This window comes from Mercurialis annua, linkage group LG1-X (genome assembly GCF_937616625.2).
Source record: "Mercurialis annua linkage group LG1-X, ddMerAnnu1.2, whole genome shotgun sequence".
Classification (NCBI taxonomy): domain Eukaryota; kingdom Viridiplantae; phylum Streptophyta; class Magnoliopsida; order Malpighiales; family Euphorbiaceae; genus Mercurialis; species Mercurialis annua.
In genome coordinates, this window is record NC_065570.1 from 49,527,536 (window position 1) to 49,671,714 (window position 144,179).

Sequence of the window (144,179 nt, forward strand, 5' to 3'; positions counted from 1 at the left end):
GGTAAGAGTTTTTAAATACGAAAGACCATCTTTATTTTAAACCAAAAGTAAACCTCCACGGAAATAATGAAAGATGGAGATCAACGGATAAAACCTTTATACTTATATATAATCATTATGAAATAAGTATTGAATCAATCCCAAAGTAGTTGAGACGAATCTCCACCGAATCCAAAGTAGGCCAAAGATAACTCTGCCGAATCCAAAGTAGGCTAGATAACAATCTGCCGATATCAAATATAAGCGGTGCATACAGTTTCGATGATGCCCATCGAGTAGCTCGTTCCAATTCAGATCCATAACGAATTTAAGATCATTTTGAAACTGCATATACAGTATATAGATACAAATATATATATACTTTACTTAATAAAAGCGGTAAACGATAATATAAACTCACTGCTTGCAAATCCCCGAGAAAGCCTGGCAAGCAAACTAAACCTGGTTTGACTCTGAGGTACGAGTAGTCGACGAGTCTAAACAAAACAAAATTATAATTAAAAATAACCCCTAACTCTAAAAAGTACTAGACATAAAATATGACTAGCACAATAGCAACCAAGCCAAAGCATAATAGAACATTGAGTTAAACACACATACTAAGTCCGTAGCCAAAGTCATACAACAATCAAGTTAAATTGAGTTTCCGCTTTGAAAACATAATCCAGAAATCCTTTTCAAATAACTTAGTTAAAATCATCAAACCAAGTTAAAAACAAAGTTGTGAGTTAGCCGAGTTATCACAACTGCTAAGCCTATACTTACAAATTGGGCAACCCAAATCTAACCCAAACCAAACATCAAACCAAAGTAAAACCGCAAATTTAAAGTCCGAAAACTATTTTATAAACCATATTATCAATTTAGAAAAAAAAAGAATCTCAAAATCAACTCAACAATCCAAGTCTAACAACATTGTCCATAAAGTGTTCGATAAAAGTCCACAATATAAAAACATGCTAGAACGGCTAACATAAGCCTCACAACATATTAGCATGCTAAATACCATTCTAACATAATCCAACAATGCTAAACAGCTCATATAGCATGCTTAAGTAATCAAGACATAATATGGCAACGAGTTCAATGCTTAGCCAAAATCGGCAAAATAAGCCAACATCAATAATAAATCCAATTCATATCATAATGCATAAACCACTTACATTTTCAGGTTCGAAACTACCAACCAAAAATCATACTTATCGATCAACATAAGATATGGCAATACAACACACCATTTAACATAACTCAAATCAACCCAACATATTCTTATAGTACCAATATCATAACACCAACCACATGATAAACCACTTATGAACAGCCCCTACACTTGAATAAATCTAAAACATTTTATACAATCACCAACATTATATAAACACCGCAACAACGCAACTGATTCAATATATGATTAAGAAATCAACCAAAACATGCTATATCATTCTTAAACATATAGATCTAACCAAAACATGTATGGGCAGCCAACAATCAACACCAAACAGTAGGTATACCCACACAACAATCAAACATCGCTTTGTATGAATATACGATCACAACATAACAAGAAATTGAAACAAAACGAGAATAGAGTGGATTGGATACCTTAACAATTCAAAGAACAAAGGGATATTAGAAATGAAATGGGTTCAACGCTACAAGAACAAATCTACAAAGAACATTTGAGCCATAAATCAACCAAAACTATTAATAAGGAGTAAGAGCGGAACATAATGATTAAACACTTACCAAGTGATCGAGGACACGAATGATTGAAGAACGATGAAGGAAAAATAGTGTTTAGTCGAATTTAGGGCTTAGAGGTCGAGTGGTGGCTGGAAAAATCGTATCTAGGGTTCTTATTTCGCATCAAAGGTCAAAAAAGTTTTTTTATATAAAAAAGACACAGTCAACGATCGTTGGGGACCTTCCACGATCGTTGAAAATGTTAACGATCGTTGGCTAGGTCGTCGGGCAGCTCGTGAAGTGCTCGGAAACTAAATTTAAAAGTCAACGATCGTTAAACCCTTTTCAAAAATCGTTGAAACCTCCGATTGACGATCTAACCGACCAGTTTTTAGCAAATTCTCTAAAGGAACAACAAATCTGAAGGGGCCCCCGATCCGACGGTGCAATTGGGAGATATGGACGTTTTACTAAAGCATGACAGATTTGGAAAACATATGAACACTGTATCGATGAATACCCGGAAATAAATCAAATCAACATCAAATACATAAAGGTTCAAGAGATACACATAAATCCCTCATCAAGACATAATCAAGATACTACATTTGCTAATCTCAACATTTGACATTCTGAAATCAAGTCAGAATCACAACGAGAACATGCTGAAATACAAAAGAACAGCGAATGCATGGCAACTTCCAATTTGCAACAAATAACAACAAACCTTTCACACAGAAATAACAAGATAAACTTATCAAAAAAGACAAATAATAAAATCATAAAAAAAACTTCTATAACCCATTTACAATTTCATTTTTGTTGTAAAATCTCCAATCTATCTTCAATTTTGATTCAAGTAAATTGAATTGGATTTGCGCTTTGTCGATAAACGTCAATCCACCAAGAAAAAAATGAAAAAGAATTGACTACTTACCATATTTTACAAAATTAAAATAAAATAAGAGAAGATGCTACCGTTAACGGTAAAACTAAACCATTGACGACAATTAAAAAAAAAGTAAACTAACTCATTCTCAAGTAACTTAGGAGTTTTTTTTGTATGATAGTCGAAATGCTCTCCAATTGTCTCACATCCATGTTTTTCACAAGCGCACCGTGTTATTCATATGTCTTCTTTCAATCAATACATTCTTCCAACACCAACTCAGGTGGACGTACGGTTTTGCATGATATATAGTGCAAAGTCACTCAACATGCATTTTATATGAGCTTGTGATTGTTATTTTCTCCACCACGTAAACATGAAATTGTTACTTGCGTAGTCGTGTAAATAATACCTTTCTAATTTCTTTTCATTTAATAAAATAGATCACAAATTTTCTATGATTAAAGGATAAATAAATCATTCTTATATGCACAATTTTATTTTATTTGAAATATTCAAATATAATTTGATATTGACTACACAAACATATTTTAAATACTTGTAAGTAAAAGATTAATTTTTTTCTTTAAAATGAGAATTAAAGAATTTCACATCTACTCCGTGATTATTTTAATCCACACTCTCGTTTTAGATGGAACACTCTTATCACTTAAGCTAATCATCTCGTTTAAAAAATAAAATAAAGCAATAACATCTTTCGGTTTGCTTTTATTTTTATTACTTAGAAGAAGGGAGATGTCAATCTAAGGACCCATTTAGCATTTATGAATATTTATATTAATTCATGATTTTTAAACAATGAATGTGGACATAAGATATAAAAATCGAACATTTTACCAATACAAATGTTTAATTTGCGCACTAGTTTTATTTTATTTATTCTTACATGTTTCAAACATTAATTTTCACTAAGACTTTCAGAATAATATTTTTGAACTTGGAGTAAAATATTTCAAATTATTCTTAAAAATAAATAATATGTAGTAAACTTGTTTAATAGACCAAATTTTCAGCATTTATATTATTGACTGATATTTTTTATTTCTCTTTTTCCATTTTATAAAGGCAATCCTACTTTACATATAATACAAAAAAAGTGATATTAATTTTTAATTTAGAATAAATTACTTTATCCTCATAATTTAGGTGATCCAAATTATTGTTTCCCCAATAATTATTAAAAAAATCATTATTTGCCAATTATAATTTATTTTCAGTTATATGAAACATTAAAATCAGGAGAGTAATAATAATGTTTTAAAGTTAAGGAAAAAGAAGTAGTTCAGATTTAAATTTATGGGAATAATAATACTCCCTCCGTCCCACAAACATAGGCCATCTTTTTATTTTAGGCGTCCCAAATTATAGGCTACTTTCTATTTTTGGTTAGTAATTTTAAAACTAAAGATTTTAGTTACCCCTAATAAATATACATTGTTATCTTCAATTTAATTAATATCTCCATGTTTCAATATGAAGTAAATGTCAATTTTTAATACCAATACAAAATAAACCAATACAAAAATTAGTCATCAATATATTACTTATTTATTTAAAAAAAATTATTAAAGGCTAAAAATAAAAAAGTATATAAATAAATTAATTTTAACTAATCTAACTATGTTTTTTCTTAATTGCCGTGTTTCTCCAAATTGTCTATCTTTGTGGGACGGAGGGAGTAATTGTTTTTATTGATGATCTTCCTGTATATTGTATTTAAAAGTAATTGTACGTGTTTTTTTTTTGGAAAAGATAATAAAATGAATAGTGTTTAATTAAATAATTAATAAACACAAAAATATATAAGTAATAGTAATTCTTTTTAGCATCAGTCAGACTCCATTACGCAATACTAAACAAAAGAAAATCCTTAAAGTGAGTGATTCAACAAAAAGAAAAAAAAAATAAAGTACAAGCCAATTATTTCTCTGAACACTAGATGGTTGATCTTTTTGAACCTTAGTTTATACTTTTCATAAATTAACTCATTAATATATAATTAATGTTGTACATATGTGGTTATATATGTAGTTGTTAATAATTAAACATTTTAAGTTAATGTTTGACAATATCCCACAACTGGTCCATGTTTATTTTAACATCTCAACCAATTTTAAAAACATTGATTACACAATTTCACCAACATATGGGTTGCTGAATTTGTTATTTTTAGCTGGCTGTTTTGATATTTTATGTAGGAAGAAAATCAAAGTTAACAAAGTAAGAAATTTTTGAGGTGAAGCTCATTTTTATTCTTAAACAATTAATTATTTAAAGGCAAAATATTCATATATATCCACAATTATGGCTATATCACAATTTTAAAATTATATAAGTTTGATTTATCATTTATTCAACATGTGTCAAATATATCCGCATTGTTTTTAAAATAGGCTTAAATGCACCAAAAATCACCAACTGTCGCGTGTTTTTGGTATTTGACATGAACTTTTAATTTTAGCATATAAACACACGAACTATCAATTTTTTGAATATATGACCAAGTTTTCATTTTAGGTAAAAAACGGTGCCGTTTTAGGTCAAAAAAAGTGTCGTTTTATGTCAAACACGGTGCCCATGTTACATATGCAAAAAATTGATAATTCGTGTATTTATATACTAAAATTAAAAATTCGTGTCAAATATCAAAAACACGCGAAAGTTGGTGACTTTTGGAGCAATTAAGCCTTTAGAATATGATTTAAATCTTCAAATAACAATATAAATCATCATAAAACGGTGATATTTTGATTTTCCAAAGGAATTGTGGGTATTTGACACATGTCGATTAAATGATGATGAATCAAATTGGCACGATTTTTAAATTACGATATATTTTGCAAACGAACCATAATTGTGGATCTAGAAGAACATTTTGCCTATTTATTTGCTATCTTTTGAACTATTAATTTAACTTTGAATTAATACGAAGTTAGGATTATAAATAAACTATAAGACTTAGGATTACACTCACAAAAGCTTAATTTGAACTCGTTCGAATGAATCAAATACCAGCTTGATTTTTTATTCATCTATCTATCTATAACTATCTTATATGTGGGAAGGGGGGGGACAGACAAAATTACAGTAATAGGCTTCATTAAGGATATAATTATCTAGAAAATAGTAATTAAGTATAAGTTTATTTCTAATAAAAATTAATTCCAATATCAAAATAAAAATTAACCGTACAAATAGAATTAGATTTGAGTTAGGATTGTTTTCTTTCCTATCTATACTATATATAAAAGCACGGATGGGGGGGGGGGGACAGGCAAATTTACTGAATAATCCTTTTAAGTTTATTACTAAATAAAGGTTTTATAGTCATTAACTAATTAGTTATTTAATTAATTTTTATTATAAAATTCTAATTAAAATAGATAGCTAAATTATCTCCAATTTAGTTTTTTGTATGGAAAAAGTAACTAAATTGTCTCCAAATTAGTAGGAATATCTAGCTAAATTATCTCCAATTTAGTTTTTTTTATGTAAAAAGTAACTAAATTGTCTCCAAATTAGTAGGAATATCTATCTTTTAGTTTGATTTAACTACAATATTATTATTTTTAAAGATATTATTAATGGTTATTATAAAACCAAAAGAAGAATAAATTCAGTATAGAAAAAAATATAATAACCGAATATATTATATTTACTTTTACAAAATTTTTTAACTAATTTAATATTAATTATAAATAAAAAATTAATATAATCTATACTATATATAAAAGCACGGATGGGGGGGGGGGGGACAGACAAATTTACCGAATAATCCTTTTCAGTTTAGTATTAAATAAAGGTTTTATAGGCATTACCTAATTAGTTATTTAATTAATCAATATTGTAATTAAAGTCCTAATTAGAATAGGTAGCTAACTTATCTCCAATTTAGTTTTAATATGTAAAAAATAACTAAATTGTCTCCAAATTAGTAGGAATACCTATCTTTTAGTTTGATTGAATTACAAAATTAAAATATTGTATTTGGTCAGTATATTATTATTTAAATTTCTATCTTATTATTATTTTTAAAGATATTATTAATAAAATTAAATTAATTATGGTTATTATGGTTATTATAAAACCAAAAGAAGAATAAATTCAGTATGGAACAAATTTGATAACCGAATATATTATATTTACTTTTACAAAAATTCTTAACTAATTTAATATTAATTATAAATAAAAAATTAATATAATTATAATAAATTTACTATTATGTTCATTGACGAGTTACGTTACGAGCCACGTGCATAGCACGTAATGCGAAACTAGTTTCCTATAAAAACATAGAACAAATAAAAATGTAAGAGTTTGATTTCATATAATTTGGTTAGGCGTGTATATCTTCAAAGTTGATTAAAATATATAATGCAATACAAGTTGTAATTAAGTCCATCTCTAATGATGTAGTCCGGCTCATTTTATTTGACATAGTTCAGATGTGTGCATAGCAATCTTATAAACATATTAGAGAGGGGCTTTAAAATTTAATATTTAATAAATATTTTCTGTACAAAAAGAATGTTTCTGTATTCTGTATTAGAGAGTCTATAATTAAAAATTTAAAAATTATATCTTTAAAAATAATAAAGTTATCTATAAAAAATTTAAGAATGTTATATATATATATATATATATATATATATATATATTGACGATAATTTATTGAAAACTAAATATTATATTTAATATATAACGGGTCATTTAAACATCATTCACATGCTATTAGTAAAAATTAAAAAATTATATTAATAATTAAAATTTAATATATATTTTATATTATATAAAATTTACCATCTTAATAATATTATATATATATATATATATATATATATATATATATATATATATATATTCACAATAAATTAAATACTAAATATTATACTTAACACATATAACGGGTCATATGAAATCACTCACATGCTACGGTCTTAATTAATTTAATAGATATTTAATAAATAATAACGGGTCATGTAAATATTGCTCACGTGCGTAGCACGTGGCTAAACGCAATAAGTGGGAAGAGGGGGCAGGCAAAATTATGATAGTAGGTTTCATTAACAGTATAATTGATACTAAAAATAAAAATAATAAAAATAAAATTTAAATAAAAATATAATGAATTAGATAAGAGTTCGACTCCAACTCATATTAAAAAATATCAAAATAATTTTGTGGATAGTTAAATTTCAATAAAATAATATAAAATTTTACAATTCCCGATCATTGTAGTTGGATTTGTTTATTAAATAATATTAATTATTCAATAGGAATTTAGGTGCTTTAAAAAGATTGGTGGAGGCAATAAAAACCGTATTTATCTATACGTCAAGAATATTGAAGGCTTGAACAAATTTGGTAATTATAATATTTTATATTTATTATTAAACAGAAACAACGTGGTCACAAACATAGATATACTGCTATCAAATTGAATGGCAAACAGCCCCTAATTTTAACAACCAAAAATCGATGTTGTTTAAGACTCTTTTATTAGTTTAAATTAGTAATTTATAAAAAATATATTATCATATTAATTAATTTATATACACATGTGGTTAACTTAGTATATATAAATTACGGGTCATATAAATATCACTTGCGTGTTACAATTTTAATTAAATATATATTTATTTTATTTATTATTAAATATTTAACGGGTCATATAAATGTCGCTCACGTGCGTAGCACGTGGTGAAACGCTAGTACTATATATAAAAGCACGGATGGGGGGGGGGGGCAGGCAAATTTACTGAATAATCCTTTTCAGTTTATTACTAAATAAAAGTTTTATAGTCATTAACTAATTAGTTATTTGATTAATCAATATTGTAATTAAAGTTCTAATTAAAACAAGTAGCTAAATTATCTCTAATTTAGTTTTTAGTATGTAAAAAATAACTAAATTGTCTCCAAATTAGTAGGAATACCTATCTTTTAGTTTGATTTAACTACAAAATTAAAATACTATATTTAGTCAATATATTATTATTTAAATTTCTATCTTACTTTTTTTAAAGATATTATTAATAAAATTAAATTAATTATTTAATTATGGTTATTATAAAACCAAAAGAAGAATAAATTCATTATGGAAAAAAATTTAATAACCGAATATATTATATTTATATTTACTTTTACAAAAATTCTTAACTAATTTAAAATTAATTATAAATAAAAAATTGATATAATTATAATAAATTTACTAATATGTACATTGACGAGTTACGTTACGAGCCACGTGCATAGCACGTAAAGCGAAACTAGTTTATTTAAATGAGACAAACTTAGGTTAAACGATGATCGTCTCCTTTAGATTTGTGAATATTCCAGTTACGAGCTCGCAAGCTGGCCTATACAAAATTAATATATCATAATCTAAAATAAAATAAAATATTACTACTAACCATTTTTATTTTTTTAGGGTTAATCTATACTATATATAAAAACACGGATTGTGGGGGGGGGGGGGGGGACAATCAAATTTATGTTAATATCCTTAATATTATTTAAATTATTAGTACTCAAATGGTAATTTTTTTATCTAAATATTAGCTAATTAAACTCCTTTTAATCTAATTAAAACAATCACCTATTTTGTAGAAATTTATACCATATCTACCACTACAAGTTATTGAATTTTAAAATTAACCTATTTTGTAGAAATTTATACCATATCTACCACTACAAGTTATTGAATTTTAAAATTTTCCTATTTTGATATTATTTTTTTCGCAACTTAAGAATTTGTAAAGTAAAAGAGATTGACATTGTATCAGATCTTCACTAATGTTGTCTCGTTAATTTAAAATATCTATCTATGTTTGAAATAATACAATGAAACAAATATTAAGAAGATTAATGTATGGAGAAGATCCATTAATGTAATACTATAGCCGTAAATTAAAAAGATGGTTGTTTTATTCAAGTTAAAGTCATTGATTCCTAATTCCAATCAAACTTCGATTGTATTAGTTTTAATAATTAAATAATATTTTATTTATAGTTATTTAGTTATTTATTTACACTATCTATCTATAATTATACTATAACTATGAAGAGGGGGATAGAGAAAATTATAACATTAGCCTTTAATAATTAAAATATTTATAAAATTAAGTACAAATATAAAAAAGGAGAGGTTAATTGTGAGTTTACTTCTTTCACTAATTAAAAAGTTTAATTTTACTAATCAGACTTTATGTCATAGTGAAACCCTTAATAATTGAAAGGTCATCCCGAGTAATAAATTTCATAATACAACAAAAGAGACTTAGATTAGCTATATGTTTGCTTTTGCATACAAAAAGAGTAATTAACTAAGAGTTAATATTCTATAAAGTAAGATGTAAAAATTTATTAATTAATAATGATCAAGCCATAATAGACTGTAAATCCATTAAAAAATAATGTAATTTGATAATATTAAATAATTATAGCATAATAAAATTGATAAACTATTCTAAATAGTAGTAGAGTTCATATAAAAATTTATTATCACATTCAAATCCATCTACTACTAATAGTTTTTTTATAAAATCGCCATAGCATCTCATTTAAGTTACTGACTTTTTTTGGTATTCTATTTTCTCAAAGAAACATATACTTTATTTTTTATGCTAATTTGTTTTGCTCAATTTGATTATATATCGTTTCCATGAAAAAGATATTTGAGCGAGAGTTGGTGACTACACCGTTGATCTTGCTCTAAATAAAGAAATTGTTGCCCTTACTATATAGAAAAAAGGTATGTATTTGTGTCTTTTTAATTTTTAAATTGAGATCAATCTATCAAATTGAAATTTAGAATTGGTGTTTTTATCATGTATCATACAAGATAGGAAGTTTTCCATTAACTTGGAACAAATTTATAAAAAAAAAAAAACAACCTGTAATTTTGAGATATTGAATACTAATTAAACTAATTTTTTAAAACCTTTATTTTATTATATGTTATTGTTTACTGCACAAATAATTAAAAACCAATTATTTGATTTGTAAAGAATTTATTTTTCTATATAAGTCGATTTTATGATTGTTAAGATATATTAAACAAATTATAGTAAAATATAAATAAATGTTATTAACATCGAATAATTTTAAAAAATAACGACTAAAATGTTAAATTGATTTGTAATAAAAATCCTGACTAATAATCATAAATAAAATATATTTATATGATTATGATAAATTTTATTATACATATATTAACGAGTCACATTACGAGCCACGTGCATAGCACGTAATGCGAAACTAGTTTCAATAAAATAGCAAATGTTTACGGATTTAGTCAGTTATACTCAAACCTTTTAAAATCAGCTAGTTTTGCCCATATTGAGATATTTGAAATCTTTTTTAACCATTCGTGAATCGAACCGAATAATTTAGTGTATTTTGGAATAAACTTCATCACGGAATTTTAGGTCTCATTCACTAATGGCTAGAAAAAAAATTCAAATATTTTAAAATAAGCTAAATTATCCGATTTTGAAAAATTTAGCTAACAGACAATACCCGTAAATGATTGGTATTTTATTGGAATTAACATTTTTTTATAGACTCAACTTGTTAAGTACTTAAATGAATATAATACAAATCAAGATAAATCTCGGTTTCTCGGTTTATTTGAACAAACAAACAAAGTATGATTCAAGTCTGAGCTCAATATGACTAGATTTTTGTAGAGCCGATCTTGAGCATTTTTAAATTCAGCTCGACTCACTCAATTATACTCATATTAGTAAGTTTCATATTTTCGTAACATAGCATCATATTGAATTTTAGAAAATTAATTGTCATAATATTTTTTAAAATTTTTGAGTCTTCAAAAATGATCTAGAAAAATATGAGAATTCAATAAATATTCATATGAACAATACTTTTTAAAAGATAAACAATTAATTCAACCAAATTCTAAAATGGATCCAAACAGCAAGTCCAAAAAAGAAATCGGTAATGTGTATAGATAGTTTCCACGACACAATTATTTTACGAAAATAGATAAAATAAAGTTATATATCTACAATTATAGTCGTTTATTATTAACTGGATTGCTATTCGCCGCCTTTTTTTACTTAACACCGCCCTACAAATTACCCTTTTACTCATTTTAATTTTTGAATAGAAAACCAAATCATAAAAAAAACCTAAATCCTCTCAACTCATTCAATCATATTCAATCCCATATTCAACAGCAATGTCAGATTCCGAACGAGATAAAGATCGACAACTCCCAGTAAGTTTTTTTTAAAAAAATTCGAAATAATTTTTTTTTTTCGGTTTTTGGGGGGGACGTTCCCATTTCACGTCCCCTTTTCCGGCTGCGACCGAAACGTCGCAGCCGGAAATTATTTTATTTTTTAAAAAAAAATTAAAAAATAAATATTTATTTTAAATCATTTAAGTGATTTTAGGAATTAATTAGATTTAATATATATTATATATTATTTCTGTAACTTATATTTAAATTTTTATAATCGCAGGGCGGAAAGCATAGAGGGAAGTCCTTTTTGGCTCCAGAATTAGGGGGTCGGGAGCCCGTCACGTTATTACGCGTAAAATTTCTGCCTCAGCTCGACGAAAGAACCAACCGACGCAACCGACACATACTTCTCCCGATAACAGACGCATGTCTGTTGATGATCTTATAACAGATGATATTAGAGATACTGATAATTTTGATAGCTCAGAGGATGAGTCATGTGAAAAAATTTATATTTCTCGACGGAAGAAGGGTCCAGGTGGTCGGTTCGTTGGCGACTCGTCATCAGGTAAATATAATTAAACGATTTTAATTAATTTAATAATATTGTTAAAAAATTCAAATATAAGTTAATTATATTTAATGTTACTTACAGGGTCAAACAGACGACCCGAAGAGGTTGACGTGTGAACCGTTACTGGTCCAGTACCTGGTGGACCCGAGGATGACACTGTTATTCCTAGTTTTCTCGGACATGTCGCTTCTCGGCTATGGGATGGGGCGGACAGAGGCGTGCTAAAGTGTCAGACTAGACATGGAGCTCTTCGGAAGCTGAGACAGTGGTATGAGACGGCCTCAAAGGAGGTCAAGGTGCTGATAGACGGGACTGAGTTATCACATCTCCCGTATATCATGTTTGATCATCTGGATATCCCGCTCCTTTCTGCATTTGTGGAGCGATGGCAGCCAGATACAAACTCTTTTCACATGCCATTCGGGGAGATGACCATCACATTACACGACGTGTGGCATATTCTTCACATTCCAATTGGTGGAGCTATGATTTCAGGTGCAGTATTTTGTTATATTTTTCATATTATAATTTTACGTTAAGATTAAATTTTATTATTAAAATATTTAATTTGAGATTTTTTATTTTATTAGGTTTAATAATTGTTTAATCAGGTCACATTATTATTTTAGGTAAATTTAATGTTATTTAGGATAATTTAATTGTTTTAGGTTATTTTGTTATTTAATAAAATATTTAGGCCAATTAGTTGTTTAATGTGGATTGTGTTTTGGTTTGTGAATTGTAACTTCCTCGCAGGATTTCCATGAAAAATGGGTGATGCTCATTTTTAAGGGAAGTGCTGCCCAATTTTTTTTAGAAATTTAATGTACCTATTGCGTGATATTAATTTAAATTGCAAAATTATGGTTTCAGGTCAGCCGAATAAGGCTCAGCTGCAAGCTTACTGCATACAGATTTTAGGTATTCTCCCAGAGGATCTGGTGAGTAAGACGACCAAGCATTTTTCCCAGGGAGGTGTGTTGATTGAGTCGATCATCGGCTTATGTATGCATGGCCGTACTGCAGAGGTGGAGGCGATAGCCTGGATCTGGTTGACGTTAGGTTGCACTTTATTCATTGACAAGAGTGGCCATCGGATTAGACCTGCAACCATATGGGAGGTGCGGGATGGAGTCACAGATGCGAGTACATTTTCCTGGGGCTCAGCTACACTTGCTTATCTATATCGGCAGCTTGGAATCTCATCGAGAGGAGATTTCTCGGGTTTGACTGGGTATCTGACACTGCAATAGACATGGATTTATGAGTACTGTCCATGTTTTCGACCTCAGCGAGAGCGGCTGCTGATCGAGTCTCATCAACCTCGAGCTTCCAGTTGGAGTGCTACTGCGTCAGAGTGTTCAGGCATCCGACTTCGGGCCTTGCGAGCTCGTTTGGACCAGCTGACTGCTGAGGAGGTACGTAAATTTGTTAATTTATTAGTTAAATTTGATTTTATTACGATCACTAGATTTTAATTTTGGTATTTTGATTTTTAACAGATCATGTGGCTCTCTTTTGGCGGCGAGCCTGTTGCCAGCGTTGAGCATACTGCATATTATGGCTGGATAGCGTACCGGGACATTGTCGAGCCATACATGCCTTCTAGGGTGCTGCGACAGCTGGGTTATGTGCAGACTGTACCTGTGCCAATTTTTCGGCCAATAGGGGTTGTTAGGTCCGGGAAGTCAATCAAATACTCTGTGGACATGAGTGTGACGATTGCGATTGACATGTGGACTGCTTTTCCGACCATGTACAAGTTGTCGTTCATGGGATTTGAGGAAGCCCATATTATTGCTGGAGGATGTCATCCAGCGTACTTGGACTGGTACGAGCGGCATTCGCATCCACGTGTCCTTCCTGGCGTAGATCTTCCACGATCACATCCTCCTCGCTCCAACAACGATTATGTAAGTTTTTATTTTCTAATTTAGTGAATATTATATATATTTAACATATTAAAATAACTTGTCTATTTATGGTATTACAGTGGATGATGTTGCTGACTACCGAGTTCGAGCATTTTATCGGAGCTGTCAGCTCGATTATCGCCCAGCATAGACAGCACTGCGACTTTGAGGGCATTCCAGAGTTGGAGCAGGAAATGGAGGAGGCTAGCACTACTTTGGAGAGAGTCATGGCCGCTTGACGTAGTGCTGATTGAGTACTGTTAGAATATGGTGTATGTTTATTTTATTAGTACTTTTTTTTCTAATTATGTACTTTTTATTTTATTAGATGTGAGTTTCTAGACATTTTATTAAATATTATGTACATTTTTGTTATTATGCAATTTTATGAACATTTTAATTTGTTACATATGTTGTGCGTTTCAAATATATTACACGTATAATAATAAAACACACATAATGAAATAAGGTTCCGAATCAAAATTTTACAATCAACTCAATCTGCCATACCTATCAATTTATCTCATTGATCTCTCCTACTACCATATAAAGTATGCCAAGACTCAACAGTACGGTCCCTGCGCTCGAACCACAAGCTGGGAATTGGTGGGACCGGAAAATTATCCTGTAAATTCAACCTAACAAAGTGAGAGCGTCGCCTAATATACAGTATCATTATCTCCTTCGATGGTTGTGACTGGACCTCAGAGGAATGCAAAGGCAGGATAGTACGGGAACCGAACCGCGTCTCTGGTAGTGTCCCGCCTTGTATGTAAATAACAACTGCATTGAAGATAGTGGCAATAGGGTACAAGTCATCCCATACCTGCATCCACTTAATAAGTCATAATTTGAATATCATTTTTTAGAAAAATTAAAACTTACTGATAAATTTATATAATTCAATTAAATACCTGCATCCAGTAGCGAGGGTCGCAGGCTCCCCCTTCCCAACTAATACGTGTAATTGCCGCTTGTAACCCATCAATGTAAATACCATCATACCTCAGTCTCTCCAGCACCTATCTGTAGTTCCCCTCAGTCTCATCCTTCATAATTGCATATGCAATTATGAAGTTCTTGTTGGAAGGAGTCATTCCAATAATCTCAAAAAAGGCATCTTGTACTTGTTCGTCTTGTACGTGGAGTCCATACCGATTATCCAGTAGTATGAACGTAATAGCCTCACTGAATCGGGATGAGCCATGAAAAGGTGAGTCAACACACCCGTATCCTCCTCAGCAAGAGTCCAGTGCACATAATCACTCTTCTGAGCCATGTGATAAAACTGACCCACCATATCTCTACCCTCAAAGCTAGACTTTCTCAAATTCTCTCTGTAGGTGTACACTTGCCTTATTGTAGGGTTGTTAGATGGTACTTTTTCTTTCAAAGAAGCCATTATAGAACACGGCTTCGCTTGTGCGCACTCATATCTCGCACAATCTCTTTTGCCTCTGCACTCAGCCCACTCATCTGACTGTATCCCTCAGTATACACAGATAAAGCATGGTTGTGTGTACTCGAAATATCAGGCTTAGTGAGTACAAACCATGCAGTCTTACCTAATTTGACAACTATTTTGAATTTGCACTGACACGCTTTTGTCTTCGTATTTTTTTCGTACAAATGAATCAAAATCTGTGAACGATCCTCTGTAACGCTCACCCCGAGCACATTTCAGAAGCTTTCGTTTCCCCTCGTTCTTATGAGGCGAAATTACTAACTCAAACCCAATCCCTATAGCAATACTTTCAGCCCATCTAATTGCTTTATCATCAGTATCAAACCCATGTCCTGGATTAAACCGATCGATGTAATCAATTCCGTCACCGCCAAAATCTTCTAAATTAACCTGCAAAACATAAATAATTACGTTTAACATATCCTAATAATATTCAATATATTTAAATCGAATAAATTAATTAAATTAATTAAATTATTAAAAATAGTATTATTTAAATTTTTTTTCTTAAAAATTAATTTCCGGCTACGACCATCTGTCGCAGCCGAAAACAGCCCTTAAAGGGGGACGTCCGGCGTCCCCCCTAAAAAACAGAAAAAAAAATTATAAATCGTTTATTTACCAGGAAAAAGCCGGAAAAACTTGTTTCCGAATGTCGATACTCGTTACCCGACGATTGTACTCGTTATCCGTCATTTTAATCGACTTTTTATGTATTTGTTCGAATGTGTTCGAATGAGTTGAGAATTTTTTTTTTTTCAGATTTTGCTAGAAGGGCGAAAATGTATTTTGCAGGGCGGTGTTAAGTAAAAAGGGGTGGCGAATAGTAAAACACTTTATTAAATATATCACGATTTTTAAATTTTTTAAATTTTATAATTATGAATCTTTTTAACCATTTTCACCTTCTTTTTCATTTATATATTTATAATTAAAAAAATTATAAATTAGAACCAATTAAAACTCAATTAAACCAATCGAAACCTAATTACACACTTTGAAACCCAATTAAATCAATTGAAACCTAACTAAATATTTCGAAACACAATTAAAAAAATAATAATTGAATTTCTATTAGCTTACTTGGATTTCGATGTGTTTAAAATAATTAAACACATCGAAACTCAATTAAACCACTCAAAATCTAATAAACACATCGAAACCTAATCAGATTTCAATTAATTATTTTTTAAATTTTTAAAAACCTCATTCGGAGGAGAAATCTCCGGTTGCCGGCCAAAAATCTCTGGTTCGTTCTTCAAAACAGATCTGCTGGATCTGTTCTCTGAGAATAGATCTGATGGTCTGTTCTTGAAGAAAATACCAACGTAGGTCCATGAACAGGCTAGATCTACTCTTGAAGAATAGACTTGCTAGTCTGTTCTTGAATTACAGACCTATTCGTACCTTTTTGGAGATGTCTCTGGCGGCCGACAGGGGAGCCGGTCACTGGAGAAGATGAATATGATGTGTTTAATTAGATTTCAGTTGATTTAATCGGGTTTCAAAATGTTTAATTAGGTTTTAATCGGTTTAATTAAGTTTCGATTTGTTTTGATAAATATTTTAATTTTAAATATTATTTAATTAAGCCTTAATCTATTCTAAGGTCCCTGTACTAATTTCATTTTTCTTTACTTTGTCCCTATAAAATTTTGGATCTTTACTTGGTCCATGTACTTTTAAAAACAGTTTTATGAAGTCCTTTTATTTCTTTATTTAATCCTTATACTGTCAAAAATAATTTTACTTGGCCCCTAGCATTTTTGCACTTTTGTTAACAGAAGAACCTCAAAAAAACTGTTTTTGGCAGTACAAAGATCAAGTAAAGAAAAAAATTCTTAGGGATGAAGTAAAGAAAAAGTGAAAAGTATAGAGACCTTAAGATAAATTTTGCTTTACTTATTGATATTTAAATAAAGAACATGGTGAAATGTGCTAAAAAAACCTTTAAGTATCAAACTGATAAGTTTTTTAAATATCAAGATTGTTTTTGAATTTTTTTTTATATGCCACATCACCAGCTAACGGAGATTTTGAGCGGAATGTTTTTTTTGTTCAAATAAATAAAATTAAAGGATCGATTTGTACCCAAAAAAAAGTTAAAGAGCTATCTTGTACTACGAGGATTTTTTTATATATTGGGTCTATTTTTTAATGCATTTAATAGTTAATGAGAATAAATAATAAAATATGATCGATAATTTGGAAATAAAATTAAGTAGATTAACACGTTATTCGTGGTCGGAATCAATCACATTATAATATAATATTAAAAATAAGAAATTTAATAATTAAGATTATATTACTACTGTTATTTTAATATTTTTTTGGATAAACAAATTAACAATGGAAAATGCAAAAATATTATTTTAATATTTTGTTACAGTGAGATTAGTTCTGTCCATATTTGACGCTGTTAACAAAGTCTGTCTAATTTTCCTTTGCGTTAATGTTAAAAAAAATCACGAACATTACACGTTTATTCATTTTAATCACACAGTTTAAATTTTCTCATTTTCATGCACGAACTACCACTTTTTCTCAAATTCATGCACGGTGCTGAGGTGACACTCATTTATTGGTGTAAAATGATCTCCACCTCAGCGAATTACACCAATGGGACCGTGACACCTCAGCACGATGTATGATTTGAAAAAAAGTGATAATTCATTCATGAAAATGAGAAAATTTAAACTTCGTAATTAAAATGAAAAAATATGTAAAATTGGTGAATTTTTATGACATTAACCCTTTTTTTTTTCATATATAATATGAAAACGAAAAACTTTCTATCAATTTAGCACCAATATAGTAATTAGCAAACAGAAAAAAAAATTCTGACCTCCTCTTCCTCTTTTCCGAAAGAAGAAAAAACAAACAGAAAAAAAGTTCATTCGTTACATACAGTCTAATAATATTGGATACAGTGTGAACCAATACAAAAATAAACTATTTTAAATTAGTTTATAGAAAATTAATTCAAATCAGTCATAATTAAGAGATTACACTGGAACTTCTAATTTATATATATATATATATATATATATATATATGATCAAGAGAGAAGGAATACACACTCCCCTAATTTCAGCTATTGAAGAAATGATACTGGAATTTCTCTCCTTGTTTGCTGCCTTTTTCTTTGTTATTTTCTTCATTAAAAAACAATGGCAGAATCTTCCTCCAAGTCCTATAGCCTTACCAATTATAGGTCATCTTCATCTTCTTGGACCTTTAATTCACCAATCTTTTCGCGACATTTCTCTCCGTTACGGCCCATTATTCCATCTCAAGCTCGGTTCAGTTTCGTGTATCGTAGCTTCAACTCCTGAATTAGCTCAAGAATTCTTAAAAACACATGAACTTACATTTTCTTCAAGAAAACATTCCATTGCCATTGCAAACCTTACCTATAACTCGTCGTTTGCGTTTTCGCCTTACGGTCCTTATTGGAGATTTATTAAGAAAATCAGTACTTTCGAGCTTTTAGGAAATCGAATGATGAATCAGTTTCTTCCTGTCAGAACTAAAGAATTGCATAATTTTCTTTACGGGTTCTACGAAAAATCAAAAGTTGGCGAAAATGTTAATGTAACCGAAGAGTTGATTAAATTTTCTAATAATGTAATATCTCAAATGATGCTTGGTGTGCGATCTTCTGATTCAGACAGTGAAGCTGAGACTGTAAGATTTGTGATCCGTGAAGTCACACAGATTTTTGGGGAGTTTAATGTTTCTGATTTTATTTGGTTGTTTAAGAATATAAATTTTCAGGGTTTTCGGAAGAGAGTTGATGATATTTTTATAAAATATGATGGGTTGCTTGAGAGGTTAATTACAGAACGTGAGAAACAAAGGAATAAAAATGAGATTAAGCATCAAAGTTTTGATTTTCTTGATGTAATGCTTGATTTTATGGAGGATGAAAATGCAGAAATCAAATTGACAAGGGACCATATCAAGGCCTTGTTTTTGGTAAGTAAACTAAAATTATATTACCATATTTCTCCTTATTTTATCTCTATTTACACTCTTTCATCCCCAAACCTTTTTTGTTCCAATCTGCTCCTATTGTTTTGCTTTTTAATATTTTTATCTCATTTTTATTGTTTGATTATACTCTATGAAATTTTGTTTTCCACTGATTAAAATTATTGCTTTCGTGGATTGATCTGATTGCTTTGATCTTTTTGAAAATCTATTAATTTGCCTGTGTTTAAGTTGATCTATATCTATTATTGCAAACACACATAAATTTTGCACATTATTACTTTTTTACAATTGATTACATAATCCTTTGTATTACATGTTTTTTTTTCTTTCTCTATTTCATTTTTTTTTCATCTTTTAACTAAAATCTCCAAATATATTTTCTCTCTATTCTCTTTTACATATAAGTGTATATTTTCTCTAAGAATTTCTCGTGGGTGAATTATTGTAATTCTATCTAAAAATAACAAGTTTAGTCTCCCTCATTTATTAAATATATCGTGATTTTAAAATTTTATCAATTAGTCTATTATTATTATCGCCAAATATATTCATGCTTAGTTTGTATATGTCAAATAGGATAAATTTTATACGCGTGGAAGTCTAATATTGCACCATGTAAGCTCTAAACGAGTTGTGATTATATTTGGCAAAAATCGTAAAAATTAGAATCAAATTCATATATTTTAAAAATCTACGGTATATTTAGCAACTAACATATAGTTGTGAATCCATTTTTAAATTAAAATTAAATATATAGTGTAGACGATTAAACTTTATTTATGTGAAATAATATTAAAAATATTGTTCGGTTTCAGGATTTTTTCACAGCAGCAACGGATACAACAGCAATAACACTGGAATGGGCATTAGCAGAACTGATAAAGAATCCACAAGTTCTTGAAAAAGCCAGAGACGAAATCAATAGAGTGGTCGGAAATAAAAGAATTGTTCAAGAATCAGACAACTCAAATCTGCACTACATTCAAGCAATTTTAAAAGAAACTTTCAGATTACACCCACCAATACCAATGTTAGCAAGAAAATCAATTCAAGATTGCCATATCAACGGCTACAAAATTCCTGCAAATTCTTTGCTATTCGTCAACATTTGGGCTATTGGTAGAGACTCAAAATACTGGAAAAACCCGTTGAGTTTTGAACCTGAAAGATTTTTGAATTCAAGAAAATTTGATCTGAGAGGTCAGAATTATGAGTTGCTGCCGTTTGGTAGTGGAAGAAGAAGTTGTCCTGGAATTGGATTAGCAATGGCCGAATTGCCGACTACACTTGCGGCTATGATTCAGTGCTTTGATTGGACGGTGCTTAATCCTCCTGATATGACTGAACGGCCAGGATTGACTGCTCCGAGAATGCATGATCTTGTATGTAATCCTGTGGCTCTCATTCCGTGTGTTCTTGATCCGTTGTTGTCTAGTGGTTGAATTTGAAGTGGGGTGGTGTTGTTTGGGTTTATTATATTTTTGCAAATATTGTTATTATGAACTTGTTAGTATTTGTTGTGCCTTGTGTGATGAATAAAGTGGTAAATAAAATTTAAAACATTTGTCCAAACAAATTATCTACTTTTATTATTTAGCTAAACGTATAATTATTTGTCCATTTGATTTTTTTTTTTAATAATCGGGGAAGACGAACACTTGTGGAAGGAAATGAATCCACGACCTTCACACTTTATGTCCAGCGCTTATACCATTCAAGTTACTGATAGTTGATTCCATTTGAATTTTAAAAATAATTCAAATTTATCTGTTTTTAGTAAATGATTCTACAATTTAATTTACAAAAGATTTATTAACTAATAGAACTACATTAGATATAATATTTATATTTATAATTTAAAATAAAAGAAAAATAATTTTTTAGTATGCATAATTTTAACTAAATTGACAAATAAAAAAACGTAAGAAACATGTTTTTTCTTTTAAGGTAATTACATGATAATTGATTCCGAAACTAATTAATCTATCGAGTTATTTTATTTTATTTATCAAACTTTTGATTTATTTTATTTTAGTAATTTATTTTATTTTTTATTTGAGAAAAGTACACCATTCATTTTCTTTTAAAATTTATTTACACAAATATTATAAAGTTCTTAACAGAAGAAACATGTTCTAAACTGACAAATAAAAAAAACAGAAGAAACATGTTTTTTTTAATGTTTTTTGATATAAAATTTAAAAAGTATATTGACAAAAAAATCCTATTGTTTCACGTTTTTAGCGATTTAAGGCTAACGTTTAAAAAGTTACCAAATAAATCCTAACATTTCTAATTTTTGCATTTTATAACCTCATCCCGAATTTCGGTAATTTTATCATATTTTTTAGAATACAAAGTATAAAAATACGAATAGTTGGAATTAATATGCTAATAATATGGCTGACACATATGTAAATTATGCCCCGAAAATGGTTTGGGCTATAAAATGCAAAAATTGAAGGGCTTTCTATTTGAAATATTGTTTTTTGTACAATATTTACTTATTTACTATCTCTTCTAAATTTTTATATTTCATACCAACTTTTTTTTTTCTATACTATTTTTTTAAAATTTAATTTTCTATACTAACTTTCATTTTTAATATTTTTTTCATTTTTTTAAAATTTTTTCATTATTCTTAATTGTTTTTTTCATCATTATGTTCCTGCACCTAATTAATATTTATCATATATTTAATATTTAATATTTTTTTATTATTATTATTTTATTGACTTTTTTGATTGTTGACGTTTTTTTTGTAAGTTTTAATATCAAAACAACATCAACAGCATTTAATAAAATAGGTAATATTAATTTTTATTTTTTATACTAATCTTTACTTTTTTTATATTTTATCTTTATTTTTTTCTCATATCAACATTTATTATTTACCATATATAATTAAATTTTAAGTTTTTTTTCATACATCAACTCAAAATCAACTCAAAATCAACCAAAAATTCACAACATGTAATAAAGTAACTAATTTAATTTTTTATTTCCTTTTTAACACTAATTTTTATTTTTCCAACATTATTTCAATTTAATTTTTATTTTTATTTCACGTACAATATCGTTTTTTTACTAAAGTTGAAATCACCAAAATGTCCATCAACATCAACACAAGACTAACACTGTAACATTACTGATGGAACTGGACGTTGAACGTGCGTCTCCGAATAATGTTGAGCAGACAACACAAAGAGCATGAGTTGTTGTTTTTAAAAAGAGAATGGTATGTTACGTATGTATTTAGTCAAGATTGTCGTACCTCTAGTCAAATGAGTTTGTGCCTTACTTATAGCTTTTTCAGTGCGTCTATCTTTTCCTGGGCGATGAGGGATTTCTCTTTGGCTAGGTATTTATGCTTAGATTTACTATCATCACTTCAGCATGTGCGGTTACTTATTTTGCTTTCGTGGATTTTTCGCTTTTGCCGCTTCTCTATTTCCTTGTCGTTTTAGCGCGGTTTTAATATTTTGTGTCTCGTGATCGCATGTTTCTCGAGCTTTTATTTGTTTTTTGTGGTTTGCTTCATTCATTTTTATGGCGTGTTTTGATTCTGCGTTTTTATGTAAATTGAACTAAAACCAGCCATAGAAATAATCGGAACGACCTTTCTTTCAATGTTATTCTTTGTTTTGGGGATACTTCCGTACATTTTGTAACTTGTTTTGATTTTGGGTTTAACCAAACCAAAACAAGCTACCAAATGATCGAAAGGAACACCTTTTGTTTTTACTTACTCTTCTGCTTCTCTGTGTGTTTTTTTTATTGTTTTCCTTTCCTTCATATTTATAACGTCTTGGGTGGTGCGTTACAAATGTCTTGTCTTCCTGAATGCTCCTCTTTTCCCGCGCCTCGTGGTCTTGTTATTTGGGTCTTCTCGTTTCTAGCGTTAGCAACTTACTTTATCTATAAGCTCCAAATCTTCATAGATCCCAATGAAGGCACCACTGGGTACAATAGATTGGTGAAGATCATCGGCGACAAGATCAACCTCAACTGTTGGATTCCCTCTACTGTCAATGATTTGTCTAACCTCAACCATTCAGAGCTGTCGCCACGATTTTTGGTAAAACAATTCATGCGGTCAATCGTAATGTACGTACCGCTATGCATAACATCTTTAAACAATCTGTAGCCGAATTTCATGAATATCGCAGCTGAGCCGGAGCAGAAGCCAAACGTTAGTTTGCATTTGGAGCGTAGATACTCTCTAAAGCTAGTCACCATCAAACTCACAGGCAACCAAGATCTCAATAGCCAAACAAGCCGAAGAAGCAGTGTCAATAGCTATACTCGATCCAAATTAAAGACGCGGTGCTCACATACTAAAAGCGTTAGCTCCTAATCTCCAAGGACATAAACCATCTTTGGAAAAGTTTATGTCGCCGACGATCTATCGATGAAGGCCTAGAGCTGTTTGTTGTTGGGTTAGATTGATTTATAAGAAAAAAAATACTAGAAAAGATGAAAAGATGCAGAGAAGGAAGAAGAAAATAGAAAACATCGTATAAATGTTAAGTTTTAATCACCGCGTCGTAACTTCTAAAATGCAAAACAAGTATGGTATTTTTGATAAAAGGTTGGAAAAGTTTGGTAGTTCTGTAAAAAGCTCAAAATTTAAATGGTTACGGTTAATTTAGTAACGTTTCAAACGTTAGGTTTAAATCGCAAAAAGTGAAATGTTAAAATTTGTTTTACCAATATCCCAATTTAAAAACATAATATTATTCCATATAAAAAAAACATAATATTATTCATTTTAAATTTTTTATTTTATCAATTTTCATAAACTTATAAAAAAATCTATAGTCTGTATATAGACAAATTATATTAATGCATCCCATTACCAAGCCTATGGGAAACACATAAAACAATATCAGTATAATAATAAAGTATAAATGATCAATCAGGCACCTTATTCAATACAATACCTACTAAAAATGGTAAAGAAAAACTCAAAAAAAAAAAAACATAGTAATTAATACACACAAATTGAAACACTTCAAAACGGATTGAAACGTGCAATTGGCACACACACAAGATGATTGGCCAAGGGAGCTGTGATTCCAGGCTTTTCAGTCATATCAACCACCTGATCACCGCCATCAACCGCCGCTGGCCGACTCGCAACCACCGTCCAATCAAAACATTGAATAAGGGTAGCCAATGTAATAGGCAAAATCTGCATGGCTAAAGACATACCAGAACAGTTCCTCCGACCCGAACCAAACGGTAACAATTGAAAATGTTGGCCTCTGAAATCAAAATCATTCTCATAAAACCTTTCAGGATTGAACTCCAATGGATTTTTCCAAATTTCAGAGTCTCTACCAATAGACCATAAATTCACCATTAGTAAAGTGTTATTAGGAATTGTGTAATTTTTCACTTTGCATTCTTGAATTGAACTTCTGAGGATTAATGGGATTGGTGGGTGGAGTCTAAATGTTTCTTTAATTATGGCTTGAATATATGTAAGATTTGGTACATCTGATTCTTCAACTAGCCTTTGTTTTCCAACTTTTGATTCAATTTCTTGCCTTGCTTTCTTGAGAATAGTTGGGTTATTTATGATTTCTGCCATTGCCCATTCAATTGCAACTGATGTTGAATCTGTACCTGCTGTCAGATAGTCCTACAAATACACAATTAAATCAAAAAAATTGCCAAAGAACCTTCGGTTTCGGTGATTTGCCAAATATAACGTGATCTCTAAATTTTATCAATTTGGTCCATCAAATATTCTTTGTCACACGATTCATTTAGAGCTGACGTGACGCAATGTTCTTTGTCAATTTGTAAAAATCTATCATATCTAACGTATACAACATCGCATCACGTCAGCTCCAAACGAGTATATTTGTTAAAAAGAAAAAAAAATGCCAAACTAATAAGATTTTAAAAAATATGACATATTAGGCAAATAAACTAAAGTTGTGCATTTTTGAAATTTTTGTGCCATTAGCCCCAATAAATTAAATTTTGTAAATGATATGAATAATTACATCATGTAGTATACTCACCATTACTAAACCCTTCATGTGAACTCTGCTCAATCGTATATCCGAGTTTTTATCTTCCACAACATCAAGCAAAAGATCAAGAAAATCCTTTACTCCATTATTATCATTATCTTCTAATCTTTTCTTTCTATCTTCTTCACGTTCTCTAATGATTTTCTCCAACAAAACATCGTACCTTGTCCGAATATCCTTAAGCCTCCTTCGAATTCCCTGCAAATCCCAATTCTTGAAAAACCATATAAAATCCGAAATATTAAATTCTCCGAAAATCGCAGTCACCTCACGAACAAGATCCACAACCTCATCATTATTCTCCGAACATCTCCTACTTACTATCATTCGAGAAATAATGTTATTCGTCAATCTCAACATTTCCTTCGAAAGATTAACGCTTTCGCCCGTTTCGGATTTAGCGACGAGCATTCGAAGAAAAGAATGCAATTCTTGAGTTCTTAACGGAAGAAACTTGTTTAGAGTATGGCTTCCTAATAACTCAGAAATGCTTAATTTCTTGACGAAAATCCATTCAGAACTATAAGGAGCAAGAGGAGTAGCAGCGTTATAAGTAAGATAATCAATGGCTTGATTGAAAATTCTGTAAGAAAATGTAAGATCGTGAGTTTTGAGAAATTCTTTTGCCATTTCGGGATTTGAGACCACGACGGATTGGATTGATCCGAGGCGGAGATAAATTAGAGGGCCATAAGTTGATGAGAGTTTGTGTAATGATTGGTGCATTAGGGGTCCGAGGAGATGAAGGTGGCCGATGATTGGTATGCGAAACGGAGTCGGAGGAAGATGGTGGCGATTGTGTTTATAATAATGGAAGATGGTTTTTAGAGAAAGGAGAGAGAAGATGAAGATTATGGCATATAGTAAGATTATCATTTTGTTTAGCTCAATTTTTTAGTGGATGAGGAAAATAAGCAAGGAAATGAGAAGTCTAGTTTAAAGAAAAGAAGTATGTAATTCGGCATGAATTTATTTGTGCACGAGATGTTCATAATATATGCAAATTTTAGGATAAATGACCATCTACCTAACTTAAATGAGAAGTCTAGTTTAGTTGGTAGCCTTATCGCATGCATAATTTATGTATGAAATTATTAATTACACTCCCTACATTTCACAACTTTTTAAGTTAAATATTTTAGATCTAAATGCAAAAAAAAAAAAAAATCTAAATATATGCGTGTGTTTACATTTTAAATTAAATGTTTATAATATTGTTTCGATTTTAGTATTTTACTTCAATTTTAGCTAATTTCTTTATAATCAATTTAATTGTCCCAATTTTCAGTTGAAACTATATACTAATTATGTAATCAGCAAAATTCATTTTTCAGAATTTTAAAATTTAAATTTTAATGAAAAAGAAATTAAAAAAAAAGTTAAAATCTAATTTTAAATTCTCTAACTTTCGGTGTTTGAAATTAAAAAAGAAGTAAATTTGGATAAAAATGATTAGAAAAGTCAAATAAATCAAATACATATTGTACTAAACGACTAGAATTGCAACAAATTAAATAATGAAATCGGAATATTTTTACAAAAATTAAAATTTTAGTTTAAATTACAACTACCTGTAAAGATTTGAATTTTTATAATTAGCCCAATATTTTATCCGCAATTTTTTAGTGCAAAAAGTGTGACGAATATTTTTCGTTTTAAGGAGCATTTTTCGATCTTTACAAAAATTGGTATTATGTGGTTTTAGAGTTTTAAGAGTGTGCAAGACATAATAGTTATACCTAACATTATTAAAATTCATATTTTTTAGAGGAAATTAGGCTCTCCACCACTAAACATTAAAATATTCTCAATAGTACTGTTCGGTTATTTCGCTTTCAAAATTACATTACATGTTAAATTGCTTTCTTTTTTACTTTGCAAAATTAAAAATATACGATTTTCTGTTTTCTTCTTTAAAATGATTCAATCTCACTTCCCCTTCAAATATTATATGGGGAGTCTCTTCAATTTTCTCTACCTCCGCCTCTTCCGTGCATGTCTGTGAATATTGCCGATGATAATTGCTTCTCCGACGATGAAGTGTGATAGAAAACCGCGACCTCCAGCAATTTCTTAAACATTATTTGTCAAATCGTTTTTTATTTTGCTATCGCACTAGTGCTGTTTCTGAGGAGATATTCTGAAAATGGAACTTCAAGGTTCAAGTTTGTAGGTCCTATTAATTTCCTTTTTTACTCTATTAATGTTGTTTGTATTTTCACAATTTGCATTAAAAGATGATGGCTTATATATCTGATTGTAGAAACTGTAGGGAAAAGTCATGGTTTTGTCCAATTTTTGTCTCAATGTTGAAACGGGTTACTAAATAAGGTACTCACACTTCTTTTTACCCTGCATGTTACCTGTTTGATGAAAATCCTCAATCAATTTTTTTAAAATCAAATTTATAAGTTTTTAAGCTGACAGATTCATTGTTTTAAAATTGTATTAAGGTAATACTATGTACATACATCAACTCCTTATTTAACTTGCTTTTCATATATAAATATACAATTATTTAGTAAAATTCAGTTATATTATTTTGTTTGATTCTCAAGAGAATGGATTGTTCTGTGCTGGTGAATGGTGATGGTTTGTGAAATTACTTTGGAGGGTATTAAGATCAAGATGAGTAAGAAAATAATTTAAGGCTTAAATGCATAAAAAATCACCAACTTTCGCGTGTTTTTGGTATTTAACACAAACTTTTAATTTTGGCATAAAAATACACGAACTATCTGATTTTTGCAATAATAACACGAACATCATTTTGGGCATAAAACGACACCGTTTTCCCCATAAAACGGCACCGTTTTTTCCTTAAAACGACATCGTTTTTTGAAAAAAATGCAAACTTGGTCTTATATGCAAAAATTTGATAGTTCATGTATTTTTACGCCAAAATTAAAAGTTCGTGTTAAATATCAAAAACACGCGAAAGTTGGTGATTTTTTGTGCATTTAAGCCATAATTTAATAGTAAACCGATAGCGGACTTTAAGTAGACAGTTAGTAGACTTAATAGTATCCATGGAAAACCATGACCATGGATAACACTGTTTACAATATAACAATTATTGAGAGTTTAGCATTTTTAAATTAATTTTGATTGGTAGTAGATTGTCTAGTGACTGTCTTTTTTGACACATCTGCTTTGAGTGTGTTCTTCCGATTCTTGCTATTGTTTTTGGTTTGGTAATAGTTTGAGCTTTTAACGTCACAAAATTATAGTGTATATTTTCAACAGTGGGAGACATATTTCGGTGATGTAGACCCATTTTTCTTCTAATTTGTTGCTCCTCATAGGTACTTTATCGTTTTTATAATACTGAAAATTTCTAACATTGGAAGTCCCATTTCTAGTCGACTGAATTTGATTTACATGCATATTCATGTTTTTTTTTGTTATCCTTTTGCATGCTCTTGGTTTCCACCAAGAATTTTTTTTCACTCACCACAATAGGATGATTAACATAATACTTGGAAATAAATAATAAATGGATTATTCATGATTTTTTTTGTATATTGATAGTAAATCGATAGTTGACTGTTAGTAAGCAATTATTGACAGGAATTGCTATAGTAATGGAAAAATATTGATGGTAAAGTGATAATTAACTTGTTCATTGTTATGGTTGTTTTGTGACTGTTAATTTGTTTAGACTGATAATAAATTAATAATAAATTGATAATAAACCATTAGTGAAGTGACTTATCTTTAAATAAATTGAAGCAAAACATTAGTAAATAATTAGCAAAGTAACTTATCTTTTAATAACCGAATAGTAAACCGTTACTGAACAGTTAGTAAAATAAAACATCTCTGGTCGAATAGAATAGAGTCATGGAAAAGAATCTCTTTATTTTAATTATATCTATTAGTTTTTACTAAATAGTTTCTAACAGTTCACTAAAGGGTTACTAATTTTATATATTTTTGCTGATCAACAGCGGGAGCATATTTCATTTCTTTTATATCAATACAGGAACATGAAGATGGCTGAAAATATTGAGAGTGACGAAGAGGTTGAAGTTAAGAAGACGAATGTGGAAGCGAGAAAGGGAAACAGAAAAAAAAAGATTTAATACTTGTGACTATCTAGTATATGGATTTTCAGTTTTAGTTGTTTGTTTGGATTATTTTGTTGTATATGATTGTTTTCTAAACCTATGAATATTGGTTGTTATTTTTGTTTAATTTTATAAATTCAGTATCTATTTGTTAGAATGTTAGTTCTAATAGTAAACTACTCCCTCCGTCCCGTAAAGATAGAAAAAGTACCCATTTTACAAGAATTAAGAAAATAGTTATTTATAGGTAATTTGTGATAGTTTGTCTAAATTACCCTTTGTACTTTATTAGTTATGTACATTTTCCAAAGCCACTCTACTAATTATAGCACTTACAACTCATTTGTTTATCTTTTCAAAATATGCATTTAATGTTTTATGATAAGCATGTAGGGGTATTTTGATAATTTTTAACTTAACTAACTCAACTTTTTCTATTTTTATGGGACAAAAAAAGGTGGTACTTTTTCTATCTTTATGGGACGGAGGGAGTATTTTTTAATATATGTTTTACTTTATTACAAATTATAGGTAAATATTTGGCAATTATCCGATATATAATTCGATAAATTTTCATATAGTATACCAATAATTATAATAATTGTCTAATGATTATTATTATTTTTGTGTCAGCTGTTGGTAACCATTTAGTAACTATTTAGTAAGCCTTTGGTTACAATTTAATACATTTCTTTATTTTATTTATATCTATTATATTTTATCAAATAGTTTCTAACAGTTCACTAAAGGGTTACTAATTTTATATATTTTTTATGATCAACAGCAGGAGCGTATTACATTTTTTTTGTATCAATATAGGAACATGAAGATGGCTGAAAATATTAAGAGTGACGAATGTGGAAGCGAGAAATGCAAAGATGAAGAAAACGATTTAATACTTATGATTGTCTAATATATGGATTTTCAGTTTTAGTTGTTTGTTTGGATTATTTTGTTGTATATGATTGTTTTCTAAACTTATGAATATTGGTTGTTATTTTTGTTTAGTTTTATAAATTCAGTATCTATTTATTAGAATGTTAGTTAACTAATAGTAAGCTATTTTTTAATATATATTTTACTTTATTACAAATTATAGGTAAATATTTGACAATCTAATAGTAAACTTCCGATATATAATTTGATAAATTTTCATATAGTATACCAGTAATTATAATAATTGTCTAATGATTATTATTATTTTTGTGTCAGTTGTTGGTAACCATTTAGTAACTATTTAGTAAGCCTTTGGTTACAATTTAATACATTTTTTTATTTTATTATATCTATTATTTTTTATCAAATAGTTTCTAACAGTTCATTAAAGGGTTACTAATTTTATATATTTTTGATGATCAGCGGGAGCGTATTGCATTTCTTTTGTATCAATATAGGAACATGAAGATGGCTGAAAATATTAAGAGTGACGAATGTGGAAGCGAGAAATGCAAAGATGAAGAGAAAGATTTAATACTTGTGATTGTCTAATATATGGATTTTCAGTTTTAGTTGTTTGTTTGGATTATTTTGTTGTATATGATTGTTTTTTAAACCTATGAATATTGGTTGTTATTTTTGTTTAGTTTCTATTTATCAGAATGTTAGTTAACTAATAATAAACTATTTTTTAATATATGTTTTACTTTATTACAAATTATAGGTAAATATTTGACAATCTAATAGTAAATTTTTGATATATAATTTGATAAATTTTCATATAGTATACCAGTAATTATAATAATTGTCTAATGATTATTATTATTTTTGTGTCAGCTGTTGGTAACCATTTAGTAAGCCTTTGGTTACAATTTAATACATTTCTTTATTTTAATTATATCTATTATTTTAATTATATCCATTTTCTTAATATTCACTGATAATAAAACAATTTAAATCGGAATAGATTGTTTTACGTTTGTTAATAGGTTAATAAAGGTTTACTAAATTGTTACCAAATACTTTTACTAATAAGTTACACTTTCAACTATTAATAACCCAAAGATAACCAATAAATATCCCTAAAGTTTTCTAATAAATTCTAAAAGTTAACCAATAAAATTTATTTTATATCCTTTTAACATTGTTATAGGTTTACTAATAGGTCACTCAAAGTGTCTTAATAGATTTCCAATTGTGAATTACAACTAGTAGACAATTATTACTGTTGTTAGTACATTATATAAAGATTTTTTGAAAATTTACTATTAGATTACCAAATATTTACCAATAATTTTTTATAAAAAAAATACATGTAGTTTAGTGCAAGTTCAGTAACAGTTTACTAAACAACTACTAAATTTATAAAAACTAAAATAGTAAATCAAATTGAAACTAACTTCATACATGTTTTAAAATATTGATAGTAAATTTATAGTAAACTATAATTTTTACAATTTTAAAAGAGAACTAACAATAAAAAAACTTTTAGTAAACTAATAGTAAAGATTCCAATATTAGCATAAGATTTCGGTGGTGCCTTCTCAACCTTCATCAAACACACCATAGGATCAACCTCAACTTGAAAAAGCCTAACAACAGAAAGGACCTGCACATGAAAGAGTACCATATTTCCATCAGCAAAAAACAAAATGACCATCATACAAACAGACACAAACATAGTAATAACAAGTTGATGGCTTTCTGAAAATAAAAGGGTATTGCATGCTATGTTGCACAATTTGTCGAATTCTGTTCCGGAGTTTCTCAGCTCAACATTTTCGTATCCATGCTATAGACTTCAAATGTAATACTTGCAATAATAAAAAAAACTCACCACATTATCTAGATGTATAAGAATATTATTTAGGTCGTAGCTAAGCATAACATGAATCGCATTCATTTTAGAATTAGTTTAAAGTTAAATATAACTTTAAAGCTCCTTCGATTTAAGCATGAGCAATTCTACAAAAGTTCAGAAATAGTTCCATTAAACTCTAATGAATGCTGCAAACCATAAATGTAAATTATTGCTTATTCTATTTTAAAAAACTGCTTCCAGGTATAATAATACTCAATTCATCTATATAGCTTATATTCATCCTAAATTGATATCATTCAAAGTATAAAACCCAATCTCAGTAATTAATCAGTATCAGTTTCAACAAGCTATGAAATAGAAAGCTACAAAGAGCATCTTAAAAAGAATTATAGTTGTTCAAAAATGAAGAAGAAGTACAATGTCAATTGACACGTTATATCCAATTAAACAAACAAACAATGATAAAAATTAGTGAAACCCTAATGTCAGAAAAATCAAATTAAACTCAATTTATACTGAAAACATAAATCAATAATATAGACAAGAGTTAGTTAAAACAACAATTTGATTTTAAAAAAAACGCAGATTAAATAGAAAACTACAAGTGAAAGGTAAAACAATGAAATCAGAGAAAAATCGGATTCCTTCTAATACTCACCAGATTTCGCCTTCCCGAAGAAATTCTCTGTTTGCCCGACTACAAAATCCAATTGTGCAGTTTTTTTCGGCAATGGCCCATCTGTTCCCCATGGCAGCAAAAATGCCGGTAGCCGCAGCAATGAAATCGGAATCACAATGAGAAGGCGATGTTTTTCTATGAAGAGAATCGGTGGATCTATGGATTGGTTTTGGTTCATGTTTTGTTTTCCTTCATCAACAAACCATCTTCCACCTGTAATTGTACAAAGTCGTAGTTTTCAACTCAGAAAATATATTTTTGCAATAAAATTTGGTCAAACCGTAAATTTCAACAAATTTTAGTCAATGAGTGTTCTTGAGAATATTTAGGTGTTTTATAGATATTTGTCTAAAAATCTCAATTTTTTATTGGGCTGAATAAACTATTTGCAGTGATTAAGTTTTGAACATGGCCAAATGATCAAAAAAGGCCAAATCTTTTATGAAAGTTTCACAAAAATCCAAACTTTTCAATTTTATCCAATTTGTCTTAAAATGCATGATTTTGTTTCAATTCTGTCCAACTACACAATTTTGCCTATGTGGCGATGATGTGTGGCATGCCATATCAGCGCCACATGAGCAAAATTACATAATTAGACAAAATTGAAACGAAATCATGTGTTTTCAGGACAAATTGGATAAAATTGAAAGGTTTAGACTTTTGTGAAACATTCATGAAAGGTTTGGCTTTTTTTGATTATTTGGCTTTTGAACATTGGAACGATCTCTAATCATTTTTTTATAATCTCTTGTTTTGATATTAGTGAACTACTTATTCCTTATTCTCCATATATACATAGACAATTTATGTGTGTCTTAGTTCATTTGATTGCTTTTCTACTTTACTGTTATATAAATATTTTTTATTGATTTATGTTTAATTCTGCTATGCATAATCTTACAACAAGTATAACATCGATCATAAAACTCGTTTGGTAAAACATCTTCTCTACGTATCAAATGGACGGAATTGAAATAAAATTTTACAAAATCATATAGTTTAATTTTGTAGATAAGGACCTAAAATTACATGGACAACTCTTCAAAAGTACTACTCAATTACAAATTTAGTTTTTCATAATCCAATTTTAAACTCAGTTTTGTATTGGGTTCAAAGTTTCTAACCTAACTTCAATCTCTTTTATATATCTAGTTTTGAAGCTAGCATAAATAAGGAATTTATTATAGGCGAAATTTTACTCTATAATTAGTGGCTAATGAATCTGATGTCAATATTAATGCCCATCTTGTTCACTTTGTACCACCACCAAATTTTGAAATTATAGACCACTTGTCTATAATCAATATCCTAGTAGACTTTTGAACCTAATTCATCAATTAAATTAATCAATTGGAAAGTTAGATCATAAAGGTAGATGTGCTTCTGAAGCTATTTATGTAATTAAGAAAAATTATTGCACGCAACCGTTGCATCATGTCATTCGTGCAACAAACCAATGGTGCGTTATTCATGTGGAAAAATTCATAATAAAAAAATTAAATAAAAAAAAAATTTCCTATCGCAAATCTCCATTGACTTATTGTAATTATGACATGGCACAATCAATTTATGGGATAAACACTCTGTAATTAATAGTAGTTTCCAACTTTTCTGTTCATACGTACTCTCGGATGTTATTTTTGAACCTTTTAATTAAAATTGACATATAATAAATGTTATGAAATAGAAGTTACGAAATTCAGTGAGTCATAGTAATCTCAAGTGTTACTCATAATCAAGATGAAGAGAAATAAACAATCTATAGGATGTTAGCAGCTATCTTGTTTTATAAATCATTACTTACTCACTTTTGAAGTTATAATGTGATATATATATATATATATATATATATATATATATATATATAATACAATGGAACCAATTGATTTGTATATCGAATTATAACTGAGAGAAATAGCGGCTATCATATAAAACCAACAAATAAAATTATTAACAACTTTGTTTGACAATATTTTATTTTTAATAGATTATGAGTAAGAAGTAAATAAAAGAAATGAAGAGTCTAATTAGCAAAAATAAAATACAATTCAATCTTAAATTATTTGTATGATAAACTAATCGATATTAAGAGAAGTTTTTTTATTAAAAAATTGTAAAAATAACACTATTCTAATAGCATACAAACTCAAAAAATTTAGATAAATAATGTTTTAAATTTTTTTTCTTCTTCTATTGACGAGATATCATAAAAATAAATAAAAACCCTAAAATATATTTTATTTTTATTATTTAGATCTTTGTAATCTCTTTATTTTATTTATTTGGGTTTAGATTTGTATAACAAAATCCCAATATTCTTTTTTTTCTTAGTTTGTTTCTTGCTTGGTGTTCTAGCTTATTTGGCTAAGCTCTTGAATGTGGATTTTTTTCCACGTATTATAACTTTTAATATAATTTTATTCATAAAAAAATTATATAATTTATAAAATAGTTGAATCAAACTGATACCAACCTAAGAATATCCGAACTCAAAGCACCGCCTAGGAAACGCTATACTCGCCCACTAAGTATCCGAAAGAACCATCGCCCAGATGTGATACAAATATCGCCCAAGTCGGCCTTAATCAGACTCCGCCCGATTTGGCTATCAAGCTTACCTCGCCCACTTCGTTCTCTTACCTCCACTACCCGGGATAATCGGAGAACGTGCCTTGACCATCATCAGAAGTCGTGGGACAAAACCACGATTTACCAGATGACAACTGCCATAAACTCACTATAAAAGGAAGCCGCAGAATGTTGAGAAAGGTACGCATAAAATAGACTTAAACACTTCAACACTCACTTACTCACAAAAAAAACCCTTATTGACTTAAGCATAGGAGCGGCTTCCAGGCTGAACCAGCCTGAGGTCCTTTGAGCTTACATCTGTTATTTGTGCAGGAAAACAGTACGGGCGACCCTCGTAGATCGACCTGTATCACAAACTGTTAATTTTTTTTCTAATTAAGATATTTTTGACAATCTACTATAATTTTGAATATATAAACTTGTTTCTCTTTTAATATACAACTTAAAATTAATATATAAAGTTAATATATTATAAATAAAAAGGCTTAATGGCAAAAAAAAACCTAACCTTTACAACTTGTTGCAATTATATCCAAACCTTTTAATTTTTGCAATAATATCCAAATTGCATTATTTTGTTGCAATAATATCCAAATTGCACTTTTTATGTGAATTTTTTTGAGTTTTTTGCCATTTTTGGAGACTTTTACTATATTATTATATATCAAAATATAATAATAGCCTAATATTTTAATTGAAAACAACAAGTTTAGCCATCAATTTGACTATTATTGCTACAAAAAAATGCAATTTGGATATTATTGCAACAAAAAAATGTAATTTGGATATTATTGCAAAAATTAAAAGGTTTGGATATAATTGTAACAAATTGAAAAGGTTTGGGTTTTTTTTACCATTTGGCCAAATAAAAATAATGACTAAACCAATCTTTTATTTATTGAAAAACAATTTTTTTTTAAAATTAGGGAGGAGGAAGCGAGACAATAACTCTTATCACGATGCTGGCGGCTATTACCACTGTACTATAAGAGCAATGGCTATCACTACTAGAAAACAGTCGATTAGCGACAGATATTGGCGAGGGACATCAAATCTGTCGCCAATCGACTACTTTTGCATGCGACGGAATTTGCGACGGATACATTATCTGTCGCAAATTACATATAGCGACGGACTATCCGTCGCTAGTCCGTCACAAACATGGCGGGAATATGGAGTGAAAGAATGGCGCCAGATTTTTGGTGAAAATTAGCGACGGATAGTGATATCCGTCGCCAAAGGTGCAACGCACCTTTTTAATCTGGGCTGATTATCGATAGAATTCTATATTCGTCGGTATTTTAGTGACGGATATAGAATTCTGTCGCTAAATTAATTAATTAATGAAACTCGTCGTTTCATTTATTGATTGGCGACGAAATTCATAATATTAGCGACGGATACATATCCATCGCTAATCTTTTAACCTTTTTATTCCAGCATTCTTTCTTCTTCCCCACTTTCTTTCTTCTCTGCCAAAAAAAAAAAGGAAAACCGCCGCAGACCCTATTTCCGCCGTTCCTCGTTTGTTTGTTCGCCATTCGCCATTTTTCGTCCGTCGGTCGTCCATTTAAGGTCCGTGCTTCAATTTTCGGCCTTTATTCATCCCTCCTTCCTTCCTCCGCGCCGCTCCTCACTGTGACTGCCGCTTCTTTTCTTCTTCCTTCGCCGGCTGTCATATATTTCTAGGTATTGTATTTGTTTTTTTTTTTTTGTAATTTCCAGTTTATTTGTTAAAATATATTAACAGGTTGTGCTTTTTAGACCCGCTGCCATCGTTGCGTTCCGCTTCACCTGCTGCCACCGTCGCTTTCCGCTGTCACTTGTTGCCAACGTCTCCATCTCGCTGTTATTGTAAGTTTTTAATTTTCATTAATTATTATAATTAGTTAATTATAAATAGTTTAGTTAAAAACACTTTAGTTTAGATAATTTAGTTTGTTTTAATAATATATAATTTAATTAGCTTGTAATTAGGGTATATATTTTAATTAGATTAATAAATTTAGGTCATTAATTCTATTATTTAATTATGTTTATTTATTTATAATTTAGGGTGTTTAAGGTAATGTACATACTTTATTTATAATTTAGGTTGTTTAATTGCAATTAGGTTAGTTAGGTTTATAAATTTATAATTTTGGTTTTTAAGGTAATTTAGATAATTTAATTATAATTTAGGTTGTTTAATTATAAAAAATGATTAACCAATGGATCTTATATGTAATTAACAAAAATCCTAAATATAGGCTTAACCCCTGAAAAACCCCCAACTTTCAACCCCCCACCTTTCAACCCCCCTTCGTTTGCATCCTCACCTTTCAAAATCTTCAATTTTACCCAAATTATCACCTTTCATTTTCAATTGCACCCTATAAGCATTAAATTGGGCTTTTGTCTCTAAAGAAAAGTTGAAATCGATACTTTATATTTTAATTCATGTTCTAAATAGTCCTTAATGTTTAAATTTCAACAAAAAAACCATATTTAATGATATTTTTAATTGATTTATATTTTATATAAAAAAATTTAACTTTTAAAAATTTTAGAAATATGGTTTTATTGTTGAAATTTAAATATTGAAAACTATTTAGAATATGAATTAAAATATAAATTATCGATTTGAACTTTTTTATAGTGAAAAATAGCTAATTTAATATTTTTAGGGTGCAACTGAAAATAAAAGATAGAAATTTGGATAAAATTGGAGATTTTAAAAGGTAAAGGTGCAAATGAAAGGGGGTTGAAAGATGGGGTTTTTTCAGGGGATTAGCCCTAAATATATGAAAGTTGAGCTAGATGGGCATGTGAGCTTATCTTGCATGATTTTGGATAAAGGGAATGAATAAAAATGAGATGCAGAGTTTATACTTTATGGTTTTAATGGAAAAAAAACTATATCAACAGCCATGGGGAAGCCACGTGGTATGGGAGCAGTCTGCAAACTAAAGTCTCACCGATAAGGCAAATGTGGGCTAAATCATACAATGCAAGAAGCCCCATTTTGGAAATGGATGGAATCCGACTCTTTTCTATACCCTAACTATCAGTTACCAAAAATAATATTTATAATATTGATAAAATAATAATGATACATACATATAAAATAAATATAAAAAAATTTTATCAAGATTAAAATTGATATAATTAACTTAGTGTACTTTACTCATTGTGACCATGTTAACGTTCTTTATTCAACGTTTTTAGTTTTTACTATATTTCTCTTTAAATTTATAATAAATATAATTATTTGACGAATCATATTACGTGTCACGTGTGAAACACATAAAGTGCGCTAATAAAAAAAAGGTGTATTTAACTCAATTTTAAAAAATACGCACACTTGCAAATTAAAAAGTTAAGAGAGTATATTTATAAATAATTTAAGGTGTAATATATTTTTCTTTTATCATTTAATTCTACAAATATACTTACTTCTTACGCTAATTGAGCTATAGCTGATTAAATTGTTTCACGCTTTTTCTCTGCGTATTGTAATTTCTAATTCAAGCAACATTTAATGAGTGGTTAACCTATTTCTATGTATCTCTACCTGAAAAAAGTATCTCTTTTTAAAATATTTGCTCTTCCTTCTCTTTAAAAAAAATTTCATTTGTTCATTTTTTTAAAGGTGGGAGAAGATGATTTTTCTGGTTATAGCCGGAAAATCATTTCTCTCCGCCTATAATATTATTTAATATAAATCTACTATGTTCTTTTTTTAGTTGAATAAAGTCTTTGGTTTATGAAGGTTTTTTTGGATTTTGATTTGTATTTTTCATATTTGAATAAGTTTGAAGATCTTTGGTGTTTGTAGGTGCTAGATATATCAAAATATTTAGTGGATTTTCGAATTTGGGATCTGATTTTGTAAAATCTAAAATATATGTAGGGTGTCTTTTAGATCTATACAAGTTCCTGAAAATTTTAAGTAAAAATTAGCCAGCATTTAGCTATAATGGACATTTTCAAACCTAAAAAAACAATTCAAATTCGTCAATTCATCAATCTAACGCATAATCAACACTATAAAACTCTGACTTCAACCAAACCCAGAAAACCCAACACAAATCATCAAAATTGTCCAAGAAGACAACGCAGACACATACCATTCGTTGTCAACGTAAAAGAAATAGAAGACCCAGATAAAGCATTGTCTCTCTTTGAGGAATATCATGAACAGGTTATAAGCATGACTACCCATCATACTCTGCTCTCATTTACAAGCTTGCTCGCTCCCGTAAATTGGAAGATGTTGATACTGTTCTTGGTTATTTATAGGACAATAACGTTCATTGCAAAGATACCCTTTCATTGCTTTGTTTCAGCACCATGGAAAATTGGTTTTGGTTGATAAAGTCGTTGGGCTTTTCAATTAAATGAAGGGTTTTAACTGTGTCAGTACACTTCAGTCCTTGGATGCTATATTGAGTGTTCTTGTTGATAATATTAGATTGTTTGATGCTAAAGGCTTATTTGATAGGTCCTTTAAAATGGGTTTTTGTTTGAATGCGGTTCTGTTTAATATATTGATCAAGGATGGCTTGAGAAGGGCGAGTGGGGTGAAGCTTATAAGGTGTTCGATAAAATGCTTGAGAGAAGAGTGGAACCGAGTGTCGTGAGTTATAATAGTCTTATCGAGAAACGGTAAGGTTGAGAAAGGTAAGGATTTGTTTAAGGATATAATTAAGAAAGGGAAACGAGCCAATGCGGTAACTCATGCGTTGTTAATGGAGGGCATTTGTTCGGTGGGTGAGTATAATGAGGCTAAGAAGATGTTGTTTGATATGGAATATAATGGATGTAAGTCAAAAAATTTGAATTTCGGCGTTTTGATAAATGATCTTGGAAAGAGAGGTAAGATTGAGGAGGCGAAATCTTTGCTTTTTGAAATGAACAAAAGGCGGTTTAAGCCTGATGTTGTAATTTATAATATATTGATAAATTATCTTTGCAAGGAAGGTAAGGTAGCAGAAGCTTATAAAGTTTTGTTTGAAATGCAAATTGGAGGTTCTGAAGTGAATGCGGTGACTTACAGAATGTTGGTTGATGGGTTTTGCCATATTGGGGACTTTGAGAGAGGTTTGAAGGTTTTGAATGCAATGTTGGTTAGTAGACATTTTTCCCTCGTTGAAACGTTTAACTGTTTTATAGTTGGTCTGTTGAGGTCCGGTAATATTGATGGTGTTTGCTTTGTGTTGGAAGAAATTGAGAAGAGACAGGTCGGATTGAATTATGATAGTTGGGAAGCCATTGTTAGGCATTACTGTAGTGGGCATGAAAGCGTAAGCAAACTTGTAATTGAAGTACTAATCTCAGTAAAGTGAGTATCATTGGTGGCTAGATTATGTGTAGTATAATTCTCACATTCTCTAACAGTATGGAAAGTTTGCACGGGATAGCATTTCATGTTTTACTACAAGTCATGAATTATGTAGCATGGATTTAAAACACTTAACTGCTAGAACAAGAAATAAAATGTAGAAACATAAGATTTGAGAAGTTCTCGTGCAACATAGGCTGTGATTGGTTTGCAATTAGAAGTTTCGTGATTTGAGAAAGCTTCGAATGATCTTTCCTTCAGTTGTAGAGTCCTTGATCGGGCGCAACTCAGTTGTGGTCTTATTCGAGAAAAGAAAGAGAGCTCGGTACCGCGGCCTTACTTTTGGGAGGAAATGGATAGAAAAGTTATGATAAGATGATCTAAAGACATGCAAGTACTTGATCTTCAATACCATTGTTCAGGACCAAGATTCCTCATTTACTCTCATTTGGCAGCAAAGATTTTGGTGATCGAGAAATTCATTTCTGAAGGTATGTGTCTGCGCATATCCATTTAACTCATGAATGTTGAGAATGAAACTACAATTGCATAAAATATTATATTATTTTGTGATTCACACTGCTAGTTAAAGAAGTTAGTTTTATTTGACTATACAATATTGGAAGTAATAAACATTCTTTCAATTCTTTTATGGCCTTGTCAAAATTAGCCATTTCTTCAATTATATCCAATTTACACATTTTGTAATATTAAAAAAAATTCCTACCGCTTTTAGGACTTATTAAGTGACATTCAATTGCAGCTTTAAAAAAAATGACATTCAATTGCCTTACCACTTGATATGAAAGCTCTGATCCGAGAGATTAACTCACATCTCATCCTTGAGAGACATTGTTATTCGAGTGTTATGTATCTCTTGATCACGAGAATTTGTTTAATTAGGATGTCTGCACCCTAACAAGGGTCTACTCATGGTAATTATATCCCATTGAGAAGGGGTAACCAAGTCGAAAGTCGAAAGTCGAGACGAATCATTATCAAGGACTAGCTTGGCTTAAGTCTAAAAAATGAAATTTGACTTGAATGCGGTTAAGTTTTAATTTAAAAACTCGAGTATGAGCCCGGTAGAATAATTGGGAATGGAGTTTGATTCGATTGAGTCAACTCTATTATTATTATAGTTATAATTATCGAGTCCCCCTAATATTAGGTCATTATCACTAGTTTCCCACAACTTTTAAAAAGTCAAATGTTTATTCCCTGATACCCTTGATTGAAGGATCTGTTTGTAAAAAATAAAGTTCTGTTTAACCCTTAAATTTATTTTTCTTTTAAATAAGTCCATAAATTACTTAAAAATTCAAAAATATATTAAATAATTTTAAATTATTTATCCAACCATAACATTTTAATTTATTAAAATATTATAAAATAAGATAAAATAATTTTTTATCAAACAAAATTAAAAACATCAAAAATTAATAAATATTAAATAAGTTAGTTCATTAAGAAGTTTAGAATTTCATATATTTTGTTTAGTTTAAAATTTAAATTTCATATGATTCAAAAATATCAAAAACATATTGTACTATGAAACTTGCTAATAGAACCGAACATAACACATTAGGTGCAATTTATTTTTAAAAAATAATTAACTTTAATCGTGATTTTTTATTAAATGTAATTATATAAATATTTTAGGGGTTATTTTTAAAACTACCCGAAAAAAATAATTGCAAACCCACTAGGAAGAAAAAAATTCTCAAAGTGCTAAAAAAAATTATTTACAAAAATACTGGATTAAAAATACAGGAAAAGAATCGAAAGAAATTAAGTCGGTTTATTTTTAGTTTACTTTTTGGTATTAGTTTGCCAAGAACCAATGAAAAATACACCGAAAAAAAAATAAAAACAAACAAAAAACACTTAAAAATACTCATACATCACAGTTAATAAAAATAAAAAATACATCGAAAACATTCAAAAAACATTTAAAATACACCTAAAAAAACACTCATACATACCAGTCAACAAAGTCAACAGTGAACATATCACATGTTGACTTCCGCCGATCGAAAAAAAATCAGCCCAATTTCGGTGATTGGTCACCGAACTCCGGTGGTATATTATTAATATTTTTCTAGTGTTTTATTTTGATGCAGTGTTTTTATAAATAAAAATTTAAAGAAAGTAAAAAAATGATTAAGTAGTTAATATGAAGTGTAATTTTTAAAGTTTAAAATATTTTTTAAATAAGTTTTAATAAAAGGTGATATGTGTACTTCCCTAAATATTTTATTGTTTATCAAATCATTTTAACAAAATTATATAAATCTATTTGGATATTTTAATGATTTTATAAGTTCATGAATTTTTTGAAAGAAAAATAAATTCATTGGCTAAACTAAATTTAACTTTTTACAAAAAAAAAAAAAACAAAACAAAACCCTTTTAACTAAAAAAAGAATATATTAGTGAATTTGGACCAAACATCGAGAGGAAAACAAATGACTTTTAAAAAATTATGAAAAAACTATTAAGCATAAAATAATATCAGGATGTAAATAGTACTCCCTCCGTCCTAAATTAATAGCACTATTTTCATTTTTTTTGTCCCAAATTATAGGCAGCAATTTATTACTTGAATGTTTAATTGTCATATATATCCTCATTAATTATAGTTGAATGCATTGAAAATAACACAAAAGATGCTAAAAGACAAAATTGCTACTATAATAAATGAGGGCAAGTGTGGTATTTGTTTATAAATTTACTCATTTTATCTTGATAAGTATAATTTCTTAAAACTTGTATTTGTCCTAAACTGCCTATCAATTTGGGACGGAAAGAGTATTATCCCTTATATAAAAAAAATTAAAATTAAATTTTAATATAAATTATTAGTATTATTATAAATATGTATAATTATATGTACATAAACAAATAGTTATAACTTGATTAGACTCATGAAAATATATTGATATTCGAACTTGAATTGGGAATTCACTCAATTCGATTGCATCCTTGCAATTACAACTTTTGTGTTTTACAAAGTTTTCATCTCATCCAATTAGCTTAATTCACTGGTGATAATTTGATAGTGTTTATCTCTTTTTTTTAACCAATGATAATATATGAAGATAAAAAATAGATTACAATTTAAATTGTCAAAGTACATCGTAGATCTAAATTATAAACAATAAAAAGTAAACCGAAATACTATAATCGATTTACGACAAAAAACGAAACAAAAATAGACTCTGAGAGACACAAAGTTTACAGGTGTGAAATATTCAGGAAAATTACAAATGTTGAGAATTCCCTGACATAAATTGTACCTTAAAATTTCTATTCTCTTATTCCACTGTTAATATATTTCAAACGATTGAAACAATTTGAATCATCAAAAACTTAAATATAAAATTGGAACAAACGCTATAAAATTTGAACGATCCAAGATTCTATAAAACACAATCTGTCAAACAAGATTCACGGAAAATCACATAAAACTTTAAAGAACGAAGTAATTTATTCAAAAAGGTAAGGAAAATCAATAAACGAGTTAAAAGACAATGATATCCGGCTAAAAGCCGAAGATCACCGTCTCATGTGCTCGAAATTAAAAAAAAATAGGCTTTCTCTTTCTAGATAATTGTTTCTCTCTCTAGATGCACCTCTTACATCTAGAGCTGGCCATTGGCCGGGTCAGCCCGTGAACCGGCCCGGGACCGGTCAAATCCGGAACCGGACTAAAACCGTCCCAGAACCGTACGAAAACCGGTTCCGGACCGGTTTTAATTTTTTTGAACTGTGAACCGGCGGTTAAAGAGTCTGAACCGTATATTTTAAAAAATATATAACTCAAATTATATATTATATATGATTTATATGATTAATTATAAAATTATCATACTATGTTTATTTATATTATATACAACTATAAATATATAAAATATTTTTTATTTATATTTACTATATTTTAATTTGTCATTCCTTTTAAATACTAGCCATCAATTTTATTTTATTTTTATAACAATATATGATTATATTATATATAAATAATTAAATATTAAAATTTACGGTAAAGTAAATTAAAATTTTAGATCTAAGTAAAATAAATTATTTATACTAAGTTTAATTTTGATTGTAGCTTAATTCAAAATATTTAGTTTAAATTTATGTAAAATGTTTTCTTTTTACTTTTCGCACCGGCCGGAATCTGAACCGGAACCGGCCGGTTCCGAACTGTCTCGGAACCGTTCAAAGGACAGTTCAGGGCCGGTTCTCTTTTATTTTGAACCGTGATCCGGCGCTTATGAATCGAAACCGTCGGGTTATGAACCGTGGCCATTTCTACTTACACCGCTATTATATAAGAGTGTTTATCAATAATACCAAAGCAAAACTCCAAATTTTCAATTACAGGCAACATATTAGGATTCATGTCTCAAAAAGGAGAGAAACAAAACAAAATCATTTTGGATAACACTCTGAACTTTGGACCCTTTCTATTTGGTCTATCTTTTTCAAGTTTCTTCAATGCAGAAACTAGCACTACACTACACTAAATTATATGCACATCAAAAATTTGCTTGCCACTTTCTTCAAATTTGTTTGGATTGAGGCGAGTTTGTGACTGTTTTAGTTTTGTTTCATTAAGTTTCTGATAGTTTCTATTTGTCTTTTACAATCAATTTCCCATTTGATAGCTTTACTTTAATTAGTTAAATTTAACTATTTTTATGGATTTAAATGGCAATATGCCCTCTCAATTTATAAAAAATGGATAATTAATATATAAATTAACTTTATAAATAAATCAGTACACGAATTCAGTTATTATAGACAATTTGTCCCATTTTGACAATTTGTCCCCCCTTTAGTGAAAAATCAACCAAACAAGGAGCAACCTATGGTAAGGCCTTTTAACTTTGTGTTTGTTTATTTGGTCTCTGAATTTTTATTTGATTTTATCTTATCTATTAATTTTATTGTTTTTATTTATCTAGTTCCTGAACTTCTATTCAGTTTTATATAAAAATTAAATTTAAATTTTTGATCATATATGATCCTTAAACTTTGAATTTTTCGATTCCTCAAGTCCTCAAAAAGATGCCCGTTTAAGGACTCGAGGAAGCGAAAAATCAAAGTTTAGGAAACAAATAAAACCAAATGAAAGTTCAGGGATCATATAAAAAAATATAAAATTAAAGGACTGGATAAAACCAACTGAAAGTTCAGGGATCGGATAAACAAAAAAACATAAAATCAAAAGGTCTTAAAATGGATTAACCCACCAAACAATGAATATAAAGGTCTACCCTTTAATTACATCACCTAATTTTGGTAAATTTTTTAATTGAAAAAGAATAGGTTTGGTCATAAATAAATAAAAAATTAAAAAGGCGCGTGTTTTTATTTTATAAATATATACAGCTGGTAGAATTGAAATATGTCTATTAAAATTATGCCGGAATTTTTTTTTGAAAAGTTGGATCATAAATAAAAAAAAGCACAACGGGTGGATTCTTTTCTCGACTAACTCGATGCGAAAATCCTTGTCTAACTAACTCTGAAATTCAAGAAAATAGTTTCAACCTAACAAGAAATAAACCGACGATGAACAATACAGTCATTGCATATCTAAGGTTATGTTTTATAATTTACCACAATAAAAATATAATGTAATGTGATACTAATAAAATCGCATAAGTGAATGCAATATATTCCATTACGATATATACGGTGAATTCGATTATACTAAAAAATTATATGATCTAAAAATGAACTTAAAAATAAGAATTCAATGGTAACTCATCTTAATTATATATCTTAATGATTAACCAATGTAGTTCTAATTATTTTCTTTTTGCGCAAATCATGCAAAGCTTTAGACTCCATAAAGGCATATAATTTACAAAAGATATATAGTGCGCCGATCAAAATCACCAAATTTGCATGAAGATATATATATAATTCTTCTTCATATCTATAAGTTGCAGCCGTCCAAAAGTTAGTCAAACGAACTAAAGTTCAAACCATTCGGCGAAAGGAAAAAGAGTGTAAATGAAAGGGAAATAATAGGACAATTAGATTTCAATATCATAGACTGTTTGGAATTTGCTTCCTTTCTTCACCTAATCATATATATATATATATATATATATATATATATATATATATATATATATATATATATATTATGCCCATTGCTTCTGACGTGGTAATCAGAGTGAAAATATTATTCATGTGTTTGTCCATTTAATTTGTCACTTCAAATTGGCAGATTTAAAAGAAGGGCCAAATTGGTATATAAGAAAAATTTGATACCAAAGAGATATATAAAGAAAAAAATTGGTACCATTAAGATTTTTGTGAATTAAACCTGGCAATTGAGTAGTCATGTATATGAAAAATATTCTCGCTTTGATTTCATGGCAGAAGCAATTAATGAATATTATAAAGGCCAAATCCATATAGAGGTCCCTGTACTTTACACTTTTTTTTCTGTAGGTCCTTATACTTCATTTTTGTATTATCTGGTCCTTCTACTTACCTATTTTTGATTTCCAGGTCCTTTGCGAATTTTTTCCAGTCCCTCTACTTACAATTTTTATTTCTTTCAGTCCCTCTACTTACAATTTTTGTTTCCTCCAGCCACACAAAAGGACCGGAAAAAATTCATAAAGGACCTGAAAATCAAAAATAGGTAAGTAAAGGGATCAAATAATACAAAAATGAAGTATAAGGACCTACAGAAAAAAATGTGTAAAGTACAGGGACCTCTATATGGGTTAAGCCTATTATAAAATATCATCGCCTAAAATAAAATTAAAACAAATGTTATCCAGAGTATAAATTAAAAATAAGGTATTTAAATTCACATAAAAAAGTATTTAGTACCATCGAGGTTTTTAGCCCCACATAATAAAGTTGAGAAAGGTTGCAAAAAGCAAAATCCAAACAATGGAAGAAATTGACATGAGGAGAAAAACAAACAATCCCACAACCCATACATAAAATAATTAAAAAGTGTCATCATTTGGTCTTTTTTGTGAGGATGGCACATTCTTCCAAAAAAGAAAGAAAAATGCTTTTTCTAGATAATTTTGCACTAATACGTATATAGGAAGTTGGCAAGAGAACCCTGTTTTACTTTTTTCAAATTTTAATTGACCAACTTGTAGAGAAAAAAAATCTACCTATCAACTGTAGCTTTAAATCAAAAACTTACTTTGGTGTAATGTAGAGGTGGCAAATGGGTGGGTTTGGGTGGGTATGGGTTGGGTTTAAATGGGTAGGGTTATAAATAGGTAATCTACCCATTTATGATCCATTTTAATTTATATGGGTGCCCATACCCTTATAATTCTATATGACCATAACCCACCCATTAACCCATTTATATGCATAATGTTAAAATTGATTTTTTAAAATATAAATTTTATTTCATTTTAATTGTACATCTTGTGAGAATTAATGAATTTTAGAGAGAAATTTTTAGAGAGAATATTTTCCGAAAAAAAAATATTATCTGGAAAAAATAATTATTTTCTGGAAAAAAAATATTTTATGGAAAAAAATATTTTCTGGAAAAAAAATATTTTCCGAAAAAAAATATTTATGGAAAAAAAAATTTTCCGAAAAAAAAAATTTCTGAAAAAAAATTATTTTTGAAAAAAAATATTTTGGTTCATTATGACTTTTGAATATTGATTTAGAAATTTAAAATTTATTTGATATTCTAAAAAAATTCAAATACTCTTAAATTTACACGTGTCATTCAACCAATTTTGATTATTGAATTATTATGGGTAAATCGTGGGTACCCATGTCAAACCCTTTTATAATCCTTATTTTAATGGGTTGAAAGATTTTTACCCATTTACTACCCATTTAACATATAACTACCCTTTTATAACCCATACCCTTTATACAATGAGTGGGTATGGGTGGGTAAATGGGTATGGGTGAAAATTGCCACCTCTAGTGTAATGTAACCGGTCTTCTTCGGTCTCCTCTCCGTGGTGAGACACGGCGTATAATAGTAACAGATGTTTAATCTGTGTTGAGATAGAAACCAAAGAAAGTTATGGGATTTTCAATTTGAACATCCAATAATATTTTTATTATTTTAAAAGTATGTCATGTATATTTTTTTGTGTCATTTCTGTATCCGTGCTATTTAGATTTTAGCATGATTTTTTATCATTATTTTGACGTGATTTGTAATCGCTGTTTTGGCGTGATTTTATATCACTATTTTGGAACTTTTCTATTTTTTGATACAAAGGAGAGCTGACCAAGGTGAACGACACATACGGGGCAGCAACACACCAATATCATCAATGAAAAACTTAAACATATCAGCAGACATGATATCATAGGTGTGTAATCCTAAAGGCAAAGAGAAGCCAAAACTCGTCATGCTATCCGCACGACGGTTTCCTTCTCTGTGAACATGCTGAATAAAGACTTGCCAGTCCCGTCTCAAAATGCTTTTGATAGCCATCAGCAAATTTGAATTGGCATTAATATGAGTGTCGTTCTGAATGATAGCATCAACCGCCGACTTGCTATCTAACTCAAGAATGATATTTTCTGAGCCCCTTGTTCTAAGCCAACTCTGAACCATCCAAAGTACTCCAAAGTTCAGCTTAGAGAACAGAACAACTGCCAATCAATCTACTGAAACCAAAAGCCCAATCCTCGTTGTTGTTCCTAGCAATGCCGCTGCTTGATGCAGCGTTGTTATCCGGGAGGCACACAGCTTCGTCCGTGTTAATCTTGATGAGGGCAGGAGGAGGAGACCAACCGATTCAGATCTCCTCCTTGCTATTCAGACCTGGATTCGAGAGCAAGTAGAAATGCTGGGCTTGAACGGTGTACTCAAACATCCTGTGAATCTCAAGGACGAGCGTGTTCGAGCTGCGATTAACATTATTGAAGACTAAATTGTTGTTATTAGCTTCATGTTCGAGCGTGTTCCAGCAAATGAGACCAAAGGTGATGGTCCAATTCTCAACTTCATGCCTGTTATTAAGACCCTGTAGATTACAAAAAAATCATTCATCTAAAGGCATGATAAAAAAAACATGATAAGAACTGTTGTTAGGAATTAAGACTTTCCTCCAAACTTCCCTATCAATAGGACAATTTTTGAGAACATGATCCGTGTCTTCGGTATGGTAGCCGCAAGCACAACAAGAAGTATCTTCGGTCATGTGCCGACGACCTCGTTCAAAGTTCGTCAGCAGATTCTTCCAAGCTGCCAACCAAAGCATTGTACGAACTTTCGACGCTCCCGGCCATTTCCAAATACACTTCCAATTTTTGTTACCATCATCCCAATGAGTTATATTCTACATGTTGTAAGTAGAATTAACACTAAATTTTCCGTTAGCAGTGAGATTCCAATAAAGGATTATCATTCCCATCTGTCATAGAAGGAGGACGAACAACAGCGAGGTTGATAAGGATGGAGTAGGGCATCAAACTTGAGATGTACTCCCAATTCAATTTTTGTCAATTTTTTTATTTAAATGATGAAATCATTCAATTAACTAAGATTAAATATAAAATTAAATTCATTTTTATTTAAAAGGGTTAATGTTATAAAAGTTCACCAACTTTACACATTTTCTCATTTTAATCACGCAGTTTAAATTTTCTCATTTTCATGCGCGAACTACCACTTTCTTTTTCTCAAATTCATGCACAGTGCTAAGGTGTCATGACCCCATTGGTGTAATTCGCTGAGGTGAAAGTCATTTTACACCAATGAATGAATGTCACCTCAACACCGTGCATGAATTTGAAAAAAGTGGTAGTTCGTGCATGAAAATGAGAAAATTTAAACTGCGTGATTAATATGGGGAAACGTGTAAAGTTCGTGATTTTTTTTTTACATTAATTAAAATAGTACAAATAAGTCCTTTATTTTTAAAAACTAATTAAAAACCATAATCAAATTAAAACTAGTTTTAATTCTTAATTAATTTTAACTAAATCTAAATAAAGTTTAAATACATACAATTAATATATTCTAGACATGGGGAACATTTTTGAATTTTTTCCAAAAAAAAAGACGTCAATTTAAAAAATGAATTTAATATACAATTGAAATAAACACAAAAATATGAAATAGGGTAAATTGACCAGTTTTTAACGTCAGAATAGGATTGAGAAGGGGGTAAAATGTTAGGGTGTTTGAAGGCATTAGGTCTATATTTTAAAATATATAATTGGTTTAATATGATAAGAGAAAATTTATAATCTTAGATAAAAAGTAATTCAATTATTTCTAATTTTTTATTGTAAAGAAGTTTAAACTCATTTTTTATTATTTTAAAATTTTATATGTGAAACAATATAAAAATATCTAAAAAGAAATAATTAATAGTAATGACGGTTGTTTTGATATTGTCTATCTTTTAATATAAATTTTTTTATTTTAATATGAAACAATTTTATAAAATATAACAAATGTTAAAAGATATAAAAAAATGTTTCTAGAATTTAAAACCAAAACCTAACACATATAATTTGAGAAATCCGATTATTTGTTAAAATGATCATGTCAACCACATCAGTTTAAATTTGTTTCGAAAAAATTAACCGGATATTTTTTTTTGTATTTTAGTTTGATAAATAGCATAATTGGTTATAGATTATAAGAAATCCAGCCACTATGATATATTTATATTAATTTTAAATTTTTAAAAATTAAATATTACTATTTAATATATTTTTAATTACGGCTGAGTTCTACGTCAAGTCTAATTTTTCTTATTCGGTAGGGGTGAGCATCGGTCGGTTCGGTTCGGTTGGAAATTTTTCGGTTTTTTAAGTTTTCGGTTTGAAAAATTCCCAAACCGAACTTTTAGTTTGGAGGTGAAAAAACCGAACCGAACCAGAAAATTTCGGTTCGGTACGGTTCGGTTCGATTAAAACCGAATTTCACCATTGTTTATTTTTTTAAAATTTTTTATATTAAAATTAATTGAAATATTAAATAATTAGAGTCTAATAAACTTCCATATATGTTTAAATAACAATTATTAACTCATATATCAATAATAATTAAGATATAAAGACAAAAAACATATAAATATAAGTATATATGTATATTATTTTTTAAAAATATATATTTTATATTAAAATTCTGTTAATTCGTTTTTTCGGTCGGTTCGGTTTTCAAAACATCCAAACCAAACCGAACACCGAACACCAAACTTCACCTAGAGTAGAAACCAAACCAAACCGTTTTCACCGAAAACCGAACCAAACAACAAAGTTTGGTTCGGTTTTCGGTTTGATTCGGTTCTTGCTCACCCCTATTATTCGGGTTTAAAATTTTATAGAAATTTGGATTGTATTTTTTTTTTATTGATGTATCTCCATTTTTGCCTCCTTCTTGAGTCGCAGCCTTTAGTGCGTCTTTTTCAAAGGTTATTTTTTGTGCCCAAGTTTAATTTTTGGAATTTTTTAACCACTTTTTGTTGCTCTTTAATACATATTATTATTCATCCAAAAAAAAAGTCTGTATCTGAACATTATTAAAAACTACCACAAAGCTTCTAACAAACTATTAAAGGCGTATAAGTATTAAGTTAACAATAAAAAAGAGAAAATTTATAATTAAAGTTTTGGTTGGATGTATAAATGTAAATACTGTCACTATACATATCGTTATATTTATATATATATATATATAAACCCATATATTATATATTAATCTCCGAGAACTATCTTTTTCTTCTCCTAATTTTTTTTTCATTTTTATTAAAATTATGACCCGGATCTAAGTAAGAGTTTTCCAAAAACCAATCCATAAGACATACTGGAAATAAAAGTGTGTAATGTTTGTGTCCCAAATAACAACCACCTTGTTGTCCATGATTGCGCACCATTGCCTTGTGCGTACATTCGCATGCCTTGTTGCACACTCTTATCATTGTTATGCTCTATACACTTTCTCTACTCTTTTCTCATTCTTAAAAATGCATAACAACTCATGTGCTCGTATCATCATTAAATGTAGACAAAGTGGGTGACCACCTTCTAACCGATGATTAAAAATTGGATCGGGTTATCCGGTTAAACCGATAACTGACCAAATATGTAGCCATCTAAAAATTAAATCAATTTAAATTGAACTGAATTGGATTGAACGTCCGATAATAGAACTGGTTGCAAACTATTTTAAGTAATCATATCATGAATTGTTTTTTTGAATTTTTTTATATATATTTCTACTTTAGTGCCATATAGGAAGGCATATTATTTGCACATACCGCTAATACTAAAACTGTAAATTTAAAAAAGTTCAAACACCATAATATTCTTTTATTAATATTCTAAATTAGGGTTTAGATTCATTTATATGATTCTGTTCATGACATAATAGGAGTAAAAATTTACATTTTTCTAACTAACAAAACTAGGGTTCTTGATAAATTAAACATCTAATTAAACAACTAAAATTCAAACACATAAAAATTATGAAAAATGGAAAACTATAACTATTTATCTTATTAATTATCGATAAGTGTTGATCAAGTGGACCATGGGAGAGAAGGGGATGGAGTTGATGATGTCGGAGATGGCCAGAGCAGTGCTTTCTTCACCTTTGACACGCTGGCAACGACACTCGATGGACTCACATTCCCGACCACCGTTACCTTCTTGGTCGCCATATCTATACTGAATGATGTCACTCCTGCCCAAATTTTCAATACAAGAAAAACAAGTACATTTCTTAATTATGATGTTCACTCGGTTTAAAATCCAATCCATCGCATCAAATTACTTTTATAGAAAGTTTTAAATTTTTAAATTGAATCAAATTAACCAGATCAATAAGTTTGTATCAAATTAATCTACACCGTTCATTTTACACCGTTCATTTTAAAATGAACGGTATAAATCGTGAATATGAGCCCCTCAAGTTCATTGAACTTGAGTGATTCTCAATTCTATATTGAAAATGCACAAAATTCTTTTACTCTCAGTATAAGTTAAATTAATTATTATTTTTAAAATCGAACAAACTAATTTTATAATTGTACATTTCAAATTAAATTGAACCGAATCGGCAAGGTAATCTATTTTTTAGTCAATTCATTTTCCTTATTCATAGTATAAAATCGAGTCAATTTTTTTATCATTTCAAATCGAACCTAGTTTGTCTGTTTAATTGGTTATTCGGCTTAATTTTTGCACAGCTGTAATCATAAACTTATAACTAGAATTATCAATATGATGTAATTCAATTGATATTAAAATCATTCAGACGCCGGAAAATCATTCCGATACTGGAATATTGGATTGAAACTAGAGATTTTACCAAAAATAAAAATTGAAAAATACTACAAATTAACTCACCTTCCATTTTGGATATATGCTTTCGAACTTTTCCTTCACACCCCTTGCAATGAATTGACACCCACAAAACCACAACTTGCTGCATAATTAATTAAACATATATAATTAACACCAAGATTAACTAATTAAAAACATAATAGTTTATGCTTTAATAATGTTCATTAAACTTAAATATCATCAAGAACCTGGTCATGTGAGCGAGTTGAGGAAGACGATTTCAAAGCAGGAGTAACATTTTCTGAAATGCTAGCACTTGATCTTCTTTCTTTAGCCTTGGAATATAAATTCTGATGAGGATCAAGAATCAGAGCATCCGACGGTGAAATCCAATCAATATAAGCCACGTTATCACTCAAAAGATACCTAGAAGACTCGGTTGCTTTAGTTTTCTCAAAATCTCTTACATCTGCCGAACTTTTTCTACGTAAATTGTTATTATTATTATCATCACTTCGCTTGTAATTAGCTGCGGAATACTTATAATCAGCCGAGCTTTTCGATCTCTGAAAATTGCTTCGTTTCGCAGGAGAATTAGGTTTTGGATTAATGGGTAACTGAGATAATGAAGAACAAGAAGAAAAATTAGGTTTTGAAGTATCGTAAAGATGATGATGAAGGTGATGGTGATCGATAGGTCGAGTTCCGTGGCGAACCATGGAACGATGATCTACGCTAGAACATATAGAAGTTGATGAAGGAGAAGAACAGAAAAAATCTAATTTCTTCATTGTTCTAGATTTTTTCTTGAATTTCAGTGAAATTATATTTTTATGAGACTATATATAACGAAAATAATGCACAAACTCCTTTTGAAGAATGAAAGGAAGAAGAAGAAAAACTGGACCCACATGGAAAGTAATTATAGTGTAGAATATGAGACTAGGGTGCACTATTCGGATATAATAAATTAATGGATTGAATCAAATCAAAATTTTAATTTGGTTCGATTTTCGGTTAATTTAGTTTTTTTATGGTTAACAATTTTAAAAAAATCGGTTAATACCGTTCATTTTTGTAACCTTTTTTTTAGAAATTTAAGATATTTTTATAATTTTACTGAATTTAGATGTCAATTTTCCAATAAATTTACATGTAACTAATTAACACTAAAATCAATTTTCTAAATAATTTATATTGATGAAATTGGGTTATTCGATTAGTCAAATTAACCTATTGAAGGAAATAATTATTTTAATTTGATTATAATTCAGTTATATATAAATCGGTTATAATTACAAGTATAAAAAATGGAAAGTTCCAGGTATAGTAATTCGATTTGGTTTAGTTTAATAACCAAACCGACTGATACACACACCCTATATGAGATTATAAGTTTAGTTTTGGACCCTTCAAAGTTGTGATTAACTTTTCATAAATAAGTAAAGTTTTAAATTAATTAATTAATTAAGATGGTGGGGTTATTAATACTTTGTATGATATGATTACTACCACTAGTTATAGCATGGGGGTTGTGTAGGCGAAGTCATAAATCTGTCCGCTCTTATTATTAACATATCATTGAGTTTTCTATATATGTGAGAGGACTACTTGGGTTTAATTATCAATTTAGGTTTGGCTAGCTATATGGGTTTATAGCTCAACCAACAAAATTAGCTATCATATATTAATTTCCACTCGCTTTAATTCCATTTCAAAATCACATGGGATTATTTTAAACAAATTTATGATATTAATAAATAATTTATTAATTTGATAAATTTGTTTAAAATAATCCCATGTGATTTTGAAATGGAATTAAAGCGAGTGGAAATTAATATATGATAGCTAATTTTGTTGGTTGAGCTATAAACCCATATAGCTAGCCAAACCTAAATTGATATTAAGAAAAAAATTGGGACTTTCCCTTTAGAATATTGTTAATTTTTTATAAATAATTTATATATTAAAGACCACAACAAATGTCATAAAATCTAAACTATTAATTTTTACATAAAAAGTTGCATATTTAAAGAGGCATACTAAAAACTACGATTTAAAGTTAAGGTAAAATCAAAAGTCTTGCAACAAAATCATAAAGAATTTCTAAAGTTATCTATAGTCGAATAAGCAAAATTCCTATCACATTTTTTATATAACCACACTGCCCTGAAAAAACAACCAAAAACCACAACATTTTTATCTAAAGCCTTCTACTGAATTGTAATTTTCCAAATCGCAAGCATCCAAATAACATGTCAAAGTTTCCAATATGGACCTCTTAGATTTATATTATGCCATTGCAACATAAAATCTGTAAAGATTGAGGGAAAATTCAAACCACATCGAGTTTCTGAAGAATGTCACACCAAATGTTTCTAGTAAAACTATAAGGTCTAATGTCTTAAAAAAAACCCGACCTTTTAGCCCCTTTTCAATCATACCCTGACGTTGAAAATTTGTCAATTTTACCCTATTTTGCATTTTTGTGTTTCAATTGTACCCTGAAAAATTAAATTAACGTCTTTTGCGTTTGGAAATTTGTTTAAAACATTCTCCATGTCTCGCATATATTGATTGTATATTTTTAAAATTTATTTAAATTTAATTAAATTAATTAAGAATTTAAATTAGTGTTAATTTGATTATGGTTTTTAGTTAGTTTTTAAAAATAAAGGACTTATTTGTACTTTTTTGAATAAAAAAGAATTTAATTTCATGTTTAGACTTAATTAATTGAATGATTTCATCATTTAAGTAAAAAAATTAACAAAAATTAAAATATTGGGGTACAATTGAAAACGGAAAATTCAAAAGTGGGTAAAATTGACAAATTTTCAACGTCGGGGTGGAATTGAAAAAAAATTTAAAGGTGAGGGGTTTTTGAGTGATTAGGCCGAACTATAATGAATAAAAATGTGCGTTTGTGTTTCCACTACATCACAAATAGAGCAAACAGAGTTCTCCAAAGAAACTATAGAACGAATGTCAAAAAATACAGTGAAGGAACTCTGTCATGAGTAGCAAGCCAACGAAAAAACTTAACTCGTGGAGACGCTATAGATTTCTAGACATGCTTGAACGGATTAAACAAGACAGACAAAATAGCCCCGCTATGTTCTTATTGAACATGAACTTGAAAATCATCATGAACGACATCAGCCATTCCCTCCATAAAACCCACATCGTACTGATTCACATAAGTTCTTGTCGGCGTTATTTGAACATCAGCAGCTCCCCTTCTCCGTGCTTCACTAACAGCTCTCTTAACAGTTCCTAGACGGTATGTATCAACAACTCATAAACGAGCAGAAGCAACAACCCTTAATTGAACTGTAACAGAAGCCTAAGACCAGACATTAACATAAATTGAAAATCGATCAGCAGTGCTCCCAAAAACGGATGACGAACAGCAGGTGCATCACTTCTATCTCCAACACTACCATGAAGTTTACAAAAAGAAGTTGAACTAAACACACCCGAAGTAGACTTCCATAAAACTTCGTCTTTACGATCCATAGTATAAATAATCGAACCAAAAATCACTTGCAAATCAACAAGTAGGAGGAGTTCGTTTCCCCTTAAAGGACGTCTCCATCACCAACTATCATATCAGACGTCGTTAATAGTTGTTTTTTTTTTGTTGGAAAGATTATAAAGCCGAGGAAAAAAGCAATGTTGCCAGACCATTACCCATCCAATTATCGTTCCAAAATGATGTATCATTCCCCTCACCCACAATATACTTCAAATTGTTGACAAAATTGTTCTTATTCACAGCATCATTGCAACACAAATTTCTAAACATTTCCATATAAAAGATAATTACTTTGCATCGCCATGCAAAAGAAAATTCCAATCCATAACTGAAGAAGAATTAGAGAAAACTTTGGACCAAGTAGACTGCTGTCCTTAATTTCCAAATCCATTTGAACAACAAACCCTTGTTTAAAATATGAAGGTTAACCATCCTCATGCCCTCTTTATTAAAATCTTGACAAATAACACTCCAAGAAACCTTACACAAAACTTGACAGTTCACATCATCCTTCCACAAAAATCTCATCATATATGATTCAAATTTATTATGCGTTAAGCCATGCATACTTAAAAGATATATAAAATAAACCAGAATGCTAACATAACCAATTTAATAAAAACTAACCTTCCTGCAGGAGAAAGTAGATTGTCTTTCCACTGTGCTAGATGCAACTTAAAGCGCTCCACAACAAAATTCCAAGTACCTAAAGACAACCTTCTATTGGATAATGGAAGACCCAAATATCTTATTGGAAAGGACTCCATCTTACACCCAACCAAATTAGTCGCTGACAATAAATAGTAATTCCCATAATGGAGCTTTTATGGAAATTAATAGTTAATCCAAAGATCAACTCAAAGCAGTGTAGAATACAGATCAAATTTCTAAGTTGCTCGATATCATAAGGGAGATATAAAATAGTATCATCTGCAAATTACAACAATGAGATAAGATCATGTCTAGGAGCAAAAAGAAACCCTTGGTAAAACCCGAAACATCTTATTTGTCTAAGATGCGCTTCAAACCCTCCACAGTAATAACAAATAAATAAGCTGAAATCGGATCCCCCTGTCGAACACCCCTCTTTAAAGAAATCGGGTCAATTGGGCTACCATTAATAAGAATTTTCGTAGTAGCCGATGAACGACAACACGAAATCCAATCAATCCATTTCTCAAGAAAATACATACAACGTATAACTGAGAACAAATACTCCCAATCAATACTGTCAAAAGTTTTATAAAAATCCAACTTCAGAACAAGCAACTTATTCTTTTTCCTTGTAGTAATATGAATAAGCTCATTACTATCATAGAACATTCCAGAATACTTCTTTATTAAGAAAGACATGTTGATATCTGAGATCACATCCAAAAGAATAGGTGCTAGCCTCTTGCTAAGAGTTTTAAAAAGCATCTTATAGAATCCATTAACCAGACTAATAGGATGATAATCTTGGATGTTGGAAGACCTCTCCATCTTAGGAACCAGAACCATAAAGGAAGAATTAATTCCTTTTGGTAGAGTACTAAATCCATGAAATTTCCAGAAAAAATCAATAATTATATCCTTCATCACCAACCAAGCTCTTTGGTAGAAGTAAAAGTTGAATCCATCTGGCCCTGGAGCCTTATTCACACTGCAAGAAGTAAGAGCTTTGAAGATCTCAGCCTCATCAAACAACTTAATCAAGGAAACAACCTCGGCATTCTGAGCAAAATAAAGACCCGTGATATCAAAACAAACTCCATTATTCCGACTATAGAGAGAGTTATAGAAATTCCTTATATGAAATCTGACATCTCTAGGTTCCGTATAAGTTACCCCATCCACCAGAATAGACGAAGTATGGTTATTCCTATAATACGAGGATGCCATACTATGGAAAAACTTTGTATATCTATCACCCTCAATGTTCCAATTTAACCCTAGATTTCTACACCCACAAGGAATCCACACATTTTTCAACTTTCCATAAATCACTACGAAGCCGATCATAAATAACCCTTTCCTCTTCTGTTTGGGTACCCAATTATGCAGCTAATCCATAGATAAGATTTGCTCATAATTATATCACTAATTTTTCTATTCAGACTACCAAAAACTTCCAAATTTCAGGCCTTAATTTTCTGCCTAAACTCCTTCAATCTCCGAATAAGATTAGGAGATATTAGCATAGATAGAACGCCAATTCTCCTCTAGAAAAATACCAAACTCTGCTTGATCCCACCAAGAATCTATAGAGCGTAAAGGCTTAGGACTCCAGTCGAAAACATTACCCGAACAGAAACAAATAAGAATGTGATCAGAATGGCCACCACACAAAGCCATTAAAATCATATTCGGCCAAATAGATCACGCAGAAGCTGAAATCAAACATCTGTCAATACGAGATTTTGAAACCAAATTTTGCCAAGTGAAAAGCCTGCCATGATTTTGGTTATTCTCCATTTTTTTTATCTCAAAAATACTATTTTGATTAACAAGCGGTATATTAACAGGTTACTAATGATACACTAAAAAATAATTTATGTTTTAAATGCAGTTTACTAAAAAATTATTAATGATAATACTAAAAATTAATAACTGTAAGTTTATCAACGATTTACTCACGGTTCACTAACGGTATTACAATTTTTTTTAAAGTACAGTTTGTTTAAAATATACAATTCAAGTTTGCCAATAGTTTACTAACGATTTATTAATGATAAATTTAAAATAAACCTTATTACAAGTTTACCAATAGTTAACCCAACGTTTACTAATAGTGTACTAAAAATAATAATTGGTGTACTATTAATAAACCTCTGATTAACCAACAAACCATTACAAATACACAAGTGAAAAAAAACTTAAATTAGAAAATCAAGAACATCATTGTAGGACAACTAACAATTTACCTAAGGTTAACCATTGGTTAACCAATACCCGAAACATTTATTTGATTTTACAGATGAAAACGATTTGACTGAATCGAACGACAACGGGCTTGTGGCGATGGTGTGCGATGCCAGCGGGCATACGACGACAGAAGCTTGCAAAAACGGCATCGACATCGTTATAATTATATATATTTCCATTAATACCCTCGTCATCTTCAACAATCCTACCCAACTCCTCCTTCCCAAAGCATACAGTCGATTTCCTCCCCAACAACAACCTCCCATAACAGCCCCGTCCCACCAACCTCCGACAACAACAATCGCCGATTTTGTGGAAAGGAGGAAAAGAGAAAGCCGACATCGGGACTGGTGCGTCAAACGGCTGCTGAGAACAACAAATCGCCGGTCATGAGGAAAGAAGGATAGAAAGAAGCCAGTGTCAGGACTGGAAACGTGAAAAAAGATTAAAATTGAATATGAATTTAAAATCTAGAGTTTGTTGATTTGTGAGTTAGGGAAATAAGCTTATATATGTTAGATTTGGTAAAATTGAAGGGAGGAGATGATTGTTTTGAAATGATTTTAGAAGAAAAGAAGACTAAATAAATGAGGCCACATTTTTATATAAAATGAAAAGTTTTTTTTTTTAAAAAAATACCTTGTATTTATGTAAAACGAAACGTACCTCCGTAATGTTGAGATTAAGTAAGCCATTTGTAGTATTTTGTGTAATTAAGTCATATAAGTCCAACTTTCAAGGGATGATGACAAAAATACCTAAAATTTTAATAATATTTATAAAAGTACCTGTAAACTTTTTTTATTTACAAAAATACGACTGATTTAAAATTAATTACAAAAGTACCAAAAAATAAAAATTAATTACAAAAGTACGATTTGTATAATTTCGGTATAATTTTGGAATATTAAAACTATAAATCAGATAATTTAAAAATAATTATTGGTATTATTTTAGTATATTTTTGGTATATCGATTATAAATTTTTATATATATATTTTCTAGTTGATAACATGTATATTTATTTTATATGTACTTTTCACTATAGTTGATAATGAACTAGAGAATTTGTATACTGTTGGCATAATTTTAGTATATTGTTAGGTTAATATTTAGTATGCGATGTGGTGTAATGTTGATGTAATAATAAAATTTCAGTATATTTTGATGTGTACACTTTTGGTATACTGTTTGTATAATTTTGATATATTATTAATTTAATTTTTAGTATACGATTTGATGTAATTTTGATAAATTTTTATTTAATATTAATAAAATTTCAGTATGTATAATGTCAGTATAATTTTGGTATAATGTTAGTTTATTAGTATACTAACATTATTCCCACAGTATACACCGTATGTTTGATATTATTTTTTACTTTTATAAATATTATTAAAATTTTTGTAAATGAAAAAAGTCAACATGTAGTTTTGTAATTTTTTTTATTTTTTTTAATAAATGGTGTAATTTCCTCAACTTTCAAAAGCCTCAACAATAAGAAGCCCAAAACAACAGAAAGCAATTAAAGCCCAAAGAACCGTCATCCTCGCACGTGTAAACTAAAATTAGGGTTTTGCAGAAAACGCAACATAAAACCTATCAAGAACACTTCTCTTCATCTCTCTGTTTTAGTCCCATCTTTCTCCAGAGCGCCAAAAAAAGAAGAAGAAGACACAGAGCCATGGGTAAGTTCTTAAATTATTCATTAACTTTTTTCTCTGCGTTGTCCATTTTAATTGGTTAATTGTAATCTCAGTACTAACTTTTTTTTTTATAAACTATGATTAAAAACAGCAAGAATCAAGGTTCATGAACTTAGAAACAAATCCAAGGCAGATCTATTAGGTCAGTTGAATGACCTAAAAGCTGAGCTGGCACTTCTCAGAGTTGCTAAAGTCACTGGTGGTGCACCCAACAAGCTTTCCAAGATGTAACTACCCATTTTTGGTTACATTTTTATGTGAAGTCGAATTAGAACAATTTATTAATGGTGTGTTTGTGTTTTTGATGGGTACAGTAAGGTGGTGAGGCTATCGATAGCGCAGGTTTTGACTGTGATTTCGCAGAAGCAGAAGGCGGCTTTGAGGGAAGTTTATAAGAATAAGAAGTTGTTGCCTCTTGATTTGCGTCCCAAGAAAACCCGAGCTATTCGTAGACGCCTCACTAAGCATCAGGTACTTTTTATGTTTTTTGTAAAACTATTCAATTTTATGGAGTTCTTTGATTATCTTGTCAGTTTTATTTGTTAGTTTGGGATTGGTATGGTTATTTCTTGTGTTTGTTGTGTGATGGATGCATTTTGTTTTGATGGGTCTTAATTTTATGTGAAAATTAGAAGTTATAAGATGAAGCAGCCAGTAGTTAGACTAGAAAATTAAGGGATGATATGTGAGTGAGGTGGAGACCAGTTGCCGAGTGAAGAAGTAGCGGGGTGAGGCGATTAATGAAAAAAAATGATTCCGTTAGGGGTGGGGGACAATCGAAGACAATTGATGGGAAGCCCCCTTAGATTCAACTTTTAGCTATGTACATAGTTATCTGCAAAGTTATTAAAGGCAAAAGGTGCCCCAAGGTCCCATGGTGTCCTAGTGCCCAAGACGCAAGGTGAGGCGCCCGCCTTTCGGATGTAAAATGCCTTAAAAATTAACACAATGAAATGTATAATAAGTACCCTGATCATAAAAAGACGTTATCTTGATCTTACGTTTTTGCTTACTGCTGATGTTTTTTTTTAACTATTGTTTCGTTATTTTGAATGATGGATTTGAAAATAGAGTTATTAGGGTGTGGGTTGCTATACCTTAAAAATTGAATAAGTGAAAAAATTAGGGTCTTAATTAAATTTTTGATAAGTTAAACAATAGTCATATTTTCTAACTTTTGCTTCGTTGTTTTGAACGTTAGGTTAAAAAATAGAGTTATTATGGTGTGGGTAAATATAACCACAAGAATTGAATAAATGTAAAATTAGGATTTTATCTTAGTTTTTAAAAAAGTAAAATATTTTCCTAAAGGTTCCCTTGGCCCATAAAATGAATACAGCAGACATAAGATGATGTGTAAGGACTTTTATTCTGAAATTGGTTAATGTCTCGGACTATCTTTATAAACCTAGAATTGCTTAGTCGAACAATGATAAGGACTCTTGATCATAAAAGAGATAATAATAAGAGCATTGTCAGGTCTTTCTAACTGTTGTGGCATTGATTATTGATAACTTGTTATTTTTTTCACCATATTGCTAATGGTTTTGTGCTAGAATTGCTAGGAAGTTAGCTATCTTTTGATTATTTGCTAGGGAAATTTTCAGTCATCTGACGATGATGGTGAAACTGTTTTGTGCTATAAGCTTTCAATATGACCTCAAGGGTAGGCGAAGTTATTTGCTGTTGGTTGCTGACTATCTGATTGATTGTTGTTGAGCATTTAGGTTATTGTCATATATCTATCTCACTTTATTGATTTTGGATGTGATCAATGATGTTATGGCAGTTACAAGTTTTTATGCTTATTTTGGGTTTTGTTTCATTTTCTTGTTTTCCCTTTTAATTACGGATGCACAAGAATTTAAACACCCCCCCCCCCCCCCAATATAAAGTTATTGTTCGCCCTTTATCATCTTGAATTCGTTAACCTCTGGTTTTTCAATCTTAAAGCTGTCTTTGCTAAGAACAAATACTAGAGTAGAACCATTGTTTCTATTTCAAGAATTTGGCAATTCAATTGATAGTTTGTTTAGGCTTATCTTATTTGATTTGTGTCTGATCTCATGTTTCATTTTTGCAATGGTTGGTTTGATTTTGGTGCTGTATAGGCATCTTTGAAGACCGAGCGTGAGAAGAAGAAAGAGATGTACTATCCATTGAGGAAGTATGCCATTAAGGTGTAAGGTCTTCATGATTTCGGAAGATGGGTTTTGTACTCCCTTCGTAAAATGCCATGGCGTCGATACTTTTTGTCACCATCAATTTTTTGTTTAGTATCTCAATTCACCAAGTTATCTTACAATGATTGTGAACTGAAGAATGAAGTTATTAGTGGCAACAGTTGCATATTACTGTTTCATTTTTGGTTGAGACAACTTTTAGTTTTAGTATCTTTTCAGTATCAGCAATTATGTATGTTAAAAGTTTATGAATTATAATATCGCAGACATGTTTGGTTCAGCTGTTGTTGTGAGATGTTTGAGCTGTTAAGATGACAATCTAACATTTCATAATAGCTCCATTTTGGAACTCTGTTTGATCAGCTTCCAACCAGTGTTTTAAAATTGAACCGGTGGCTGAGCTGCTGAGGCACTGACGGATGCCTGCCTGGCCCTACCTCACTTAAAAATGAAATTACCTAGATGCCTATATTCTTGGGTTACCTTAAAACTTTGCAACACATATAGCAATAATCTCATAAAGAAAATTTGGCGTGAAAAAACAAAGCCTAATTTACAGTTTGTGGTAGCCTAAATACAATTAAGATTAGGAGTGTGTAGCAAATTCTAATTATTATATAAATTAATTTAAAAAAATTCTTAGTTTTGCATAATTTCTATTTAAATAAAATTCCGACTCTAAAATTTCCAGCATTTTCCTATTTAATAAAATACTCTCAGTTCCCTAATACTTTAGAAAGGCGGTGAACTTAATTTCTATAAATACGCATGATGTGTATTCACAACTTAACAATTCGACTAATGCTCTCATTAATTATTTTTTTAAAATCCTATTCTGTTAGTCTGAAAAATTTAACGCCGCTCACCGGACTTTATTGCTCACCGAATTTTTATTTATAGATAAGCTTTTGAATTTTGATTTAGAATTAATTTAAGTTGATTTATTTAATGATTAAGTGTATGTAACAAACTATTATTAAAAAATCGGTCGATATTTTAAAAAGAAAATTAAACTTAATTTTAAAATAAACGAAAAGTTTAATATAGTCAATTAGTAAACTCAATTTTGTAATGCGTTTTTAACTTTTCTATTTTATTTTACATTAAAAAATTTAATAATTATACATTTAGATTAGATTTTTTATGGTATGATATTTTAATGTTTTACAAGTTGAATTTGTGCCTTCCCTCAATTTTGCGGCTGGCTTCGTCACCTGAGGCTAGGGCAGAGCATCGGTCGGTTCGGTTCGGTTCGGTTTTGAAAATGTAGAAACCGTCGGTTTCAAATTTATTAATATTGGGGACCGAACCGTGCTAATATTTATCAAAAACCGAAATTAATTTTCACCGAAAATTAATTTCGGTTCGGTTCGGTTTCGGTTTAATTAATCGGTTTGGGCTTGTACCGAAGCCCATTTGCAAAAGCCCAAATTTTAACAAAAGCCCAAATTTTAATAAAAGTCCAATTTCAAATCAACTTAACAAAAATTTTAACAAAAAATCAGTTTTAAAAGACATTTAAACTGATTAAATTACAAGACCTTACAATTTATATACAATTATACAAATACAAAAAAGATAATCTATTCTATTACAATTTACATATCAAATGATTGATAAACAAAATTAAAAGCCCTATTCTATTACAAATTGGCAAATTACACATACTAAATCACATACAATATATAAAATACTATATGGAATTATGGATACACTTTGTATCCTGAAATTGAACCCTGTTTTAATACAATTATACAAGCTAAACATTCAAACTTATATGCAAAAATAATAGGTCTAACTATTACAAAAGATTTGTGTCCTGAATTAATAAAAGTTAGAAGTTAACTTATATGCAAAAAAATGTAAACTGATATAAAAATCATCAGTTTCATACTTGTAAAATGTAGCATCCAAAAATTAGATTGATCAACTGAAGGCATCAGGAATAGGCAATCAGCAGCAGCAACTGAAATTTAAAAAAAATTGTTCTTTTCAAGTTTATTTAATTAACAAAATAACAGAAGTGTAATCAATGCAAAGAAACTAAAAATATTTAATAAAAAGGGGCTCAGAAATAAGATTTTCAAATCAAAATAAGGCGATCCAATATGCACGGTTGCAATTAGCCTCATCATGCAAATCAAAAGGCCTTATGTGATTGATTAGGTGGAAGCATCATCATTGCCCAAAAACAAGTTCAAACTAATGCAAATGTAAAAGTTCAAACAAGTTCATTAGTTCAAAGTTCAAACTAACAGAAGCAGTAGTTTCAAGTTCAAACATGTTCTAAATTCAAACAAAATCACAAGTTCAAACTCAAACAAAATCACAAGTTCAAACTCAAAACTAAAGCCAGTAGTTCAAACCTCAAACAAAATGACAAGTTCAAACTCAAAACTATATTTATTAGTTCAAACTTCAACAAAACAGATTCATAAGTTCAAATTTAAAGAGTTGAAGTTTTTAATGATTTATTAAAAACAGAAAGTATGAAAAAGTGTAGAAAGTGTAGAAAGCTTGAAAAGTGTAGAAAGCTTGAAAAGTGTAGAAGAAAGTGTAGAAAACAGTTAATAAACAAAGAAAAGTATAAGGCTTCCACCTTGTTCAGATTGCATTAAGTCCTCAGCCTCAGAATGGGATCAAGAATGTGCTTCAGAAGGGTCAGGGATCAAAAATGTACTTCAAAAGGGTCAGGGACCATAAATATACTTCAGAAGGGGCAAAAATTATTAACTCAGTGTAGCGACCAAAAATTCAGGCACAAATCAGAGCAACACTGCAACAGTTTGCTTCCACCAAAAAACCAAATTGAATAGGCACCTCATTTTGGCAAATCTGGATCAAAAAAACATTTGAAATTAGCAACCAAACTAAGTTAATAACAAAAAAATCAAAATAAATAGAAGAGTAAGAATTCATAACCTTGTTCAAAAGGCTCAAGCTCATCAAGACATTCTTCAATGACAAGAGGAATATTTTCAGCTCTGAGCCAGTCCTGAGTGCATACTAAGGCTTCCACAATTCTTGGAGTTAATGAACTCCTAAAACAGTCAAGCACTCTGCCAGAAGTGCTGAATGCAGATTCAGAGGCTACTGTAGAAATTGGGACAGCAAGGATATCTCGAGCCATCCTCGAAAGGATTGGAAATCTTCCAGCATTAAGCTTCCACTCACTCTCAACAGGGGCCTCATTCAAATAAGTTTCCAGCTCAGATTTCCTTGGCCCAGTTTCAGCATGCCCCTTATTATGCTCAGCAAATTTGGCTTTCATTAAAGAAGTATGCCTCTTAGCAGGTGGGGGCATAGTCAGAATTGGCATTTGATTGCAACAAGTCCCTCTATTGGCTGACTAGAACTAAATTGAAAGCCAGACCCACTAACACCAGACAAGTATGCATTTTGATACTCATCAAACAAGGCATTCAATTCAGATTTAACATTTTCAAATAGAACTTTACCATGATCTTGGCCAAACAAATTGCTAAGGGAAAACAGCAAATCATTGAACTTGGAAGTTGGGTCAAGTACATAAGAGAAGAAAATCAGTTTGTTTATCTTAAGGGGATCACCCCAATACTTATTGAACTTTTCTCTCATTTTTTTACCCATATGTTTTATCTCTACATCCTCACTAGCAATCATTTCATCCAACATAATTGACAAATCACATATCTCCAAAAAATGCATGTTTGAGGTCACATATAATGAGCCAGATATGCGAAGAGTGGTGATGTAAAAGTAAGACAAACAAGTAGCAAATTTTTTTGCAGTTTGCCAATCAAGAATATTAGGAATATTTTCAATCATGTCATTCCTAAAAGATTCATTCACCTCCTCATAAGAATCAAACACAGACTTAAACAAACAAGCAGTGTCTAGCATCAAATATGTGGAATTCCATCTAGTGGCAACATCAAGACATAGAGACTTTTTAGTACCAAGTTTAGCCTCATGGGCAAGATCATTGAATTGTTTAAGCCTAGAGGGACTGTTTCTAATATATCTAATGCAATCCCTAATCTTTTTAACAGATGCATTCATTTCTTTTAAGCCATCAGAAACCACCAGATTAATTACATGTGCAATACATCTCATATGCAAATACTGACATTTAGATACATCAGTGCCCCATGAAATCATTTTCTTCTTAAAAGCAGCAATTGCAGTATTATTATTTCCAGCATTATCCATTGTCACAGTGAAAATGTTTTTCAAACCCCAAGCAAGCAAACAATTTTCCAAAGTCTTACTAATATAATCACCTTTATGACCACAAACAGGGACAAGGGACAGAATTCTCTTATGCAGCTTCCACTCATTGTCAATCCAATGACATGTGACACACATGTAATTGACTCTTTGAATGCTAGTCCAAGTGTCAGTGGTTATAGAGACTCTTTGACTTTGGTTTTTTAAAATTGTTTTCAACTTCAACTTCTCATCTAAATACATTTGGTAACAATCTCTATTAACAGTCCATCTAGATGGGATGTTAAACCTAGGGCATGCAACATTCATCAATCTTTTAAACCCCATTCCCTCTACAAATCTAAAAGGGAGTTCATCAACTATTATCATGTAAGCAACAGCGTTTCTAACAGCTTCCTGTGAAAATTTCCAGGTTCCTAACTGCCCCTGACCCTCATTCCCCTCTTCACATTTCACAACAGGTTGCAAAGTAAGTAGGGCTTGTCTAGTGTCTTTACTGTGTGGGTTTTTTAAACATGCAATGTTATGTGCTCTAAGTGTTGAAGTTCCATTCAATTTAGTGTCAGAATGATAGACTCTAGCACAATACAAACACTTAGCCATAAGCAATTTCCCAAAATTTTCATCAACAATACGTTCAAAGTGATCCCAAACCTTAGATCTTACCACTATCTGCTTCCTCTTTTTATCCACTGGCTTATTGCCAGTGGCACTGGCAGTCTCAGTTGCATCCTTCTCCTGCTGCTGATTGGGATGAGGTGAAGTATTATCACCAGGACCAAGAGGTTGCTGCTCCTGCTCCTCTCTAATGAATGGCAATGGATCAAGCAGGCCATACAGGGGATCGTCAGAAGCAGTGGCAGCAACCCCAAGTTGCTCAGAATCAGCCATCTGCAAAAGAAGAAACAAAATTATTAATAACCCCAAAGAACAAACAAAATGTAAAAGAATAAACAAAATAAAAAAACAAAGATCAGAAGTGAGAATTTGATAACTTACCAAGGATTACAGATGCAACCACCAAGCTTCAAATTTGAAAGCAGATAGTGACTAAGGGACCCAGGTATAGTTTATGCTTCCACTGATCACAGACACAAACAGGGCAAAACAATCAGTGAAATCACACTCAAATGAAACAGACAGAAACACAAAGATTAACAAACAAATAATTATCAAAAAATTACCTTTAAATGAATCTATGAACGCAAAGATCAAGTTCAGGGCTTCCACCAAGCCTCCACATCCAAAATGAAACATGAAAACCAAAGGATAGACAGAAAACCATCAAACAGTGAAGCACAAATGTAAAAGAGACTATCAAGTCTCAAGAACTTGAAATAATACAGATCCAATAGAAAAGAGATTACCTTGTTTGAATCGATTAAGATCCAGATTAGGGCTTCCACCAGCAAGCCTCCATTTTTTCAAAATAAACATGAAAATCAGAAGAAAGAAACCATCAAATAAAGAAAATAACATAAGAAACAAATACAGATCTTTAAACCCAGAAACCATCAATTTCATACCTTTTCTTCACTCAGGCTTCCACCTTTTGCATCAAGCCTCAATTTTTTAAATACAGAAACAACATGCAAGAGAAGAATAAGAAACGATCATCATCAGAATCATTAATCAACTTCTAGTAACTCAGAAACGAAAGAGAAACACAGAGAACAATAAACCAAACTCACTATTATAGAAGCAGAGGATCGATTAAACATGAAAACGAAGGCTAGGTTGGATCTCAATCGAATCAAGAAGGCATAAACGAGTAAGGGAAATCATTAATGACTTTTGTATTGTTTAATCTAGAGAAAATCATAACGAAGGAGTAGAGAAATTTAGGGTTTCAATCTCTGGAAAAGGGTTGAATCTAGAGAGAAGGGAGAGAGTTAGGTTTTAGTGAGAGAGAGAGCATCAGATTAATGAGAGAACATTCGAGTGGCTGCTAGGGTTTGAGAGACTGAGGGTAAAATGTTAAGGAGGGTATATAAGGGATATGCGAAACGGTGTCATTTCAGAGGCTCCCTAGGGTTTGCTTCACACGTGTGACACGTGCCTTCAAAACGACGTCGTTTTGAAGGTTCGGTGTTATCGGTTTTTCGATCGGTTCGGTTTCTGAACCACCAAAACCAAATCATAAACCAAACTCCATACTTTTAATAATTTTAATCCAAATCAAACCAAACTAACCGAATAACCAAACACCAAACTGAATTATGGTGCGGTTCGGTTCGGTTTTTCGGTCTGGTTATGTTTTTGCTCAGCCCTACCCGAGGCCACTAGTTTTTGATTCAACTGCCGGTTGAATTAGTTGGGTAAATTTGGACCTAACTTGTATTCACAGCCCAATTGCTGGTGCAACTAACTGATAGGTTCAATAAGGTTCTGTTAGTCCGGTCCGGTTGGATTGAATTCTTGGTTCTTAGGGTCAGTTGGATCCAATAGCTAGCCAGTTCCTGATTCAATTGGCTGAACCAGTCAGTTCGGTCTTGTTTTTGAATACTGTTTCCCACATCCCTAACTTGTATGGTTTTGGTTCAGACTTGTGATGTTAGTAAGATTTAGTTAATGAGCAATTTATGTATTGTGATCCTTTGTCAAGCCTTCATTTAGGTAAATTTTCAGTCTGATTGCTGATGGTTCCATCCCGAGAAATTTTCACCTCCACTATGTATAAATCATTTCTCAGCAATATTTAATCAACCATCAAATGCCTGTAAACTTTTGAATGAATAAGGAGAAGCCATCAGAACTCTTTTTGGTACTGAATCAATCATGAACATCATAACCTATTGGCTTTCTTGGTAACAGAAAACCGAAGCTAAAATAAAAGAAAATTTTGGTAAGATTAGATTCATAATATAATATATAATATTGTGAACTGGATCAAATAACGTTTCTATATTTTAAATATGGCGAGTATTATCAAATAGTTTTTATCATATTCGATTCTAAATTTTGGTTTAATTCGGTTGAACATTTATAGCTGTAATCGGTTGAACATTTATAGCTGTGATTGAATTCTTGTAGATGGTGGATGGCTAGCATGCAATTGTAATTTTAAGAGGAAATTACACCATTTACCAAAAAAAATGAAAATAATTACAAAACTACATGTTGACTTTTTTCATTTACACAAATATTAATAATATTTACAAAAGTACAAAAAAATAAAAAATAATATCAAACATACGGTGTATACTGTGGGTATAATGTCAGTATACTAATAAACTAACATTATATCAACATTATAACAAAATTATACCGACATTATACATACTGAGATTTTATTAATATTAAATGGAAATTTACCAAAATTACATCAAATCGTATACTAAAAATTAAATTAATAATATACCAAAATTATACCAACAGTATACCAAAAGTGTACACATCAAAATATACTGAAATTTTATTATTACATCAACATTACACCACATCGCATACTAAATATTACCCTAACAGTATACTAAAATTATACCAACAATATACAAATTCTCTAGTTTATTACCAACTATAGTGAAAAGTACATATAAAAAAAAATATACATGTTAGCAACTAGAAAAAATATATAAAAATTTATAATCGATATACCAAAAATATACTGAAATTATACCAATAATAAACCAAACATTATTTTTAAATTATCTGATTTATAGTTTTAGTATTCCAAAATTATACCATAATTATACCGACATTATACAAATCGTACTTTTGTAATTAATTTTCATTTTTTGGTACTTTTGTAATTAATTTTAAATCAGTCGTATTTTTGTAAATAAAAAAAGTTTACTGGTACTTTTGTAAATATTTTTAAAATTTTAGGTACTTTTGTCATCGCCTCTAATTTTAATTGTTTTGAGCAGCATCTTTGCATATGTTTATGGCCCAAAAGGCCCAAACTACTAAGTAAATTAGCTTTTTGTTAAAAAAATAAAAAGAAAAAAAGGTATCGACCACAGTGGGAGTCGAACCCACGACCTTTTGATCCGAAGTCAAACGCGCTAATCCACTGCGCTATGCGGTCCTGTGATGTTCGTTTAAGGTTTATTAATATTTTTGAATAGAAACAATTTGAAATTTTATAATTTTGAATTAATTAACTAATAATTTGTCAATTTTGAATTACTTTATACCTTTGATCATTAAGAATTACCTGAGATAAGGATATCAGCTGATCCAAAATTAACAAACTATAATTCGTTTTTTCTAAAATTGTGAACTTTGTTTATTTTTTCGTTTTAAATTGGAAGAGCAAAATAAACCTTAATTAAAATGAAAAGTGACAGTTTAAGATTGACCGAAATCTAAACAAACTAGCAAGAAATTGCCCAACTTGATTTGGACAGTTAAAGCTACCTTCCTAGATGTTTACATACACAACTTTTTGCAGCATGACATTGTCTAAATAATAATGTCAAAATCATAGTACAAAATTAAGGAAACATAAAAGTAAAAATAAGTCATTTTCATCGTAGCATGGTATCCATTTGAGTCAACATAAGAGGCTATTATGCATGGTCGTATTAGCAATCATATTAGATTAAGCTTCTACGTAAATTTTCTTAACGCGCTAAAAATTGATTATTTGATATGAATAGCGTAATATCGATAAATCTTGGGTTTGAGACATCATGGGGTATAGGAATTAAATCCTTTAATCCTCAATTAAAAAATATGTTGCAATTATAGTACACAATTACGGAAAAAGAACAAGTAAAAAAGAGTCATTTTTATCGACTTAAATAACAATTTTCTCCCTCAACTTGTAAAAAATGGAAAATCAACACATAAAAAAATGTTGTGGGAAAATCATATAAATTTGCTGATTATGGGCCATTAGCCTCACTATGTCGAATTAGCTTACAAGTAAAAGAGGCAAATTACTATGCAAGTCCATTTTCATCATGGTATCCATTTTGAGTCAAAAAGAGGGTAATAGTGCATGGTCGTATTAGCTATCATATTAGGTTAAGCTCATATATACGTAATTTTTTCTTAACGCGCTAAAAGTTGATTATTTGATATGCATGAATCATTTGTAACGTCAACAAAATCTGCACCAATTGCCTAATTCTTACTTGTTTTCTTCTTTTTCTTGTAGATGAGTTAATGGTTTAGCTTTGCTTCACTATCGTATGTAACTAGTAACTAGTGACTAGTATCATAACTATATATTTCATCCATCCATTTTTATCATCTTTAGTGAGGAATCAAGTATCACATTCTATCTTCGAATGACATTTTCATTATATAGACAATAACCGTTTGCGGATAATTCTTTATCCTTTTTTTTCCGGACTTTTTAGAACGCTTTTCTAAAAAAAAGAAAGTGAATGGTATTTGAACAAAACCTAAATGACTCGTATTATCTTAAACCCAACAACCATCAAATATCTTTTCAATAATCGTCAATATCTAAAAGTTACATGAGTGTTTATCCCATATAACGGTTGTGCCACGTTATTTTTACAATAAGCTAACGAGCATTTGCGATATAAAATCTTTAATTATTACTTATTTTTCTATAATTAATTATTTACATATGACTAACACCTAATTGGTTTGTTGTTTGTGTTGCATAATTATCCGTCATACATTGGATTAGTAATCCAACATTTTTTAATTGACTCATGTAGATGGCTTAATAATTCCATTAACAACTAGATATGTGAACCTTGACACCAAGCATAAATGCCCAACTTAATCAAATCACTAGCAACAATTTCATGAGTTATATCAGTTGTTCGGAAGAGCTCGAGGCGTGAGAATGCCACTGTCGTTAAAAATATTTTGGCAATGTACCGTATTCTTCAGGGTTCAACAAGTTCGTCCAATATATCGAGTATTAAGAGCAGAAGTAGCAGTGTTTCTTATTTGATACGAATGTATCTAACTAATCCAGCAATTAAAAGTTTAAATAAAGATAGAAGATATTTTTGGAAAGAAATCAAATTAAACTTTGAACGTGTAATAGAAAATCTAAGTAGTGGGTGTGATAAAATAAAACGTGTTTTAATTAGTCAAAATCGTGTACCACATATTTAAGCCCCGGTTTCATCGAGAATATGTGCTTTTTATGTTTGCAACAGGACAATGCATGAGATATGCAATGTTTACGTATGTCTATGGTTTCCAAGTGATAAATAAAGATTTATCGAAAACGATTTCAACATTATTGCTATACTATGAAAAGACGTTTTCTGGAATTGTATTTTGTATGATTATATATTTTGTATTGCGAAAAGGTTATAGCGGTTTTAAACTTACTACGGGTTTTGGAGCTATCATTCACATTCCCTGGTGCTGGTCGCGGCCTATGGATTTGGATCGTGACACTTGATATCTACAATGCCAGCATAAGGGAGGGTAATACCAGAATTACACATTAGCAATCCATGAGCTAAAAGTCACATTAGCAATCCATGAACCATCAGCCACATCAGTATCATGAGCAGAGTGTAAACAAAGCTTTTGGTTAAGTGTGCTACTTAGTTACTAACACACTTTATAATTCGTATAATATAGGTCGATAATTTTTGAAATTTAAGAATCTTTGTTATTTAGTTGGTCTTCTGTTAATTTTTATAAGTATAAATCAGTAATAAATTAGTTTGTAACCAATTTCTTGATAAATCAATAAAGATATTCGTTTTCATAAACAACAATATTGATTAGGGGTGTTAAAATGGATCATATGATACAATAACATGATTCGTCTAACACATAAATTTGGTGAATTCAGGTTGATACTTACCGGGTTCGTGTTGAAAACGTGTCAACCTGTTATGATATGCAATATATGGATCGTGTCACAGGTCGACTAACGAACCCGTCTAACCTAACAAATTATATTATTTATAATAATATAGAAATACAATAGTTATAATTCATAAAATAAAAAATAAATAAATATAAGAGATATTAGAAAAACAAATTGCAACGTTTCAAATTTATAGCAATTTAATCCTGTTATTCAAAATGTTACGAAACAAACCCTAGCCTTTCCATTTTTTGTATTTTATCACCTATTAAACATAATATAAGAAATGAAGAAAAGAAAGACATGGATACTTGTTGGACCCTTGTCCTCTAAAACTCCTTTGTTTTGACTTTAACAATCAATTATGAGTGTCCTAATCTTATTTATAAGTTTGTAGGCACTCATAGAAACCATAGGGAGTCAACTCGGAGACTTCTAGCGAGAATCGAGTTTTTGAAACTCAAACTGTCCAGTAGCATTTTGCGGGCGCTACAGTCCCTGCATCACGGGCGCGACTCTCCTTAATAGCAGGCGTGACATTCAAGCCTTTTAAACTCTACTCGACTGTTGGAGGCTTAGCGGGTACGAAAAAGGGTTAGCGGGCGTGACTCTTGTGACCGTTGTTTGTCCAACGGATCTATTCAAGCTGCCCCCAGTGAGAAGCCGCAAAGTGTCACTAGCCGTTGTAGGAATGCTGATTTGGCATGTGTCGCGGGCGCAATCTCTTCCCCTGCAACAAAAGTTTTGTTTGTTTGTTGGCTTTTGTTATTGATTGCTTTGGGTATAAATATAAACCCATTTGCAATGTTTCAAGGTTAATAATTTCCAAACCTTGAAACAACAAACACACAACTTTAAATTATATTTGTTTTGTTGTAATTTTGGAATAAACTTGTAAACTCCTAAATCATTGTAAGTTAGAGTTTAGCTTTGGAAAACTCAACCCTTGTAAGTTAGAGACTAGTTTTGGAAAATCTCATAGTTGGTGTTTAGCTAAAAAGCACTAATTTTGGAGTTAGTTTAGAAAACTTTTTGTGAATTTCCTTTAGTGGATTCTAAATCTCAATCTTTGATTGAGTAGCGGAGTAGGATTGATTTGTGATCCGAACCACTCTAAATCTATTGTGTCAATCTTTTAAACTCTTAACTCCTTTTAAATTTTTATTTATGCTTTAAAGAATTTTAATCTTCCGATTCACAACTCAAAATCCGGTTTGCCATATTCCATACGGTCTTTATTGCAGCAATCATATGTTTCCCATAAATTAGCCATTTCTGTTATCCCCTAAGTATTTAACCATTTGTTCAGACGTTATTTTAGCATCTTTGATTTGGGTTTTGGTTTTCATATGTTGTTTTCGTCGCCTAATGACCATGGGTCTGAGTGGATTGAGAATTTCATTGAGAATTAGGAGATGGGATTTGGGGGGTTTTGAGGTTTTGATTTTGAGTGTTGAAGTGGGGGAAAAGAAGTTGGACTTGAGGATAATTGAGTTTATTTTGTTTAATTTGAATAGTCACTGTTTGCGTTTTGGGAAAATGGAAAATTTTTCTTGAAAATTATGTGAGTTGATGAGGGAGAATAAGAAGATAATATATTTGATATTTTCGTGTTGTTATATTTTTCAGAGAAAAATAGTGAGAACAGTTAATGAAATAGAGAATAAAAATGGTGAAAATTCTAAGGAAGAAGAATATACGAGCTACAAATGTTGATCTCTTTTTTTTTTCAATCAAAGTGACACGTGTAAGGTTTGGATGAAGCATATAAAAGATGTAATAATTTACCGTTATTAGTTCTTTTATGTAAACCACAAATTAGCAGTAATGAAGGCAATTTAATATTTGTGTAATAAAATTTTGCGATTAGCTCATTTCTGTAATTTTTTCTTAATTCTTTTGACTAAGTAAATTTATTTTCTCTCACATTAGTGGAAGGTGGAGAGGTTGGAGCCAGAACTCTTAATTTGCAGAAATAAGTAGTAGTTTAATAGAATAAATACAAGAAAATTTATATAAAAGAAAGACCAAAAAATTGTCTTATTTGTTGAGCTACTAAGTCATTGCACAAGAATATAACTTAGAAGTAGACTATTTCAAATTGCATTTCTTTAATCTGCACAGATCCATTTTTTGTATTTAAAACATGACTCCTTTTTATATAAAAAAATAACATTTATATCCCAATCATTAAACTAAATGTTGGATTAAGATATTTAATTATTAGTATATTTATGTGTTTAATTAATCTAACCATGACTTAGTTATAACAAGATCACCAACTGAAGTTTTGTCCTCTTTATGCAGTCAAAATTGTCTTCAGACAAAGAGATCAGTTAAGATCTTTCATCAGATAATTTAAATGGAAGAAATGATTAACTATTCTATGCCATTCATTACTCTATCATTTGCCTTATGACCTTAGCAAATTAAAAATCTAGTCACGACTCACGTGTATACTTTTCACGCGAGGTTTTTGATATAATATAAAATAACATCAATAAATTAAATTAAAATAATGCTGACCAACAGACTAATTTGTAAATGTAATCGCCAAATGCTATTTTTTTTTTCAATATCAAACTTTTGTTGGTTTGTCAACTATAGTCAAATCTTTTAAAATCGTCAGAATGACCAATTTGAGATATTCAGAATCTTTTTTTAACTATTTAGACTAATTCTTCATATAATAACTTATGATTAAATTCAAAAAATGGCTAAAAAGGTTCTGAATATCCAAAAAAATGAGCTAATCCTGACGATTTTGAAAAGTTTAGCTATAACTGACGAAACTTGTAAAAATTAGCAATTAAAAAAGAATTAGCCCAATTGCAAATGAAATTTATTTCTTCATTTCATATATAAAAAACCAGACTTTTTTATCTCATCTTAATCTTTGTATTAATGAGTAAACATGAGAGAATAAACTAATGAGGTATAACTTAAATGATATAAATGTTAGGTAATAAATTGTTAGATCGTGAGTTTATTCTTTTCACGAATGCTCCCTCTTTTTTAATTATTAAAAAAAAACATGACTAGATTAACACAAGGCGTAATAATATTAAATATTTTAAGCAACGGTACTAACATTAAATGTCGAATCTATTTTTGACTCAAAAATTTCTATTATTAACTTGAAAATAATAAAAAAAAATCATGAAATTAAATTCACACAAACTAATTTACAAATATATCCGTGCACATAGAAATTGGTTTAATCTTATAAGAATTAAATTAAACATTTAAATAATTAAAAATATTAATTAAAACATTAGTTGAATTAAAAAAAATGTGAAAATTTAATTTTTTTTTTAGTATGACCATGAGGTGTTCTAAACGGATTCCAATTATGAAATGACGTCTTTAAGCCTTCCACGTCCAGACTAATTGTCATTCGAGTCGGATAGGTCATGCGGGAGAAAAATCTATGACCTCAAATTTTAAACGGTTGCATGTATAAATATGGTTCGAACCCGCGATCTCAATTGTCAGGAGAGTGACTTACCAACTCACCCACACTTTGGGGTTAAAGACAAAAAGTAATTTTGGAACTAAAAATGGTTAGAAAAGATAAATAAAACAAATATATATTATATTGAAACAAATATATTTGTTTTACTATTTATATTATAAAATCTCCCTTCACAAATCATCTAAGATTTTCATTGCAGAGCCAAGTAAACATATTTATAAAAAAAGCAAATTATTTTAACACACCACATATTTATTATTAATATAATTCACGCTTTCTTCGTTTTATTTTAAAAAAGGTCTTGCAAGAGTTAACATGATCATTAGCAATTGCTTTACTTAATCCTGTAATGTTTACGTGTAAAATTTAATGTAGAATTGTCTTCATAAATTAATTAATCAAGTAATGAACTTATAAATACGAAAATATGTCATTAGGAATTTCTTAAGAGGAAAAGGTCGCATTCAGTGGTCGGACAAATGTTTCCCTTAAGGAATTATAAAAATGGAATCATGAACCGAAGTCAATATTCGAAGTTTCGTGTAGATTGTTTACTTTTCCATCTTTTTATATGTTTTTTTTCCCCCCCAAAGTAGAGTTAATTATGAAGATTTAACTTACAAGGGATGAAAGTCATATAACAAGGACTTATATATGATCTTTCGAAAAAATTAAACTACAAAATAATAGACAACAATAAGATACAAGCAAAAGAAATCGAAAAACAAAGAAAATTCTAGACATAAATCCCCAAAACTTAACACAACGAAATCGTTGGAAGGGTGTTTCGAAATTTTCTTGCACCGATTTGTCAATCAAACCGCTTGAACCGTTGAAGCCTACTATTTCCGATCGTCGATCTTCATCTTCATTATAACTCTATAGAGATAGATCCATATCCTTTTCATTTCTTAGATCTACAATACTTTGGAGTTAAACTCAAAACAAACACTAAAATTTCTTGTGGATCTAAGAAATATAAACAAAGGAGAGAAAAAGACTTAAACTTTATTACTAACAAGCAAGAAACAAAACCCAAATCAAGCAAAAACTAAACTTTTATTTTTAGATTTATTGAACTAAACAAGTAGATCTAGAAAAACTAGTAATATGGGCGGGGAGAAGATGATCTTTCCGGCTAGCCGGAAAATCATCCTCTCCGACCCTCAAAAAGATGAAGAGAAATGAAGTTTTTTAAGAGAGAAGTGAGAGCACCAAAATTTTAGAGAGAGAGAACCAATTATAATTAAGTCATAGAATTATTTTTTATAAGTTCGTTATAACCTACATATATAGACATCAAACCTATACACTTATTATGTTATACAATTGTTGTTTAGTGAATGAAATATTATTTAATACAACCCTTGCGCTATGTTATTTGTGCAGCAATCAAATCAATTGTGCGTTAACCATATGTAATTTTTAATAATTAAAAAAAGTTATTAAAAAATTTTCTATTTTGAAAAGCTCATTGGCTAGCTCTAAATAGGCTAATAATCACCCAGCCCCCTCGACCTTTACCCAAAATTCACTAAATCTCCTATACTTTCAAAAACTTCCTTAAATTCTCCAGATTTTATGGTAGCTCCATCCACGGCCTCTCTGACAACTAAAAAACGCAAATCGCTGCCACCGGTTTAATCGTTTTAAAATCCTTTCCCTTGTCACCTGTCCCTACGTGGCTCTGTCCTCTTTCAGTTTCCTCAGTCCCTCCGTCAGACATGTCGGTTGACTTTTCAAATTTAAATTAAAACAAAATTAACCGCTCAGTAACTTTTCTCTCTCTATTCTCTCAGTTCTGGCATACTCTCCCTTCCCTCTCTTTCTCTCCTCGAACTCTTCATTTTCCACTACCATTGTTGCTTCGATCACCTGTTCTAACACCATTCTTCGTCTTCCATTCTTTCTTTCTTCTTGCATTTTGACGAAGAAAAAAATTACTCAGGAACCGAAATTTAGAGTAAGATAGATTCATTTTTCCTCTCATTGTCTGGTTCATGTGGTTTAGAGTTTGACTGATGTTGTATATTTTTGGTGTGTCACAGTTTTTTAAAGCAAATGTGGTTTAGGGTTTGATTGATGTTGTGTATTTTTGGTGTGTCACATGTTTTTAAAGCAAATGTGGTTTAAGGTTTGACTGATGTTGTGTATCTTTGGTGTGTCGCAGGTTTTTAAAGCAAAGGAATTAGAAAAATGAGAAAAAAAGGAAAAGCAAAGGAAAGAGAGCGAACGGGACCACCTGGAACTCCTCGATGGTGGTTAATGGATGACAATAGTAGTGACGATGTAGTGGAAGGTATGTAAATTTTGACCCTGTTTTGTTTATTTTGGGGGGATTTTATTGCTGTAGGACCACATGAATATTTTATTTTGTGTAAATGTTTGTCAATGTACGCTTTGAATGTTTTATTGCTGTTGGAACATAGGACCAGTAGTTACTTTATTTTTTTTTACTGTTGTAGGACCAATAGTTGGTTTGATTTTTTTAATCTTTATAGGACCTGTCTTATTTTTACGGTTGTGTTGGTTTGCATTGACTATTGTTGTTGTGTTGGTTGATGAATTTAATGTTATTGTTGGTTGCTTTGTTGAATTATGAATGGTTGTTGGTGGTTGTGTTGGTTGGTGTGTTGAATATTTGTCTGTTTGCAGTTTCACCAGAAGATTTCAAATTCTTCCAAATCAACCTTCATATTAATGGGGAATTGGGGGATTGGGGCTACCATAATGGGGAAGTGTTCACTAATGTTTATTCAACCCTATGAATGGGCCAGACATGTGGGAAACAGACCCTGAGCCCTTCAACATCATACTCCCACCATCCCCAGTTCAGAAGAAAATGAGGGGAAAAATACTAAAGGCTAGATGAAAAGAGGCAGAAGAACTAGAGAAACAAAGGGTGGAGAAGGCCAGGGAAGCTGCTGCAAATAGGGAAAAGTTGCCAAGGAAGGGAAATATGAAAATGACTTGCAGTTTATGTGGCAAGTTTGGACACAATAAGAGGGGGTGCCTAAAGAAAAGTGGGGGTCAGTCAACTCCTGAGCCTGGTGGACAGTCTGCTGAAAGAGAGCCTGTTATTCATGACGCTTCCGTGACCCTCCGCTGGATGATGGATATAAGTGAAATGTAATTGTTTTTTTTTCGGTATATTTCCATTAAAATTTTAAAAGGTCTGTGTGTTTTCTTGACAGGGTACAAAAGTAAAAAACATAGAAGTGTTTCAAAATAAAATAATAACATATCCAAAAATATAAAACAACACTACATTTAGTTGTTCTTCTGTTTTTTGCTGACCCCTTCAGCCCCAGCAACTGGTACTTCAACAGCAGCAGTCTGCACCTCCACCGCTTCTCCTTGGCCCACACCTTCATTACCGTACCACTTTATCAACAATAAGTCACCACTTGCTAGAGCAAATAGAACATCTTCAACTGCCTCAATTGGACCATCTTCAACTGGAGCATTTTCAACTGGCTCAACTGGACCATCTTCAACTGGCTCAAATGTACCATCTTCAACTGGCTCAAATGTACCATCATACTCAATTTCTTTCAATTCCAATTTGGGTACACTCTCAGACACCAAATTATACACATCATCATAGGTTAAATACCTAACGTATACATCAACCACACCTGCTTTTACCCCAGCCCTTGCCATCTCCTCAACATCTACATTATTTTCAATAGGCTTTATCCCTCGATGATATTCCAACTCCGGCTACCTCCAATAATACATTAACAGCCCCTTCACTCCAATTTGTTTTGCCCACAAATCAAGTCTAGTCATTGACAGTTGCCAAATGTCAAAACACCTTGCAGCCACATTACTATTCAATAACCCCCCCCTCTCTAAACTCTCTATTGTAGTGCAGTATAATCTCCAGGATCTCAAAATCCACTTCTACAATAGGGGCTATTCAAACAAACTATGCAGAGATATTATACAAAATGAATTAACACATTATACAACTAACCAACAGAACAAACCAAATACATCATGCATTTAAGACTAACTGCTCCAAAACAACATACCCAAAACCCAAAAGTTTAATCCTAAACCAAAAAGTAAAATTTGCAGTAATAAAACGCGTACCTGATCGTTTCTTCCCTTTCATCTCATCAGTGTCAAAGATTTTTATTTTCCCATTATCTTCTTTTTTACTATTTACCCTTTAAACATGTGAATGAAAAAAATGTGTCAAGATCCACCAGTAAACCAACGAAAACCATCTAACATTAACTCTAAAAAATTGAAAAGCCACTTTTCTCATACCTGGGGTTTTTTTCCTTATAATGTACACGCAGTCAAACGCGAGAACGAGAGAAAATGAAGACCCACGAATGAGGAGGACAAACGTTAGGTCAAACACAGAGAAAATGGGGGGGGGGGGGATAAAAAACATAGGTTTGAAAACGAAGAGAAATGAAGAAGGAAGAGTATGTCAGAAAGTGATAAAAAAGAAAGAGAAAAGTACTGAGGCAGTTACATTTTATTTTTAATTGAAATTTAAAAAGTCAACCGACATAGGGACTGAGCAAACTGAAAGAGAACAGGGCCACGTGGGAACATGTGGCGACGGAAAGACATGCAAAACAATTAGTTTGGGGGCGGCGCAGCGATTTGCGTTTTTGTTGTTGTCAAAAGGGTCGTAGGTGGAGCCGCCACAAAATCCGGAAAATTTAGGGAAGCTTTTGAAAGTATAGGGGCTTTAGTGAATATTAAATTAAATTGTATGATAAAACTAATTGATTTCTCATTCCGATTCTTATTCATTCTCATTCCGATTCCTATTCCGATTTCCATTCCGATTCCGATTCCCAGCCTTAAACCAAATGGCCCCTTAATCTTTTAGCAGAGGATTGCAGAAAAACGTTTAAAGATAGTGACTATGTTGATTTCTCTTTTGTTAGAAGAGAAGCTAATAAAGCAACTCATATTTTAACGAACTTGGCTTTCAATACTCGAGATAATTTTTCTATTTAGATGGGGTGTGGCCCTCCATAAATCAATGTTTGTATTATGGTTGATTCCTCAGCTTGTGCTTCTTAAAATTACCTCTTTATTTCGAAATATACTCAATTAATTAACCAAGCAAATGATAAAATAAAATGTGCCATTAGGAATTTCTTAACTATGGAAGTCAAAATTCATTTCACCCTCCTTATATTTTATGTTTTTCGTTTATTTCGTCCTTAATTTTTTTTATTCAATATTTCTACTATATATACAAAGATAGGACAAAAAAGAGTTTTAAGTGAGGAAAATTGAAAAATGAATGTTACTTGCTGTGAAATTAACAGTGCAATTTTTTTTGAACAAAACCGATTCTAAAATCCATAAATTTTTCTTTTTATTTTATTTGTTTCGTCTTTATTAAATTTTTCTACTTAATTCCTCTACTATATGAAAAATAATACTAAAAATTTCTAAAGTTATGAAAGTTGAGAATGGGTTATCTCAAATATAAATGCATCGTATAAAATTTTGAAAATGAGCTATCAAATGTCTACGTGTAAAGTGTAGACTTTAATGGAGAAATGTCTTTATAAATCAATTAATTAATTAAGTAATGAAATGACATGACATGAGAAAATATGTGATTAGGAATTTCTTAATAAAATTATAAGAGAAAAAGGTCGCATTCAGTGGTCGGACAAATGTTTCACCTGAGGAGTTACAAAAATGGAATTAGCACACCAATCATGAAACATAGTCAATATTCGAAGTTTGGTGAGATCGTTTACTTTTCCAACCTTTTATAAGTTCGTTACAACCTATTCACTTAAATAATAGAGTAAATTACACTAAGATTCCTGAGATATACTATAATTGAGAGTTCAGTAGCTCTTGTTTCAAAATTCTACTTAATAGTCCTTCAGTTTTAATTCCGTTAACTCCGTTGGTTTCGACACTTATTTTCAAACGATTTGATACCCCATTTTTAGTTTTGTGAACGATTTGGTCTCACTTTTAATTTTATGAAACGATTTGACCCCTCAATTTTAAACAATTTAGTACCCGAGTTTCAATCCGTTAAACGATTTAGTTCCTCAAATTAACAGAAGGATCTCTCAGTTAACGGAATTAAAACTAAGGGACCATTAAATAGACTTTTGAAATAAGGGGTATCAAATTGTTAATTATGGTATACTTCAAGGACCTCTAAGTAGTTTGCTCTAAATAATATAGGGCTATTTAGCATATTGATTAATTTTTTATGGATTTTACGAGGTTTATTACTTATATCTAATTTTTCAATTTTTTTTATTATAATGTAACTTTTTAATACTGTTAATTTTATTCTAATTATAATAAATATGCTTTAATTATAGTCAACTAGGCATATTTGCATATAAAAAAATCTTTTTGATTTTTTTTATTTATCACTAAATTTAACTTTTTTTTAATTGAAAGATACTAATTGAAATTATGTTATAATTAATGAAATTAATAGGTTTAATTAGAAATTAAACGAAACTGTCTTTTAAAAAAAACTGAAGTTACAATTAAATTACTTATCAAATTAGATTAAAATCAGAGTTTTTGAATAGTTTTCATAAATAAAAAGGGCAAAAAAATTGAATATTTTTGAATGACTAGACTTTATTTAAAATATATCTATAAAAATCAAAATTAGTTGAAAAAATTATAATAGTTTTTTCACTTCGGAATAATAATTTCGAACAGATTTATAAATATAAACGAAATTAAAGGAGTCAACTGCTCCCATTATCCAACAGTCACTGATCATTTTCAATTTAGTTATCTCTTTGGACATTATATTTTGAATTATCTAATTTTATTTTATTTTCAGTCACTAATTATTTTATTTCTATTTCTTTTTTTAATTTTTGGTACTATAAATTTTTAGGATTTTTTTGTGAGGTGTCAAGTGATGTAGAGGTATGAAAGTGTGTATAATTTTTTTTAAGTAACACTTCATCAATTTTTAACGGTGTTAGGCATTTTTTAGACGGAGAAAATCTACAAACCATGCATATATATCTAAGGAGGTTTAGTAACATTTTTTGAATTTTATTGAGTTTATTGTAAGAGAGTTTGAAAATTGGAGGCTATGGATGATTATTAGCCATAAGATTACCCCACGCCCCCTTTTTTTCTAGTCAAGTGGGTAAATGATTAATTAGAAAAATAAAGTGTCTTTTCCTTAAATTTGAGAATCAAAATGAAGGAAATAGATAGGATCTCCAGTTGCTGCTTCTTTGTACACACATGATTGTTGATTTTCTTATATCTTGGCTACTTTTATGGCTTTTAGATATGTAGATTATCGATTCGTATTTTATTTTAGTTCATATCTAATTTTTATTTTTATTTTAAAATCTAAATATTCGTATCCAGAGTTGGAACCAGAACTCCAATTTAGGAGGATCGAAATTTTTGCGTTGAACTATTTAAGAAAATAAAACAATGATAAATACAATGAAAGATAGGTAAATAGCATTTGTAGGGAAGGTTTTAACCGCCCCTACAAAAAAATAGGAACAATTATACATGAAATAAACTATTTGTTTTTTTTTTTCAATTTTTTCCGTCAAGGAGGATCGGCCGACCCTCCTGACCCTCCCTTAAATCCGCCCTTGTTTGCATCAGTTGCTAATTTTTTTTATTTCAGTTAAATTTATTTCGTCATGGCCAAATTGGGTTGATTATCATTTTGAATTGATAGAGAAGTCCAGTGACATGCTTGCTTATATCATTTTTTTTGCCAAAGCTTGCTTATATCATTCAATTAATTTAATTAGTTATAATTAAATTTTCATATATAATGAATAAAGAAAAGTGTATAGCAAGAGAGCCTTATCCAACATGTAACTGATAATTAATAATTTTATTAGACTTTTTAACTTAATCATCATGTCTTATTTATTTTAATTAATAACTTCCATAACACAAATAAATAATAAAGTCAAAGAAATTTTACTCTTGTAATTTCATCTGAACTGATGTGATATTATAACATATTAGTAAAATAAAAGGTAAATTAATCAATACTGTATTGGTATAATTAAAGATTATAAAATACAATTAGATAATAATACATTTAGGAAAAATTCATATGGAGGACCTTCTATTTTACCAGTTCTGTTCGAAAGGTCTCTACTGTAAAGTTGTTTATATTTAGGTCCTTGTATTTGGCAAAATTTTGATTTTCAGATCTTTTTAAGGGACCGTGGAAACAAAAATATTATAAGTAGAGGGACTGAAAAAAAAAACTAAAAAATAATCTGAAAATCAAAAATTATATAAATAGAAGGATCGAAAGAATAAAAAAAAGGGTTTCTTGAAAAAAAAAAATATAATACAAAGACCTCCAAATAGATTTAGCAATATATTTACTTAATTTACATAGAAGTATGGCATTTTTTTGTCAGAAGATGGTTTCATCTAAGATTAGAAAACGACTACGAGAGTCTCGCATCTAGCCACAAAACGGGACTAGAAAATTATAATAGGTGAGGCTATTTGACATCTTAATGTGTCAGCCAAAATAAAACCACAAAACTAGATCTAAACATAAATCTAGCTACATGTAGCCCTGTGCGTCGGTCGGTTCGGTTCGGTTCGGCAGTCAGAGTTGGAAAACCGACGGTAGTTAATGATTTGTACACTGTAAATCGGTTTGGGTTTTTCTTTTGGGCCCAATTTTAGGCCTTTTTTCTAAAGAAAAATAACAAGACATACAAAAACATACTTAATATACATACATAAATTACACTAAAATTCTATTACTACAACAAATTACAAATTTGCAAGATACCATAAATCTACAAATGTTCCCAACTTGTCACATACAAAACATAATGTTTAGTTACTGAATGTACAAAAATTCCCTTCAGAAATATACAAATAATCTGTTTCAAAAATTACAAACACAGAACAATATATTCATTTCAATGGCCAACTGAACCTTCACACTGTTAGTATGATAACTCATAACAGCAGCCAGCAAGCATAAATGGATAGATCAAATGATTCAGATCAGAAGAGGAGAAGCTGTAAAAAGTTAAAACAATAAAAGAAACTTAGAGTTTTAAAACATGAGTTGAGTTAGAAAATACGTTTAAAAATAAAAATCAAATAGAAAAAAAAATTATAAGTTAAAACGGGGGCTCAAAAATAAGTTTTTCTTGTCATTTGTAAAGCGAACATATGATATGGTGGCTCTAAAATGTGCCATTACATCATATCAAAATATGAAGGCATTACAAGATCTGAAAATGGTGGAAGCTTCATCATTGCCCAAATAAAAAGATATGAAACAGTTTTAAAACATTGATGATTGATCAAAGCTTTGAAAACCAAGTAGAAAATAGTTACAAAAACATAGTATTTGCATAAAACTATCAAATTGAAGAAGTTTCAATTTCAAATCAGCTTGAAATATTTTTAAAACTATCACAAAGTCAAATAACTGTACAAGAGTTAAATAGTTAGAAGTTCGTACTTTTTTTGACAAGTCTGCTTTAGTTTTTTGCTTCCACCATTCAGACTTCAAAATTCAGATTATCAGAAGGGACAGGGACAAGAACTGATCCTTGGATCAGTTTGCATTCAGTTCAGATCAGAAGGGACAAGCAAGCAGCAGGGACATTTGGCTTCCACCATAAGAAGGTCCAAATCCACAACACATGGCTAACATCATCACATGTGTATCAATAGCAAAAAGAGATCATTTCCATACTTGTTTCACAGTTCACACTGCAGGAGGACCAACATTTGGCAACTCTGAAGAATCAAACAAAAGATAAGTTCAGAAAGCAGTGACACACAATATAAAAGATCAAAGTAAAATAAATTAAACATAAAGGAGAGAAGTGCATAACCTAGCTCAAATGCATCCAACTCCTCCACACATTCTTCCACAATCACAGGTGTTTTGTTAACTCTCAACCAATCTTGTGTGCATATCAAAGCTTCCACTAGTTTAGGAGTTAAAGAACTCCTGAAGCTATCCAACACTCTGCCACCAGTACTAAAGGCTGACTCAGATGCCACAGTAGAAATGGGAACCGCAAGTATATCTCGAGCTATTTTAGATAGGACTGGAAAGCGTTGGGTGTTAAGCTTCCACCATTTTAAAACCTCAATTCCATCACCATCCTCCACTAAATCCTCACCAAGATAAACTTCCAGCTCACTTTTTTGAGTGCTTAAAGTTCCCATTTCTTTTCTATGTTTCTTAAATCTGACCTTCATGACAGATGGAGGCCTTTTGGAATCAGAAGCATGCACAAGAATAGGAAGAGGAGGTGATACAGAGCCTCCTTGAGATGGGGACAGTTCAGATTGAGAACTCAATTCAGCCAAATTGGGTCTACTTCCACCAGAATCATACAATGATTTGTATTCATTAAACAGCAAAGTGAGTTCATCCACAACAGATTTAAACAGAACTACCCCCTTCTCCTTACCAAACATTATGGTTAAGGAATACTCCATACCTTCCAACTTAACACTAGGATCAAAGACACAAGCAAAAAATATCAACTTATTCATTTTTTCAGGATCCCCCCAGTATTTATCAAACTTCAGTTTCATTTTTTCACCCAACAATTTCACCTCTAAATCATCACTTTCTATCATATCAGACAGTACACAACTCAGATCACATATTTCTTGAAAATGCATATCAGAAGTCACATACAAAGACCCTGATATGCGCAAAGTGACATGATAAAAGTGAGACAAACAGTCAGAAAACTTCCTAACAACCTGCCAATCTAAAAAATCAGGTATACTATCATTCAAATCAGACCTAAAACAGGACTCATCCTCATCAAATTTTTCAAATGCTTTCTCAAACAAACAAGCAGTTGTAAGCATCAAAAAAGTAGAATTCCACCTAGTGGGCACATCAAGACATAAAGATTTCTTAGTTTCAATACCAACAAACACTGCAGCTTCTTTAAACTTTCTCAACCTAGCAGGACTATTCCTAATGTACCTAACACAATCTCTGACTTTCTTAATTGACACATTCACATCCTTAAGACCATCACTAACAACCAGATTCAAGATATGGGCAATACATCTCATATGCAAAAATTTACCCTTAGAAATCCCAGTCCCCCACTGAAGCAGTTTTTTTTTTAAAAGCAGTAACAGCAGTGTCATTACTACTAGCATTGTCCATTGTAATTGAGAATACATTTTTAAGTCCCCAGTCTAACAAACAATTCTCTAAGGACTTAGAGATGTATTCTCCCCTATGACCAGTAACAGGCATAAAAGCAATGATTCGTTTATGCAAAACCCAAAGATCATCTATCCAATGACATGTAACACACATATAGTTTATTCTCTGAATACTAGTCCATGTGTCAGTCGTTATACTAACCCTTTGACTATGATCTTTTAAGAATAATTTCAGTTTTAATTTTTGTTCTTCATACAGTTTAAAACAGTCCCTTGTTACAGTCCACCTAGAAGGAATTTTAAACCTAGGACATGCTGTTAACATCAACCTTCTAAACCCTAACCCTTCCACAAACCTCAAAGGTAACTCATCTACAACAATCATATAGGCTAATGATTCCCTAACAGCCTCCTGACAGAACTTCCAGGACCCAACATTGACTCTATTCTCATCATCAGCATTACAACCAGGAACAACAGGATTCAAAGACAATAATGCCTGCCTAGTATGTTTAGCATGAGGATTTTTAAGGCATGCAAGCATATGAGCTCTTAGAGTTGAAGTACCATTCAGTTTACTATGGCATTGGTAAACTCTAGCACAATAATGACACTTAGCACTAATGACTCTACCACAATCATCATACACACGCTCAAAGTGTTCCCAAACAGGAGATCTACTAACCATTGGCTTCCTCTTTCGGGCTTGGGTATTCATCCCAGCAGCCTCAGGCATTGGCAGAGGGCATGTTGGTCCCTCTAGAGGCAATAACGCAGGAGCAGGAGCATTAGGACTGGCAGTAATATTACCACCAGTCCCAACTTCTTTTACTGCTGGCATCTATAAATTGAAAACAGAAAAACATTAGAAACTATTAAACAAAAGAACAAAATTAACTTTAAATGAAAAATAAATTATGGTTTAAACGCTTACCATTGACTCCGTTGCCATTTGAGAACACACAGAACTCAGAAGTTATACCAGAGGGCAAAGAGTAACTTTAAGCTTCCACCACTTGATATCTCAAAAAACAGAATGAATGTTTATATTAGTAAATGAAATCTTGAATCTAAAAAACTAAATTAAAGCAAATTAAAAAAATTATCTTTTTTAATCTGAAGAAATCAAAAGAAAATGAAACGTCAGGCCAGGCCAGAGTCAAGAATGTCCACGAGCATGAGATTAACCCTGAAACCAGTGACATAGATGACAGATCCATCATTTGTGAGAAGCATGTTGCAAAGATCGAAGACAGAACCCCAAGTTAGGGTGGTTCAAGCAAGAATCAAACACAGACAGAATAAAAAAAAAACTGAAGCGAAAAGTAAATATGTAAATGCTTACCAATTTATAATTTCTTTGATTTATTAACAGATCGCTGATAAAAAGAAAAGAGAAGACATGTTCCTTTCTTGTTTAGAAAATAAAAAGCTTTCGAGATGAAAGACAGAAGCTAATTAGTGTTCAAGTCATGATAATACTTCAAGAGAACTGCGTATGAGAGGATAGGAGCCATCTATTAGTCAGATTTTGGTGTTTGGCTGCTTGTAAAATGATTGTGGGAGTGACTAGTGAGGAAGACGAATTTGTGTTAGGGTTTTTCAGAGAGAATTGAGAGCGATGGAAAATGGAGAGAGGCGGTGTGTGTGAGAAATGAATTAGGGTTAGGTTTCTTTTAAGTCAGAATATATACCTTACACAAAACTCACCGTTTTGTGTAGGGTATCTCGTACGTGGGCAAGGCTCTGGAAGCTTCCCACGCGTGTGTGAGACCAGCAGCAAAACGACGTCGTTTTGCTACTTGGTTTTTCGGTTAAATAGGTGGCCAGCTAACACAAACCGAACCGTAGATCAAATTCCGAAATTTTTCCAAACCCCAAGCCAAACGGTGACGTTTTGACCATATATGCCGGATTATAAACCCCATTTCGGTTTGATTCGGTTCGGTTGGTTCGAACAATTTGATTTTTGCACAGCCCTAGCTACATGGACATAAAATAAATCTAAAATTACAACAAGAATTCCTTAGATCTATAATATCGTCAGGAGTAGAAATCAAGCTGTAAAATTAAATTTACAAACTAATCTACAAATGGAAGCACAAGAAAATCCAAATTTTGCCAGTATCACTTGTTCTGATCGACTCCTAAACGAAGAACCACTAAGCGGGTTTGAACGCAAAATTCCGACTGTAGTTGTTAAGATTTTATGTAGAAATCAAGAGCAAATACCTTGTTGAACCTCCTATTTGAAGAAAAAGTAACCCATTTAGGGTGAGTAAAACCCATATAGGGTAGATGAATCCATAGAGGGAGAAGAGAATAAAGAGCTAAAGACATAAATATAAGATAGATAGTATTTATTTGTTGAAAAATAGAGAAAATTAGAGGGAGGGAGGTGACTTTTGGCTAGAAATTGGCCAAAGAACCACCTCCCATGAGATGAGTGGCGGCAGAAACCTTAGAAAATTAGGGTTGGAATTGGGACCTTAGAAAATTAGGGTTGGAATTGGGAGAAAAAGTTTATCGAAGTATGGCATTAGCATAACAGTAGTTGTACCTTGTTTAATCCATAAAGAGACTCCTTCCGTCCTATTCATATGTTCTATAGTTTTGTTTATAATTTTTTTTTTGATGAATTAGTTATAAAATTTAAAAGTGTAGTAAATAATTTTATAAAATTATCCTTTTATATAATTTGGTCTTTCATTAGAAATATAGATTTATAAATATTTATTAACCAATCATATTAGTTTTTAAAATGATGAATTAATTTCATGATAATCAAAGTGGATTGATTATTCTTTTGAACTGATAAAAAAAGTCTAGTGTTCTCTCAAAAAAAAAAAAGTCTAGTGACATGCTTGTTTATATTATTCATTTAATTACTTATTAATACTTACAATTTTCACTGTCATACATATTATTTTCTTAAAGGGATAAAATCTAGTGACATGCTTGCTCATATCATTCATTTAATTTAATTATTTATATTAAAAAATTCATTATCATTCTTACGCTTATTTTTCAAAGGGATAAAAAATGTAACAGAATTATATATAGAAAAAGTGAACTAGCTTAATGAATAAAGTTCCAAGATAGTTTATCAATTACCAACATGTAATTGATAATTGACCATTTTACTAGATTTGTGAACTTAACCATCATGTCTTATTTATTTTCAATAGTAAGTTCTCAGGAAAAAAAAAGTTAAATAAAGACAAAGGAGCTTTACAGTAGTAATTTATTTCAATTATTTTATTGATTATACTTTTAAAAATATATTTCTAAATTTTTATAACACATGATGCCACACATATCATGTGATAATAAAATGATATGTAAAGTATGATTAAATAATAACATCTTTGAGGAAACACGTATATTGGTTTCGTGTATTATGCTATATTTTTGAATTCGGTCATTCTATTATAATTTATGATATATGTATACTTTTGATACATTTACTTTGTATATATTAAGTCAAGTTATTACAAAAAGTTTATGGTACCCAGTAAACAAAAATCAACAAAAAAGTTCTTTCAAAAAAAATAAAAATATAAAGATCTAATTCAAAAAAAATACTAATTTAAAAAAAAATATTTCAACCGTATTAACAGCGTCATAAAACATGTATTTTATCTTATTTTTCGGCAAATGAACTTAATATTTGAAATAAAAAAATGTATAAATTCAAACTTAATGAATATTAAAAATAAATAGGCCCAACTAAAAAAGTTTAATTACCCAAAAACTATTCACCTTTATATTTTTTTTCAACTGTTTTGACGTGAAAAATAAATAAATTGTATTCTAATTTTTTAATTGTACTCCAAATTAAAAAAAAATTGACGATGTAATCACTATAAAAATAAAAACATTCAAACTACTAAATTAAAAGATTATATCTTTTTTTATTTAAAAAAAAAATACAAATAAGCGTTTTTAATTTTAGATTTTTGAATTTTAGATAAAGGGTTCTGGGGATTTTAAAAAGTAAATGAAGAGTAAGGGAATAAAATTATGTCGGTGGTAATGTCGGATATATTGATTGCTTATGTGTCCAAATTTATTGCCACATCACTAAGTTTACAGCAACTACGTGATACTGTTAATTTGGTGTGTGTTTTTGATATTTTTTTAAGACGTCAGAGTTATATTTGAAATCCGAAATATATTAAGTATTAACAAGAGACAGGAAATATTCAATGATGCTTTACTATACAAAAGTAATCAAACAGCGGCAATAATCTAAGGTAACATCTAGAAACATATTCTATTGTACCAAATAAAAAGAATCACATCTAGAAGCTAGAAAGTGGTCAGAAATTGTCTAATTTATTTTAATCACTAATTAAGAAGAAGACAAATTAACGAACTATTGATGTCAATTGATAAGGAATATAATATTTTATATGAAATTTTGATGCTACATATAATAAATAAAATATATATTATAAGAATTTATTTTTACTATTTAATTTATTTTTAAATTAATCAAATTTCTAGAGAATTCTAGAAAAAGAAAATAAGGCAAAGTGAAAAAAGTAAATTTGTAGAAAAACAAAAAGAAACAACGAAATAAATTAATTCAAAATTATAGAATTTTATATGGATTCATCTCACGTGTGGCTACATAATGATTATTTATCCAGAATGGGACTGATTATACAACTTTAAAAATTCAGCTCATGATTATCTTTTAAAACTGAAATTGAAAAGGGAAAAGAATTAAATAAAAAATAATATTACATGGGTAATGGGTTCATTCACACAAATCAATTTAATTAAACTTTGTATAATCATCAAAAAAGAAAACTTAAACTTTGTCTTGCAGTATTAGGATAAAAGAAAAAGTTTTTGAAAAGGAAAAATATTTTTTTTTGATCGGAATCTTAATGATAATAAAACATCAAATAAAATTACCTTAAATTTTATTCATAACAAGAGAGAGAGAGATTTTTGCCCTAAAATTTATACAAAATTGCATATAAACAGTTGATATCATTTTAAAAGAAACATTTTTGGGTTGAGCTTTTTAAATAATTTACTGAATTTTTAATTCTTTTTGAATGATGAGTAGTTCGTACCGGAGCTTTATAAAAAATCCTCCTTTAGATTCTAATTTTCACTTCACCATCGGTTAACAAATCGTACAAATGTGGAAGGGTCAAATTGAACTAAATTACACGTTACACAATAGAAAAATAAAAGGAAATAAAACGAATTTGTATGAACTGATTTAGAGATCCTTTCACAAATACAAATAAAAAACATATTTAGTGATTTTCAATCTATTTATGCCCTAATTAATACGTTAAAACCATAATTTTATACGATTCACAAATAAGAATTTAGATAAAAAAAATAAGGCTTAATCTCTAAAATATATTCTCATTTTGGTGTCTTATATTTGTTGTCAAACCTTTCAAAACGTCAATTTTCATCTAATACTAATAACTATGTTTCCATTGCAGCCAATTAGGCATAATTATTAAAGAAAAAATGCAAACTTTTTTTAATTTTTTATTTATGATCAAATTGTTAGAAATTAGTATTCGAAATTCTATAAAATTAACATTTTTAAAAGGTTGGACAATAATTAAATAAAGGAACGAAAAGATAGAATATTTTTGAATGATTAAACTGAAAAATAAATACATATAACATCGCATTATATCAGCATAAATTATATCCATTTAGTAATAAGAAAATTATATCCATACAATTAATAATCTTCAAAAAAGAAAAAAAAAACTTTATAAAATGAAATTTTGGGCTTGAACAGTTTCTTATTTCATATTCTTACTAGTAATATTAAACAATACAAGATCATAATTATATGCTAACAGAAAATATTACAACTCTATAATATACAAACCAAAATAGCATCAAAAATGTATTAAAATTATGTGATAGGATATAGTATATGATAATTCTCACATGTTCGTCTACATAACATTATTAATTGTATGAATAACTAACTAAACTCCTCATCATACCTACAATACAAATATTTTATAGCCTAATAATCACCCATGGCACCTCAACTTTAGGGGTACGGGCGCTAAACCCCTGATGTTTAAAAACGGGCGCTAAACCCCCTGAACTTTGAGGCGGCGCTCACAAAACCCCTTTTGCTCCAAATATGACGAAAATACCCCTGTCTCCGTTTTTTCAGTCAATTGTCAGTCTTAAAAAAAAACTGACACTGCTATATCATCTGACACGTCAGAATTATACCTTAAAAATTTCAAACACCCAAAATACCCTTACTTTAATTTAAAAAAAGACAAAAAAAAAAAACAAACTCAATCTAATCTAATGAATTAACCCAGCAACTGACCCGACCAATACCCCAATCCGACCGACCCGACCACCGCCGAAAATTTTTCCGGTCATCTTCTCCGATTTGAAGATGACCGGAAAATTTTCCGGTCATCAAAAAAATCCGTTCCTCAGAGGAACAGATTCAGATATGTTCCCTGAGGAACAGATTCAGATCTGTTCCCTGAGGAACAGAGATCTGTTCCTCATATTGAGGAACAGAGATGAATCTGTTCCTCAAAGGAACAGATCGTCGGATCTGTTCCTCAGAGGAACAGATCGTCGGATCTGTTCCTCTGAGGAACAAATTTTTTTGATGACCGGAAATTTTCCGGTCATCTTCAAATCGGAGAAGATGACCGGAAAATTTTCCGGCGGTGGTCGGGTCGGTCGGGTCAGTTGCTGGATTAATTCATTAGATTAGATTGAGTTTTTTTTTTTGTCTTTTTCTAAATTAAAGTAAGGGTATTTTGGGTGTTTGAAATTTTTAAGGTATAATTCTGACGTGTCAGATGATATGGCAGTGTCAGTTTTTTTTTTAAGACTGACAATTGACTAAAAAAACGGCGCCAGGGGTATTTTCGTCATATTTGGAGCAAAAGGGGTTTTGTGAGCGCCGCCTCAAAGTTCAGGGGGTTTAGCGCCCGTTTTTAAACATCAGGGGGTTTAGCGCCCATACCCCTGAAGTTGAGGTGCCATAGGTGATTATTAGCCTATTTTATATCAACAGAATAGACATTGAACCCCCACCCCAAAAAAAAAACAATTAATAACATAGCACGATGAAATTGAGTTGAATAAGTCTTCTAAACGTTGGATAATATAATAGGTCTAATTATTAATGCCTCAATTTTTTTAACTTTTTTTTATATTTTAAACTTTTAAAACCGTCAATTTTATTCTATTTTTAATTATATTTTTTGTAAATTTGAGTTTTCCTATTTTAAAAAAGTTCAAATATTTTCTTTATATTTAGCACATAATCTTATTTAGATCACGTGTCAAATATGAAGAATAGATTATAAAAAAATAGATATAATTAAAATCAAATTAAAAAATAAAATAAAATTAATAATTTTAAAGTTAGAGACATCACCAAACTATTGTTACAAATGTTTAGGAATAATTGAACCTATATAAAATTGTATTGGAGTTGGAGAACCGGTCCTCTCTACTCTCACATGAAACAAATAAAAACAATTTAATTGATTGAGATATATTATAAATATACTAGAGAAGCAATGTACGTGTTTATTGACCCTTTTGTAGTTGGAGTATTTGAACAATAGACCATACTTGGCCTTTGTGAAAAATTACTTCCATCCAAAGCTATATTATTAATTTCTGATTTTTATTTGGTCAATATTACTTTGGACTCAAGATATATGATTAGTTGTATTTTTTTTTTTAGAAAACAAGATATATGATTAATCATTAATATGGCATAATTATCAAAATAACTTTCGTAATTATCAAATTCTACCGTTTACTTTTGTAAATTATCAAATTTATATTGCACTTTAATAGAAAATATATAGCAATCTCATCCAAAATTCAGCTAAATTTGATTTTTGACATTAGCATTTTTTTTTATTTTTAAAGAGATGAGTTAGCAAATAATTGTCACTCGCCAATAAAACCAAAACTCAAATTGCTATTTACGTTCTCAATTTATTTCGTATCTTTATTATTTTCATAATTAAATTTTTAAATAACTATAATGCTACACCATTTTTTTTTTTTGGTAAAATTACCAAGATTATATTAAAAGCTCAAACCAAGGAGCACTATTTACAAGCAAGAAAACAAAATTGATTACATCTCACAAACTTAAGCCTTTCCAAGCTTCCTGCATTTGCCTAAGAACAGCTGAGTTACTATTCTTTGCTAACAGCTTCAAGAGAACATCCTGTCTGACCCAACTATAAATCATTCCACCAGTGATATCAACATCTTCAAATATCCTTACATTCCTCCCTCTCCAGATGTTGTAAATGCAGCTAACAAAAGCAATTCTCCTGATCCTTGCTATCACACTTTTGCCTTTAGTTTTCCTGCTGAACCAGGCCCATTCTCTTCTCCAACTTAACACACTTCTATTAATCTTACAATTCTGGAAAACTTTGTTCAGCACAACCATAGAAACAGGGCATTCAAAGAAGAGATGTTCAATGGTCTCAGCATACTCGTTGCAGAGAACACAAGTGTCATTATCAATAGTGCCCCAATGTTTCAATTTATCCTTAGTTCTTAGCTTCTTCTGAACAGCCAACCAAGCGATAAAACTATGTTTAGGAACAAAACCAGGACTCCAAAGTGTTTTCCACCAAGAAACTTTCTCATGCTGACTCCTAAAACAGTTCCAAGCAGATTTAATAGTGAAAGTGCCAGAATTATTATGAATCCAGACAGCTTTATCCTCTTCCTCCTCCTGGACACTATAATTGTTTTTGATCAAATCCCAAGCAGCTTCAGTTTGGTCATCCACAGGATCAGGCAACTTCCATTCACCCATACGCCAAACATCTTTAACTTTTGCTTGTTTTGGAACATCAGAATCAGAGATAGAAATACCTGAGAATCTGTCATACAAAGATCTGCCATCAATCCACGGGTCATGCCAAAAAGAGATATCCCCTCTACCCAACTCAATTCTGAACCCTTCATACATGTCATTCCTCAACTTAATCAGAGACCTCCAATTCCAGCTTGCTATCAGAGGTTTAGTAATACCCCAAAAGCTCATCAATTTCAGCTTGTTCTTAATCACCCATTGAGCCCAGAGGGATTTTTTAACAGCAACCAGGTCCCAAATATGCTTCATAACTGCACACTTATTCCAGATTACCATATCCTTAATCCCCAACCCCCCTTCACACTTCTTTCTACAAACATCTTTCCAAGACACCAGATTACCATGCTTAAACATAATAGAACCTTTCCACAAAAAATTCTTGCAAAGCTTCTCCACACCTCTAGTAACAGAGATAGGCAAAACAAAAATGGAACTCCAGTACACTTGCATGCTGAAAAGCACTGCATTAACAAGCTGAAGCCTCCCAGCATAGGTGAGATGCCTCACTGTCCAGTGAGAAATTCTATTGGAAATTTTATCAATAAGGGTCTTGCAGTCATTCTTACTCAGTCTCTTGCTAATAAGAGGAACCCCTAGGTACTTAATAGGTAGAACCCCTTCAACAAAACCTATTTTCTGCAAAATCTCACCCTTAATGCTATTGTCCACACCACTAAAGTAAATATTGCTTTTCTGAGTATTGACTTGAAGGCCAGACACATCATAAAAGTGACTCAAAACTTCAGAAATCTGATTAATATTCCTCATATCACATTTACAAAAAATGAAGAGATCATCAGCAAAACATAAGTGCTTAATTTTCATATCCTTACATCCAGAGTGGTAAATAAACTCTCTATCATCAATACACCTCAAAGCCCTAGATAAGTATTCCATGACTAGAACAAAAATTAGGGGGGACATAGGATCACCTTGTCTCACTCCACAAGCCCCTGGAAAAAAACCCTCAGGAACCCCATTAATCATAACAGAGAAAGAAGGAGTTCTAATGCAGGTCATGACCCATTTTATGAATTTATCAGGAAACCTAAGCCCTAACAAAATCTCCTCAATACAGTCCCAGTGAATTGTATCATAGGCTTTCCTAAGATCAATTTTCATAGCACAGTCTTTTTTACCCTTCACCCTATGGTAATTAAAAACTAATTCATGAGCTAGTAGGATGTTATCTCCTATTTTCCTCCCAGGGATAAAAGCAGACTGTGAATTATCAACTAAATACTCCAAACAAACCCTCAACCTGTTAGAGATAATCTTTGTAATACACTTATACAACACATTACAACAGGAGATAGGCCTATAATCATTCAAAAGTTCAGCATTATCAATCTTAGGAATAATAGTAATGATGGTAGCATTTACCTGCTTCAGGAGGTGGCCATTTTCAAAAAAATCTTTTACTGCATCACAAATATCTCTACCAATAATCTCCCAGCTCTTCTTGAAAAAAAGACTATTGTAGCCATCTGCACCTGGGGCCTTCTCACACCCAATACTAAAAATAGCCTGCTTTACTTCATTGTCAGTTACACTCTTGCACAGATTACTGCTATCAATCTCAGAGACCATATTACCAGCATTTAAAATATCATTTTTCACATTTGCTCTTCTGGGCCTGGAAGTACCAATCAGATTTTTGTAAAACTCAACAATACTTTTAGTAATCACCACCTGGTCATTGGTCAAAACTCCATCTACTTTCAGCTGTGAGATTCTATTTCTGGCTTGTCTTTGCTTCAAGGACTTGTGAAAGAACTTAGTGTTTAGATCCCCAAGCTCTATCCACTGAATTCTGGATTTTTGTCTCATTAAATTCTCCTCCCATCTTAGCAGTTTCCTAAAATGAATAGCCACAGCTTGTTCTTCATCCAGGAGATAGCTATTAAGAGGGTCTTTTTGCAAGTTATCCTGGATCTCTTGCAGAATATCTCTACATTTCTCCACCTGATCTGATATGTTGCTAAAACAGGACTTATTCAGACTTCTAAGCTCCTTTTTCAGCTTTTTCATCTTCTGAAACACTTTAAACATCTTGAAACCATTAATAGGTTCATTCCAACTCCTCCTAACAGTCTCCATGAAATCTTTACTTTCAGTCCAAACATTGAAGAATCTAAAAGGTTTGCCCTTGAAAGTAATGGAATCATTGAAAAGCACAATCAGAGGGGCATGATCTGAAATTCCATGGTTAAGAACTCTGGCTTCAGATTCAAAACTATCCATCCAGACTTCAGATACCAGCACCCTGTCTAACTTTCTCCAAATTCTATTATCTCCCTCTTGGTTGTTAGTCCAGGTAAAGAGATTCCCTTTCCAATTTAATTCCACCAGATTTGCATCATTCAAACAATCCTGGAAGTCATCACAATCAAGCTGATTTGCCATGTTTCCACCACACCTCTCATTATTCCTAAGAGTAGCATTAAAATCACCAAGTACCACCCAAGGAGTAAGAGTTCTTCTAGAAATATCCACCAGACTCTTCCATAGTCTCTTCCTATTCAAATTATCATTCATGCCATAGATGAAAGAGCACATAAAAACTCTATCATTACTCCTAACTTCACAATGCATCAACTGATCAGACTTCTCCACACAATTAACCATAATGTCATTTTTAAAACACACCCAAATCCTTCCTAGATCACAGCACTCATCATTATTGATCATAGACCACCCAAACAACTTCAAAGCTTTCCACACTTTATTCATATTACTACCTCTAACTCTAGTTTCAATAATAGCACACAGAGATAAATGATTAGAAGCTAACCAATTCCTGACCTCTGCATGCTTAATGGGATCATTAAGACCCCTGATGTTCCATACCCCTATCATTTACCCCTTTCAGGGGTTATATTGACTCTCTTATTCCTCTTATCTCCAATTACTCCAGTTTTTGACCCTCCACCTATCTCAATTGTTTTGCCTACACTTCCACTCTAGGTTTGCACAGCACTAACAACTTTCCCTTTTAACTTGTTCACCACAGGAGCTTTCTTATTCTGATTATTCTGACCTTCATTCTTCTCAGAAACATCTGACTTATTAGTTCCCTCATTAGTTACCTTCTCCAAAACACTGAACTGATTAGCTGAGACAATTCCAACTTCCTTTGCTGGGGTAGTTTCACCCTCTCCCCCTTGCTTAGCATTCTCCACTGCATTATCTTTTTTAACCCATTTCTTTTGAACAGCTTTCTTCATTTTGCATTCAGCAGTATTATGTCCTATGGTTTTACACTCTGCACAAGCTGGAGGTCTCCACTCATAGACAATACTCTGTATCAACTGAGCTCCTTCCTCATCCTCCATAGTCACTTCTTGAGGAAAATCCCCAAAAGCATCCATTTCTACAAGGACTCTTGCATAAGCTAATCTAGATAGATCATGAGTACACTGATCAGTATACATAGGTCTTCCACACAAACTCGCCAATCTCCCAAGCATAGTAGCATTCCAGAACTCCCATGGAAGTTTAGGAAAGTGAATCCACACTGGAACCTTGAGCATCTCATCCATCTCAAACTTCATTCTCTTCTGCCATTCTTTTAGAACCAGAGGTCTTCTGTCAAAGAATATAGGTCCATCACTCAACGCTTTTAGTTTGCCCTCATCATCTTCAAACTGGAGCAGGAACATTTTCGAATTAATCTGTATCACAGATTGCAGCCCTATATTCCTCCATCTACTCATAACAAAACTTTTCAAGTGAAAGAACCTCGGTTCATACCCAATAACTTGACAGATTAGGGCATACTTCCACTTCTCTTCTTCCTCAGCAATCTCAGATGAGTGGAATTTCACAACTCTTTTTCCATCCCTAACAGCAGGAGGATGATACTGAAGCTTCGTTCCACTATCTCTAGATCTATTCTCAGCAAACAAAGACCTCCACGACTTAACTTCCTTTGCTTCTATTTCCTCATCTTCATCTTCTTCTATCAGAGGCTCTTCTGGGTTTTTTGTATCTTCAAACGTTTTAGAACCAACCTTCTGAAACTGCGAGTTACTTCCTATACTCTTCTTACTCACTACTGATTTCACACTCTCCAGCCCATCTCGACCCATATCATTCTCCTGTTTCTTCTCAACAACAGATTCAATCTTATCTAGACCCAGGATAGTTCTCTGAGAATCACCACCCAGATCTACCCCTACTTCCACGATTTCTTCCACCATTCGCTCATCATTGTTTACAACCTCACCAACAAGTTTCCATTTCAGATCATTAGCTTGTTTTTCCTTCAGACTCAACACTTTTTTTGGTTTCCTCCCCATGATTTGGGAAACAGCGTACGATAGCAACCAGTGCTTAACCAGCGCCGAGAGAAACAAAAATCACATGATGAGAGAGAAAAAATAAATCAACAACAACAAAAACAGTTTCTACACCATTTTTTATTTTAACTTTTTTAGCATAGTGCTATTTAAAAATATACGTAAAATAGAATGTTGATTTTATTAAATGCGAAAGAAAATTATAGGATTTTTAAAAAATTTGAGAGTATTTTGAAAAATAAACCTACTAATATTTAGTATTTCTATTTAATATTATCAAGCTTTTATAATTTTTTTGGTAAGAAATATTCCTCCGTTCCAAAATATTTGTTTAAAATGTCCTTAGAGTATATCTAAGTGAGTTAATCTTAATTATAAGAGAATGAAAAAGATTAAATTATAGGTTTTAAGAAAAAAGTATTTATATGTGAGCGTAAGAACTTTAGTTTGGAACTCCGAAGTCCACAAAAAATTCCCAACACTAAATCACACCAATCAAATTCATCTTGATACTTAACAATATAATTAGTAATTATAAATATAAATATAAAATATAAATGTGTTTTTGAAGCTTAAAGTCATAATTAGCTAGCTAGGTAGCAAAAATATAAAATAGATGGACCAACATTTGGCTTATCAATCCGTCTAGATGATAATTCCGTATGAAAATGAAAATGATATTTATTAAATGTTTGATAAGGAAATGCTTAGACAATTAAACAAGAAAACAAAACATGTATGGATAGAGTAATTAATACATTATATAGATCGTCCAAGAATAATATTGTTCATATTCAAGAAAGTTGGAGGTAAATTCTAAAGAATTTCTTGCATAATTGCAAAATGTTTACACTAAATATCAAAAATAAAAAATGTGGCGAAGTAACCAAGAACATTACAAGAAATTTGGCCACTATGTCTGATATTATCAACATGCAAATTATCAAGCATCTAACAGATTACAGGATATTTGAAAGAAAAAAAAGTTTTTGGTCTCAAAGATAATGATATTGATTTGAAATAATTCCATGATAACTTTCACAAAGTAAAAAAATAATACATTTTCAAATCCTTAAACTATACCAGTTTTGATTATTTAATTTCTAAATTAATTTTTATTTATTACTGACCCCTAAATTTTTCGGATTCAAAATTGTCCCTGAATGAAAATATGTTATACGCGTGATTTCACACTCTAAATTAAACGCATTAATTGTCTAGAAGCATCCACCTAAGCTACACTCATATAAATAAAATATAATTTGAACGCTTAATTCTTTTCCAGTTTAAAGTAGTTTAAATATAAATTAAGTATTATTTTATTAGAATATATTTGATTTATTATACAAATTCGACATTTGTTCTAAAATTTCATACGATGAAGCCTTTTATGATGTAAAATATTCTATGGGTAGTAAAATGAACTTATTCCAGAAATTTATTGACTAAACTTGAAAAAGTAAAACCTTTTGACCAATAAGCTATTTCTCGTATCTTTCAGTTGACGGCTAAATCATCACGTAATTACAATTAAACATTTTAAATCAATTACTACCTAAACTAACGGTAAACTTATTCTCCAGTTTCTTTCTAACTAAAAGCCATTCATAAACCAACAACACTACGCGTAGACCCTGTAGAAATAGTCAAATCTCTCCCTCTATAAATACCCCCTCAAACTTTCACTTCTTCCACAATTACCAAACTCATCTAAACATCAACTTCTCTCTCTAACACTCTAAAAAACACTCACACTTTCTCTCTCTAAAATCTTTAAATTCTATCCGACCATCTTTAAAAACTTTAATTTTTTTTGCCAAGAAAAGAAATGAGAACTATGTTCTTTAAACAATCTGGCTCACCATCGTCGTCTCCGATGAGATCGCCGCCGCAGCAACGCCATACATTCTCTGCAAATTTAATGGATGAGAATATAGAGAATGCTTACTCTATTATTACTAAATGGGACTCTCATGATTCTTCCTCTGCAGATTATTGCTCTTTAACTTCACTTTTCGCAGCCGAAAATCGTCAAGAAGCTAAACAGTATCTTAACTCCGTTAAAGCATTACAAGCCGCCATGCAGTATTACATAACGGAGAAGCCTGGTTCTGATAAACTCGTTAAAGCTCAAACCCTAATGCAAATCGCCATGAAACGCCTCGAAAAGGAGTTTTACCAAATCTTGAAGTCGAATCGCGATTATTTGGACGCTGAATCAGTCTCCAGTACTCATTCTTCTCGAGTTTCAAGATCGAGCGGCGCTGCTTCTGTGTTCTCCGAGGATTCTGGAGATGAATCGGAGAATGACGGGTCGTTATCGTCGAGATTCGGTGACTCAGTTACTGAGGTGGAGCGAGTTTCGATGGCTGCAATGGCGGATTTAAAAGCTATTGCTGACTGTATGATAGCTTCTGGTTATGGAAAAGAGTGTGTCAAGATTTATAAAATCGTTCGAAAATCGATCGTTGATGAGTCGTTGTATCATCTCCGAGTTGAAAGTTTGAGTGTTGCTCAAGTTTTGAAAATGGACTGGGATTTACTGGAGATTAAGATCAAGAGCTGGATAAACGCCGTTAAAGTCGCCGTTAAAACGTTGTTCTACGGCGAGAGGATTCTGTGCGATCATGTTTTCTCCGCTTCTTCTACGATTGCTGAGAATTGTTTCTCTGATATTACTAAAGAAGGCGCTTTATCTCTGTTTGTTTTCCCGGAAAATGTAGCAAAGTGCAAGAAAACGCCTGATAAAATGTTTAAAATACTCGACCTCTACGAAGCCATAGCTGACCAGTGGCCGGAGATTGAGTCTATCTTCAACTTTGAGTCTACCTCAGCCGTCCGATCACAGGCGGTTAATTCCTTAATCGGACTTGGTGAAGCTGTTCGTACAATGCTAACGGAATTTGAAGCGGCGATTTCGAAGGATAATTCTAAAACGCCGTTACCAGGCGGCGGTGTCCACCCGCTAACACGTTACGTCATGAATTATATCTCCTTTTTAGCTGACTATAGCGGCGTGCTTTCCGATATCGTCGCTGATTGGCCGTTAACGACGCAAACGTCGTTACCGGAGTCTTACTTCGGAAGCCCTGAGATTGAAGACGGCGCGTCGACGACAATACCAGTCCGTTTCGCGTGGCTGATTCTTGTACTGCTGTGTAAACTTGATGGTAAAGCTATGCTGTACAAAGACGTGGCGCAGTCTTATTTGTTCTTATCTACTAATCTCCAATACGTCGTCAGTAAAGTCCGTACATCGAGCTTGAGATTCTTGATGGGCGATGATTGGATTGAGAAACACGAGACTAAAGTGAGACAGTACGCACAGAATTACGAGCGGATGGGGTGGAGTAAGGTTTTAGCTTCCTTGCCGGAGGATTTAACGGCGGCGATGACGGTTAATCAGGCGGCGGAGCTGTTTAATAGATTCAATTCCGCTTTTGAAGAATCGTATATGAAACAGAGTGGCTGGGTCGTGCCGGACGGGAAGCTCAGAGATGAGATTAAACTATCGGTGGCTAAAAAGCTCGTGCCGGCTTACCGGAATTTTTATGAGAATTTTCGGCCTGTGGTTAGAAATCCTGGAACTGTCCGATATACCCCTGATGATTTGGGGAATTACTTATCTGATTTGTTCTTTGGTAATAGCTCAGGGTCTTCTTCGACGTCGTTTTCGTCGCATGGTGGCAAGAGTCGTTGATTTTAGGCCATTTATTTGTTTGTTTGTAAAAAGTGGAGTGTACATATTTTTTTTTCAAAAAAACTGAGGCCTGGAATTCTTGACAGGTGCATATGATAGAGATGTAATACTGTAAAGAAATGCATTCTTTCGTATTATTCGAGAAGTATTCTAATTTTAACAAGATTATTCGAGAAGTATTCAAATATAATAATATTATTTATCAAATTAATTATTACTTATATTTAACATTATTTTAACATATTAGATTGTATAAGTTGATTGCTAATAATTAAGATTTCAACAAAAAAATATTTTACCTTTTTAATTTGACAAAAAACAAAATAAGAATGACTTCAAAAATAAAAAACTTTAAAATAGCTATTTTGAAGTTTTATGTTCTATTTTCAATTTATCTACCTCAGTTAAAAAAAAACTAAAATTAGATAAAGCGTTGATTTTAAAAATATTTTTATTTAAGGTCATAAAATTTATCTTTATTTGATCTTTGATGTCAAGTTCAAGAACAAGATGAATTTTTAATGTTTAAGTGTTTAACATTATCTTTAAAAAGTGATGTTTTATTGTTAATTAAACTAATTAAAACTGACATAAATAGATAAATTTTAATAAATATTGTTTTAATAAATAATATTTATTAATTTATTTTGTTAATCTTTAAATTAGTTAAAAAAGTACATTTAATTAAATCATAGATGTTATATATGTTATATAAGTTTACAAGTATATATAAATGTAGATGAAACTATACTTTAAATGTCTTAAAAGAATCCAAATGTGTGTTGTGCATGGGATTGAAGGAAGGAAAAGGTCGGAAGAGTTGATAAAATTAGTGACGATGAGATAAATATAAATATAAATATTATAGATACGTAGAAAAGTAAATAGTATTAGAAGATTATTGGAAAGAACATAATTTACTCATTCTTGCCGATTATTTTGAAAGAATAAATATGGTATTTTGACTATATATCAAGCACAAGCAAAACAGCAAAGATGGGAGTTGTTCAATTTTATTCTCTACTTAATACTTTTCTTTTTCTTTCTATAATGGAAAAATGTATAACTGAATGTGAACTATATATCAAATTGCAACGTTCTTGCAACTAAATTATATATGCGGAAATGATAATAATAATAATAATAATAATAATAATCTTTCTATCTAACTTTAATTTGATATGAGCTATGGTCCATATTTGAGAAAACAAATCAGCAGAAAAACAAGTCTCAATTTCTAAAGATAAGATTGAGTTTATATATTTTATATACAGATATTAGGTTTCTCTATTACATGTGTGTATTCTGCATGCAGCTAGTTAGTCTGACATTAAATGTTTTATTCATATTTTTTACATTAGATGTTTTTTAAATTTGATCCTATACTTTTGAGTTGTTAAAAGTAAGTTTTTCAATTTTTTTTTAGTTTGACTTAATATTTTTAATATTTTTTGACAGAAATATTTAATGTTTATAAAATTAAAAGTAAAAAAGATTCAATATATACAAATTATAGAGACTCGATTTAAAAAAAAAATATACTAATACACCCAATGCGCTTTTTGTAAGATAAAAAACAAATCTCATGCACACCAAATTATTGCACCAGTTCAATATATGAATATTCAATATTTGATTTATAGTGTTATACTAATACAAATTGATGAGAATTGGATGTATTAATTTATACTTATGAGTTTTCACCATAATTAAATGTTTCATTGTATATATATCAGATAACTTAGATGATAATTAAGATGAGTTGAAAAGAGTGATTAAAAAAAGAAATCATAGGCCGGCAGTCACGACTAAGATAGAATCTTTAATCTGCTTCCGACCTAATAAATATTCTATGTTTTGGAATGATTTATGAAGCCGTCGTTAATATTCATTCAATATTATATAATATAAAGAAGTTGCTTTTACCAATTATTCATATAAGACAAGGAAAAGTATATGATAAATCACCAACCGTAACCGAGCTCCGGAGTACCTGAAATCACGAGAAGAACAGCGGTCGGAAGGAATGCTGGTGGAGGATATCCGCAAACTGCTCCGACGCTCTAGTCAGTTTTAGTGGGGGAGAAAAAAAAAGAGAAAAAAACAGTGTAAAAATTAAGAGAATAAGAAGTATCTCTAGAGTTTGCACATATGGTGATTTATATAGGCCCACTCGAGCAAACCTGCACTGAGATTTTCCTTCTTTTTCTTCTTTGTTCTCCACAATTCTGTTAGTTGAGGTGGCATATTATGTTGTGCCTCGAGCAGAGTGTCAGATGCGTGTTACGTAGGAGACATTCGTGTGTCAGAGATCCTTCTGTGGTCCTCAAAAGTTATTAGACACGCACGCTAAATTTAGATACGACTCTTTTGAGATATTTTGATATTTTCTTATATCTCGGTTGCTTAGTTTATGAGGACCGGGATAACCGCTATGCGTTATATCTCGGTCATCCTACAGTATGTCTTAGACGGCTTTTACCCTACTGCTAGATATGTGAGGTATCTCAGCGGATCTGTGAAAGGTCTACAGGTTACTCGTTTGACTAAACGACATAATACATTGATGAGGTTGCTTCGCCCCCTATGACATGTTACCACTATGTTATCACTAGTCCCCCCCTAGTATATCATATATTTATGCCAGAGTTATCAGCTATAAGTGAGTGAGTGGGGTTCTATTTTATCTTCGTATCACATGCTCGGTTGTTGGTCGGAGTTAAGCATGGAGTAGATGTATCTCCGTACTATCACGTGGTATGTTGTCAGTTGTTAATAATCACGTTCCTCGGTTCTTGCTTGTGATTTTGACGAGTCACCAAAAAAGGAGCTTGCTTTTGACATCTGTATCCGAGCTGTCTCCATATGGTGACGCTTTGATGTTTTGACGTCTTGCTTTTCTTTGATCTCATTATCGCGTTTGCCACGTGTTCCCCTTATCCTTTATGCACGTTAAATCAAGAGACAGTTTAGGTGATCGGGGTAAAGGAAAATTGAATGAATGACCTTTCAATTTTTCCCGATTTTTAGTTACCTTTTTCATTTACCAACTCCTCACCTATTCATTTCTTACCATTTTTCACATTCTGAAGTCTTATGAAACTTTTTAAAACTCTCTAAAAAAAAAAATTGGTTCACTTTTCTCGCTTCCTCTTGACTGAACTGGATCAGAATTTTTTGCTTTCAAAGATCAAGACTTAATTCTTAATCACAAGTAAGTTTATTATTTTCTCTCAATCTGTTTTTCTACTTTTATTCTCCGTTTTCGTGTTTTTGATTCGCATGATTTAGCGTTTGTGTCATTGTTTATAAATGTGTTCAGATTTTGTGTCTTTTGTTTGAAATTCCAGGTTCGAAACCTTAATTTGAATCTAATTCTGAGTTATGAGAATCCTCGCATAAATATTGTTTGGATTTTGAGTTTTTGTTTGAGATTTGTGGTTATGAATCTGATTTTGCTACTATTCCCCTTGCTTTTGTGTGAGTTTGAACTTCAGTTTCCGTATCTAATTTGATTTTCATTTGAAGGTTCAATTTCCAAAAAACTCGAAATTTTTCCTTCGTGTTCTTTATGTTCGTCCCTTATATTTCTCTTTTTTTTTTCTTGCTTTGAGCTTTAGTTTTAAGTTTTTCTTCCATTTTCCCGTTTTTTCTCTTTTAACCAGGAATCTCGCCTTATCGAGCTTCCTTTCTATTTTTAGGTATCGTTGGACGAACGTTCCTCGCAAGAAAAGGGTAGGGATTATTAGGGTAGGTTAGATGGGGGTACTAACTCGCCCAATGCCAAGGTAGATCATACGGTTAATGATGTGGAGTAGGAACTAGACGAGGCTCCTCGTCCTAAGAAATCTCGGAAGGGCAAGAAAAAGGTTGGCGAAGACGAGCCTCTTAAGAGGATAAATCGGAGACGAACCTAGTACCGTCTCGGTGCGACCAGGGATTCCTTGATGCCATGAGGGCAGTTTTCAACATCCCCGCCGAGTATGTTTTGTCTCTTGTTCTGTCGGGCAACAAAGTTAATGACATGCCGCCTCCTCATACCATCATACTTAATTTAGAGCATCTTCAATCCGGGATATGATTTCCTCTTCTCTTAGTGTACAAAAGATTAAGTTATTACTTCGGGGTTCCTTTAGGTCAAATTCATCCCAACGGAATACGTCATTACATTTGTTTTATTACCTTATATAAGAAACACAACATAGAGCCGACCATGAAATTATTTTGTTGTCTTTTTTAGAGCCGACCATGAAATTATTTTGTTGTCTTTTTCCATGTCTCTGAAAGATAAACGAATTTACGATTACGTGCATTACCAGAAAGAGATAAAAAAACGAGCTTCTTGCCTTAGTGATCGGGGTGGTAGATTCATTGAAAGACTGGAAAGAGGACTATTTCCAAGTCACTCGCCCCAAAGGTCTGACCGGGGTTTATCATCACTGGATGGATGTCGCGAGAAAACCTCTTAAAAGTTTTATCATACGCGGGCTTCACGAGTTAGCCCATATAAAAACTTTCAAAGAGGCAACCGACTTGAATGGGGTACCCATGCCCAGAACTTGTGTCCAAACATTCCTTTTGATTATCGGAAACAGTATACCTCAACTATTTTTTGACTTATATTACTTTTTTGTTTTATAAACACTCTTAATTCTCAAATTTTACTTTCATGTATGGATTTTGTTTTTTGTGATTTTATTCAAGTCTTTTAACACGGTGTATTTCTTTTTTCTTTCCAGTGAACAACCTAAATTTGGGCAAACAATAAATGAAAACAATCATTCCCATCCCCATTCTGATTCCGATTCCGATTCTCATTCTCAACCTTGAACCAAACGGCCCCTAAGAAGAAAACTATTGGCCGAAAACATGCTTTGACATCAACTCTGGTTCTCGAGGTTACTACATTTTGGGTCCCCGAGGCTACCACATATTAGGTTCTTGGGGTAGAAGAAAACGCTGAGGACACCCTTCAAGGCGGAGTAGCCTTACTGCCCCTCCAATTGTGCTACCATAGGGAACTTCCGTTCTCGGGGAGACTAACATTCTTCGGGTTAGTCCTTATCCACCTGTTCCACCTATTAATGGAGGGGGGGGGGGTCCGGTGATCCATTTAGACTCATCCAATAATGCGGATGGCCCGATAGGCGCTACCAAAAAGCGCCCAACTAAGATGCCTCGAGTGGAGTCCTAGGATGATGGGTTGTCTTTCGGGTCATCCTGCACTACTGGTAATGCTGTCATTACACCTCAAAGTTTTTCTAAGTGGGTGACGATACGTCACCCCGGTACCTCTTTGACATTAACAATCTGTTGATTGCTGGCGAGGTTGTCCGAGTTACTACTTTGCCCGACGACATAGCTCAGTACGACCATTTTAAGCCGGAAGATCTCTGTCTCTACTCGGCTGCATTAGCTCTTCAGATATTTTGCTTTCTTATGATTTCATTATCGCTATTATTTCCATTTCCTATGTTTTTAACAAGTTTCTTGTTTTGGACAAGTTTCTTGTTTTGGGTCATATAGACTCAGCTGATTCTACATTGAAAAACGAGTTTGACAACATTGGTCTACACACATACGATAAGTGTCGTTGGAATTTTTTACCATTACCACATTCTCTAACTATCGGGGTAATATATCTCCCTAATCACCTTCGCCTATTTTAGTGTCCTGACTTTTTCCACAATCGCAAACTGCTTTTTGGATGAATGACGTCTTTTCTTTTGCATCACCAGTTCGGCATCGCCTGCTATGTTTAGGCGATGGCAGATGATCTCTAGTTCAACACCAACTAATTCATCTATGGTCTAAGTAAAAGATCCTCTGAGGCCTTAGAGTGTTTCTGCAAGAGATTTACAAACATCATCTTCTAGTTCATCTCCGACTCTAATCTCCTTTCTAGGAAATAGCTCCATGAACCTTTCCAAGAAATAGCTCCATGAACCTTCTATGGAGGTTCAGCTGTCAGGATTGGTAAAGTAACATGAACCTTCTCAAGAGTCGAGAAGTATGCTTCTCGAGCTAACTTCGAGCATCCTCTTACTTCAGCTTCGTCCTCTGAAGTTGGGGTCTTCATCAATAGGTATCACATGTAAATAGAGGCACAAGTGTCATACAAGAGAGGTCTTCCAAAGATGGCATTGTAGGCGAAGCCCATATTAATCACTATGAATTCTGTTCGAACTTCCTTGAATATTTCGCCATCGCCTAACTGGACGTCTACCTCAAGTAATTGTTCAAATTGCAGTGATTTGCCTCCAAGTCCCACCAATGGGGTAGAGACCCGAATCAAATCCTCCTTTTCAACCCTACTCTATAGAAATTCCATTGTCATTATGCTAACCGAGCTTCCAGTGTCAACCAACATTTTAGAGACCTCAAAGTTGTTTAGCTTTCCTGTTACAACTAATGCATCCTCATGTGGGAGAGCCAGCCCCTGGCCATCCATTCCTGAAAAGGATATGCTTCCAAACTTTCTCACATATGGCGTTCCTTGTTATGTTATTATCACCTCCCATGGTTCCTCCTATGATAAAGTTTACTATGTCTGCTGGTTTAAATCTCGGTCTCCTTGGGGAATCATCGTGATTCATGACATCCTTTCTTACTCTCTTTCGATCATTCTCTGGATTTTTGGCTTCGCCGTCCCTTTTAATAAACTGGAAAAGTGAGCCTCTTTTAATGAGCTTCTCTATCTCCTCTTTTAGGTGACAATATTCACCAGTGGTATGCCAATTATCTTTATGGAATTCACAATACTTGTTGTTGTCCCTCTTATGTGTTATGGCGGAGTTCATCTTCTTTTTTCATCTCACTTTTCTCGGTTATCTTTCACCTAAAATAACACGTTGGTTCTTGTGGTGTTCAAGGGGCTGTATCATCTCTCCTAATCATGTTTTCGTTTGTCTTTGGATCTATCGTTTAACTTCTCTCCTTATCTTCTCTCTAAGGAGGAACTCTATTCACTCCTCCCTTCATACTTGCTGACGATCTCCCTTTGCCCGACGTCCACCCTAATCTGTGTATGTGAAATAGTCATCAAGGTGGTGAACAATTTTGGAGATTTTTCCAGAAGCTCCTTTCTTAGATAAGAATTCGTGATACCATTCAGCATCGTCATGTAAGCAATTTCTTGACTCAGATCTTTATCTGCATCGCCTCCTTGTTGAATCTTTCCACATACTTTCTTAGCGTCTCACTATCTCTCTGCACGATCGCCTATAGATCCGTTGATAACTTCTTATAGGGGATGCACACTACGAACCTCGCCTGAAACAGTCCATAAAATTACTTAAAAGTGAGTACCAAAACCGAATTGAGGCCTTTGTACCACTCTTGTACTAATCCTTTCAAAGTGATGGGAAAGGGCTTACATAGGACATGGTCCAAGTTACTCTGAACATCGATCACCGCCTAAATTTGTGAACATGGATTTTGGGACACCCAGTGCCACCGCATGACTTCAAATTTGGAGGACATTTGAACTTCACCGGAAATTCATGGGCAATGATAAAATCCGCCAAGGGTGAATTGCTGCGCAGTTACATCATCACATCTTATTCCTGGCCGACTCATAACTTGGTGTACATTTTCCTCCAGATGTTCTTCTTTTCCTTTAGAATTGGGTTTTCCCCCCATCCAAGGTTTGTCATATGGGATGGATATCGACGTGTTCTGCTCAGCTGCCGATTCTCCCGGGGGTTGTTTGACATGCATCGACTTCTTTCCTCTATCCACCAGGGGTGGCTGAATTCTGTCCAGGTGGCTTTTTCTGGGGCCGAAGCTTCTGAATGCTTTGACATTGTTTGTTTGGTATCCTTCAAGAGACCAGTGATCTCTATGAAGGCTTTGAACACGTCTTGGTAATTGGCTCCTTCACTATCATTCCTTTTGGAACTTAACTTACAGATTCGCTCGTCTGGTAGGTTATGGGTCGCTTGTCTCCCCTTCTTCACTTATGGGAGGAAATAAGTTCAGCACTAATGGCCCTTCTCCTACTACTCCATCGTTGACTGGAGGTGGTACATCATCTCCGGGGATCCATCACAAAATAACAAGTTTGAAAGAAACCTGAAAAGAAAACTAGAACAATAAGCTCTACGCTCACCACACCAAATGATACAAGTGAAAAACTTCGAGATCGCTTCTTGAGCTCTTCCTACACAAAGGATAAAGTAAGTTCAAAGGACCTTACGACGGTATTTCTTGAAAGCCGCTCTGATACTTAAGCCAGTCAGAGTTTTTGGTAGATAATAAGGTGATAAGTATTTAGGGCTAAGAGAACGGAAACCTTCATAAGCATCGGTAAAATTATATTTATAGGTATTTTCATGGCCAGTTATCTTGTTCAGGATCGTGACTTGTGCCCACGATCTTCATTTGATACAAGACAGCGTTTCCCGAGGAATCCGCTTGGTGGGAGAGGGGAACATGTGTGCCTCTCTACTTCGTTCCCCTGGCGAAGTCTAGATAGTGAAGGACGAAGCCTCCATATGAGCTGAGGAGAACCTGGATATAGGGCGGTCTTAAGACCTTAAGGCGATCCAGGTAAGAAGGCAAAGCCTGAGGTTTTGACCTTTCTGGGTCGGTATCAAATATATTGTTCCAAATTATAGAATATTTTACACTAATGGACCTTCTTTAATGATATTATATGCATTATATTTTTAAGGGATAACTATAAATTAAATCATGAATTTTAGCGTATTTTATACTTTTAAAACAAATTTTTAATAGTGTCAATTTAAAACACAAACTGATGTAGACACCTGTTTTTCGGACAGGTAAAAAGTGATAAAGAACTGAAGCGTCCAATGATGAAGCGTCCAAGGTGGCACACAAACCCTAAAAAATACTAAGCAGAATTCGGCCACCACCCTAGAATAGAAATCCGAAAATCACAACACACACACACACACAAAAAAAATTCAGTCCTGAAACACCCTAGTACGTGTTAATTCTCCAAGAACGCAGCGCAAGCACCAGATTTGAAGCCGGATTCCACATCCACTTCGTTGGCAAACGAGCCAAGGACTCAGACCAATAATTCTGAGGACCCTCTTATTATGTTCCTTTGATTTTCCATAAATAAGTGTAAAATTGCCATGATTGCTGTAATTATGTGCTTAGGATGCATGTTTAGGTAGTTTCAATACTTTTTCCATTAAAATTGTAATGTTAACTAAATCGATGCTTTCAATAAATTGCCATGATATTTGATGATAGACATGTTAAATTGCTCTAATTAATAATGTTTAAGCTCAAATACATAAATGCAGTTAATTTAGAGCTCTTAAAATGCATGTTTCTAGGAGATTTTTAGCTCGTTTTGCCATGAAAACTTGAAATTTGTACTTGCTGCCTAGAAAATAAATTTGTTTAAATGAGCTTTAAACACTTCAATTATGCCATATTTGGATTCCTTGTTCGATTTGATGCGGTTTTGACTACTTTTGCATAAAAAACGGAGCTGAAACGAGTGAGAACGACCAAAAGACGAATCCCCGGACCTGCTGCCATCGCACCGCCGCCGTCATCGCTGTTGGCGCCGCCGCCAACCACAACTGGCGGAGCCGCCACTCCAACCTGCCGGCGCCCCCAACTCTTCTTTGCGCCGTGTTCTCGATGAATCCAGTTTCCAGATTGACTCCCAGATCTTCCAGACGACTCCCAGATCTTCAAATTAGGTTTCCGGACTCGTTTGAACTCGGAATTAGATTCTGTTTAGATCCAGATTTATTGTTTTTCGTGTACCTTATGTTTCTGCCAACGGGCTAAGCCCGGTGTAAAACGGCCTCAGAGTCCAAATATGTAACATAGTGTATAAACCGGGCCCACGAGCCCGAGGCCCAGCAAATCCGCAACTTCCAGAGCCGATTCCGGGCTAACCTAAACTTGGAATCGACTCCGGATCAACGAGACGCACAACTCCCGTGATCTGACCGAGAGCCCATTCTGACCAGACCGATGGTCAAAACCCGCACGAGTGCAAGGCACTAAAAGTCAACGAGGTTTAAAAGTATCTCTAACCTCGTATGTATATCCAACTGCCCCTGAGCATGCTAGCACTGTTTACTGCTTTCCAAAAGTATCCAAATCAAATAATAACCGATTAAAGGACTAATCACCTAAAATTGGCCCATTAATGCAATTCCAGCCCATCACCTAGACATCGTAGGACTATTGCAAAAATATAGTAACGGTTGTATAGATTTTTCAAGACTCACCTACTAAATCAATCAAATAACGTTTATACATCCGGTTTTAGGCTTTGTGCATGTAATCAATCCAGACCAGTCAGACTTATGCCCATTTACTAGAAACCTCTAAGGTTCGATGTATGCTTAGGAGTACCTGTTACTTGCCTCAAATGTCAGTCCAGATCGAGTCATATACGCGTCAAACATGTTTACTGCTTTCATACATGTTTATTTACAACTTTCATATCCTGTGAACTGCATATATTGTTGAGATGAGATATAATACGAATATGTCCAGTAAATAAAGCCGGTAACCGATAAGTCAAGCACAAGAGTCTCGGGGAGGTCCACGAACCCTAGTCTTTGGTCCGATACACGATATTCTTACCGGAGGCGAGTAAGGCTATCTAGTCGGTTAGAAGGTATTTCCTAGTTGAACTAGGTGGCGACTCCATTTTTCAAAACATTTCCAAATCGAGAAGTTAGCCATAAGCCTTGGGAGAGCGGCCCCCGAACCCCCCTCCGCTCACAACTGCTAACTGAATAATTTTTTGAAAAAATTTACTGACATGGACGTTGGAACAGTATCAATAATAATTTAAATTTCAACACCAAAATTAATATTTTTAATTGAAAAGTTGCTCGACATTTTAAATTATAAAAAAGTTAAAATTCTTATTTTATATTTAAAATTTAAAAATTTGTATGAGAATTACAAAATACTTTAAAATGCACGATCTGTTTTGAAACTAATCTTATTTTCTAATATATGGTGTTATGCTTCTTCATGCAAGGAATTGGACAAGTTTGAGCCTAGTCTAGAATTTAAGAAAGTTTAAGCTAAATTTCAATGGCTAAATCCATCTAGAGGCCCTTATACTATATCATTTTTGTTTAAAAAGCCCTTGTACTATTTTTTTATTCTTCAGGTCATTCTACTTACATAATTTTTGATTTTCAGGTTCTTTTTTAGTTTTCTCTAGTCCCTCTACTTACAATTTTTTTGTTCCTCCAGTCCCTAAAAAGGACCTGAAAATCGGAATTTTGCCAAGTACAGGGACCTGAAGAACAAAAAAATAGTACAAGGGCTTTTTGAACATAAATGATATAGTATAAGGGCCTCTAGATAGGTTTAGCCAATTTCAATTTAACTTGAATTCAAAATAGATAATTTTTTTACTATTCAATTTTTATCTAAGAGTCAAAGTTATACATGTTTACAGACATATATCCATTTCTAAAACAAAAAATTAAAATCATTCATATATAATTTTAATCTGCTATGGTTTAAGATAGATGATCTAGATAGACCGATTAAATACTTAAACCAATGAACATGCCTCATCTCTAACTATAGATAATGATAAAATAAGAATTCTATTAAAAAGAAGTCTCGAGTTCAAGTCATCAATAGAAATACTTTTAAAAGAGCTTTTTCAGTCTAATGGATTTTATTTGGTTTTATCCGAATTAGTCTAGATAATGCCTCGATAAGAAAAAGTATATAGGCTATAGTTGATCGTTCAAGAAATTTAGAATTATATCGTAACTGGTTAAGTAGAATAAACTGAAAAATTGAGTAAATCAACACATAAAAAAAACACATAAATAATCAAAATTCATTATTGGACTTTTTATATAAAATATTGTTTTTCTACAATATTTATTTTTATACTATTCTTTTAAAATCTTTACATTTCATACTAATCTTTTTTTATATACTACTTTTTTATAACTTTATTTTCTATACTAACTCTCATTTTCCAATATTTTATTTCATTATTTTTAATTTTTTTCCACCATTATATTTCTGCACTTAATATTTATCATATATTTTAATTTTGTTTTTTATTTTTTTGACTTTTTTTAAATTTTGACTTCTTTTGATTATTGACATTTTTCGACAGTTTTAATATCAACATAACATCAACATAATATCAATAACATTTAATAAACTATATAAAATTAGTTTTTAAATCTTGTTTTATACTAATTTTTACTTTTCAATATTATATTATTTTAATTTAATTTATATCTTGCTATTTTATTTCACATATAGTGTGCTCTTTTTCGTTAATGCTAAAATCAACTAAATATCAATACAAGACCAGCATTATAACATTACAATAATTCAACATCATTATCGGCTTCTTCATCAATGCTAAAACCAACAAAATATCAACGGAAAATTAACACAATATAAACACAATATCAATACTGTAACATTACAATAATTCAACATTATTATTTGTATTCTTTCCAATACTAACATATCATTATCTAGTTTCAGTTTAATTTTTAATTTTAGTTTATTTCACAGACAATATTATCTTATTTGTCAATGTTAAAATCAAGAAAATATCAATTGATTATAAATATAATATCAACATAAAATCAACAACATTGTAACATTATAATTTAATTCATCAATCAACCTTTATCAATTAATCATGCTGCAAAATAAAAAATACAGAAATACAACCAAACACAATAAAAATGCAGAAATAACATATTTTTATTCCGTTATATCACAAAATTATTTCATATAACATGAAAAGATAATATTTATACATGTCTAATGATGAGAAAATATTGTTATGTAAAAAAAGTAAAAAACAATTAAATATCTGAAATGAAGAAGAAGAAGAAAAGAGAGACAATAAACTTCAGATATGATGGAATGATTTCGAGCGGTGAGACAAAGGTGAAACGACGAGGACGAAGCGCGGAGAATAGATCTAAAGATGCCGATTTATTGAATTGAAAGTGAATGGAGATGATGATGGAGAAAAAAAAGAAGTGTGAGAATGTGAGTTGAAAGAGAGGAGAGAAAAATATGAGAAAAGAAAAAATTATTGTAATTATGAGAGTTTATTTGAGAGAAGGGGTATACATGTGAACAGTATAAAAGATATAATGTGATCCATGTACCGGATTTTAAAGATACAAAAATTAGACCTATATAAAAAAAAGTTAAAAAAGAGTTGGTTATTTGTGTACAAACCCCTTAGTTATTATTGAACCTCATGCCTCTACAATCCACAAGCTCGGTTTCAGTTAGTGTTGGCCCAATTGAAAGAAAATGTGGCATGTATTTGGGTAAGCCCATCATATTGTTTTGGGATGTTTACAGAAAATACCTAAGACTAGGGCTCTACACATTTTAGATTAACCTACCCAAACCAAATAAAAGAATTCAACCCAAATTGATAATTTTATTTCAGCATTAGCCAGAAAACTATCTAAAAGAAATCACTTAATTTTAACGCTCAAATCAAAAAAGTTAATACTATCTAAAAAAACAATTTTTTTCTTTACATTTTACATATTTATTTTTATTATAAAAAATATATTGTAGATATATATTTAATATCACAAAAATAAAATACTGACATATATTTGATCTCTTATAAGGAGTATATAAAGCGAAAAGTTTTAGTTTCTGAATTGACGTCTAAGGTACTAAATGAAACTTTTTAAAACATATATCTAAAAATTCATAATCCAGCTAAGTATGTCTCTGTCCGGGCTAGAGAGCCAGTAGCCTCGGCCAGCTGGATATGATATTGATTTTTACGGCGGGTCTTGAATTACTAAATTTGACCAATGAAAAGAGAAATGTGTTTAGAAAATGAGTTTGAAACGCTGGGCCTGGAGTTTATGAATTCGGTCAATAATATTGTGAAAAGAGTTTTAAAATATTTATGAAATGAATACGAGATAAAGACTTCTGAAAACGAGTTAGATCGATAATCAGTTAACGAGAAACGATAAGAAATGATAAGAGATAGTGAATAATAATATATGTTTTTATAAGTAATGTAACTAGTTTGTGTCTAAAGTCAACTCTAGAGTTAAGTTATTTTCATTGTACAGTTTTTAATGTACAATTACGTATATATCCAATGATCTCAAGGCCATATGATCAGAGCAGCAGCAACACTAAAGAAGTAGAAATGAGTTTTGTTTTTGGGAATAGCAGTTGACTGTTAGTTTGTACATTTACTTTTAAATATTTAAAAGAGCATTGCTTTATGTTATCAAATGTATTACAAACCGCATTGCATTCGATGATTTGAAATCGATATAGAACCGATGATATGTGCTCCGCATTGCATTATATGGTTTGAAATCGATATAGAACCGATGATATGTGCTCCCTGTTGGGCGGCGATAGGGCTGTATGCGCACAAATAAATGATCTGAATATTTGAGTAAATGAATATAGTGATAAAGGTGGAATATTATATAGTATATACGAGATTAACTCGGTAGAGCTGTGAATCACTTAGAATCCATATCTAGTGAGTAACTCGGTTAAGTGATTCTCTTAAGACTGGGATTTAAGTTGAGCTATCTCTCGGGACTCGCAACTTGAGATTAATAATTGGGCGACGGTTAACTCGGTAGAGCTGTAATTCTATTAGGACAGTACCATATGGAATTCAAAGATTTTATAGAAGTATATGTGTATATGAAATTATTATCGAATTGAGGACTAGGATTCCATTCGGTATCCCTATCTGACTGCATTGCATTTAATTATTTAACATGTAATTTTGGTTTTATTTTATATTCATTAGTAATTTTATGACCTCAATTTCAACTAATCCGTTGTTTTCTACATTTTCAAGTTTATAGCGTTTTTCGGAAACAGACTTTCACACCTTTCTTCCGGAAGTGTGACGTTTTGGAAATGTCAATGTTAACAAAAGTTTAAATCTAGCATTGCAGTAGACTAGACGTTTATATGATTGTCTAACTGTAGACTTAGTTTATGAGTCTTAAACTCTGATTTTAGAATTGTACTATAATGTGTATATGGTTAGGATGCTATCTGTAGTTTGAAAGGAATACTTGTATTTATACAGGGTGACAGTAGTGCTCTTTTAACAGGTTGTGTTTGAGCTATTTTTCAAATATTATATTGCAAATTTTTCCAAAATCGTCTTGGATGCTGCACTGTTATGTAATATTTTTAAAATAAAAAATTTATAATAAACTTTCAGCTTTACTACGGGTTTCAGAGCTATCACTCCCATTTTCTAGTGGTGGTCTCGATTCAAAAATTTGAGTCTTGACAAGAGATATAGGATTAAAAGGAACCAATGGGATTTTTTGGATTAAAAAATCGGAAAAAGCAGTGAAGAAGAATTGTATTAGATGTAAAGAATTGGGCAAGTAATAAATAGTAAAAAATATTGAAAATAAATGGAAAATACCAATCTGGCAAGAAAAGAAATAAAGGCCAACATTCAGTGGTTTCTTGCCATTGTATACGTCTTTTATGTATACTGACTCTCTACCAAACCCAACAATGTGTACCTTTTGTTACTTATTGCTGCATTTAATCTTCTTCAGTTTACAGCCTAAAAGATACTCCAACATTCAATTAATGCATACAAAAAGAAACTGACTTCCTATTGCAATTTGATGTAATAAATTGAGTATTAATACTTTATTCGACTTAAAGTAATAGGCGGTATTATTTTAGATTTTAAATTCTTAATATTAAAATTTTATTTTAATAATTAAAAATTATTTTTAAAATATTATATAAATCCTTATTAATTTAGTAAATATGCTAAAAATATGCTTAAAATACAAAATTATTATTTAATTAAATAAATAATAATCTTATCATTTTTATAACCAATTTGTTTTATATCAACAGATAAGTTTTTGATTATTTATATTTATCTTAAACTAATTACTCCCTCCGTAATATAATATTTGTCGCATTGGGTTTTTGATACAAAAACTAAGAAAACAATTTATATGCCTTAATTTATAGACACTTTTACTATGTTAACTCTACATTGAAACTTGGTTACATTTATGACTACCATTTTTATTTGTTTTATTGTATTTTTTTTAATAAATCAATGGTGAGAAAATATGAAAAATAGCAATTAATACTCTCTTAATATTCTAAAGTGACAAATATTATGGACCAAATCAATTTTTCAAATGCGACAAATATTATGAACCGGAGTTTACATAGGTGTATATAAATGTGAACAGATATATATATATATATATATATATATATATATATATATATATATATATATATATATATATATATATTTGTAATTAAGGTTAGAGATAAGATCATATATCATATAAATTCACTACCTATACACATTTTAATAATTTAATCACGATTATAAAATTTATTACATTTGTATGGTAATTTTTATTTCTGTTTCAAAATTTAGTGAAAATGAAAAATAAATGGTTATCTTAAGAAAATAAATATGTATAACAATTTTGTATATCTGATTTGGTTTCCCTCGTGTATTCTAATACCGACTGATCCCTCCAAAGTACGTTCACCATCGAAATCTCCTTCTTATGAAGCTTTTAAATTTTTGTCATAATTCTTCATTCATGTAATACCGCATGTTTTTCTGACTTGTTCCGATGAACTTTCTGATGTGTTTTGGGTTGATCTTTAATGGTTTGGTTCTTTGAAAGCTTTGTTTGGTGTATATAACCTTTGTATTGATATTAGGTCTTGTTTTCGACTTCATTTAAGATTGGTTCGGATTGTTTTTTGCATTGTGACACCTCGTTGAGCCTTATTTGTATCTTGTATGTGTCGCATGTGTCGAATGGGTATTTGATGTTGATTTGATTCGTTTTCGGGTAATTATGGTAGATGTGTTTGATCACTTTTCAAATCTGTCATGCTTTATTAAAATATCCATATCTCCCAATTACAGTGTCAAATCGGGCCGCCATTCGGATGTTCCTAAGAGGATTTTATAAAATCTGGTCGGTCGGATCATTTTTTTGTTGAGTTCGCGGGCGCGAACTATTGTTAGCGGGCACGAACTGACACTATTGAGTTCGCGGGCACGAACTATCACAAGGTATTGTAAATACAAATTGCATAAACAGAAACAAAGTAATCATCCAACCTGAAACACACATCAAAACAAACAAACTATCTGATCCGATCAAACCCTAATCTTAAACTTATTGCATTTCGTATCTGTATCACATTCGTATCATATCCATCTCATATTATTTAACCTCATCCATTTGACATCGATAACAAAGACAACCGATGTAACCTTAACACTTGACATATATAGCGAAGTCAACTGATGACATCGATTGTAAAGCCAACTGATGTATCCTATACGTCTGACATCGATAGCAAAGCCAACCGATGTGTACTTTTCACATCACAACTATTTATACTATATCAAACCGAATTAATTCAAGTTGTATGGTCCCAAGGTAATTCCATCGAGTTAACCGCTACCAACGCTTAATCCTAAGTTGAGAGTTCCGAGAACATTACACCAGGTTAACTCATGTTACTTCTTATACCCAAGGTGTGAGTCCCAAGATAGTTCCACCGAATTAACCTCGTAACTTTTATTCACACTCCTCATTTCCATTCCACAAATATAACTAATGAGCTCATATCAAAAATTTATAACTATAACCATCTAGTCTCTTACAACACCGGTAATCACACAATCTTGATTCACGCCCAATAGGTAGCTCGTTTCTTTGGAATTCTATGGCAAACATCACATTTTACAAACAACTATTACATCACAAACATCGTGTCAAAACCATGTCGTATCCAATGCATTCAAATTAATCATACTAGCAACACACCAATCAACTTATAAATACAATATACAAAGTAATAGCAAGCTCCAAAAAAATGCGCAATCGCAGTATAATCTTCATCACTAGATTGCTCCTTGAGGTCACACCGACTCCAACGCTGACTCCCTCGATATAGGCGGGTCTAACACAATACGGCTAAGTTAATAATCTTTACTACAATAACCATGCGTAACTCTAGAACTCTGACACGCGACATCCAAAACACAAAAACACGCAAGACAACGCCAAAAAACATCACTCATAAAAACACATAATTCGTGTGAAATCATAAAATGCCAAAAAAGCTTTTCGAAGCAAAACTATCCAAAATGATATTTTATTTTATAATAAAATATTTTAAATAAAACAGCCCCAAAAGCAATTATTTTCCAAAATAGTTAAATTACATTTTAATCCCCAAACTTTATAAAAACGCACTTTAGTGCCTAATATTTAAATTCGACAACAATTACCGTAATCAAATCACATACTAAAAATTCGTATTTAAAATATAACATCAGACCCTAAGACACTCATAATTCCAAATTTGACAGAAATAATGTTTGGCCTGTCGAATTGCCAAAAATGCAATATGGTCCCTAAACTTACGATTTCGCCAAATTGCAATTAAACTCAACCAAATTCCGTATACTCATCAAATTCATACACATCTTCATGTATGTCTTAATTTCCATAAATAAATGGATGATCCATATACACGCAATCCATCAAAATTAGTAACAACAATTAATCTACCTTTGCATGTCAATTTTAGGCATAAAATCATCAAAAATTAAAATAAATTAAACACCCATCAAAACTCACCAAATTTGGAAATTCTTCAATGGGTTTGTTTTTATATTGATACAGGTCAAAACTTTCGAGGTCGCCTCTTCTGTATTTCATGCACAGGTAACAATATAAGCTCAAAGGACCTCAGTCTGGTGTTGCCTGAAATCCGCACTGATACTTAGGTCAATAAGGGTTTTCTGGTAGGTAAATGAATGTATATGTATTTTGAGTCTAAATGATGATTACCCCCTCAAGCACCGATAGGCCTCTATTTTTATGGTCCCTCACACTAGAAAAAAAGAGATGTAAGGGGACCATAAAAATGGTCTTCTATTCTTAAAAAAATGGTCCTCTAATGTTTTGGGGACAATAAAGTTGGTCCCCATACTTCGTCCCTATTGCCTCCATCCCCAATTCATTAGGGGACGAAAAGAGAAAAGTTGTCCCCATTCCAGGGAGGATTGTTGTCCCTAACTGTGGGGACGAAAGTCATCCCCTTATATAAGGACGACTTTCATCCCCATTGAGTAGGAACGACTTTCGTCCCCATTGAACACGGACGACTTTTGTCCCCATTGAATATGCGGACGACTTTGGTCCCCATTTAATAGGATGATTTTCGTTCATATTTAGTCGGACGAATTTCGGTTTCCTTTTGATACAAACCATTTACATAAATTTAATAAAAACACAATAATGAAAACAATAATCCATTGATTTTAAAATTATGTCCAACATAAGAAAAGTACATTGCTGAGTTCAAAAAAGAAGAAGTACGTAGCTAAAAATTAATCCATTAAAACTTATTTAAAAAAAATTAAAAGTACTAAGATAATAATGTATACACAATGCAAAAAATAATATTAGCTTGCTGAGAAGTCTTCATGAAAATGAATGATATTCTTTTGCCTGATTACACATCGTCCTGTAAAGAAATTTAAAAATAAAAATTAATAAAATTAAATTTAAAAGTGATACCTAATATGATCTAACAAAATGCAATTGTGTATTGCATTTAACCAATATATAATCATTGTGGGAATAATATTTGAAGAATTCAGCTGACAATTTTATAGAACAAAAAATTGAAAATGTTCTGTTCTACTTGGATAGTTCTATATCAAAATGAGGCAATAAATCTGAATAGGCCAAAATATACTGTAGCACGTAAAAGCTATGGGAAGAAAGACAAAGACATAAAGCATATTAAGACAACAAGAATCATCAATTAAGATTGAGTTTCAAATGTAAATTTTCTGAAACTAACATTATGAAGTTTTTTTAATAGCTCACCTTTAGATTCTGAGCTAGGAACCATCCCGAATCCACCATCATATGACCGAAATAGAGAGACTGTAAAATAATCTAAAACAAAAAAGATTAAAACTTACAAAATGAAAAATCAAACATACTTGGTATTTTAAGATGTCATCATTTGCATTCTCCTTGTCCATCTCACTCCAATTTTCCAACATATAATATATAGATGGCCGCTGATACATATTATTTGAGTCAAATGAATATATAAATTTAGCTTAGAGAACCTTATTAAGGTACAAGATAGGTTTTTTTCTATCATTATTACTACCTACACAGTATATGAATCAAAAAATTCTCTCAATATGGATATGAATTTAATTGGAGAACAATGATAAGAAGATAAGACATATACACAATGCATTAACCTAGAGAGTCTGTTAGTAACAACTCAAGTATGGAAAAGAATGAAAAGTCAGCTTCTAAGAAATAATTAGAGTCCAAAGAAAAAAAAAAGCTTATCTGCCATCATGTTGCTGCAGGTTACTAATTGACTTAGAATTGAGAATTGGCAAATTATAGAAACCAAGCAATGGCACAATATGAGCTTGTCAAATGACTATGATTGTGAATTGAAACCTACAAGCATATCAAACTAGAGAAAATGATGAAAAGACATGAAGCTACAAGAACAAACATAATTATAAAATAATAGCTCAACTATGCAATACCACATTACGAGTTGAAGGGAACCGAGAGGATGGAGAACCTTGAAATCGATAAAAGTATCCTTCAACAAAGAAAAAACTCATCATCAATTCTTTAGATTCAATATAAAGTGAATGATCAGTATATTGCTTTTAACCAATGTGTGAAAAGTTAAAGCAATCAAAATTGACACTAGAAAATACAGCTTGTAAGTTGTAACTAATAACTAACTGAAGCATAAACCAAAATTTAAAATAATTCAGTTACCAATAAAACATAAATAAAATAATAGATAGCGAACCCTTAAGAACTTTTTCAAAGCATTTTAATTTTAAAAAAGAATACAAAGCACAACTTTATATTCAAAAGACCCACACCTTGAAGAGTAGCACGAATGAGTACATTCCAACACTTCTGGAAGAAGTAAATTTCACGGAGAGGTATTGATTATGGGTTGTAATGATTATTCAGAAACTAATCAAGAATATTATAAAATAAAATCATTAAACGCAAATCAATGTGCTGCTAGTTCTATAATCAGTACTGCAATTACATTAAGTTTAATTCAAAAAAGAAACAATTCAAAGATCAATTATTTCGTGCCCTAATTTCACCGTGAAACCCCAAAAAAAAAAGGTAGAGAATTATTGCTAGTAGCACCACAATGTATCAGATATAAAATTAGAATCACACTAAATAAAAGCAAAAAAAAAAAAAAAAACTTACCCAGATGAATTCGAGTAGAACATTTAAGCTTGGGTGAATGAACTTTTAGAATCTCATACTTTTGTCTATTTAGCCGGCGCAAGAAAAGAAAAAGTCTGTGGCTTTTTTGCTAGGTTGAATGTGTTTTGTCTCCTATTCTACTTGAATTACTATTTCATATAAAATCATAGGTAATTCACTATCTCCATCCCCAATAGTTGTATGATAAATGATTTGGAGACAACTTATCGATTAGTCCCCATTTTTATTGAGTTATAACTTTTAGGGACCATTTAAATATTATGGTCCCTAAATTTTGTCTCCTTTGATCTTGTTTTTTGTAGTGTCATGACCGGTTGTTTTCTGGGCAATCGTGGGTCTTGGCCACGATCTCTGGTTAGCATGAGGCCACGTTCTTCAACTATTCAGGATAGTGGGATAATGGAGATGACTTCATCGATCCGATACGTCGCCTATGGGGCGATGCACATGATAGTACTTAAGCGATGTCAATATGTTGACTTAGGGAGGACTAAGCTCAGGGCGGTATAAGATGTCACGGGCGACCTTAATTCAATAGACGGAGCCTGGGGTTCGGACATTTCTATGCCGGTATCAGATACTTTAAAAATTTCTCTTAAAAATTTCATTGTTTTTGGATAAGAATTGAAGAAGATATGGTTTTTACAATATTTTCAATGAATCTTGAACTAGAATTTAATAATTTCCAGCTTTGATCCAACATGCAATATACATTCGTGTTAATAAGTGTTCGAGGAGCGGGTTTCTATTTTTCTTGTCAAATGAAGAATTTGATGGAATAGTGGGGTTAGTGGGGGGTTTTAAATAGTGGTGGAAAAAGTCTACTTCAACTCAAACATAATTACTCTTTTAATTCAAATCTTTACTTATCATCCAAATCAATCTAAATTAATTTCGTAATTAAACGAAACTTTTACGATTATTTCTTAAGTAATAATTAATGGATTTTGGCATAATAAAAATTATTACGGGACCTTTATTTATTTTATTTTAATATTTCTTATTTCCAATCTTTAGTTATGATAATTCCGATCTAAATCGATAAAATTTCCGCTTTAACTTATCAAATACCGATAATAAAAATAGACGTTCCTTGGTTTAAATCTAAAATATTTTAATTTATTCTCGAACTCTTTAATTTAAACCATCACAAATTAGAAAACGTGACACTACTTAATAACCATAAAAATACAGGGTATTACAGAAGGGAACCCAAGCATAACCAAAATTTGAACGAGGCCATAAATTTCTAATAAGAAAATCATTAATAGTTTTCTTTTTAGATTCAGTTAACCCAATAAGAAATAAATTATATATTGTGACTAACTTTCAAACAAAAAAATTATTTCCTGCTATTCAACATACCGCCTCTACAATTTCAGCACTCAAAAGTAAGTGGCAAATACATAATAAAATAAAATAAACCTCGTGGCAGTTAAGCCTAACCTCTTTACTAGTCGCCATACGTCTGGTTTGATAATTCCTTCAAAGTTGCTGCTTTGTCCCCTACTTTAAATAAGCCCAGATCATGTCCAATCCTCCAAGTCTTGATAATTTCATCATCCGGGTTTGAAGTATTAATATCCTCCCTCGAGGCATTATATAATCTGTTCATATTTGATATGTTTCCATCAGATATTGCAGTCACCACATCTACTTGGTTGGTTGAGCAAGAATGAATAAGACTCAAATGATCAATCTTTTTCACCCCCTTCCTTAGTGTAATAAAATGCCCTAAATTACTCTCTTTTTCTATCGTATGATGCTGCCCGTTATCCAAATGATCGTTTGGAATCACCTTTCCCTGTTCCTCATTGCTAAAGACCCGAAGATTGACGGTCTTCTCAACTGATGAAACCAGATGGATGGACAAAAAATCCATTGACTGTTGCGAGTCACTATTGATTAAGCTCGCTGGTCCTTCAGTGTAACCCCTTGAAAGTGCGGCGTTAGCTTCACCTCACCTCATACCCACAATACAATTACTGAGCTCCGGTAAATGGACAAACCCTTTTATGGTACGTGCAATACTAACGCCATAATGCAAAAACTCATTAGCCAAGTTCGATGGAGACCTGTCATTCTCCAATTTTAAGAATGAAAGTTTTCCCTCCAAATGATGTTATTACATACAACTTCATCAAAATCAATTGGCAAAGTTTATTCAGTAAAATAAATATAGATTGATTAATCACCATAATTCAACTCTACCGAGTGCTTGATAAAACTGCAAGGACTTGAAATAAGAGCAAGCCCGAAGTCTAGACGATCTCTCACATTAACCTTAGGATGAAAAACGATAGATTCCCTAATAGAATTCTTGTTTTCCATAAAAACCTCCTAGGACCACAACAAAACAGGCATCATTGATATTGTTACCCAAACCAAACATGTAAACCCTTGATTGAATTCTCATAAGAAAGAATGGAAGAAATCCTGCAATCTTGGCCAGATATATAACAGTAAATTTTCAGGCAATTTATTGAGGCAAAAGTAATAAGAAGCACATTTCTTCCCAACAAAGCAACCTTCTCTGCATAAATTTTCTAATCAGCAAGGAACCTCTTCGACTTCAGAAATAATGCTATATAGGAAACCCTAGCAATTATGGACCGCTGCACCCATTCGTTCTTAACTGAGACCAGCTCGTTAGGGGGAGATATATGCAAATCATGCGTTATTAGGAGAGCCCTAGTTTGCAAACGGTCACCTGAAACCATATCCCTCGACGAAACCTTCTTATGTGATTGTTTGTTGTGAAACGATGGCAAAGACACAATCCTAGCTAGTTGTGTAACCGATATCTTTGCCATGGAAACAAAATTCCTTCTCTTAGGGAATTTTGAGAGAAAAGCTCTCATCCTGAATTTTCCTATAGAAACCATATTCAATTTTTTAATTCTCCAAGACATTGCCTTATTTGAATCCAGACGTAGAAATCCAAAACTAACGTTTCGTTTGGTTAGTTTTGTAGCCAAAAATCTCTACCATTCACACCATATCTAATAAACACCTTTTCTAGGTTATGTTATCTCTAAATCTTCGAGAAGTTCTCGATGTAAATCACATTGCTTGTTTTTCCACAACATCTAAATTATTAAAGAGTTAATTCCATAAAAAGTCACGACCTTTACATGAATTTTTATTTTAATCACGACTTTTAAAAATTATCATATAAACCCATGACCTTTCATTTTTTTTCAAATCTATCACCGACTATTTTTCCGGTGAATTTTACTCTTTATTTTTTTTCAAATCTGCCGGATTATGGTGGTCACGTCATCAAAAATACACCAAAAATTGATTTAGTGATAAATTTGAAAAAAAAATGAAAGTTCGTGGTTCTATATGGCAACTTTTAAAAGTCGCGATTAAAACGAAAATTCGTGTAAAGATCGTCACTTTTTTTATGAAATTAACCCATTATTAAATTACTGTTTCTTATACCTGACCTTACAGCAGACTCTTGTCGGGCTGAGATGGTGGCCGAAACATGGTGGCCTGAAGATTTAGGGTTAGGGTTGGGGGGGAGTTGGTGCCATCATGCGCCTTTTTATTTATTTTATTTAAATATAATGAAAAAAATTATAATCCTTATGAGTTAAGTTAAACATACCTTTGAATCATAGATCGTTATATTTTTTGTGAGTTCAATTATAAAAAATGTCAATAACAATTTTTAAATTAATTCAATAATTAAAATTTATTAAAAAATTTAAATAAACTCATGAACCAAATATTTTTATTTTGTTAAAAGCTAAAACTTCCATTAATAATAATGAAAATTAAAAATATGAACAGTTCCTCAACAAATTGAAAGAACTATTATAAGATGATATTGAGAGCTGTTAATTCAGTTATCGAATAAGAATTTCTTTTCAACCATCAAAAGGTTACCCAAATATATATAGGTTCAAATATTTAAACTACGATTTTGAAACTGTTTAATTCTTAAATCTTCAAACTTTTCAAATCTCGTTTTCAATATAGATCCTAAAGTACGATCCGCTTGATCCATTAAATCTTAACTTTTCGGTCTTCATCTTCTATAAATCTCACAAAAATAGATCAAACACATCCTAAATTTTTTTTATCCAAACAGAAACGAAAATTCTAAATGGAGAGATTTGTTTAATAAAAAAAATACCATAAAAATAAGTAATAATTTCGACGGAGATAAGATGATTTTTCGATTAAAATTGGAAATCATCATCTCCCACCCTTTAAAAGATTAAGATCGAGGGAAAGGTTTTTAAAGAGAAGGAAAAATAAATTATAGAGAGAGAAGGGAGTAGCAAATTTTAGACTGAAAAGCTAACCAAATAATCTTTTTTCAAAAATAGAATTCATTGATGAAAAGTAATAATTAGAAAAGGCTTAATTACTTAAAAACCACCCACCTTATAATTTTTTTTTATTTATACCATGACCTAGGAAAATTTTCAATTGTACCCTGTTTTTAATTTTTATGTTTCATCTCTACTCTAATGAGTTGAATTGATCTATTTTTTTTTAAAAAAAAGTTCAAATTAGTCCTTCATTTTTAACCTATATTCTAATAAAACGTTAATGTTAATCATTTATGTATCTTGTTTTTAATATTTTCATCTTTAAATTAATTAAATTATCAAAAAATTACTCTTGGGGTACAAACGAAACATAAAAATCGCAAATAGGTACAAATGAAAATTTTCCTAGGTCGTGGTATAAATGAAAAAAAGTTACAAGGTGAGTGGTTTTTAAGTAATTAGGCCATTAGAAAATCATATAATAAAATTAACATATGATCTTTCAATTTTGATCTAAAATACTAACAAACAGACCAAGATACAAGTAAATATAAATCAAAATTAGGTAAATTTAGACATCGATTTCACATGAAACGGCCAAACGAGACTTGAGAGCGAAGTTCCGTTGGAGCGGGTCTTCGATTTGTCCTTCCGATTTAACAGGCAATCCGTTTGATCCGTTGAATTTTAGTATTTCCGATTTTCATTTTCGATGAAATTCTAAAAAGTTAGAACAACACACATCCAGAAATTTTAGATCTACAAAAAAAATTGACTATGAAATTTGAACAATCACTAGAGATTCTTGAGAGAGATAAGAAAACAAATCACAAAATTATAAGAACATAAATTTTCAAGCAAAAATAAAAAACACTAAAATCCATAGAGAAAAAACTATCAAACGGGTAAATTTATTAAATTAAAATCTAAGTTTACAAAAAAATAATTTTTTATGGGCGGAGAGAGAATGATTTCGGATTGACTTCGGAAAATCACCTTCTTCCACCCTTTAAAAGATGAAATAGAAAGAAAATTGTCTTGAAAGAAGGAAGAACCAAATATTTAAACCATATGAATAAATTATCATAAATAATTGCTTAACATAGATGTCGTTGTCTTTATGATTAGAACTTATAAAAATTCTGCAGTATATTTAGTTGTATCCAGTTCGAATTAGTCGGTATCAATATAAAAATCCAATACTGAATGATTAAATTAGAAAGAAACAAATTGGACTCCAACTTGTCAAATTAGGAATTTAAAGCAGCTAGCTATTAAAGAGTAAACTGAATTGAGTTATCATAAGTCAAGGTGCAACTATGAAAGATAAACAATTATAACCACCGAAAAGTCTATTGCATTAAAAAAGATGGAAGCCAAAATATAGATTTGGGTCTTCATCAATATTCATTACCACATATTATTGTTAATATAGATGAACTAATTTAAAAGTTTTATTGGCTTAGTACATATTTTTACTTCTCAATTCTTTTTATCCATATTTTTTTTATTTTTTAGTTTAATTTATTTGACATATCGATTTATAATTTTTACCTACTTAACCATTAATTTTTTTGAGATAAAAGATCGAACTTTAGTAATCAAATGAGGAATTAACAAGTTAGTTGACCGGAAAAGGAACAACACCGTCAACAATACAATCTTAAACGATAAAAATACCCATTTGGCTAAAGCATGTGCAACTTGATTACACTATCTTCGGACATGCTGAAAATGCACCGAGCGGGTTCCAACTAACGAGAAACAATCTTATGCTATGAGCTGAATGGGATCAATGGCACCATCCGGATTGAGAATTCTACGGATAACGTCAGCAGCATCGGACTCGCACAACAGACTGCTCCTTGGAAGATTTTATACTGTCTGAAGACCGAAGAGGATGGCATGGGCTTCAACAGTTTCAGCGTCGGTTATTCCACGTAAAATCAAAACTCACCATCTCACCACAACATCCGATGAGTTCCCGCAAAACCGCCGTTACTACTGATAAGTTGCTGTTAACAGAGATCAAGGACCGAGTTAAGGAGTAATGTGACGGAATAGCAAAAGGGGAGGTAGTCTTTTATTATCAAAGACGAGATTGTTTTGATCATTCTAGATGGTCCATAAGCTCAGAATAAGAAACTACACCTCCTCCTCCTTCAATCCGTTAAACATCTGAGTAAGCCATTCAAATACGCTACTGCAAGGGAATCTGTCTACACGCAAGTTTAAAGGGGATAACAACCACAAACCCCGAACCATCTCACATTCCTTCGGCGCATGAAACTGGGTTTCCTCAGCAGTACCACATCTTGAGCATAGTCTGGAGAAATTAGGAAATTTTGCATCCAGCTCTACATTACATGGCAGCGTCTCATGCAAAATTCTCTAAAGGGAATGTCGCACCTTCGGCTGGACTGAATATCGCGAAACGTTCGACCATAATCCGCTGAAGTGAGTGTTTGACGACGTAGACGCTCTTACTCTATAATATTTTGCAAGCTTGGTAATACCCCGTTTTGACAGTATGCAATCATTTGCCATTGGGGACCAAAAATCTCTTATCTAGAGGAAGCCTTCTGCTTATAGGGATCTTGATTATATTAGAGATATCAGCAGCGAGGAAACTGTTGGAACTGTTTATGAAATGGAACGAAATTACCAAACAATGTTTCTGGCTGAGTCGCGGACTAGGTCGCTCTCTTTAAGACATTTTGCGGCTCTGCCTCCGATGGTGCAAGCAGTCGTACGTACCACGTCGTCCCCAGGATAAAACAGCCGAACTCCGATGAATACTGCACTGTATTCAGCGGTCAATTACACCTTTCTTTCTATTGCTCAAGAACTCCGTTTTTGTTTTTAAGAAAATAGCTGTTGTAAAAAAAATTATCCTTTCTGATGGGGAAGACAACAGTTTATAGCGATTAGAAAACTGAAACGGTAAAAAATAATAAATCAAAACGTTTTCCTTTATTAAATCAGAGAGTCAAAACGTGGGAGGAAAATCAGGGATTGTGTTTCATTCAAAAATAAAAACGTTACAAAAAGATTTCAGAAATAAAAAATTTATTAAGTGCTAAAACCGAACCGAACCTGACCTGACCTGACCTGACCAGGCCAGCCGGCCGACCGGACGGACGGCGCGCGCGTGTGTGGTAAATCGGGTAGGATGTAACTCCTAGCCCGTTCACAAAACTGGGTACCCCTTGGGGTCCAAACCCAAGTGTGAGAGATCAACATTATAAGCTTAATTAAATGAGCTCTCCTAAGCAATGTGGGATTTCCACAATACTCTCTTTACTCTCACTTAGCACTTTTCTTTTCCTTATCTTTTCAAATTCAATTTTGTACCAACAATCCCCCACTTTGAATTTTAAAAATAATTTCTCGAGCGATTTCTGATCCAGTAAGATTGCGCATAAGCAGAGGTATCTTTCGATTTGAACCTTTGCGTAGTGTGTTAGATTCTGATTCAACAAGAGTGACTCGTAGTCTTGAACTCTATCTCGGACATCTAACCACACACAACCTTTTCTAAGAGTGTATTCAAAAGCCCGTGCGTTTATGGCCATGCACGTCTATCCCAGTTTAGTGAACGCTCTAGAAATTTTGCCTCAAATTTCATAGAAAGCGGCCCCACTTTCACATTCACAAAGGTGAAGCTATCAAGAGTACTCCCGTAGCTAGGTACTCCACTCCAAATGGAGTATAGACTTCATTAAGAGATTCTATTAACTCATCCTCTAATCGCTTCAGGAATCATGCCTCAATTTTGCATGTTCTGGCTCATATCATTCATAACTTGTTATTACCCATTGAACCTATTTCTTGGGATCTCCAGTCAGTTAGGTCGGGTTACCATTATGAATGATTCATTCTATAGGCAATAGTCCCATTCCCTTGGAAGTTTTATGGACTTTCTCTCTAGCTAATCCTTTCGTCAAAGGATCTGCTAAGTTATCATCAGTGCGTACATGATCCACTCTAACAGCCCCTGTTGAGATAAATTCTCTAACAGTGATGTGCTTACGACGTATCTGTCGTTTCTTACCATTATAATAACGGTTCTCAATTTTTGCAATAGCCGCGGTACTATCGCAATGGATCAATACAGCTGGTATCGGTCTTTCCCATAAAGGAATCTCAGCTAGCAGGCTTCTTAGCCACCCTGCTTCTTCACTAGCAGCAGCTAGTGCTATCATTTCTGACTCCATCGTAGATTGAGCCAGAATCGTCTGTTTCTTTGACTTCCAAGAAACAGCTCCACCAGCTATACTAAAAATATAGCCGCTCGTTGCTTTGGAATCATCTGACAATGTATTCCAATCTGCATCACTGTACCCTTCAAGTACAGCAGGATGCTTCAAATAATGTAGTCCAAGATTCACTGTTCTTTTAAGGTATCTCATTACCCTTTCAATAGCATGCCAGTGCTCAATACTAGGTCTACTAGTAAACCTGCACAGTAATCCAACGACATATGCAATGTCGGGTCTAGTACAATCAGTGGCATACTGAAGGCTGCCAATGATACTCGCATATTCAGACTGTAGTACACTATCACCAGTGTTCTTAAAAAGTTTTACACTTGGATCATAAGGTGTACATGCAGGTTTACAGTCGAAGTAGTTATATTTCTTTAGAATCTTCTCAACATAGTGAGATTGATCTAAAGAAATTCCTTTTTCAGATCTAGTTATTCTTATGCCAAGAATGACATTCGCTTCACCTAGATCTTTCATATCAAAGTTGGCACCCAACATTGATTTCACAGCATTCACAACATGAATATTTGATCCAAAAATCAACAAGTCATCAACATATAAACATATGAAAGTACAAAGCTCATTCTCAGATTTATAATATATACATTTGTCACTTTCATTCACTTTAAAACCATTTGAGATGACAAGATTATCAAATTTCTCATGCCATTGATTAGGTGCCTGTTTTAGACCATATAAGAATTTGTCTAACTTGCACACTTTCTGTTCCTGTCCATGTATCACAAAACCTTCAGGTTGGTCCATGTAAATTTCTTCCTCCAATTCACCATTCAGAAAACCGGTCTTAACATCCATTTGGTGTACTACCAAATCATAAAGTGCAGCGATCGAAATCAGCACTCTAATGGATGTTATTCTAGTAACTGGTGAATAGGTATCAAAGAAATCAACGTTTTCACGTTGTCTATAACCCTTAGCCACTAGTCGAGCTTTATATTTATCAACTGTGCCATCAGGTTTCATTTTCTTTTTTAAAATCCACTTACAACCTATGGTCTTGCAACCGGGGGGTAAATCAGTCAAATGCCAAGTCTTATTGGACTCCAAAGATTCCATCTCATCATTTATGGCTTCTTGCCAAAGATCAGCATCTAAAGAAGTTAGAGCTTCCTGGAGGTTTGCAGGATCCTCCTCTAAAGAATAGACTTGGAAATCTGGACCAAAGTCTTTCGAGATTTTAGCTCTTTTACTCCTTCTGATCTCTGGTTCTATATCATCTTTAATCTCATTATTCCTGACAACAGGAATGCTACTAGATGATTCGCCCCCACTATTTCCTAATTTAAAAGGAAATTTCTGTTCATAAAAATCAGCATCCACGGATTCAATAACCACTCGTGCAGTCAAGTCATAAAATCTGTATGCCTTGCTATTGACCGCATACCCAATGAACACACATTCATAGGCTAAACAGCTCCATGTTCTCAAATAAGACACATTTGGTTGTCTTTTCTTTAAAATCTCATAAGGTGAAATTTTATTGTTCGATTTTGGTACTCTGTTTAGCACGTAGCAAACAGTCAATAATATTTCACCCCACTAATAAGAAGCAGCACTTGAGTTTAATAAAATAGACACTACAGCTTCTGTATATGTTCTATTTTTTCTTTCGGCTTTACCGTTCATTTCAGGAGAATAAGGTGCAGTTCTTTCATGTACTATGCCATGCGAGTTATAGAAATCTATAAACAACCTTGATTCATATTCAGTACCTCTATCACTGCGAAATCTTTTGATTTTCTTATTGAATTGATTTTCAATTTCTGTAACAAATAACTTGAACATATCAAGTGCATCACTCTTATTTTTCATCAAGTACACAAAAGTAAAATCAGAACAATCATCAATAAACGTGATAAAATAACGTTTGCCATTTCTAGTCAAAGTTCCATCAAGTTCACATATATCAGAATGAATTAAATCTAATGGTTCAGATTCTCTAATTACTGATCTATGTGATGTTTTCGTTATTTTAGCTTGACTGCAAAATTCACATTTTTCAAAATCATTTAAAGTCATTTTAGGAATTAATCCTAGGTTACTCATATTATTAATAATCCGTTTATTAACATGACAAAGTCTAGCATGCCAAACATTAAAATCAGACAACAAGTAAACTGAAGCAGATACTTTATTAATTTCAACATTCATCTTGAACATATTCTCACAAGCATAACCCTTTCCCACAAAAATACCATTCTTAGTGATGGTGTACATATCACCCCCAATAGTTTGAAAAAACCCAGCCTTGTTGAGAAGATAGCCAGACACCAGATTCTTCCTCATCATAGGAGTATGCATTACATCCTTCAAGATCATTGTCTTCCCTGAAGTGAACTTCAGTTCGACACTTCCAATTCCAGCAACAGTAATGGTGTGAGTGTCACCCAACAACACTTTCTTGTCTTCAACAGCAGTGTATGTTTTAAACATAACACGATCATGACAGACATGGCGAGATGCGCCCGTGTCTACCCACCACCCTTCTGATCCACCAACAAGGTTGATTTCAGACATCACCTCAGTGATCATAGCCACAAACGGCTCTTCAGTCAGGTTAGCTTAAGGGGCTGCCCCTGGTCTGTTCCGGCACTTGCGTGCCATATGACCCGGTTTTCCACAGTTGAAACACAGAAACTGTGGCGGATCATTTCTTACAGGTGGTTGCTGTCTCACAATATGGTTCCGAGCAGGATTACCATTCTGATTATTTCTGTTACGGTTCACATTTTGGTTCGAGTTCCCATTGCGATTCTGATTCTTAAATTTTTTGCCATTAGGCTTCAGAACCGCAGAACTGAACTTTCTGGTGTTGTTTGAAACAACAAGCACCTCATCTTTCTGGTCCTGTTTTCTAGCCTCTTCCTCAATACGAAGGCGAGTAATCAAACTTTCCAGCGAAAATTCTTTGGTTTTGTGCCTGAGAGAATTCTTAAAATCCTTCAACGAAGGAGGCAATTTATCAATCAATACAGCAACTTGAAACTGTTCATCAAGGACCATACCTTCAGATATTATCTCATGTGCAATTTTCTGCAATTCATGTGACTGAGCCTCGACTGATTTTTCATCCGTCATCTGATATTTCAGATAGCGACTGACAGCATACTTCTTTGTTCCAGCCTCCTCCGTATTATACTTTCTTTGCAGCGCCTCCCAGATTTCAGTAGCTGACTTATAATTATCTGAATTATAATAGTCATACAAATCATCACATAAAGCATTCAGAATATAATTTTTGCATAAATAGTCATTGTTAAGCCACTGTTGAACATCAGCAGTTTGTTTATCCAGTTCATCACCATCGGCAGTATCAGCAACAACAGGTAAAGGAGTAGTAAGAGCAGCAGCAACATTTTTCATAGTAAGAAAAAATAAAGTTTTCTGCCTCCATCTTTTGAAATGGAGACCCTCCAAGCGGAACGGTTTGTTAACATCAAAGCGACCAGAATCTAAACCAGAAACATCATCATTAGCCATCGCAGAAACTGTATACGTCTTAAAATTGTTGGAACAGTTTATGAAATGGAACGAAATTACCAAACAATGTTTCTGGCTGAGTCGCGGACTAAGTCGCTCTCTTTAAGACGTTTCGCGGTTCTGCCTCCGATGGTGTAAGCAGTTGTACGTACCACGTCGTCCCCAGGATAAAACAGCCGAACTCCGATGAATACTGCACTGTATTCAGCGGTCAATTACACCTTTCTTTCTATTGCTCAAGAACTCCGTTTTTGTTTTTAAGAAAATAGCTGTTGTAAAAAAAATTATCCTTTCTGATGGGGAAGACAACAGTTTATAGCGATTAGAAAACTGAAACGGTAAAAAATAATAAATCAAAACGTTTTCCTTTATTAAATCAGAGAGTCAAAACGTGGGAGGAAAATCAGGGATTGTGTTTTATTCAAAAATAAAAACGTTACAAAAAGATTTCAGAAATAAAAAATTTATTAAGTGCTAAAACCGAACCTGACCTGACCAGGCCGGCCGGCCGGACGGACGGCGCGCGCGCGTGTGTGGTAAATCGGCTAGGATGTAACTTCTAGCCCGTTCACAAAACTGGGTACCCCTTGGGGCCCAAACCCAAGTGTGAGAGATCAACATTATAAGCTCAATTAAATGAGCTCTCCTAAGCAATGTGGGATTTCCACAATACTCTCTTTACTCTCACTTAGCACTTTTCTTTTCCTTATCTTTTCAAATTCAATTTTGTACCAACAGAAACAAGTCGCGAGTTTCTCCAAATCCCAACAGCCAAGATCGTTGATGAAGGAGTTGGCTGTACAATCCTCAGCGACGTTGACACAACTAACAGGTTTCATATATCTAGCCGGAAAGATCCAATTATGGCTCAGCACCTTCACTAGTACCCCTTTTCCAATTATTTGATCTCTATTCGTTTTGCTTAATGTGCCATATAGTTGGCTATTAATCAGCTATGACACTCCAACTTAGGGTCCCCAAACCCCTTAAATTTTACTTAATGATCAACTAAACCCCTTTTGGTATAAATTGATCAAAATATCCTTCAAATTTATAAGTAAATACAAACAAATCAGACAACTTCAATCTAACCACACCTAAAATCCATCCAATCTAATTTAACAATACCTAAATTTATTCAAAAATTAAATAAATAATTATTTTTAATTTAAATAAACAAAATAATTTTTTTAAAAAATTAATCCAGTGAACAGACCCACCGTGGTGGATTTGCTCAACGGAAACCAGACCCACCACGGTGGGTCTGTTATCTCTTTGAAGCAGACCCACTGGCGTGGGTCTGCTACAAAAAGCAAAGCCACCGTGGGTGTCTTACAAAGAGCAGACCCACGCTGATGGGTCTGCTCTTTGAAGCGTGGGTCTGCTCTCCGGTGAGCAGACCCACCACGGTAGGAGCAAATAAATTTTAAATTTTTTATTTATTTTTTTATTTAAATTAAAAATAATTCTCTATGTATTTTTTAAAATTAAATAATTTATTATTTGGATAATTTTTTTTACGACGATGGACGGTAGTGGCCGGAAAAAACTGGCGGTGGCGGGTGGAAATTTCTGGTTGTGTGGTCTGATTTAATTGAGTTGATTGGTGATTTGGATGGTTTATGTTTGATTTAATTAGTGAGTGAATTTAAATTTGGTTAGATTAGGTTGATTCGGTTTTTGTTATTGACCTTAGGGGTATTTTGGACATTTTTTAGAAAATAAAAAGCTTGGGGCGGTTGTTTTGGGCGGTTTTGAGGTTTAGTTGATCATTAGAAAAATTTAGGGGGTTTAGCGGCGATTTTAAAATTTAGGGGGTTTGGTGATAGGGGGTCCTAAGTTGAAGTGTCATAGCTGATTAGTAGCCTATATAGTTAGGGTATATTTTAACTCTCGAACTTATACTCTGTTTAGTCATATAACCCCAACCTTAACCTCTTTAACATATCAACTTTAAATTTTTATATAATATATTTTTTATAAATATTAAAAAACCAACTCTTTTTTATATAATTAATGAGCTTTTAGTGTTTAAATTTTTTTAAAAAGTAAATTTTTAATGTTTTCAAAAAAAGAAAAAAAACGAAAAAAATGGATGATAAAATCAGCTATAGAAATCAAATCAACTTTAAAAATAAAAATATTAGTATATAATTTTTAAACTAAAATTAAAAATATGTTGTCAATTTTTTTATTTAAATTGCATAATTATGAGTTTTTTTTATTAAAAATTAAAGTTGGATTTTTTTTATAAAAAATTATCGTTTCATCCATTTGATTTTTATAATTTTCAGTTTGACTCATTTGACTCCTCTTTTTTCGAATTTGATGATATGTCGAGTTAGGTGAGTCTAATTAGTATTTTTTTGCCGCACCAACACATATATGCCTCACTCTCCTTTTCAAAAGTTTTTTTGGCCAAAACAAATTTACGGGTCAAAACATATATTATGCCAAATTACATTAGATATTGAATTAAATGAATTAACTTAAAATTGAATTAGATATTGAATTAGATGTATCAGACTGGGTGTGCGCATGAGGAACTGCATTAGTAATTAAATTAAATTAAATGAATTAAAAATTAAACTAATTCATCTATATTAATTATCATATATTATTAATACAATGATTTCCAATATTTTATTATCTTAAGGTATTCATTAAAGGGAAAACTCTATCAGAATAAGTTGCCATGTTCTTGCACTTAATTGTAGATGATGCTTTTCTCAAACATAAATACTATAAATGATGCTATTTTCACATCTTAATTAGCCGACAAAGTTGGGAGATCGATTACCAATGAGCTATAACTCAAATGTTATAAGTGCTAGGCAGCAAACTGCTAGGTCGTGGGTTCGATTTCTCCCACAAGCGCTCTCCCTCCCCAATTATCAAAAAAAAAAATTGGGAGATTGACGAATTAATTTATTTTTTATTTCAATTTAATTAATTCACTTTCCTCATGCACACACCCTCTAGCCTTTTTAATTCATTTGATTTGATATCTTATTTTTTTTAAGATCGACATATTTTACTCTATGGGTTATCAAATTTTAAGAAGTAACTTCAGAAAAATAAATTATTTTGTACATTCTTTTCTTGATGCCAAACTTAGCTCGAAAGGTAGCTATGCTTGGCGAAGCATCCAAAATACAATTCATCTTTTAAAGAGTGGTGCGATATAGAAAGTAGGGAATGGCTGTCAACAAGAATTTTAGAACCCTTAGTTGGCTAAAGATGGTTGTTTCCATGCCGATCACTCTCTGAGGTGGACTGTGGATCACCATAATAGGCGATAGAACGAGAGCCGTATCGATGAGGTTGGTCAAGTTGAAGATGCCGAGTTTATTAAGAAAATGGTCAAGCCCAAGTCCACAGCTGACAATTAGATTATATGGTATTATCCTTCTAACGGATTATACCCG

At 31.6% G+C, this 144,179-nt stretch overlaps 8 protein-coding genes, 1 long non-coding RNA gene, 1 other non-coding gene and 1 pseudogene across 10 annotated transcripts; 5 read left to right on the plus strand and 6 right to left on the minus strand.

Annotated features, from left to right (window-relative positions):
- The first annotated feature begins 12,224 nt into the window (after window positions 1-12,224).
- On the plus strand, window positions 12,225-14,524 carry LOC126672431 (protein MAIN-LIKE 1-like). Its single transcript, XM_050366383.1, has 7 exons — window positions 12,225-12,366; window positions 12,505-12,867; window positions 13,246-13,518; window positions 13,566-13,606; window positions 13,665-13,790; window positions 13,875-14,285; window positions 14,366-14,524. Exons 1-7 carry the CDS (start codon window positions 12,225-12,227, stop codon window positions 14,522-14,524), a joined length of 1,515 nt encoding a protein of 504 aa, XP_050222340.1.
- A 4,279-nt stretch (window positions 14,525-18,803) lies between these two features.
- Window positions 18,804-21,306, plus strand: LOC126654554 (cytochrome P450 93B2-like). The gene is made up of 2 exons (XM_050348461.2): window positions 18,804-19,728; window positions 20,562-21,306. Exons 1-2 carry the CDS (start codon window positions 18,805-18,807, stop codon window positions 21,186-21,188), a joined length of 1,551 nt encoding a protein of 516 aa, XP_050204418.1. The 5' UTR covers window position 18,804; the 3' UTR covers window positions 21,189-21,306.
- A 3,328-nt stretch (window positions 21,307-24,634) lies between these two features.
- On the minus strand, window positions 24,635-26,784 carry LOC126674288 (cytochrome P450 93B2-like). Its single transcript, XM_050368719.2, has 2 exons — window positions 25,782-26,784; window positions 24,635-25,393 (listed from the first exon to the last, which is right to left on the minus strand). The coding sequence occupies exons 1-2, from the start codon at window positions 26,667-26,669 to the stop codon at window positions 24,761-24,763; spliced, it is 1,521 nt and encodes a 506-aa protein (XP_050224676.1). The 5' UTR covers window positions 26,670-26,784; the 3' UTR covers window positions 24,635-24,760.
- Window positions 26,785-32,134: 5,350 nt separating this feature from the next.
- On the minus strand, window positions 32,135-33,647 carry LOC126665524 (uncharacterized). The gene is made up of 2 exons (XR_007637654.2): window positions 33,280-33,647; window positions 32,135-32,408 (listed from the first exon to the last, which is right to left on the minus strand). It is a non-coding gene; the product is annotated as an uncharacterized LOC126665524 (long non-coding RNA).
- Window positions 33,648-39,843: 6,196 nt separating this feature from the next.
- Window positions 39,844-41,622, plus strand: LOC126665817 (pentatricopeptide repeat-containing protein At1g07740, mitochondrial-like; annotated as a pseudogene).
- Window positions 41,623-53,496: 11,874 nt separating this feature from the next.
- LOC126678773 (protein SODIUM POTASSIUM ROOT DEFECTIVE 2-like) lies at window positions 53,497-55,366 on the minus strand. Its single transcript, XM_050373678.2, has 3 exons — window positions 54,751-55,366; window positions 54,566-54,644; window positions 53,497-53,900 (listed from the first exon to the last, which is right to left on the minus strand). The coding sequence occupies exons 1-3, from the start codon at window positions 55,291-55,293 to the stop codon at window positions 53,737-53,739; spliced, it is 786 nt and encodes a 261-aa protein (XP_050229635.1). The 5' UTR covers window positions 55,294-55,366; the 3' UTR covers window positions 53,497-53,736.
- Window positions 55,367-57,623: 2,257 nt separating this feature from the next.
- LOC126672436 (uncharacterized) lies at window positions 57,624-59,921 on the minus strand. The gene is made up of 5 exons (XM_050366388.1): window positions 59,069-59,921; window positions 58,917-58,970; window positions 58,668-58,830; window positions 57,856-57,941; window positions 57,624-57,778 (listed from the first exon to the last, which is right to left on the minus strand). The coding sequence occupies exons 1-5, from the start codon at window positions 59,919-59,921 to the stop codon at window positions 57,624-57,626; spliced, it is 1,311 nt and encodes a 436-aa protein (XP_050222345.1).
- A 2,602-nt stretch (window positions 59,922-62,523) lies between these two features.
- LOC126666112 (60S ribosomal protein L35-2) lies at window positions 62,524-65,113 on the plus strand. The gene is made up of 4 exons (XM_050359068.2): window positions 62,524-62,632; window positions 62,742-62,877; window positions 62,965-63,121; window positions 64,762-65,113. The coding sequence occupies exons 1-4, from the start codon at window positions 62,629-62,631 to the stop codon at window positions 64,834-64,836; spliced, it is 372 nt and encodes a 123-aa protein (XP_050215025.1). The 5' UTR covers window positions 62,524-62,628; the 3' UTR covers window positions 64,837-65,113.
- A 2,541-nt stretch (window positions 65,114-67,654) lies between these two features.
- Window positions 67,655-68,137, minus strand: LOC126672444 (zinc finger BED domain-containing protein RICESLEEPER 2-like). The gene is made up of 2 exons (XM_050366394.1): window positions 67,756-68,137; window positions 67,655-67,668 (listed from the first exon to the last, which is right to left on the minus strand). The coding sequence occupies exons 1-2, from the start codon at window positions 68,135-68,137 to the stop codon at window positions 67,655-67,657; spliced, it is 396 nt and encodes a 131-aa protein (XP_050222351.1).
- A 4,861-nt stretch (window positions 68,138-72,998) lies between these two features.
- On the minus strand, window positions 72,999-73,072 carry TRNAR-UCG (transfer RNA arginine (anticodon UCG)). Its single transcript has one exon. It is a non-coding gene; the product is annotated as a tRNA-Arg (tRNA).
- A 32,285-nt stretch (window positions 73,073-105,357) lies between these two features.
- Window positions 105,358-107,515, plus strand: LOC126664805 (exocyst complex component EXO70H1-like). The gene has a single exon (XM_050357363.1). The coding sequence runs from the start codon at window positions 105,481-105,483 to the stop codon at window positions 107,350-107,352; it is 1,872 nt and encodes a 623-aa protein (XP_050213320.1). The 5' UTR covers window positions 105,358-105,480; the 3' UTR covers window positions 107,353-107,515.
- The last annotated feature ends 36,664 nt before the right edge of the window (window positions 107,516-144,179 follow it).

Bases quoted from the DNA above. Each gene is read 5' to 3' on its own strand.
- LOC126672431 (XM_050366383.1), top strand. From the start codon at position 12,225: ATGTCTGTTGATGATCTTATAACAGATGATATTAGAGATACTGATAAT. The intron at 13,607-13,664 runs GTATCTGACACT...TTTCGACCTCAG, and splicing joins GATTTCTCGGGTTTGACTGG to CGAGAGCGGCTGCTGATCGA. The intron at 13,791-13,874 runs GTACGTAAATTT...GATTTTTAACAG, and splicing joins ACCAGCTGACTGCTGAGGAG to ATCATGTGGCTCTCTTTTGG.
- LOC126654554 (XM_050348461.2), top strand. From the start codon at position 18,805: ATGATCAAGAGAGAAGGAATACACACTCCCCTAATTTCAGCTATTGAA. The intron at 19,729-20,561 runs GTAAGTAAACTA...GTTCGGTTTCAG, and splicing joins ATATCAAGGCCTTGTTTTTG to GATTTTTTCACAGCAGCAAC.
- LOC126674288 (XM_050368719.2), bottom strand. From the start codon at position 26,669: ATGATAATCTTACTATATGCCATAATCTTCATCTTCTCTCTCCTTTCT. The intron at 25,394-25,781 runs GTGAGTATACTA...GTGTATTTGTAG, and splicing joins ACATGAAGGGTTTAGTAATG to GACTATCTGACAGCAGGTAC.
- LOC126678773 (XM_050373678.2), bottom strand. From the start codon at position 55,293: ATGAAGAAATTAGATTTTTTCTGTTCTTCTCCTTCATCAACTTCTATA. The intron at 54,645-54,750 runs GTTCTTGATGAT...TTAATTATGCAG, and splicing joins CAACTCGCTCACATGACCAG to CAAGTTGTGGTTTTGTGGGT. The intron at 53,901-54,565 runs GTGAGTTAATTT...AAATTTGGGCAG, and splicing joins GCATATATCCAAAATGGAAG to GAGTGACATCATTCAGTATA.
- LOC126672436 (XM_050366388.1), bottom strand. From the start codon at position 59,921: ATGGCATCCTCGTATTATAGGAATAACCATACTTCGTCTATTCTGGTG. The intron at 58,831-58,916 runs GTATTCTACACT...ATTTATTGTCAG, and splicing joins GCAACTTAGAAATTTGATCT to CGACTAATTTGGTTGGGTGT. The intron at 57,779-57,855 runs GTCTTAGGCTTC...CATACCGTCTAG, and splicing joins TCAATTTATGTTAATGTCTG to GAACTGTTAAGAGAGCTGTT.
- LOC126666112 (XM_050359068.2), top strand. The intron at 62,878-62,964 runs GTAACTACCCAT...TGATGGGTACAG, and splicing joins CCCAACAAGCTTTCCAAGAT to TAAGGTGGTGAGGCTATCGA. The intron at 63,122-64,761 runs GTACTTTTTATG...GGTGCTGTATAG, and splicing joins GACGCCTCACTAAGCATCAG to GCATCTTTGAAGACCGAGCG.
- LOC126672444 (XM_050366394.1), bottom strand. From the start codon at position 68,137: ATGCCCCCACCTGCTAAGAGGCATACTTCTTTAATGAAAGCCAAATTT.
- LOC126664805 (XM_050357363.1), top strand. From the start codon at position 105,481: ATGAGAACTATGTTCTTTAAACAATCTGGCTCACCATCGTCGTCTCCG.